The sequence below is a fragment of the Cynocephalus volans genome, chromosome 8 (assembly GCF_027409185.1).
Source record: "Cynocephalus volans isolate mCynVol1 chromosome 8, mCynVol1.pri, whole genome shotgun sequence".
Classification (NCBI taxonomy): Eukaryota; Metazoa; Chordata; class Mammalia; order Dermoptera; family Cynocephalidae; genus Cynocephalus; species Cynocephalus volans.
The window spans coordinates 152389530-152533708 of NC_084467.1; the positions used below are offsets into that span (position 1 = coordinate 152389530).

General features: G+C 36.8%; 3 protein-coding genes, 1 non-coding gene and 1 pseudogene across 6 annotated transcripts; 1 reads left to right on the forward strand and 4 right to left on the reverse strand.

The window, feature by feature from the left end:
* Positions 1 to 36844: 36844 nt before the first annotated feature.
* Positions 36845 to 77480, reverse strand: UCHL5 (ubiquitin C-terminal hydrolase L5). 3 transcript variants are annotated; one of them, XM_063104358.1, is made up of 11 exons: positions 77301 to 77480; positions 69161 to 69224; positions 67313 to 67418; positions 54804 to 54929; positions 54656 to 54717; positions 54446 to 54576; positions 52877 to 52940; positions 46548 to 46650; positions 45282 to 45392; positions 42970 to 43068; positions 36847 to 37900 (listed from the first exon to the last, which is right to left on the reverse strand). In XM_063104358.1, exons 1-11 carry the CDS (start codon positions 77374 to 77376, stop codon positions 37856 to 37858), a joined length of 987 nt encoding a protein of 328 aa, XP_062960428.1. In that variant the 5' UTR covers positions 77377 to 77480; the 3' UTR covers positions 36847 to 37855. The 3 variants fall into 3 exon arrangements, with proteins under 3 accessions (XP_062960429.1, XP_062960428.1, XP_062960427.1); XM_063104357.1 differs by having other exon boundaries at positions 36848 to 37900; positions 45282 to 45395; XM_063104359.1 differs by lacking the exons at positions 67313 to 67418; positions 69161 to 69224; positions 77301 to 77480 and adding an exon at positions 58024 to 58092 and having other exon boundaries at positions 36845 to 37900; positions 45282 to 45395.
* Positions 75576 to 75710, reverse strand: LOC134385429 (small nucleolar RNA U109). The gene has a single exon (XR_010024396.1). It is a non-coding gene; the product is annotated as a small nucleolar RNA U109 (small nucleolar RNA).
* Positions 77481 to 77744: 264 nt separating the features above from the next.
* RO60 (Ro60, Y RNA binding protein) lies at positions 77745 to 101805 on the forward strand. Its single transcript, XM_063104356.1, has 9 exons — positions 77745 to 77883; positions 86931 to 87529; positions 91051 to 91271; positions 92228 to 92374; positions 92637 to 92774; positions 97224 to 97340; positions 98265 to 98378; positions 98663 to 98809; positions 100306 to 101805. Exons 2-9 carry the CDS (start codon positions 86950 to 86952, stop codon positions 100456 to 100458), a joined length of 1617 nt encoding a protein of 538 aa, XP_062960426.1. The 5' UTR covers positions 77745 to 77883; positions 86931 to 86949; the 3' UTR covers positions 100459 to 101805.
* On the reverse strand, positions 95575 to 97017 carry LOC134383323 (lysophospholipid acyltransferase 5-like; annotated as a pseudogene).
* Positions 101806 to 112064: 10259 nt separating the features above from the next.
* On the reverse strand, positions 112065 to 118892 carry GLRX2 (glutaredoxin 2). Its single transcript, XM_063106593.1, has 4 exons — positions 118704 to 118892; positions 115899 to 115962; positions 113226 to 113402; positions 112065 to 112337 (listed from the first exon to the last, which is right to left on the reverse strand). Exons 1-4 carry the CDS (start codon positions 118802 to 118804, stop codon positions 112203 to 112205), a joined length of 477 nt encoding a protein of 158 aa, XP_062962663.1. The 5' UTR covers positions 118805 to 118892; the 3' UTR covers positions 112065 to 112202.
* Between the last annotated feature and the right edge of the window lie 25287 nt (positions 118893 to 144179).

A 144179-nucleotide genomic window follows, 5' to 3' on the forward strand; every position in this document is an offset into this window, starting at 1 on the left:
CTATGATAATATTGGGGGACCTGATCACACCTCTCAGCACTGGACAGATCATCTAGGCAACAAACCAAGAGAGTAACCATTATTCTTTCAGAAGGAGAGAAGAAATCTAGGGTTAAAGAGGGGGGAAGGAGGGGAGAGAGAGAGATTGGACAAGGGGCATAAAGAATAATGATGATTTGTAACACTATATATGCTAGTAATATTGATTTGATCAACATAGCTCAATGTTAAGCCCCAAAACACGTATAATCAATTTTGGTTCAATAAAAATTTTTTAAAAAAATTAATTTCACCTCTGACAACAAACAAACAAAAAGTCCTCGGTAAACCTGAGTCTTGGAGATGGCTTTAGCCTGGCCTTTCTCCTCAGGTTTACTGGAAAGATGGGTTAGCCCAACATCTCTCCTCAGGTCACCAGTATTCCTGAATATCCAAGCTGACTTCCATTTTCACCAATATTTGACTTTTGAGTGGTTTGCTTTTGTCTGGAGGCAGGCAGCCAGACCTGTGAATTTGGTATCAATTTGGTGGAGTTATTTGTGTGGTTGTGGGGACTGAGAGAAACAAAAAAATGAAAATGACTCCAGGGTTTTCTGTCCTGAGTCAATGCACAGATATAGTTGTTCTACTGAGTTGGCGAACACCGGGGGGAAGCAGAGGGTTGATGGGGGAGTGGGAGGGCATGTGGTTCAAGGATTCAGTTTTCAACATGTTAAATTTCACATCAGAGAGGCGCTTCAGAGCAGGCAAATGGTGATAGGAGTCTGGAGCTCAGCAGGGCAGTCTGGACAAGAGATAAACATTTGAGAGCCACAGTGTATTCACGGTATTGCAGGCCATGAGTCTTTATAAGACAAATCAGGGCAGTGGTTCTCAAACCCAGCTGCACACGAGATCTTTTTGACCAATTAGTCAGAATCACAGGAGTGTGACCTACACATTAGTATATTTTAAAACACTTCAGGTTGAGAACCAATGACTTAGAGAAATAGTATAAAAAGAAAAATGATGAAAAAATTCTATGAGAAAATTCCAAAATTAGAAAATACTATGGGCCAACAAATTTGAACAAAAAGTTGGCAATAGTAAAGCTGGAGATGCACTTATCTTTGGTTCAGGAATTCACTTTTAGGTTTATAAACCTAGGGAAATGCTTACATATGGGCAAAAAAGGATATAAACTTGCATGTTCACTGTCGTGTTATAACAAGGAAAATTTAGAAACAATCCAAATATCTGTCTATAAGGAAGTAGCTAAATAAATTGTGGTATATTAAATACCACACATTATATATTCTTTGAGTATTAATCCAATTGAATACCATAAGACAATTAAAAATGAATGAACTTTATCTATGTATATCAACACAGATTAAATACTGAGTGAAAAAATCAAGCTGCAAAAGGGATATATATGAGGATAGTTCGAAAAGCTCATGGAAAGTTCATATTATTCCATGAACTTTTTGAAGTACCTTGGAGAGTGTGTGTGTGTGTGTGTGTGTGTGTGTGTGTGTGTGTGTGTATACCTATTTTCTTTATTTGCTTGAGTCAGGTTTTTTAGTTTTTTAATTAGGTTTATTGAGATATCATTTATTTTATAAATGCTCCCTCTTTAAGAGTACAGTTTATGAGGCTGACAAATGTGTAACCATCACAATAATCAAAATATAAAAAGTTCCCTCACTCCAAAACTTTCCCTCTTGCTTCTATATACTGACTCCCTTATCCTAGCCCCAGTCCCCGGCAACCACTCATCTCATTATTTCTCTGTGTTTTTTTTTCCATGTTATATAAATGGAATCACATAACACATAGGCTTTTGTGTCTACTTATTTCGCTTAGTAATGCCCTTGAGAGCCGTCTGTATTGTCTTGGTAATTTATTTCTTGTTATAACTGAGTAGTAGTCCATTCAATGCATGCAGCATGAGTTGTTTATCCATGCATCAGTTAATGGACATTTGGGTTCTTTCCAGTTTGGGACCCTTAGGAATAAAGCTACTGGAAACATTTACATACAGGTTTTTGTGTGAACATATGTTTTCATTTCTCTTGGGTAAATATCTGTTAACTTTATGCCAAACCATCTTGCATTCTCACCAGCAATATATGAGAGTTCTAGTTGCTCCACATCTTTCCCAGCACTTGGCATGATCAGCCTTTTTACTTTTTGCCATTCTAGTAGGTGGGTAGTTGTATTCACATTGCTGTTATTATTTGTTGCCCCTAATGACTAACGATGTTGTGCATATTTTTGCATGCTTATTTGCCATCCCCATATCTTCCTTGTTTAAATGTCCAGGCTTTGTATGATTTTTAATGGGTTGTCCATCTTCTTATCATTGAGGTATAAGAGTTCAGGTACATTTTTAAACATATGAAACATACATTATTTTAAATACATACATATGTGTTTTTAAAAAGGTCTAAAACATGTACAGGTAGAATGTAGACCATCTTCAGGATAGTTTCCCTTGGAGATAGACAAAGGAGAAAGGATGAAGAAATTTTGACAATATCTGTAATAATTTGTTTTAAAAAGAATGGCAGTGCTATAACAGCAAGGTTAAAAATTCAGATCCCCAAATTGGCCAGCTCCCCCCCAACAAAAAAAAAAAAAAAAGGATTTGAAACAAATACTGCAAAACACTAGTATTTGTTAAATGTAGGAATAAGTTCACAGGTATTTGTCTTATCATTCTTTGCTTCTCCATATGTTTGAGATACTTCTTTTTTATATAATGAATTATTTCTTTTTTAAATTACTGTGTGCCAGGTCTCATACTCAGCATTGGAAATACAGAGACAGGTAGGCACAGTCCTTGTGCTCATGCAACTGTCGGCATTTCCCAGAGAGTATTCCACAGAATGCTAGTTTTAGGAATGCTAATAGGTGTGATGGGAAGAAAGAATTTTGTAGTCAAATAAGGTCAGGAAACTCTAGGATGTAGAGTCTAGGTTAAACAAAATTAAATAGCTGTTATTGTTTCAAAGCTTCTTGGAGCATAACTTGTTATGCTTTGTGAACTTCAAGAGGTAGCTTGATGTGCAGCATTTCCCATGTTTCCCAAATTTATTTCATTATGGAAACTTTTGTGTGTGTGCAGAGGATCTATCATGTTCCACGGAACTCTTTGGGAATGAGTTAGTCTAGCATCCTGACTTCTGACCTGGCAGTCACAGGGCCCAGAAAAAAATCTCTCAACTCATTATTAAAATGGATTTGTAATACCAAATGGGGATTGTCTCTGAGTTAAATATACAGTATTTGTCACATACACTTGCTACTATTTTCAAATGTATACACTGTGTTGAACCAAAAATTACCAATTTATTTCAAAGCATTCATATATTCAGGGCAACTTTGTCATTATGCACTTTCTTAATCAGTGGATATGAAAAGTATAATCAAGGGCCGGCCCTTGGCTCACTCAGGAGAGTGCGGTGCTGATAACACTAATGCTACAGGTTCAGATCCCTATATGGGGATGGCCAGTTAGCTCACTCGGAGAGCGTGGTGCTGACAACACTGAGTCAAGGGTTAAGATCCCCTTACTGGTCATCTTTAAAAAAAAAAAAAAGAAAAGAAAAGTATAATCACTATCATATTTGAGTCTATGAACTTTTTTTACTAATATTGAAAAGACAGAGAATACTGTCTAGAGTAGAAACTGGTTGCTTCAGAATCACCCAAGGTGTTGGTTCCCAGCCTCCACCCCAACCTACTGAATCAGCATCTAATATAAAGCAATTATAATAATAGCTGCCTTCTATTGAGCATTTACTATTTAATTGCTTTACATAATACACCTCATTTCAGCCCCACAACAATCCAATGAGCCAGGTGCTATCATTACGCCTGTGTTTCACCCAAGGACATTGACTTCTCTTGACTCAAGGTTAAGTAATTTGCCCATGGCTGCACAGCTTGTAATAAATCCTTATTTTCATTCATTCTTCTCTGCTTTTCTCTAATAATTGGCAGTAAAATCCCTACAGTAATACAAAACTGGATAGAGTGGGGGAAACTACTTCCTAATCTTTAAGAAGAGGAATCCAACAATTATGAGCAAAGAATATCAGCTATAAAATGGAATGAAAAACAAACAGCAATATCTTCTTTCAATCTTTGTTTCCAAGATAAACTCACCGGTGAGACTAGGAAGATGCAGAAGACACTGGGCCCATGGTCAGAAAGAAGCTATACAACTGTGTCCAGTGGGAGAGGCCACCAATCAACGGGAAACATGCTCCAACCTCACAAAACTGCAGTGGCTTGGCCGGCCCGTGGCTCACTCGGTAGAGTGCGGTGCTGATAACACCAAGGCCACGGGGTCGGATCCTATATAGGGATAGCCGGTTTGCTCACTGGCTGAGCGTGGTGCTGACAAAACTGCAGTGGCTGTGTCACTACTGGGACCCTATGTTCTAATTTATAAAGGTTCTATGAGAAGAGAATTGAGACAGAAGGAAGTGGTAAGGGAAAGGGAAGCAAGGAAATTGGTGAGCTCTCAAGCACCATCTACTCAGATTTTCTGTATTCTCCTGTCCAGATGATTTTGGGGCATTGATGGAAGTGTCTGCTATAGTACCCAGGAGGCATCCACTTTCCATTCCTTGATAAGCGTACTTCCATTCCCAAACCTGTTCTTGCTTAGCTAAACCCATTTATTCTAATCATTGAAGAAAGGAAACTCTTTTTGTTGCATAAAGATAGAAGAACTACATTAGACTTTGCTTAATGTGGTTCCATTTTTATGTCATGGCACTATTTAAGACTTACCTAAAATTTTTTAAAATTCGAACTCATGTAGTGTAAAGAAAGCCATTCCAAATGTAATTCACAGGGATAGTTAACAATTTGTGTGTGAAGACCATAGATGAAACAGAGTTGTTTAGATGGAAGTAATTGAAACAGAAGTAACTCATCCTGATCAAAGTGAATACCTGCTTTTACTCATTAGCAGACCTTGGTAAGGCACATAAGTTTTCTCAGCCCTCAGTTTTCTAATCTTAGATATTAGTTCAGTTAATCTCTAAAAAATTCTTTAATTTTTTAATTTATGGAGTAATCAAAATATTAATAGTGGTCTTTAGGAGATGGGACAATGAAAACCATATTTTATATTTTCTACATTTTAAAACTTTTTCTAATGGGCAAATATTACTTTTTATAGGGGAAGGTCTACCTTTATCTAGATCCATGGTAGTGATTCCATGGCCAGAAAAATTTCCCCCGTTTCAAAGATACACCTTGATTTCACTGATTATTTCCTAAAGTATCAAAGATTCCAAATTTGTTCACACTTTTTAAAAAGATGCAAGAAAACCAAATACTTGTGCTGGTCTTTATTTTAGTTATTAGTTTATTTTTATTTTATATTTTATTTGTAGCTTATTATTAGTTTATATTTTTTAATATTTTATTATTAGTTTATTTTTTAGTTTATTTCATTGAGGTTTATTTGATCATTAAGATCCTTTATCAAATTTTGAAGACTCTTTCTTGGAACAAAAGCCTTCAGTGGACATAGCCAGTGTGACCTGACTGGTCACTCTTAGTGCCCTAATCCTCATGCACATTATTGTGGCATTTCAGAGACTCACATATTACATACAGACAATTCATTGATCTTACACAAGTACTAAAAATGGTAGGAGTTTTGGAGTTAGATTGCCCTGGGTAAAATTCTTTTTGTCACTTTCTAGCTATGTGATGTAGTTAATCCATTTAGCAAAGTTTAGCTTCACTTCCTCATGTGTAAAATAAGAATTATAATACTGACTTCATATAGTATGTAAGGACTAAAATGAGATAAAATATATAAAATATCTATACAGTGCCTAGGATATAAGTACTCAATAAATGTAAGTTCTCCCAATACATTTCTTTTAATAAAATCTTTTAACTTACCATCAGAAAATAGCTACAAGATACACTGTTGGTGGAACTGCAAAATGGTGCAGCCTTTATGGAAAATGGTATGGTGTTTCCTCAAACAATTACAGATAGATCTACCATATAACCCAACTATCCCACTGCTGAATTTATATCCAGAGGAATGGAGATCATCATGTCAAAGGGATACCTGTACTCCCATGTTTATCACAGCTCCGTTTACAATAGCCAAGAGTTGGAACTAGCCTAAATGCCCATATTGGATGAGTGGATGAGGAAAATGTGGTATATCTACACAATAAAATACTACTCAGCTGTAAAAAAGAATGAAATACTACCATTCGCAGCAACACAGTTAGACTTAGAGAAAATTATATTAAGTGAAATAAGCCAGGCACAGAAAGAGAAATACTGCATGTTCTCACTTATATGTGGAAGCTAATAAAAATAAATAAATAAATATACAAACAAGTATAAGGGGGGAAGAAGACACAACAATCACAACAATTCCCTGAACTTGTTAAGACAAGTGAATAGATATGATGTTGATGGGGGCAGAGAAGAGGGAAAAGAAGGGGGAAAAAGAAGAAATTAGTAAAGGGACACAAAGATAAACTCTATCATATATTGATAAATTAAAATAAAAAAGAAAAAGAAAATAAAATAGCTAGAAGAGCTAGCCCAGGCTGCACCTGTGTGGTGCCAAACACAGATGAAAACTAATAAACTCATATAATCACTCAAATGTTTCCGAACATCTGTATTACACAAAAGTATTAAAGTATTCAATTCTGATGAGTTGGGAGGGGATATGTTTAGTGTTTTATTTTTGGCAGTAGGAACTAGAAGTTATTGACTCAACTGAGATCATCTAAAATCTGAAAATCCTTAAATAATAGAATAAACTCTTCTTTACACTTATCTGTATAACCTTAGGAAATTGATGTAAATTTGACTCTCTGTTTTCTTCATTCATAAGAACTATTATTCTTCTATCTCATAAGTCAATTAGAGACTTAAAAAATGTTTAAAATGATAAAAATGAGGTAATTTTGGAAAACTACTGAATTCCTCAGAGATGGGCACAATATATAAACTCACATGTTTTAAACAATGTTGATAATTACCAGGAGAACTGGCTAACACTGAGCTGCTCAGAAGCACTGCTGTTCTCTAAAAATCTGGGGTTTTTTCTATCCATCAAGAAAATGAAATAAACTTTAGGAAGACTGACTATGTAGAGGAAGGCTAAGGACTATCCTTACACAAATAGCATTGCATCTAAGAAAATATTAGGTGTATCTATTAGCACAGCAAAGTAAAATGAGTTGAGAATCTGGCCTATGCCTTTGAAAAAAATCATATATAAACTCTGATACCAAATGCCACAAGAGAGACCTGAAGTACTGTATGGGATCTGAGGAGAGCATTAACTCCTCCAATTCTGTTCATTTGTTTTTGAGGTGAAGGAAAGGATTTACAAGGAAGAAAATATCTGAAATGGGCCCTGGAAAGTAAGAAGAATTTTATAATAAAAATTGGAGGAAACTGGAGAAAGGATTCTCATCAGAAGGAAGTCAGCATAAGCAAAGCTAAGAGGAAGAATCATAAGGGGTTAGTTTGGGAACTAATAAGTCCAACCTGACTGGTACATGAGGCACAAGAGGTAGAGGGAGAAATGGCTTAAAACGTGGGCTGTAGCCAAACTAGTGACATGCTGTTGCCATATGAATAGTGTATCATTTATTTGGTAGGTTAGAGAGAATTGCTGGGGAGGAAAGAGTTATGACTTGGGAATATTAATTTACAGAAGAGAATAATGCAAATCAAAGGAAAGAGACACAGTAATAGAACTAAAAAGCAAAATATTTTTATTAGTTTGGGTAAAGCTAGAGTAGCTGAACTATTTTCACATATGATGGATTTAGGGAAACAGTAGAGCTGAGGCACGTAGAAAACCAAAAAAAGTCCATAGTCAGTGAATGTACACAGTTATAGTTTCAAAGTTGAATGACGTATAGGGGAGGAGGGAACCTGTAAGTTTTAACATGGCCTGCCAGTATTAGGGTGGTGGCCATGGGAATGCAAAGAAGGTGATAATGAATCATTACAGAGGTGAACTAACTCCAGAAGACAGCCCCAGAATGTAGGAGGAGAAGATAAAGGACGAATCAAAGATGACTAATTTTTTACCAGTAAGGGAACAGGTAAATCAGGAGGAAAGATGACAGTGTATTCTGGGCCATGACAGATTTGAGATTACAGAGAAAATATCTAGATGGAGAAGTTCAGTGGTTGTTAGACAAGAACATCAGAGTGAACCCAGACCTTGGGAGTCTGGCGAGTTAATTACCATGAGAACAGAGGAGTCTAACTAAGAAAACAGAACATCGTCAGAGGAAAAGCAATGTTATTTTCCTTAGAAGTCATAGAATATTTTTTTCTCTATCTCACGCTAACAGAATTAAAGCCTTGCTATTCTGTGCATAGGAATGAATCAAATGTAGATCACAATTCAGTGGGGATGTGCGAATTGGAGCTTGGGAAGACAGAGCATAAGTACAGAAAAACATTTCATTTATCATTTGCCCAGCGGCTCATATAGGAATCTAGATTCTTCCTAGATACAATGATGGGCAGCCTGTTACTTCCAGACTCCATGGGAAATAGGTTAACATGTTTCTGAAAATGTCTCACCTTTATGTGTGGGCAGAATGTGAGAGGGTAGCAGAGTAGTCCTAAGCACACTGTGGGAAGAACAGGTAAGCTGAAAGCCATGACTCAGAAGACAGCCAAGTCATCACTCACCTATGGGAGCAAGACGTCACCAGAAAGACACAGATAGAGACACAGGTGGACCAGAGTCACCTCTAGTTGGGGAAGAACCCAGAGAGGGAGGAGAAAATTGGGAAAATGATATGGAAGTATGTAAGTAGCCACGCTACCCGTTTCACAATTTTGTTGTGTGATTTTATGTTTAAACACTTTTGGAGAGGTTGTATTAGTGGCTGTTAATCTGATGTCCAGGTGCAGCCTCTCACAATGTCTCTTTAAATATCTAGAAGATGCAGAATAAGTGAAACACATTCTGCAAGAATAGGAGTAAGAATAATATCCAGAATATATAAGGTCTCGATAGCAAAAAAACAAATAACCCAATTAAAAAATGGGCAAAGGACCTGAACACACATTTCTCAAAAGACATTCAAATGGCCAACAGGCACATGAAAAAATGCTCAACATCGCTAGTCATCAGGGAAATGCAAATTAAAACCACAATGAGGCATCATCTCACCCCACTTAGAATGGCTGTTACCAACAAGACAGAAAAAAAACAGGAGGATGCAGAGTAAAGGAAACACTACTACATTGTGTGGAAATGTAAATTGGTATAGCCAATGTGGAAAAAAGTATAGAGGTTCCTGAAATAACTAAAAATAGACTACTTTATGACCCAGTGTCCCACTACTGGCTACATACCCAAAGGAAATGAAACCAATATATCGAAAAGACTCCCGTGTTCATCACAGCAGTATTCACAACAGCCAAGAGATGGAATCAACCCAAATGTCCATCAGTGGATGAATGGATAAAAAACTGTGCTCTATATACACAATGGAATACTACTCAGATAATAATGAAAAAGATGAGATCCAATCATTTGTAGCAACATGGGTGGAACTAGAAACTACCCTGTTAAGTAAGTGAAGTCAGTCACAAGAGGATAAATACTGCATAGTGTCACTCATACGTGAAACCTTAAAAAAAATGTTCTCACAGAAGTAGAGAGTAGAATAACGGTTATGGGGGGCTGTCACACGCGGCTACTGTTGGAACCCTGCCGATGTCGCCAATTGTCGAGCTAGGTGAGCAGGCCAGTTGTCCGGCTCTTTTACCTGCCAGTAATCCTGCACCAACTAGGCCGATTGTCGAGCTAGGGCTGGGTCTGGAGCTCCCAGACCCCTCGCACCCGTTCACAGACTGGGTCACAAACCCTTCACATGCCAGGCTGGGTCACCAGACGCCTTCACGCAGGTCTATGAGCTCGGTAACAGGCAAACAGGTCCTTGGAAGCTGCAGGTTGGAAAGGCATGGCCGCTAGTGCCGTGGCCAACCGAGGCACTAAACTCCAGCCAAGGTGGCAGTGCCGTGCAGGCGCACTAACTCCACCCACACCCAACCTGTTCACAGCACATGCTCGGCAAGATTCTGAACATCTGAAGGGCCCTGACCATTTTCCTATATTTTCCCAACAGGGGCCAGCATAAGAGGTGGGCTAATTGGTACAAAACTATGCTAGCTACCCTAAGTTAATCATTGTACAGTATATGCATGTATTGAAGTAACATACTGTACCCCACAAACATGTACAAGTAAATATTATAACATTTTGAATAAAAAAAAAAATCGATGGAAGAAATTGAGGAAATTGCCAAAGAACTATTCCCTTCGAGAAAAACGAAAAACAAAAAATAAGCCTGGTCCAAATGATTTCACCATTGAGTTCTATTAAACTTAACAAACATGCGAGGAACTGATTATTATTCTATTTAAACTGCTTCAAGTCATGAAAATATAGACAATTTCTCAAATCATTTTACAAAGAAATACAATGCTAAAACGAATACCCGATTAAAAGCACAAAGAAAAACAAGAGATGACTCTCTTTATGAGTATACATGCAATAATCCTAACAAAATATCAAAAGACCAAATCTAGCACTATATTTTTAAAAATACAATAACCAAAAAAATTTTATTCTAAGAATGTAAGAATGTTCAAACTTGGAAAACCTAGTAATACAATTCACCGTGTTAAAAGTTCAAAGCAGAAAAAAACTGAATGATTATCTTATATGTGCCAAAAGCATTTTGAGAAAAATTTTATTCCTTATTTGGAGAACAACAGTGGCTTAAATCTCCTAATAAAGTAGGAGTAGAAGGATGCATCCTTCACACAACAAAAATATTTATTTTAAAGCAACAGCCAAAATTATACTTAATGGTGAAACTCTTTAACATATGCTTCATGATGTTTCAATTATAGTGTGAAACACTAGAGTCCTTTCAAACAGTTAAAAAAAACACCTCAGAAAAAATATTAGCAATATATACTACAGACAAGTGGCTACTCTCCTTGTTAGAAGTATTAAGACAGGATGGATTGAAATCATGACAAGCTGGGAAGATCTCTCCTAAGCCTACAGGAGAGAGTTCCTCACACTGCAGAGGTAAATGCCACCTAAGCTTCGCTCTCAGCCCCTGCCACCTTCTCAGACACTTCACACCACTGGCTATCCACCCCACTTCCACATCTTCATATCACCCTCTCTACTGAATTCTTAGCATCGCCATTTAGACATGCTCCAACCTTGCTCCTTGCTCACTTATAAACAGAGAGAGAGGGAGAGAGAGAGAGGGATCGGATAAGGTGTTATTATTCCCGCCCAGCTACTTCCACTATCTCCTTCATAGCTCTTCCAAGAGTTGCTTTCATTAATTTCCATACTTTTCCCACCCATCATCACATTCATTTAAATCTCTCCTGCAATTACAAATTTCACTGCAATGGTTCTTTCTGAGTCTAACTTATATATAAAGAAATCCATTTTGTGTAAGTGGAAATTTAACATTTTTTCCCCTCAAATAAATAACCACCATTTGTTATATAATCCAGTTGCCTATTAAATGAGAGGCATCCTTTATCATCTTTTATTCCACATATACATTGGTCAGGTTCTGGATTCTTCATTCTTTTTTCTATTTTTCTTCCATTCAACAAACATTTATTGAGTTCCTACTATGTGCCTAGCATGGTTTCAGGTGCTTAGATACCTCAGTGAACAAAAAGACCCCTGTCCTCATTCAAGCTAAGATGTTAGCAAGGAAGACAGATAACAAACAATAAACATAATAGGTAAGTAAGTTACCTGATATGTTACGAAGTGATGAGTATTACGAAAAAAAAAAAAAGATAAAGAGAGCAAAGGGAAATTGGAAGTGCTGAGAGACAGGGAATTTGCAGTTTGAAGTAGGGTAAACCTAGGGCTTATTAGCAAAGACTTGAAGGAGGTGAGAGAACTAGCCAAGCAAATACCTGGGGGAAAAAGTATTCCAGGAAGCAGGTACATCAACAGCAAATGCCCCGAGTCTGGGTTACGCTGGGTGAGTTTAAGGAATAGCAGGAAGGCCACTGTGGCTAAAGCTGAATGGGAAGGTAAAGAAGAGAAAGGTAGTGATTGAGAAAGCACATTATGTGGGGTTTCATAGGCCATTTGGAGGATTTTGGCTTTATTGTGAACGAAATGGACAATCACTACAGTGTTTTAAGCTGTAGGAATATATAATTAGACTTAGTTTTTAGAATTATCACTCTTGCTACTTATCTGAAAATAACTTTGTATGCATACCAGGATAAAAGTAGGGAAACCTATTAGGAGAAAATTGAATTAATTGGGAAAGAGATGATGGTGGTGCAAATAAGCAGTGTAGGCAGCAAGAAGGTGTTCAGATCCTAAACATGTCTTGAAGGTAGAGCTACCAGGATATCCTAATGGACTGGATGTGCAGTATGAATAAGGAAAAGTCTGAAATGAGTCTATGTTTCTTGGCCAGAGCAACTGAGATGAGCTGATAGCCTGTAATTGCTATCAGCTGCAATTGGAAAGGCTGCTGGTGCAGCGGGTCTTGTGTGTACGTGTGCATCTGTGGTGGGGGTAGAGGAGAGAGACCAGGAGTTTGTTTAGGACATGTTCAGTTTGAGATGTCTATAAGATATCCAACTGGAGAAAATTAGTTGACAGTTGGATATATGTGCTGGGAGTTAGGGAAGCCAGAGATATAAATGTGGGAGTCATTGGTAAATAAGTATTTAAAGACATGAGTGTACATGAGATCACCAAAGTAGATAGTGTGACAGAAAGAGGAGTAAGGACTGAGCCTTGGGGCTTTCTTAACTTAGGAGAGTGGGAAGAGGAAAAACCCCTGCAAGGAGAGTGAGTGGATTAAAGAAAATCCTGGAAGCCATATGAAGAAAACTTACCAAGGCAGGAGGAGTGATCAGCTATGGGAAATGCTGCTGATAGGTCCAGTAAGATAAGGACAAAGATTGACCACTGAGGTTAGCATCATGAAGGTCACCAGTGATCCTGAAGAGAGCCATTTCCATGCAGTGATGGCAAATACTGGTTGGCACTAAGAGAAAAGGGAAGGAGAGAAACTGGAGGCAGCAAGTCCAGACCCCTCTTTCAATGAGGTATGCTACAGAGGGGAGCAGGTTAGTTGTTGAGGGGAGTCTAGATACTGTTTTTGTAAGCTAATTGTAATGATCCAATAAAAAGTGAAAAAAAAATGATAATGTAGTAGAAAGAGCAGAGAATCACCAGCATGCTGCCCTTGTACAAGGGTACTTCCTAGTTTGTGGAAAGATTTATATTTCCCTCGTATAGACAAGTGGGGATGTCATCTGATGAACAAATAGAAAAGCTGTCTTTAGAAAGGAAGATGGTTAGTTCATCTGTGGTAACTGGTAGGAAGGCGGAGGAAGGTGCTAATGCTTTGAGCAAGTACATACAGCAGCAGAAGACTATGAAAGTTTTCTTTTGGTTGGTTTCATTTTCTCGGTAAAGGGGAAAGCATGGTCATCAGCTGAGCGTAGGACAGATATTGGGGTTTGAGTAAAATAGAGAAAGTCTCAAATAAACATCTAGAAGAGCAAGAGACAGAATGGCTTAAGGACATATTACCTGACATGCATTAAGGGTCCACTTGAGGTTTATGATCATGAGTTTTCAAGCAAGAGGAGAAACCTGGTTGAGTGTTCTTCTCCAGCCTCCAGTTCAGCTGATCAGATGCAACAGATTCAGAATAGTAGGGAGTTTGATTTAACCAGAATGTAGTTTTGCCAGAAGAATAGTATACTCATAAAGTGAGAGAAGGGCAAAAGAATTGAGCATGTATGCAAGAGAGGGCTTGTAATATCTGACCATGGAACGTAAGCAGAGAAAGGAGAGAATAAAAATACCAAAGAGAGAGAAATAGTGAGAACATGATGCAATCAGTGGAAATGAGGGTTCCAGGAGATCAAAAGATTGTTGGGATGAGAATGCTGGGAGGAATGAGGTAGGGGAAGATTAGAGGCGGTGTTTACAGTGAGAGGCATGACATTCAGATTCCGGAGAGGACGCAGTTCCTGGCAATAACAAAGGTCTTGAGCGCGAGAATAGGGAACATCGTTGAAGGAGAAGAATTCAAAGAACTGAGTGACCAGGGAGCCGTATATTAAAATCATCAAGAATTAAGGCGAGAGTTGTGTTAGAGAAAATGACATGATTTGGGAATTAAGATTGTGAGGAAATGAGGCGTGTTTGACAAGAATGATGGTGAGCCGTATAATTTGATTACATGAGATTCTTAATCAGCAAGTTTTAAGGAGGAAAGAGGTAGAATGAAAGAAGCAGCGAGGAACAGAGAGCACAAACACCTGCCCTATCTCCAGGCCCAGTGGGAAGAAAAGGCCTCAGAGGGCCGTGGAGAAAGCGACACCTGCAGGGGAGAGTCACGTCTTCACAAGAGCAAGAAGGGGAAACAAACATTTAAAATCTACGCTGAGGACACAGATTTTACTGATAATGGGTCATAACCACACAATGGACTCTGTGGAAGAGTTGCCAGATTTGCAGAGAAACAGGGAAAGAATACAGAGAAGTTAGAGACAATTAGAGTAAGGTGGATACGGATGGGCTGGGGGTCCGTAGAGTGTGTGGTACGTATGCAGACAGAAAGAGCACAACGGGCTTAATCCTTTATTTGTCCATTTCCCGCCATATCCACATTTGCCTCCTTCCTATTACTCCACTCTTACAGCAAGTGTGATCTTATAAAATGCACATTTAATCACATCGTTCCTCTGCTTAAACCCCTTGAATGTCTTGTATCGATCTTAGTATAAAGACCAAAATCATTGGTGTAAACTCACTAAAACCTTCACTATCTGGCTACTGTTACCTTCTCCAACTCAATATATGCCTTTGCTTTGTGCACTCCAGTGATACTAGCCTTTTTAGGTTACTAAAACACTAAACTTGCCTCTCTCACATCATTTGTACTTCTTTCTGCCTAGAATACTTCCTTTCTCACACAACCCCTAGGTTTTATCTACTTATTTCCTACTTGTCTTTCAGATCTTAGCTCAAACTGTTCCTCAGATAGGTCAGGTGTCCTGTTCTATGATCTCATAGAACTCTTTACTCTCATAGATTTAAAATGGTTTCTAATTATGCATTTGTGACTACGTGATTCATGTCTCTCAACACCTTCCAGTTCACTAGACGGAAAACTCCATGAAGACATAGATCATGTCTGTTGTTTCTACCACTCTATGCCCAGAAACTTTATTAAGTGCTTGATACCTAGTAAATGTTCAATACACATTTGTTAAATGACTTGATCCAGAGGACACTGTCTCCAACACTCAACCAGATAAACATCACTAGCCTTATACCATCCATATCAATGCTCCTCCTTTTGATTGATGGAGAAGCATTACAAACAAGATTTCAGCTTTCCTTAGAAACTGACATTTCTTAATATCTAAAGAGTTATTACAAATGAATAACAAAAATATTAACACATTAAGAGAAAAATGGGTTAAGTACATGAAAGGTACTTCACTGTTAAAGAAACACGAATAGCCATTAAACACACAAAAGATTAATTCCGCTAGTAAACAAGGAACAAGGACACATGAAGAATACCACTACTATAGAGATAAAAACAACATTTAGTTTTATATTTTATTGAAATTACTATTGATTTTTTTAAATAATTAAGAATTGCCCCGTACTGGCCAGCTGCACCCCCAACCCCCAACAAAGTTAAGAATTACTAGTAACCCTTGAAAGTACTTACACTGTAGAAATGAACAGACAAGGAATTACAGCATCTAGTAATGCTGGCCTAATAGTGGACTAAATCTCCTGCTTACAGTAGCTTTTAAAAAAAATTTTTCAAAACATGAAATGAAGAACAAAATACCAATAAGGGAGTAAGTAATTACCACACCAAAAGAGAAGAGAAAAGAAGAACCCAGAGAGTCAAGGGAACATGAAAGATGCTTTTGCTTCATGAACATCTGCCAGACTCTAAAAATTTAAACTTTCATTTTTGTGGCATCCCAAGTAAACAGGAACAGAAATCAAAGCTGTGTCCCATAAATTAAGAGTACAGTTGGAGATCTTCCCCACAAAAAAACACTGGGACCCTGAAGGACTAGACACTTGGGATAAGGAAGAACAGTACTTCAACCAGCCCTTGCATAGTCCTGTACTCCAGGTTTTTATTACCTGGGCAGTCCAGGAAACCTTGGGTCTTCATGTAGATTAGGATTTTCCCAATTGCTGAGACTTCAGATACTGGTGTTAACAGTATAAATCTTCTCTTGAGGAAGTTACCTTCATCCTAGGCCCCAAAGTATTCCTCGAAATGAATAACAAATGCTGATGAGGATGCGGAGAAAGGGAAACCCTTCTGCACTGTTGGTGGGACTACAAATTAGCACAGCCATTATGGAGAACAGTACGAAGGTTCCTTAAACAACTACAGATAAAATTACCATATGACCCAGCAATCCCACTACTGGGTATATATCTGAAGGAATGGAAATCATCATGTCGAAGGGATACATGCACTCCCATGCTTAGTGTTGCTCTGTTTACAACAGCCAAGATATGAAAGCAACCTAAATGTCCATCGATGGATGACTGGATAAGGAAAATGTGATATACATACACAGTGAAATACTACTCAGCCATAATAAAGAATGAAATTCAGTCATTCACAGCAACATGGATGAGCTTGAAGAAAATTATGCTAAGTAAAACAACTCAAGTGCAGAAAGAGAAATACCACATGTTCTCACTCATAAGTGGGAGCTGAATCCGTAAATAGAGAGAAAGAAAGAAAAAGAAAGAAACAAACAACAATCACTATAATATGTTGAACTTTTAGAAGGAGAGAAAAGAACTGTGGTGACTTGAGGTGGAAAAGGGGAGGAGAGGGGGAGAGGGAGAGAAGTTAATGATAAATTGGTTAATGGACACAAAGAATGATTACATATTGTAATGATGAATAAGCTAACTACTCTGATTTGAACATCACACATTACACGCAACTATTGAAAGTCAACTTTGTACCCCACCTCCCCGCACACAAAGACAACTTGAGCAAGAAGTAACAGAAATAAAAAAGGAAAAACATCCACTAAGACTTCAGATATTGGAATTATCAGACTCCTAATGTGGTAGCATAACATTAGTATGAAAACCCAAGCAAAGCACTATGAAAAAGGCAAACTGGAGGCCAATATCACCCATTACCACACAGGCAAAACTTCTAAACAAAATATGAGCAAACAGAACGTAGTAATACAGAAAAACGCATACTATAGCAGAACCAAATTGCGTTTATCCAAGGAATGCAAGGTGGGTTTAACACTGGAATAGTGTTAATTGTTGAGCTCAGAAATACCCAGGTATCTAATGGATAAGACTTTACCTCTAGACATATGTCAATAGGTACTATCAGTCTATTATATCTGTACTTCTATAGTTGGCCATTCTTTTTTGAATAATTCCTTCATGCTCATAAAGTATTAATATATTCAATTATGTTATAGCACAGGTTGCAAAGAGGAGACTTTAGGTCAAATTTAGTCCACAGACTGTTTAGTTTGGTCTTCAGTGTTTTAAAGAAATGGAAGCCAACATTTACAAATTGGGAAACTAATAAATCTAGGTTTTTATCTTCCTTCAAAAAAACAGGACTATCTGTCAACACTGGGCCCTTACCTAGGAATAAACTGTTACGGTTGAGGAATGGCTGTGCCCTTGAGACAGGCTATGTGTTTTCCTGTTTGCCGTGGTCTCTGCTACTGTGGCCAGGTGTCTGTCACTTGCCATTAATCTGTGTGTTCTTTGTTTCTCCCCCTGATAGTAAACTTGAGAAAAATGAAACAGTTGTTGTTCTATCTCTCAGATGAGAGAAAACAGAAAATCGGACAAAGAGGTACCCACCTGTCAAGAAAAATGAGGGAGAGTACACATATTTGTGAAAAAGATGAATATCACTTTGTGTTCAGTATGCTACTACCTAGTCAGCTGCACACCTTTATATTACCTGCCTGGCCCTGTAGGCATTAAGTTTGTGACCTCTGGGTTATAGTCACATCCAAATTGCCCGGGAGCAGTCTGCCTCTTTCTAGTTACTTTTTGTATTTATGTTCTGTTATGTGTTGACCATATAATTTAACTCTCAGAATGCAGTCTCTTTTCTTTAATTTCCACGTTCCTGAGAAGCATCTTGTTATCCCACAAATTCTGATAAAACTTAAAATTGCAATTGTTACTTAATGATTAACTTGAACCTAAACTGAAATCCAGCTAATATTTCTGTTCTCTTTTCTCCTCTTGTCCCCACCCCCCCAAAATAAGCTGTTACTGAATCTGAAAAAACAAAAAAGTTGACAGAAATGATTATACTGTAACCATAAAATATGATAGTAAGTTTGTGTCTCAAGAGGAAGTTGATTTTCACAGACATTTGTTCAAACTACATAAACATTATTACTGCATGTAGGGGCAAACTAGTCCTATTTTAGACTCCTTTGTGTTGTCTTTGCTGTTTGGGTAGGTTATCTACCATGAACATTATCATCCCACAAGATTAAAACACAACTCAAGCCTGCAGAATAGTTCAGAAAATGTGATACAGAACAGGACACATCTTGTCATCCATGTGTCCTTGACACATGCCATTGAGCCTGACTTAGAATAGATGTATCATTTGATTGAATTAATTAACGAACAAACAAATGTTCAAGCATATCTCCCATCTTGCCTCTTCTATTATGATAAAGGGATTCATGTGGTACTCATGTTAGGGCTTCTATCCTGATGTTTCCTGATGCTACAATGCATAATTCAAAATTTTTTACATGGCAATTCTATCACTAGGCCTCAGAATTGCCTACATTTATTTAAAGACATATCCCGAAAGGAGTTGATTTTCCTTTTTCTTTCTTTCATTTAGAAAAAAGCTATAAACATTGTATGTGCAAATGACTAGATACCAAATAGGAGATGCTCTGTCAGAATACATATTGTTTATACTAGTTTATATGTATACCATCTTAGAAATTAGAATTTTTAAAAATTACTTCTTCAAGGTAATAACATAAATTACATTTTTAAGATTGTTAATGGGGTAAAATAAATACCCAAAGTATAGGGATAATGGCTTAGGAAATGTGACAAAACTTCTTTTTCTAAACGTCAACTGTGTGTGTGTGTGTGTGTGTGTGTGTGTTTAAAGTTTTGTAAGCCTGATTTCTTATGTTTAGATTCAACCAAGAAAGAAGTAGAAAGGCCCATACATGTGTGTATCTAATACAATGATGCTTTAATAGAGCAATATTTGTTGTAAGGTTTAGTCATATAAACAGATGTTAAAGCCACCTGTTTGCTCTGTAGGTGCTACTTCCTATTTATAACAAAAGACAAAGTACATTCAGCAGATAATAGAATATAGGCCAAGATCATACAATAGTTAATAGCATCACAGGACTAGAATATCAGGTTCCCTATGTCCAAGTCCAATAGACCACCATCCAACGTAATGCAATACGGGGATACAATTTGAGAATAAAATAGTATGTACAAAGTTCAGTGTCTTGGGAAGGAGCACACCCAGGGTCCTAGACAGTACCTGCAGGCAGCCCCCACTTCCTGGCCAGAAGGCAAGAGCATGCCTGGGGTGCTAGGAAGGGCCTCAAGGCAGCCTCTACTGCCCAGCAGAAGGCAGGAGCACATCAAAGGCACCACTTCCACATGGATTGCCCACCACAGCCACTGCTGCTGCAAGGGCAGCTCACCACCACAGTAACAGCCACAGGCACCACGCAGGCAGCTTGCTGTGCACTTAACTGCATTCACATGAGGAGAGTCACCAGCAGACACCAGAAGAAGAAGGGGAAGTATCTCTCCTCAAAGCCCACTCCAGAGAAATAGAAGGAGCAACCACTCTACCAGATGACCAGATATCAACACAGAGATACTAGAAATATGGGGGAAAAAACAAGACAATATGACACTATCAAAGGAATAGAGTAATTCTCAAGTACCAGACCCCATAGAGCAGGAAACCTTTGAAATGACTAAAAAGGAATTCTGAGCAACAATCTTAAGGAAACTCAATGAGACATGAGAAGACTCAGTTAGACAACATAATGAAACAAGAAAAAACATCCAGAATATGAAGGAGGAAATTTACAAAGAGATTAATACCTTTGAAAAGAACATAGCAAGTCTCCTGAAACTGAAGGATTCATTCAATGAAATAAAAAACACAATGGAAAGCTTAAACAGCAGGTTAGAGCAAGCAGAAGAAAGAATTTCTGATCCTGAAGATAATCTTTTTGAAATAAACTCAGGTAGACAAAAAAAGGAAAAACTAATTTTAATTAATGAAGAAAATCTAAGAGAGATAGCCAACAACCTTAAGTGCACAAACCTCTGAATCATGAGTGTTACAGAAGGGCAAGAGAAATGGAAAGACATTGAAAACCTATTCAATGAAATAATAAGGGAAAACTTTCTAGGTATAGGGAGAGACAGAGACCTTCAGATCCAGGAGGCTCAAAGATCCCCAGATGGATTCAATCCGAAAAGATCCCATCTGAGACACATTATAGTCAAATTGGCAAAGACAAAGAGAGAATCCTAAAAGCATCAAGAGGAAAGTATCAAGTCATCTATAAGGGAGCCCCATCGGACTAACAGCAGACTTCTCAAAAGAAATTCTACAGGCCAGAAGAAAATGGGATGATATATTCAAAATACTAAAAGAAAAAATCTGCCAACCAAGAATACTATACCCACCAAGGCTATCCTTCAGAAATGAGAGGAAAATAGTACATTTCCCAGACAAACAAAAACTGTGGGAGTTCAATACCACACGACCAGCACTGCAAGAAATCCTCAGGGAGTCCTGCATCAGGAATCTAAAAAATGATAATTACTACCACAAATACACAAGAAAGAACAAAATACAACGGTAGAACAAAAATACAAATGAGAAAGAGAAAGGAACTAAATTTTACCACCTCGAAAAGCCAACAAACATAAAAGACAAACCATAAAAGGGGAAGAAAGAATATTTCAAAGATATTTTAAAAACCCAGATGAAAATCACTGAAATGCCAAGAGTAAGACAATACCTTTGAATAACAACCCTAAATGTAAATGGATTAAACTCCCCACTCAAAAGTCACAGACTGACAAATTGGATTATAACACTAGACCCAACTATATGCTGTCTTCAAGAGACTCATCTCACCTTTAAAGACACACAGACTAAAAGTGAAGGGATAAAAAAAGTTATACCATGCAACTGGAAACCAAACATGAGCAGCAGTAGCTATTTTATATTAGATAAAATAGACATTAAACCAGAAACCTTAAAAAGAGACAGGGAATGCCACTGTAAAATGATAAAGGGATCTATACAGCAAGAAAACATAACAATCGGGCCGGCCTGTGGCTCACTTGGGAGAGTGTGGTGCTGATAACACCAAGGCCCCGGGTTCGGATCCCATACAGGGATGGCTGGTTTGCTCACTGGCTGAGCGTGGTGCTGATAACACCAAGTCAAGGGTTAAGATCCCCTTACTGGTCATCTTTTAAAAAAAAAAAAAGAAAGAAAAGAAAACATAACAATATATATGCACCCAATATATAAAGCAAAGACTATTAGGCCTAAAGAAAAAGATAGGCCATGATACAATAATACTAGGGGACCCGAACACCCCTCTGTCAGTACTGGACAGATCATCTAGGCAGCAAATCAACAGAGAAAAACAGAATTTAAACTACACCAATTGGACATGGCAGATATCAACAAAACATTCGTCAAACAACTACAAAATACACATTCTTCTCATCAGCACATGGAACATTCTCCAGGATAGACCACATGTTAAGTCACAAATCAAGTTTTAACAAATTTTTAAAAATTGAAATCATTTCAAGTATCTTTTTCAGACCACAATGGATTAATACTAAAAATCAAAAATAAGAAAAACTCTAGAAACTATATATATACATGGAAATTAAACAATATGCTCCTTAATGACCTATGGATCCAAGAAGAAATTAAATAAATCCAGAAATTTCTTGAAGCTAATAAAAATAAAGACACACCATACCAAAACCTGTGGGATACTGCAAAAGCAGTACTAAGAGGAAAGTTTATTACAATAAATAAACTTTGTTACAATAATAAATAACAATACATTTATTACTAATAAAATTTATTACAATAATGAATAAAGTTTATTACAATAAACAATGTAAAGTTTGTTACAAAAGAATAGAAAGATTTCAAATAAACAACTTAATGCTACACCCCAAAGAACTAGAAAAACAAGAACAATCCAATCCCAAAATTAGTACATGGAAAGAAATAATTAAGATCAGAGCAAAACTAAATGAAACAGAGACCCCAAAAATGACACATAAGATGAATGAAACAAAAAGTTGTTTTTTTTTGAGAAAATAAATAAAATAGACAAATCATTAGCTACTCTAAGTAAAAAAAAAAAAAGAGAGAGAGAGAGAGAGAAGACCCAAATAACAAAAATCAGGAATGGAAAATGAGACTTTACAACTGATACCACAGAAATACAAAAATAACTAAAGACTATTATAAATAACTATATGCCAATAAATTTGAAAACCTGGAGGAAATGGATAAATTTGGGGGCACATACAAACCACCAAGACTGAACCAAGAAGAAACAGAAAACTTGCACAGGCCAATAACAAGCAACGAGATTGAAGCAGTAATCAGAAGTCTCCCAACAAAGAAAAGCCCAGGACCAGATGAATTTTACCAAACTTTTAAAGAGGAACTAATATCAATTCTCTTCAAACTATTCCAGTAAATTGAAACAGAAGCCATTCTCCCAAACTCATTCTATGAGGTTAACATCACCTTGATACCAAAACCAGACAAAGATACAACAAAAAATGAAAACTACAGGCCAATATCTCTAATGAACATAGACACCAACCAAATGCTAGCAATCAGAATACAGCAATAGATCAAAAAAATTATATACCATGATCAAGTGGAATTCATCCCAGGGATGCAAGGATAGTTCAACATACACAAGTCAATAAATGCAATAAACCCACATCAACAAAATCAAGGACAAAAACCATTTGATTATCTTAATAGATGCAAAAAAAGCATTTGACAAAATTTAACATCCCTTCATGATAAAGACTCTCAGCAAATTAGGTATACAGGAAAGTATCTCAACACAAAAAAAGCCATATGCAACAAACCTACTACCAATATTATTCCAAATGGTTGTTCCTTAAGAACAGGAACAAGACAAGGATGCCCACTCTCACCACCATTATTTAACATAGCATTAGGAGTGCTAACCAAAGCAAGCAGGCAAAAGAAAGAAATAAAGGGCACCCAGATTGGAAAAGATGAAGTCAAAATGTCCCTGTTTGCAGATGACATCATCCTATATATAGCAAAACCTGAAGACTACCAAAAACTCTAAGAGCTGATGAATGATTTCAATTAAATTGCAGGATACCAAATCAGCACACAAAAATCAGTAGCATTTTCATACTCCGACAACTAACTAGCAGAAAAAGACATCAAGAAATCTAGCCCATTTACAATAGCCACCAAAAAGTTAAATACCTAGGAATAAATTTAACTAAAGAGGTGAAAGATCTCTACAATGAGAACTACAAATTACTGTTGAGAGAAATTAAAGAGGACATAAAAAGATGGAAAGATATTCCATGCTCTTGGACTGGACAAATTAACATTGTGAAAATATCCATACTATCCAAAGCAATCTACAGATTCAATACAATCCCCATCAAAAGACCAATGATATTCCTCACAGAAATAGAAAAAACAATCCTAATATTCATATAGAACAACAAAAGATCCCAAATAGCCAAAGCAATCCTGAGGGGAAAAAAAAACAACCAGAGGCATTACACTATCTAATTACATAGCATACTACAAAGCTATACTAACCAAAATTGCAGATACTCGGACCAACAGAACAGAATACAGAACCTAGAAATCCACCCACATACTTATAGTCAACTGATCTTTGACAAGGGCAACAGGATCATACATTAGGGAAAGGACTGCTTCTTCGATAAGTGGTGCTGGGAAAACTGGACATCCATATGTAGAAGAATGAAACTAGGCCTGTATCTCTTACCATATACCAAAATCAACTCAAAATGGATTAAAGACATATATAAGACCTAAAACCACAAAACTACTAAAAGAAAACATAGGGGAAACACTCCAGGACTTAGGACTGGGCAATGACATTATGAATAAAACCCCAAAAGCACAGGCAACACAACAACAAAATTAACAAATGAGATTTTATCAAACTAAAAAGCTTCTGCACAGCAAAAGGTACAGTTAACAGAGTAAAAAGACAACCTACAGAATGGGAGAAAATATTCACAAACTATGCATCTAACAAAGGATTAATATCGAGAGTATACAAGGAACTCAAACAACTTAACAGTAAAAAATCAAGTAACCTGATTTTAAAATTGGCAAAGGAGCTGAGCAGGCATTTCTCAAAATAAGACAAAAAATGGCCAACAGGTACATGAAAAAAGGCTCACCATCATTAAACATCAAGGAAATGCAAATCAAAACCACCTTGAGATATCATCTTACCCCAGTTAGACAGGCCATTATCAAGAAGACAGGAAATAACAAATGCTGGCGAGGATGTAGTGAAAGAGGATCCCTCCTACACTGTTGGTGGGACTGTAAATTAGTGCACCCATTATGGAAAACAGTATGAAGTCTCCTCAAGCAACTACAGATAGAACTGCCACACAATCCAGCAATCCCGCTGCTGGGTGTACAGTCAAAGGAATAGAAATGATCATGTAGAAGGGATACTTGGACTCCCATGTTTATCACAGCTCCATTTACAATAGCTAAGAGTTGGAACCTACTTAAATGTCCATCAATGGATGACCAGATAAGAATTGTGGTATATATACTCAATGGAATACTACTCTGCTATAAAAAAGAATGAAATACAGCCATCTGAAGCAACATGGATGAGCCTGGAGAAAATTATGCTAAATGAAACAACCCAGGTGCAGAAAGAGAAATACCACGTCCTCCACTCATAAGTGGGAGCTCCAAAAAAATAACCAAATTTTTAAAAAAGAAAGAAAGAAAGAAAGATACAACAATCACAATAACATGTTGTACTTTCAGAAGGAGGAAACAGAACTGAGGTGGGAAAGGGGGAGGGGGAGGGGGGGTTAGCAAGAAATTGGTGAAAGGCCACAAAAAATGATTACATTGTGTAATGATAAAGTAATTATCCTGAATAAATAAATAAATAAAAGTTTAAGGAGAACTAAAAAACAGATGTGATATATTAAAAAAATAATTTAAATAACTAATTGATTGATTAATTTTTTAAAAAGAGGTAACTGGCTTTCTTTTTCCCTGGATGCATATTCTTTAGAAAACAGCAAAAATCATCGTAAAAAGAGTACCGGTGAAGATGTGGGAAGACTGACATTTTCATATTATGCTTTTGGGTTTATGAATTTTTAATTTTTCAAAGTAATTTGATAACATCTGTTTTAAAAATAACACATCCATATTTCAAAGCAATTCCATTTTTGTACGTGTTTTCTTCAGAAATTAAAGATGCACTGTGTAATGGGAAAAAAATAAGTTCAGTGTCACAGCTGTGAAGTTGTGTTTACCAACTTCAGAAAGGCCACTTCTTAAAACGGTAGTAGAGGCTAAAATAACCAAGCTACTCATGGAAGATATAATGAGACGGCTTCCAATCAAGACGGTGGAGTAGATGGTCCCCAGCATCACTCTCTCCCACAAATCAATTTACAACTATTAAAAAGCAACGACAGCCAAGCTGGGGCTGCTGGAGATCAGGGGAAGAGGAGGAGAGACTTATGGAGTTCATGAGGTAGAAGAATCCACGATAAGAGACAGAAAGAACCACTCCAACCATTTCAAGCCCCGGCCACTTCAAGACTGGAGCTGGCGAGCACACAGAGCAGGAGCTGGCAAGAGCCACAGTTGTGCCCTTCATTTGAAGTTGGTTGGAGGCTGCAGGGGAGAAGAGGGTCTTGGTGGCCCCCAGACCAGCAAGACCACTGGCAGGGTTCCTGTGGACCCACATAGGAACAACTGAAATAAAGGAGCCACTCAGAGGCTGGTGAGTCATCATATGGGACCAGTGTACTGCCCGTCCCATGGGAAGTGTTTGGAACATGGGCCGTGGGGGAGGCAGGACCACTGGGAGAACACTCGAGCACAGCAAGGACAGCTGATCTGCCCCCCAATCAGCACAGAACCACTCAGTGTAGACTGGTCAGGAATATAGAATTGCAGGGGGTGCAGTTTGATGAAAAGACTCAGGTCCAGACCAGAGTTTCTAGACAACCCAGGTGTATCAGACCTCACAAGATCCAGAAGTACCTATAAAGTCAACCGTTAAAACCTGAGCTGCACAAAAAGACTTCTCCAGGGAATCAGCAGCAAAACAGCAATCTAGCTCAGCCACACAGCTCAAGTGCTGGTCCCCACAGGAGGTTCCCCCATTTTAGAAGTAAGCAAAGGACAACAAATTAGTTCCAAGGCAGAGTCTGAGTGGTGGGAACAGCAAATAATCCAACACAGAACTGAATGAAAAGAACAGTACGCACAGACCGGAGACAAAGTTTGATATTAACTAGTAAAGGTCTCACATCACCAAAGAACACCTGTAAAACCTAGAAGGACTGGAAGTCCCCTGGGCTACCAAGCCAGGGAGAGGGGAGTGCTGGGGTTCTCAGCCATGCACCCCGACACTCACAAAGAGCCCTGTGATGACCACCGAGTTGCCACAGGAAGCACCCCAGACTCCCAAGCTGGGATGGTTAGGGTCTGAGGGCCTCATCCACACACACCCCCAGCACCTTCAATCAGCCCAGTGATGACCACTGAGCCACCAGAAGAAATGCCCCAGGCTCCTGAGCCAAGGTGGTGGCGGGGGGGGGGGGGGGCAAGGGCTTCAGCCATACCCCCCTGACATCTGCACCCAGCCCAGCAATGACCAAGCCACTGCTGGAAGCCCCCTGGTCTCCCCTGCAGGAATGCAGGGGGTGCTACAGGCATTAACCCCACCCTTCCCCCTTCCTCTTCCTACCCTATTTCCTTCCCCTCTCCCCTCTCCCACTCCCCCCAACTGCTCCAATTGCATCATAGAATGTAATATATATATATATATTAATAAGAAATTTAAGGAAAAAAAGAAGATAAAATGAGAATACTTAAGTTGGCACACCAATTTTTTATATTGCAAATGTTAACTTGACTATTTTCTGCCTGAAATCTAAAAGAATAACTGCTTCACCCGAGATGTTTACTGTATGAGGATATTTCAAAAAGTCCACAGAAAGATTCATAATATGTGGAGTATACTAACATTCATAAAGCAAATGTATTTCACAGGGCCTAGTTTCCAAAGCCCTGTAGTTTCAGGTATAACCTAACCTTTTAAAATTACATATAGAAATGTTAACCTTGCAAAACACAGGAAACTTTTCCCAGGCTAAAGTCTCTGATATAGATAAAGAATTGTAACGCAGCAAAGTTGCTGGCTCAAGGACAGACAAGTTACGTGATTGTTATGTAAACATACTAAGGAAGTTGCTGTAGGGAAAGAAAATGTTTGCTAAGAACAAGCTTTTGTTGGTGGATTGACTTAACCTTTTGCAAGTTGTATTATGGAATGCCACTTTGTTATTTCACTGATGTTACCAGCTTCTATTGTTAAACTATACTTAACAGTAACTCCACCGATGTTCTTTTTCTGTAACTTTCTGGCCTGGAGAATAAATACTGAGACAGAACCCCAGTTCAGTGTTAATTTCCCAGAGGAAGAATGCCTCCCTCTTGAGGGTTCTGGGAAGTTAACCCCTTTGGGGTGTCTCACTGCTCAGAGGAAATGGGCTTTGAGTAATCCTTTGTGTCTCTATCACCCAGGGAAGAGAGGTGGCAAATCCGTGTGAGGACAAAAAGAGTGCAACAATATTATCTTTTAATTCTATTTTTCACAAACTTTTGAAAGTACCCTCGTATTAACAAAAAAGCCACTCCAATAACAAACCTGTGTGCTCTAAAACAAAAAATTTCTACATTGTAATAAGTGTGCAGAGCATTCCAAATTAGATTTAGACTATTTCAGGCATAAGATATTAAGGTCATATTGCTAATATTAGAATAGAAACACTGTTTCCTCATACACAGATGTTACCTAGATTACAGGGAATAGTCCCCTGATCTGGAGACAGTTTAAAAATTTAGATTAAGGAGCTTCTCCTGATGTCACCAAAAAGCCAGATTAAAATAAAATTAAAATCAAATAAATATAAACTTAAATTACAACACATTTGAAAACATTTGTTGACATGAGAAAGTAGGAAAATGTCAACTGGAAAAGTGGTAATTATGGAGTTTAAAATTTTGTCATTGTGTCTCTAGCAACATGTAGAAAGATGAATGTAGTGGGTTGAATTATGTCCCCCCAAAACTTACTGAAGCTTGAATCGTGTCCCCCAAGTTTTATGTATTAGAAATTTGGCCCCCATTGTGACTGTCAAGAGGGTGGAAAATCCTATAAAGGCAATTGATATGTGGGGCCTTGAAGAGGTGATTGGACTGTAGGACTGTGCAGTAGTGAATGGATTAAGAATGGGGGTCAGGGGCGTGGTTATGAGGGCTTTGAAAGAAGAGGAGAGTCTGTCTCTGTCTCTCTCTCTTGCTCTCTCTGCTCTTTCTCTGCTCCACGATCTTCTGCCATGTGAGAGACTCCTGCAGTACTGTAAGCAATAAATTCTGTTTGCTTCCTAAATTACCCAGTTTCAGGTATTTTGTTATAAGCAACAGAAACGGACTAATACAATGAAGTAAAATTTTGACCAAGGAGGTGCGTTGGTATCTAGTATGGCAAAACACATCACAGCTATCACAGCCTGATATCTCTAAAAAATAAGAAATTTTCCTTTGGACCAGCTCTATAGTCAGCCAAGCTCTGGTCTTAATGGTTACCAGGGAGAGAACGTATTGATAGGCTGATAGGAATGTCTTATCTTCTGGAAGTAATAATTGTAATATAAATTAAGATAGTGTCTTTCAGATGTAAATTTTTATCAGATTGGCTTAATATCCAAAGTTGGTTTCACCCTCAATGAGTGTACTTAAGTCATAAGCTGAAAGGGCAGATCGTGGGCCTTGGTAACCTCAATAGGAGTCAGAGCCTAGGAGGCCCAACCTGGATATCTTGTTAGCCTCTAAACAAAGTCATTATAGTTACCAGCCTTCCGGGAGCCACTGGATCCCAGAGCTCATGGTTACTGTTTACTCCATTGCATTCCTTAATAACTCAGCAAAGGTCATCAATGTCTCCTACAGAGTTTCGAACCAATTCAGAGATAGTCTTCTCACACGAGCACCTCCACTGTACAATTTTGTCCATAATGCAACTTTCACCTGTAAGAACCATTTTTATGGGAAGAGTGGTGGAAGTGTATAAAGGAGGTGTACAGATGAGCATCACAAGAGATTATTAAAAAGAAGAAAGGAGGAAAGGGAGGCAAGGAGAAAAGACAGGGAAGGAGAGAGAGAGAAAGGAGGAAAGAAAGGGAGGGAGGGAAGATGGGAGGAAAAGAGTACAAATATAAGTTCGAGTCTGAGTCCTAGGTCAAACCTATTTACTAGCTGTATGACTTTAGGCAAGTTACTTACTGTCTTAATGCTTTAGTGTACCTCATCTGAAAAATGGAAATAACAGTATCTATTTCATAACCTGTGAAGATTAGAGTTAATATGCAGAAGTACTTAGGACAGTTACTGGAACACTGTGAATTGTTTAGCATTTTATTCCTAATAAATTTTTCTAATTGATTGCACTTTTGCATTTTGCTAGTGAAACTGTAAAAATCTTAAAACCAATTTTTTAAACACAAAAAATAAAGCACAATGACCACTCATTATTAAGGCGATATTTATTTCCGTAATATAAAAATAACGAATGGGGTTGTGCTTGTTAACTCTTAAGTTGCATAGGAATCATCTGGGCATCTTGTTAAAATGCAGATTATGATTCTATTGGTCTAGGGTAGAACTTGAGATTCTGCATTTCTAACAAGTTCCCAGGTGATGCTGGTTGCTGCTGGTTTGCAGACCACACTTTGAGCAGCCAGGCTACAAATGGTTTGATTCAAAGAGAAAAAAATAACTAAAAGGAAGAAAATAGGTATTATTTGTAAAGTGAAGGCAATACCTCATAGGATTGATGTGAGGGTAAGATGAAATATATTCAAATTGTTAGGAGAATGGCCACCAGTGGGGATCACTCCATAATCAGTAGTAGTAGTATTGCTAGGAAGGCATGATAGGTATTACAGGGTTGAACAATAAATATATTACTCTATATATGTGTGTAAACTGCATTTGCTTATGTTTTGCTCATATCTTACCTGCATTTAGAGAGCATCTTACTGAAAAAAAAATCCTGCCAATATTTTTATTATAATAATTGGCTAATTTATTAGTATGGTTTGTTTATTTATTGTTTAGAATACAAAACTAATAAATGCTGGTAGAAAAAAATTCAATCATCTCAAAAACCCATAACTTAAGTTCCTCACTTCAACTTTCACTTCCTAAGCCCCTTGGGTAATAAATCAAGAATTTGATGTGGTACTTTATTTTTCTATGAGCAATTTTTAAATACATACGTAAGGTTTTTCTTCAGGAAATGTGTTCATACTATATCACTATATGCAACTTCTATTTTTCACAAAAATATATCACAGACATCCTTCCATGTTAATACACAGAAGTTCATTTCATTCTTTTCAGTGATTCCATAGTATTCCAACATACCATAACTTACTTATCCATTCCCTATTGCTGTTTTTAGATTGTCTCCAATTATTTGCTATTACAAATAATGCTATGATGAACTTTCTTATACACATCTTTGTATAGTCATATGAATACATCTATAATATGATTCCTAAAAGTGAAATTGTTGTATCGAAGTATATGTACTGCCTAAATTTTGAGAACTGCCAAATCACCTGTCAAAAAGACTTCTAAGGGCTGACCAATTAGTTCACTTGGTTAGAGTGTGGTGCTGCTAACACCAAGGTCAAGTGTTCAAATCTCAGCCACCAAAAAAAAAACAAAAAAAAAAACTTTTAGCACTGGTCCATGAGCCTGCCCATTTATGTCCACACTGTAAAATGGATATTTGCAATCACTAACTTCTTGATAATCTCACAGGAATAAAAAAGCATTCCTTTATTATTTTAATTTACATTTTCTTAATCATTAGTGGGATTTACTATCTTTTTGTGATGTTAGTAGCCATTTTAATTTCTTCTGTGAATTGCTTGTTCATAACACTTGCCAATTTTTCTCCTGGGTTATTTCCCCCATTGTTGGGAAAAAAATAGGAAAATGGTCAAGGCCCCCCAGATGTTCAGAACCTTGCCGAGCATGTGCTGTAAATATCCTCAGGTGTTCCTTGTTACTACTTAATGTAATTGTGTATGGGCTCCCAGGTGTCCAGGGTTATGGACTTAAGTATAAAAGACTAACAGCTCTGATCCATAGTGCTGCTCAGAACTCTCAGGGAAGCTACTAGGACAGTTGCTTCTAGATCTGAATAAAACCCACTCCTTTTTCTATACCCATGGCTCCCAGGACCTTCTTTTTTCCTATTACCTATTTCACAGACCTGTGCGTGGAGGGTTTGTGACCCAGTCTGTGCAACAGACTCGAGGGGTCTGTAAGCCCCAGCTTTATACCTACCTACCCACCCACCTTTTTTTGGTAGGAGCTCTCTGTGTATTAGACATTAATTATATATAATATACATATTTTAATTATATTACATATATTAGAATATGCTCAGTTAGAGCGTAGTGTTGTAACACCAAGGTCAAGGGTTCAGATCCCTATACCAGCCAGCTGTTCCCCCAGCAACAAAAATTTAGAATATAACTAATGTATACATACTATACATTACTATACTACATATATTTTATTGTGCATGACAATCTATTTATTGGCTTGCTGTCTTTTAAGTGTCTTTTTGGTGTTTGTTGCTGTACAGACACTTTAAATGTTTATATAGTCAAGTATTTCTCTTCTGGATTCCTTTATGTCTTTTTTTGTTTGTTCTATGTTTTATTTCTTGCTTAGGAAGCTATTCCCTATCCCCAAATAATAACATATTCTCCCATATTTTTTCTAGTAGTTTCATTGTTTTAGTTCTAGCGCTTGCATCTTTAAACATGATGTGGGGGCTGGGGTGGTTATGTTCAAATTGTTCTTAAAAATTCACCTGCATGAGACTTTTCCCACTGGTTTTATGGTTTAGTCAAGACCACCCTCCCAATACTCGAGGATGCTGAAGACCCTTATATAAAATGGTGTAGCATTTGCATATAACCTAGGTACATTCTCCAGTATATTTTAAATCATCTTTAGATTACTTATAATACCTAATGCAATGTAAATGTTATGTAAATAGTTATTACACTGTATTTTTTTATTATTTTTCATTGTTTTACTCTTGTTTTTTTCAAATATTTTCAATCCATAGTGGGTTGAACTCGCAGATATGGAGGGCTGACTATATTACCATTACTATAAGAAAGGGTCAGAGAAGCATACTATGTAAAATATCTGGATAATCTAAAAAGCACATAGACTAGTGGTCATAGCCTTTTCTACATACAATTTTTATTCAAACTATTTTCATATTCACACTCCAGATTAACTGTCATAAACCATTTAACTGTCAAACATTATTACATATTAATATTCTGAATTACTGTAAGTTGGTTCTGCCCATATGCAATCTATTTTCATAGTGCTGATTCAGTACTACAGAGAAGAAAATTCTCTTCATTTATCTCTACTTAAAAATCACCTCCTTAAAGGGGCTTTCCATGATCATGCTATCAAACCTCAACTCCCCTGTCCTTTTGCCCTGCTTTATTTTCTACAGTTCTTACTACTACTTGCAAAATTACATTATACACTGTTTATTATCTGTCTCACCATGAGGGTAGTGGCTTTATCTTGCTCATCACTATATCTCCAGCATTGGAATAATTCAGATATAGGTTGAATAAATTACTGAAGTTTTCTAGAATATAATCAAGTCAAAAACAAAAAGCACCCAGGTGTGCTAGAAATGGTGACTCTTTAACCTGTCAGTCATTGGATTTAGGCCAGTTAATGATGTATTAAGGAAAAGAACAAATAAAAAAGCATGCACATTTGACTGATCAAGGAATTCACCTTACTTAAAAAAAAAATGAAACCATATCCTAAAAATCAAACTATCCATTTTGCTCATTTTATTTCTGTGCTTTAGTCTTTACTATTAGTCTTTTAAGTACATTGGAGCGTATCTATATAGTGAAATATATACTAAGCGACCATTAAAAAAAGATGTGACACAGATATATCTACTGATATGAAAAGAAGTTTGTGGGAAAAAAACATGCAACAAATATTTAATTGTATAACCTCATTTTCATAAAAAGAAAATATTTATACATATACATATGTGACAGAATTTGGATGTATTGTCCCCGCCAAAACTCATGTGGAAATCTGATCCCCAATAGATTTTGTGGCAGTACTGGAAGCTGTTTGAGTCATGGGTGCAGATCCCTCATGAATGGATTAATGCTCTCCCCTGGGGGAAGAGGGGTAGTGAGTAAGTTCTCATTAGGTTAGTTCCTGCGAGAGCTCGTTGCTTAAAAAGACCCTGGCACCTCCCCTCCCTCTCTCTTGCTTCCTTTCTCCATGTGATCTGCTCGTACCTGCCGCCGGCTGCTGCCACTTTCCACCACAATTAGAAGCAGCCTGAGGCCCATGCCAGATGCAGCTGTCCCAGAATCATAAGCCAAATAAACCTGTGTTCTTTATAAATTACCCAGTCTCAGGTATTTCTGTTATAGCAAAACAAACGGAATAATACAATATGTGAATATAAACATACACATTCTGTAAATACTTCAAAACACTAACAGTGACTATCTCTGGGTAAAGGGATTATATTTGATTTTTATATTTTTTTCTTTTCTGTATTTTTCTCATTTCTCTGAAATAAACATGTCACTTATATAAAAATGAAAAAAAAAGTTTGTTTTAATGTGGAACAACACAGTGACGTGTGATTGGGTGGATTTGCACTCAAAACCTGCTCCAACCTCCTCCCTCTAGTATATCTTCCTATGCTGCAGAAACTGGAAAGCTAAACACTGGTTTCCCAGACACCCTTGCATTAAAGCTCACAAAAGATCTGAAAGGCAAAAGTACAAGCAGAGGCCATTGACTGTTGCTTTAGCTATTTTCAAGTGGCATGCTTAGCCACAGAGAGACTGAAAATATACAGTCCCTGGGTGTCAACAGATAGTTGTGGCAGTTTCCTCACTCCCAGAAAACTACAGCAATGTGTTCGAACATCAATAGTTCCAACGGTGGACTCCTTGACTGTTGCAGAGCTAGCAATTTTCCTGGTGGGCCAGTACTATATGTTTTGCTGGGAGTCATTTCTGGAGACTCAAACTTGAACCACTCCTCTAAATCTTCCAATGATTTTGTAAGAAACTAGGTAGTTTAAAAATCCCCAATATTAATCCCCATTCCTCTTCAAATAGCTAGAGTGGTTTGTTTTCTGCAAGTAAGTAATCACTGATACAAAAAATGAAAAATTGTACATCATCAAGTTTAAAAATAATATATACTACATAAATCTATTTCAGAGTATGGAGAGGGCATGCAAGACTAACATACAAAAACATGAGTACAAAAAGGATCACTAAATACACTAAAATGTTAATGTGGTTATTCATCCTTGTTGGTAGAACTATAGTAATTTAAATTTCATTTTTGCTTATCTGGGTATTTTTTTTTTTGGAGAATACCTTAAAACCTTTTTTTTTTTTTCCCAAACAAAAAACCCCACAGAATCCTCCTACAAGAAAAAAAATTCTGAATGTATCTTGAAATGCTATAGGCAACTAGGATTAACTAAAGGTATTAATCTGCATTTAATACCATAATACACACAGAGTATTGATCATGGTCCTAAATAGGGGAGTAAGTCCCCATGGTCATGATCCCAGAACAAATATTGTCTGTTCTAGTGGCACAGTCGAGCTGACTACTCTCTGCTAGAAAAGGGGCAGCTATCTTGAGAACTAAACATATGAGGTGAGACTAGCCAGTGCAGCACTGTTGGCAAGCTTTCTTTGTTTATAATAGCACATCCCTTAGATGTTATAATACTACTTCCCTTAGAATTGGCTATTTTAAAAGGCATAAAACAGAATGGAAGTGCCGTTGCCTACCTAATCATTAAATGAGATTTTAGCAAAAGGGCAAAAGTGAAATGAGCAAAAGAGACTTTCTTTATAAAACTCCTTTAAAAAAAACTCTAAACTTTCCATATAACTAACATTTATCTATTTCTGGATTGTCTTTTATTTTTCCATTTTTTCTACCCACTAGCTTCATAACTTAGTTTCAAACCAGCAATATACAGGACCCAGACAAAGACAAGTCATACTTCTTTATTCACGGGCAGAAATAATCACGAAGTATCACAATGCATTTGCAATCATCAAGGAAGAAGAAGATAAACCATTTTTAAGCTATGGAAATTCCTATCAAAGCTTGCATTACAACTAGATTAAGAAAAAAATCCTTATACCTATTAACATAATAGTTTCATAAAGCTATTTTTTAAATGTCATTTAATACTAGTTAGTCTTGTTAACAGTGTCTTTCAATGACGAGTTTTTAGTTTTGATGAACTCTAATTTTGGACCTTTTATGGTAATTACTTTCTGTGACCTAAGAAGCCTTTGGCTATCCACAAGTCACACAAATATTCACCTATGTTTTCTGCTAAAAAGCTTTATAGTGTTTTGCTATTACATTTAGGTTTATGATCCATCTCCAATTCATTTTTGTGAGGTAGGGAGTGGTCATAGTTCATTTTTTCCATATGAACATTCGGCTATTCTATTCTGGCTCAATTTGTTGAAAAGAGTTTCCTTCCTGTTGTATTGCTTGGCCACCTTTGTTAAATATCAAGTGATCATATAAATGTGGATTTGTTTTTAGGCTCTTTCTCCTATTCCATTGATTTATTTGTCAATCCTTATGCCAGAATCACACTATACTGATTACTGGATATCACTACGATAATACTTATATGGCTTTACAAAATGTAAGCCTCTATAATAGGGGGTATATAAATTAAGCTGAAATAAGTGAATGGGATCAAGATGAGGAAACCATTTTTTAAAATTATGTCATGGCTTTGAAAACACTCCATAATTACTACTCTATCAAGAGAAAAATATATTTATGCACAAATAACTGAAAAACCACATATTCTTCTTTACCTTCAACTGAAATTATGTATAAAAAGTACTTCATTAACTTTTCTACTTAATTTCCCATCAGGTTTCCCCCAATTAGATCTACGTAATTTAATAATACCCCAATTACTAAGCTTAAAGACAATCTTTAAAAAATCATGCGGTGAAGCTGCAAGATGGGTACATATAGTCTCCCTAATAAAGTAAATGGTGAAATTTATTTTATAATAAATAATAAAATGTTAAAAAGTCATGTATCAACTTCAGAAATGTGCTTGGTAAAGAAAAAAGTAGATTATTTCTTTCACAAAAAAAAGTTTTATAAGATTTCTTTTAAAGTTTAACTTGGAAAAGAAGATTAGGAACAAGAATAGAGTATTATTTTATAAAATAAAAACCAAAGAAACTACCAAAAGCAATTTTTAAAAAATCCATTGTGAGCAAATTATACATGACTCTTGGAAACTGGGCTGCACTAAAACTTTGTTCAAATTGGCATAGAAGGATCCCCATCACCACTGCCATCTTTTTTTTTTTTTTTTAAAGAAGATAGCCTGAATTCTCAACCTTCCAATTTTTTATGAAGATACTGCTTAACTTGAAAAAAATGTTGCCAGATTGAGAGTAACACCAAAACTCTTTAAGATTCACAATTTGTTCTTAACCTGAAATGTTGCTTTGAAGCTTCACACTCAGACCTTCTTGAAATAATTCTGCAATACATAAATGAGTAACCCCGAACACTTAAAGAAAGTTTGCTAAAATAAAATTGGAATGTTTATTACCTGTTCTACTGGCAGCAATGAAAATCAACAGAAATTGTACTTTTGTCCTTTTCAAATGATCTGCATTAAAATCACATTTTTTCAAATAATTGATATAGGAGATAAAATTCAGTTTTAAAATCCTTAAAACACTTAGGTGTCAAAGGTAGAAATACTAATCTTTTTTTTCCATTAATGAGAAGAAACAGGAGATCCAGTTTAATAAAGACCTGACATTTACAAACTAAGTACTTAACTGATCAAAAGATTAATTAGAACAATTAAAGGTAGAGAATATCATTTGTGCATTTTCAAAGGTTCATTACAGTAGTTATATATCCAGGAAAACCATCAGTTCTCAGATCCAATATCAAATAATGGGATTTGGGCAAATACTCTTAATATCACTTTTATTTAATATGCATTACATGCACATAATGCAGGTAAGGAAAAAGTTTATGAATCCATGCATTAAAGACAAGACAGACTGGTACTACTGCCAAACGTGCACCAAGCCAATTAGGATGTTGCTCAAAGTTTGTACTTAATGGTTTCCATGAAGATAAGTGCAGAAGCAGAAATGTGTAGACATCCCAAAGCTTACTCTTCATTTGGTTTCCTGAGCTTTCTTCGCATTCTGTTTTTCTTTTGCCTAAAAATTAAAGAGAGTACATTACAAAGTCTCTAAAGTCTGTTTTAAAACATATTAAAATAAGATTTGCCTAAAAGGGCATTCTCAAGCTAAAAGGTTTGAAATGCATTGTTTCCAAGATTTCTAGAGCATTACATTTTATAACTTGAGACTTGCAGCAAATCACTCCTGGGCAATTATATAGTAATTCTTTGCCTTCAGTAAGAAAGAATCATGTTTGGTTTGCAGTTCTTTCTTATCTGAATTTGAAATGTATTATTATAATTGTAATAATTTAAAAATACATAATTACTCGTTCTATAAAATCAAACTTTCATGAGTATTCCAAAATAATATATACGTATTTAAATATTTCTTCTTCAAAAATCAATGTAAAAAAATCCTATAATAGCATCTGCATATTTGAATAAATGAATTTAACATAACAGTTTGAGTTGAACATATGTCATTAAAGGACTATGTATCCATAGTGTGGACACACCTTACTTATACGACCGAAAAAACGTTTCTACGTATTATTTCATTTGATCCTCATAACACTGACATAACTTAAACACATTAATTCTATTTTATTCCTTAGCAGATGAAGAAGCCGGAGCTCACAGATGTTATCAAAGCTGACCAAAGTCATACAGCTGTACATAGCAAACTGTCAACAGAGGTCAAAGACACATGTTCTATAGCAGTGCTTCTCAATGTACACACCAATGACCTGGGGACCCTGTTAAAATGTGGACTGATTCAGTAAAATGTCTGAGGTTCTACAGTTCTAACAAATTCTCAGGTGATGCCAATTATGCTTGTCCTCAGATGATATTTTTAAAAGCAAGATTTTAGAGTACTAGAATACAATGTTCTTTCCACTATGCCACTTGAATCAGAAAGGAACCAATAAATTAGTCTTTTGCTATTATACAATGTTTTTTTAAAGTTCCTTAAGAAAAAAATAGGGTATTTGGAACAATTATTATCTTTTTTATAATGTATTAGGTAGTATACTTATTATATAACAGTATGATAAAAATTGTGTGCTATGCCTTAGACTTAATATATTAAGAGCAAATAGATTATATGTACCATGTAAAATGATGAAATTAATTGCCTGTATGAACATTTTTACTTAACAAGCATAATTTGTGATTTATATGTATACCGTATCTCATATAAAGTTTTTTGTTTTCATGTAATAAAAATATAATTTGATTTAAGGCATAATATAAAATAAAAGTATGTACTTCTTTCCTTATTAATCTCTAAGTATATTTAACAGAACGTTTAGTAGAATTAACAAGAAATAAATTTACTTTTTTATGATATGAACTTTATAACATAATTAAAAGACTAAAGACAAGTAATATAGAAAGTGTCTATACATTTATTAAATCATATAATTCAGATAAAATTAAAGGATATGCAAAGTAAATTAAAAATAATTGAGCATTTATTGTATACTCTACAGATATGATCTAATTTAATCGTCAAGAATGAGTCTCAATTTACAGATGAGAAATAGAGGCTATAAGTAAATAACTTGACTACATGCACCAGCTAATAAGTAACATATCTGAGATTTAAACTTAAAGTCTGTATTCTGTTCTGCCTTTGTTAAAAAATATAAAATACTATATTTCTAAATAGATGGAAAAACTAAACTATACACCATTAAAAATATTTTCCTTTTACACAGTGTGACAATGAGATATTGAAAATGACTGACTCAAGTCAGATAATTCTGTAATCACAGATATTAATATGCATATTATTGTGATTAACTTAACTATTCTACCTTATTTCTATTAAGGAATAGAAAAAGTAAGTTCTTAAGGTTAGTTACTTATTACCAATTGAATTATAATTTCTTAGTAAAATGAGGTCCAAATTCAATATTGTGAAGTTGCTTTGGATCACCCATAGCAACTGAATCTATGATTTTACATTATGGTAGGTTATTGATGGTTGTTAAAAACTTGGGATAAACAATGATTCAGAATTACATATAAAGGTTGAGATAAAAAATTTAAAAGAATTGTAAGCATACCTGAATAAACAGAGGTTTCACAAATGGAATCTTACTCTAGCTAATTTTATTTTATATTTTAACAAACAGATTTGTTATATGACACAAGAAGTTTTATAATTACATATATTTAGGTTATCTCCTGAGCAGTTTTTATGTAATGTATATTCAATGAACTCATCAGAGTGGAAGCCTGATATAACAACAACACTTGCAATACGTTCATTATAGCCATATGCCCAAGAGAGAGTCCAAGTCTTCACCCTTTGTTTATTATTAAATTAAGCTCAAATACTTATATGCCATCACAGGACGTAGGCAACAGCCTAACAGACTACTCAAAAATCTGACCCTGGATAGGCTTGGCATTCAGCAACTCTGCTTAGAGCAGCCACATCTTTCCTGTTTGGTTCCTTCTACCCCTTTCACACTTTATTCTCTTATCCTATTTTCCCTTAAAAAAAAAAATTCCAATTTAATTCCAATTTAATGATCTTTTTCTAAATTCTACAGGTAATATTTCTTAAACATATTAATACTATTAAGTAATCAACTATCATTAGTAAGGCCTTTACATTGTATGTAATTATAAAATTTAATCTTTATCTATTCTAACATTTTTAAACCTGCTTTATTTTTTAACATTTGCATTTATCAGCAGAAAGTGATATTTTAATATGGTATGATTGTTTTTTTCAAAATAAGATAGAAACATATTGTATTGGTACAGACTAAGCATTTAATTCCAACCACAGATTTAAAATTTTGTGGATGCAAAATTTTAAGGGGCTATGAAGCTATTTAGAAGCTACCCTGTATTTGCCCAGGATATTTAGATGACTTAGTTCTGCCACTAATCAGTATAATACACACAATACAATAAATAAGCACAGTACAATAAATAATTATTTATTCCATTCCAAAATTATATAATGAGTTGCTTAAGAGAAAAGAATATATCTTAATTATGTGTACATCCCCAGACCTTAACAGAGTACCTGGAATATAGTTTCAACTAGATAAATGATTGATGATTAAAAACATTTCAAGAATTCCAACCAAATGATGAGTCTGAATTCCTTCAGAATCGAGAGGAGTAACAGATATTTCATATATACAAGAAATATGTATCTCAATATTGCTTATGCAATATTAATTAAAGAACAGTTTAGAGGAACAGGCAAATTAGACGGTAAATAACTACCTCCCTCAAGAAACAAATGCAAACACAAGAACAGCCTTGAGTTGGTGTTCCACAAACATTAGGTATTCATATACTGCCCCCCTGTGTCCAGAATAATGTGAGTTACAGTTAAGCAAAACTGAAAAGCTTTTTTTCTGTAACTACACACTTAAAAAAAATCTGTCATTAAAATATCAAACAGGAGTGGTCCTTTTCCTAATTTGCATTAAAAATTATCTTCACAGACCAATTTTAAAGAAAAAATTATACATTTAAAATTTGTCTAAGGGTTCTTAATATTTACCTATACTTAAAATCTGATTTTACATGATTTAGCACATTATATAGTTTAATATTTTTAATAAAAAATATTTCTTAGTGTTTCATACAAAGAACACCATGTCTAGGAACTCTGTTAACCAAGCGATTTTGAGAACCACAAGACTCTTGCATTGTTAGTCTAAAACTTAAAAATCAGTTTCCCATCTTGGAATACCCTGAGATTCATGAATAAAAAAATTTATCTGGAAAAGAGAAGATTTAGCAGTTATCCACAATAATTTTTGCATTTAATGCTAAACCTTGGGTCATGTGTTTCAGGTAATAAGGTATACACAAAAAAGGTATTAACTCACATCTCATATTATTTGTAATTTATAATATGAAACTGCTGTGTTGGAATGTATCTTTGCTTTGTAAACTTTAAAATTAATAAGAAAAATATACCTACCATGTATTCTGGTCTTTTTTTAAGTTAATGGTCCAAAATTTTATTTGCCTAGTAGTGTCTTCTCAAAGCATTTTTCAAAATGTGGTACACAGACCAGTTGCATTAGAATCACTTGGGGAATTTATTAAAAGTTCCTTCCCCTGTATCAGAATATCTGGGGAGGGGCCAGGTAACATGTATTTTAAAGAGTATCCAGAGACGTTTACTTTCAGAAACACTGATTTACAGTATAAACTTAAAAACAACAACTACATTTCATTTATTCAACAAATATTTTACTAAATTCCTTATATTGAGGAAAAAAATCTTAGAAATCAGAATTTTTCACTAAGTTATGCTAGTGTTCTCTTAGTGGAAAGGATACTAGATTAGGAATAAGAAAACCTATTTGCTAGTCCAGGCTACCTTTTTCTCCATCAATGTCCATTCTAGTTCTAAATTCTATAATATCAATTCAAATCTTTGCTAAACAGTAAAAAATTATTTCAATTATTAACATTAAAAATCTAGTTTTGGGCCGAGCCCGTGGCGCACTTGGTAGAGTGCGGCGCTGGGAGCGCTGCGACGCTCCCGCCGCGGGTTCGGATCCTATATAGGACTGGCCGGTGCACTCACTGGCTGAGTGCCGGTCACGAAAAGGACAAAAAAAATAAATAAATAAATAAAATCTAGTTTTGCTTAAAGAAAGGATAGGGCTTTACATTTTATTTTAATACAGCACAACCTGAGTTCATGACACTAAGAATTCTGGATGGCTAAAGCAGTGGAGCAATTCTTTATTTATATTTTACAGTATCAGGTTGCATTACTTCCCAGAATACAAAACAATAGGCAAAAGCAAAAGAATAAAAATAAAAAAGCTTTAACAGGGCCGGCCCCGTGGCTCACTCGTGAGAGTGCGGTGCTGGGAGCGCAGCAGCGCTCCCACCGCGGGTTCGGATCCCATATAAGGATGGCCGTGGCTGAGCGTGGTGTGGCTGGTCACAAAAATGACAAAAAAAAAAAATAAATAAAATAAAATAAAATAAAAAAGCTTTAACAAAGTTTACCTCTACTCATGCCAAAAAAGAAAAAAGAAAAAGTTATGTTTTTGGAGAATCTCAAAACCTAATTTAATTATTTGCCAATAAAATACTTACCTTCTCTACTAATGGTATTAACTGCTGGTGTTCTGCTAAAGTTTTTAACAATTCCATAATGAAAGGCAAATAATTATGCTTCCTTCTGATATTTTCAATCTGAAAATAAAACAAATATCAAACCACAGTAATTACATTTCTGCTATAGCAAATAATAGAGACGTTTAAAAGTCCAATCTAAGGTTACTCATGACAATGTAACTTACAAAAGCAAACTTAAGAAGGCCTACATGACAAATTAGCACTGTGCTACTATTCTAAGGTTACTCATGACAATGTAACTTACAAAAGCAAACTTAAGAAGGCCTACATGACAAATTAGCACTGTGCTACTATTCCTATGCAAATCATCAGGCCAAATCTAGTGAGATCACCTTTATTTTATTATCAAGAACAATCTTTGAGATTATTTTTGATCAAAGAGGGTAGACCAAAGGGAAAAATTTGCGCTTTAGTGGAAAACTATGCATTGTCTAAGGAACACCCTCCCAAGTTATGTGATTCTAGCCTTTCATTGCTATTAAGCTATCATACATTGTCTAGTCAATTTTCAACTGACTGCTCTTCTTCCATAGAAAAAAAAGCTTCCATCTTTTGTAAATTCACTTTAACATTCCTTTACTTCATACAAATTTGAGCTCTTTTAACTTTTCCTTTAACCTAGTTGTGACATCTTATGGGTTCCTACAGTTAATTAATTAAGTTAAATCTTAATGTGTTCATTTTATATCCATATGAGAGTCATTTTACCTTTGTTTAAACAAAGCATTTCCAAACAGTGTAAGCAGGCAAAGACTCTGAAAACTTAGTTTGTATTTTATTTTAGGCAGATATTAAAAATTAGTTAATTATATAATAATTCTGCATAAGAATATATATATAATGAGTAGTCTGTAGTTTTTTTAAAATATCATGTGAAGTGAAAAATAACTGTTAAAGCTATCATCCCTTACTTTCCTGTCTTCATCCACCTGGCTCTTCTTTTTTCCTGCCTGAAATACTCTGGAGCCTTCCTTCCCCTACCACTTCCACCTGAAAAAATGGTACCAGTTCAAGGTTCATTTATTTTATTTAACAATCATTTGTTGGCTGTTAAATATGATGCAAAGCATTATGCTGACACTGTAGTGAGCAACAAAAAGAAAAAGTCCTTGCCTTCAACTGAACTTCAAATGAAAAACAATCCTTTTACTACTGTAACACACATGACAAGATGTCAGTTCCACATCCAAAGTCATACAAAATTCAAAGTTCCCTTGACTCTTTACTTCTCTGAAAAAAGCTTATTGGATAAACTGCAAGTGAAGGAGAATGGCATTATTAAAGATAACCTTGCTATTACATTTGACTCTGAATTACATAAATATTTGATATAATTAAATAAAATTAAATCCAAATTTTTTTTTAAAAACCCTAAAAAATTTGAAAGCAAAATCAAGAGAAAAAAATTTAAGTGAATTTAAAACACAGTAATTTAATTGCATATCCAAAATGGGATATGTCCTAAGGAATAAAACAAATTTTAAAAAAAACAACTTTCAGTTGTTATTAACACTACTGGTACTGTTATTCTGAACTAATGTATATATGCATATCTACATGTATAAACATACCTTACATATATACTATACATACATATCATAAAGCAAGTAATTACATTAATCCAGTTAGGAACCAGGATTTTCAGCTTAAGAAAAGAAATGCAAATTCTCAACTACAAGTGTAAAGCCTTTTAATCCTAAATTTGAGTACTAATATGAATTCATATATTTTCTCTTGAAAAATAAAACAAGAAACAAACAATAATGTATTTCTTAGTTCTGAAAACACATAGATACTAATAAGTGGCACTGACCACCCTGAGCTCCCAGATAGTGTTTTCTAAATACCATTTCCCACCAAGAGAACCCAGGGCTTCTTGAAAAACTTTATGATTCCAAGTCTGAAGGAGGAAATGTACAAGATGAGTCAAACATCTTGTTATACTAGAAAGCTAGATCAAAGACTAAGGGGGTTACGTCAAAAAAAAAAAACTTAACAGATAACTTGAAGTGCCTTCCAAAAGCCAAAGATGGGATAATTTGAGCATTAATGAGAATGACCATAAGTATCATATGTTCATAATGATACTTTAAACAAAATTAAAAAGAAGAAACCACTATTTATCTTTGTAGGGCACTGGAGAATCAATACATTATTCTGAAAACTGGTAAATGACGGGAAGAAAAGCAATCAAACATTCAAAATACCCTCATCTCTAAATATACTACTCTATATTAAAACATCTAAGGCATACATTTTTTTAAACATACCTTGTATCTTTTTAATTTCTGTACTTCTTCTTCAATGAGCATTTGATTTCTGGCAACTTCTGACTGAATAGCACTTAACATATTATTACCTTGATCTGTATCCATGGGTTCCTCCTTGGGGGAAGAAAAAGAAATAACATACCCTAATGATTGAGGGTTAAGTCCAGAATATTTTAAAATGATAAACATGGTATAATTATTTTCAAATTTATGCTCTTAATATTGGTAACAGAATACCAGCCTAATAACAGCAATAAAGGATAAAAGCCCTAAATACTATCTCCCATATTTCTATGTTCTATAATACAGTCATGGATCACTTAATGGCAGAGATACATTCTGAGAAACACATCATTAGACAATTCCGTCCTTGTGAGAACATCATAGAGTATACTAACACAAACCTAGGTGGTATAGCCTATTGCTCCTAGGCTACAAACTCCTACAGCATGTTACTGTACTAAATACTGTAGGCAACTGTAACATGATGGTAAGTATTTGTATATCTAAACATATCTAAACAGTAAAAATGAACAGTAAAAATATGGTATTATAATCTTACTGGACAGCTATCATATACGCAGTTCATCATTGACCAAAACATCATTATGCAGTGCATGACTGTACATATGAATTTTTACCTAAAACAACCTATACTGTAGTATACTATATTGCTGTAATCTCCTATTAAGCTATAAAATAAATTTGTTGAAATATACTCAAGAAAATGTGATCAAAGGATTGTAAAAAAGACTTTGTCTATTATTAATTCACTTCTCCAGCCATATGTACTACAGAATGATACTCAATCATAAAGACTAGTAAAGATTACATGTGAATCTAAATGTATCCAATTAACTCTTTGAGAAATACATTCTAATTTGCTTAGTTATATAATGAAATCACAGTAAATAGTTAAAACAGTTCATTGCTAACAATTATTTAGCACTTACCATTTGTCAGTCATTGTTGTAAGTGGTTTACATATATCATCTCATTTAATCCTCATGACAACCTTATCAAGTAAATACTATTATCCTCATGCTTCATAAGAAGACTTGAGGCACAAAGAAATATACTTAAAATTAATTCATACATCCACTAAGTGGCAAAGCCAGCAAATGAATCTAAGCATCCTGAATCCAGAGTGCATTCTCTTAACTTCTACTCCGGACACTTAGTAAATCTATATTTTTTAAAAAGGTAAATACTTTCCCAAGAGAATAACTAAGCTAGAACTTTGTACTTAAAAACATGGCCACAAACCTCTGCAAGTTGTCTTTGTAACTCTGCTATCTTCTGTTCATATATCATTTTTCTGTCAGACACAATGGCCATTAAATTAAATCGAATTTCGCCTTCGCTGTACCTAGAATAAAGTTATTTTAAAGTTTACAATATAATAAAAAATCACAAAACTTTTACTATTGAGATAATCCATTGTGATTACCCCATGATTCCCAGGGGTTAAAAAAAAACTTTATCAGTTGACTAACAATAAAAATTGACATTTTAAAAAAGCTTTCATATATGAAAGATAGAGTACAAATGTAACAAAAAAAAATTAGCTAAATTTCATCAACCACAAATACTTTTCAAATGTTCTAAAATAATGTTAGTGCCATTTAAAACATTTGAAATAACAAATTTTAAATAATGAATATTTTCATCAATTTCTCTACCTTTATAAGAAAAACGGTAACTTGTGTACTGAAGATCTCAGATAAAACAAACTAATACCCCACATATGTTGGGTTAATTATACTGGCACCCTGATAGTAATTAATTATACTCCTTACTATATAATTGTTTTCCAAGTTATGATGTAGTTTCTACTTCTAATTAATAAAATTTTAAAGTTTTATTTATATTTTATGTTATTACATATAATCAAATAACATATTTATATAATATTTTTTAGTATAACATTTACTTACAGCCTGTAGTAAAATTTCTAAATGCTATTTGATTTTTTCACTACTCTGATACCAATGAAACACCTCATAGCATAAGCTTGTTTATGGCAGGGACTGACATTAAAAAAATTATCTTTAACATTACATAAATATATTTAATCAAGATGAAAATATACACAAAATGTAAGCCCATTTTTGCATTAGTTCACCTCCTAGAGTTTCTCACACATAGCTCATTCACTGAAAAAAAATACGGCCCAATTTTAACTATAGTGCTTTGAAATTATGTAAAAATGTTTTATATATATATATTTTTTTAAATTTTATTTTGTCGATATACATTGTGGCTGATTTATGTAAAAATGTTTTAAAAACTCTCCTTGTGGGATTTTCATGTCCCTATTCCTCCCACTAAGTAAAACTAAAAACCCTGAACATAATTTTAAAAAGAGAGAGAGAAAATTCTGAAAGGTTGAGAGAAGGTGGACAAGCTGGAGAACTCAGGGCCCAAGAATGACATGGTGATGAATTCCCTGAGTTCCCTGGGTTCTGCCTCATATATCCCAGGCTTGGACCTGAAGAAATCTGTAACCCAGAAATGCCAACAGGCACAGACATAAAAGCCCCAACAAAAGTCTGCTCTCTCTCTAGCCAAACGTGAAAGGGGCAGCCTCACAAGACAGACAACTTTTAGATAATAATAACTTTACTATAGCCAAACACAACTGAAAAATCTGTGACCCTGATCCCTACCAGCAAAAGTGGAGCAGGGTGCCTAGACTTCCAACCTCACCAGGCTGTAACAAAGCACCTAGAGCTTGGTGTCCAGACAGGCTGAGAAGGGAGCTGGGACTTTCATTCCCGCCAGGTGTTAATGACAACATCCATTTGAGGCATCAAAGAAGACCAAGTGGGAAGCCAAAGCTGTCACTACCGTCCAGTCACAAAGAAGCCTCTCCCACGTCAGTATCAGGGGAGGTCATGTGAAGAGCAATATCGAGGTACTCCTACCCCTCTCAGCCAGAGTGGTATCAATGGACAACCTGTTGAGGGCCAGAACTTCCACCTGTTCCCAGCAATAACAAGAAACCCCTTTCCACCTCAGGTGTCAATAAAGGCAGAGTAAAGAACTTGGAATTCTGCTCCCACTTGGCAGTAATGAGGCAGTGTCCCCAATTTACCTGACAGAGGAGTGCCATGAAAACAAGCTAACACAGAAGCTTTAAATAGATCCAGAGTCTTATAATATCCAGAATGCTATGAAAATCTCAACTTGAATGAAAAAAGACACTTCTTAGATAGTGAGACGGCAGATATTAGAATTATCTGACAAAGATTTTAGGAGAGTCATTGTAAAAATTATTCAATGAGCAATTACAAACATACTGGCAACAAATTAAAAATTAAAATTGTCAGCAAAGAAATAGAAGATATAAAGAAGAAACAAAAAAACAATGGATGGGCTCAACAGCAGAATGAAGGGGGCAGAGGAAAGAATCAGTGAACTCGAAGACAGAACAATAGAAATTACCCAATCTGAACAGAGAGAACAAGAAAATAGACTAAAAAAAAAAAAAAATAGACAAAGTGTCAGGAACCTGTGGATCTAAAACAAAGGACCTAACATTCAAGTCCTTGGAGCCCAGGAAGGGGAGGAGGAAGAGGGTGAGGCTGAAAACTGGTATGGTTTAAATGTTTGTCCCCTCCAACACTCATGTTGAAAGTTAATTCCCAATGCAGCAGTACTGAAAGGCTGAGACTTTCGGAGATGACTGGATCATGATGACTCTACACTCACGAACAGATTAATCCATTCATGGATTAATGGGTTAATGGATTAATGGATTGTCATGAGAATGGTACTAGTAGTGGCTTTATAAGACGAGAAAGAAATCTGAATGAGCAGGAGAACAAGCTCTCAACATGTTATACCCTGTGCTACCTCAGAACTCTGCAGAGTCCTACCAGGAAGAAGGCCCTCACCAGATGCAACACCTCAACCTTGGACTTCCAAGCCTCCAAAACTGTAAGAAATAAATATTGTTTCTTTATAAATTATCCAGTTTCAGTTATTCTGTTACAAGCAAGAGAAAACTGACTAAGACAAGAATATAATGGCTGAAAACTTCCAGAATTTGTTGAGATACAAACCTATAGATTTAAAAAGCTGAGCAAACTCTAAACAGGACAAACCTAAAAAAACATGCACCAAGACACATCATAGTCAAACATCTGAAAACCGACGATGAATAAAAGACCTTGAGAGCAGCATGAGAAAAACACCACCATAACCATAGGGGAAACAATTCAAATGACATTGTATTTATCATCAGAAACCATGGAGGACAGAAGGAAGTGGCCTAAAATTTTTCAAGTGCTCAAGACAAGACAGTCAACCCAGAATTCTATATCCAGTGAAAATATTCCTCAGGAATGAAAGGGAAATCAATATATTTTCAGATGAAGGAAAACTAGGAATCTATTGCTACCAGACCTCTCTAAAAGAATGGCTAATGAAAGTTTTCTAAACAGAAATGAAATGACAAAAGGAGTACTGAAACATTAGGAAGAATAATGAAAAGAATAAAAATATTGGTAAACACAATATATTTTCTTCCTCTAAAAGGTCTCTAAATTATGTTTCATGATTGAAGCAAAAATTATAATACTATCTGATATGGTCCTAACATGTACATAAAGAAATTATTTAAGATAACTATAATACAACAGGGGACAGTAAAAGTATGTAAAGGAAGGTAAGATTTCTACATTTCATTCAAACTGGTAAAATGTGGACACCAGTAGTCTGTAATAAGTTAAGAGAAACTACTAAAAATGCCCTATGAAAAAATACACTCAGAAACACTACAGATAAATAAAAACAGAGTTCTAAAAAGTGTTCAAGTAACTCACAGGAAGGCAAGAAAAAGAAAATAGAAAAACAAAAAACAGAGAAAACAAAGAGAAAAAATTAAATGGCAGAACCAAATCATAACATACAATTTTATTAAATGTACATTTAATTTTATATGTAATTTTTAAAGTCCATTACATTTAGTGTAAATGGTCTAAATAAACAAAATAAAAGAAAGAGATTGGCAGAATGGGTTCAAAAATATGGCTCAATATATGCTGCCTACAAGAAACTGATTTCAAATATATGTAAGTTAAAAAGAAAAGGGTGGAAAAACTATATCATGAATACATTCATCCAAAAAAGTAGGAGAGGCTACATTATTATCAGTTAAACTTCACAGCAAAGAAAATCACTAGAGTCAGAGAGAGACATTACATAATGATAAAAAGATCAATCCACCAAAAAGTAATCACAAATATGCATGCACCAAACAACAGAGCTGGAAAATATATAAAGCAAAAACTAATAAAACTGAAAGGAGAAAAATTCAAAACTGTCCCTTTTTGCAAATGACATGACTGCCTATGTAGAAAATGTCATGGGATGTGGGTGAGTTCAGCAAGTTCAAAGAATGCAAGATAAAGAAATGGGGAAAAAAGTTAATTATAATCAATTGTATTTCTACACACTGGTAATGATCAAATGGAAATACAATACCATTCATAATACCACTCAAAAGAATATGAAGTGTTAAACCTGACAGAACATTTAGAAAAAATAAATTAAAAATAAAGAATATGAAGTGTTTGGGTATAAATCGGACAAAACGTGTACAGGACTTGTATGCTGAAAACTACAAAATGCTGATGAAAGAATCAGAGAATATATAAGTAAATGCAGAGACATACCATGTTCATGAATTGGAAGACTCACATAGGAAAGATACCAATTCTCCTCAAATTGATATAAATGTTTGACACATTTCCTATCAAAATCCCAGCAAGAAATTTTTTAGATATGGAGACTCTACTAAAATTTATTTGAGAAGGCAGAGGAACTATAACAGCTAAAATAATTTTAAAGAAAAGAATAAAGTAGGAGGTATGAGACTACCTGATTTCAAGACTTATGGCTACAGTAATCAAGAGTGTGTAGTAGAAGCAAAGGGACAAACATATAGATCAATGAACAGAATAGTTAGGCTAGAAATAAACCCACACAAATATACCCAATTGTTTTTTTTTACAAAGGTGTAGGAGCAATTCAGAGGAGGAAGGATAGCCTTTTCAACAACTGGTGCTAGAGTAACTGAATATGCATAAGCAAAAAAATGAACATTGACCTAAATGTCACACCATACATGAAAATTTACTCAAAATAAATCACAGACCTAAATATAAAACATTAAATTATGAACCCTTCAGAAAAAAAAACAGGAGAAAATCTCTGGGATCTAGGACCAGGCAAAGAATTCTTAGACTTGACAACAAAACATAATTCATAGTAAGAAATACTGATAAGTTGGACTTCACTGGGATATTGCTCTGTGAGAGACTATGTTGAGAGGATGAGGGGACGGGCTACAGAATGGGAAGAGAATATTTGCAGGCAATGACGTGTCTGATGAAGGACTAGTATCTAGAGTACATAAAGAACTTCAGGGTTCAACAGTCAAAAAACCAAACAATTAATTAGAAATAGGCGAAGGCATGACAAGATTTTCAACATCATTAGTCACCAGAGAAATGCAGACTAAAACCACAATGAAATATCACTACATACCCATCAGAATGGTTAAAATAAAAAATTGTGACAACACCAAATGCTAGCAAGGACACAGAGAAACGAATATTCATACATTGCTGGTAGGAATGTAAAATGGTTCAGCCACTCTGGAAAAGAGTTTGGTGGTTTCTTAAAAAACCAAATATGCATTTACCACACAATCCAGTAATAACACTCCTGGGCATTTATCCCAGAGAAATAAAAACTTCCATTCATCACAAAAAAAAATCTATGTATAAGGTGTATTGCAGCTTTATTCATAATAGCCAAAAATGGAAATAATCCAGATGTCCTTCAATGAGTGAATAGGCAAAAAACTGGTATAACCATACCACAGAATACTACCAATCAATAAGAAAGAGTGAACTATTGATACACTTGACAACCTGAGTGAATCTCCACAGAATTATGCTGAGTGAAAAAGATTAAGGCAAAAAAGTTACATATTATATGATTCTATTTATATAACATTCCTTAAATGACAAAAATTATAGAACTAGGTATTAAGGAATGTGGGGAAGGGAAGGAGAGGTGGCAGGGGAGGGAAGTGGTTGTGGCTATATAATGGCAACATGAGGGATCCTTGTGGTGATTGAATTTTGCCATATATTGACTATATCAATGCCAATATCCTGGCTGTCATATTGTACTATAGTTCTGCAAGATTTACCGTTGCAAGGTAAAGAGTATACGTGATCTCTTTGCATTATTTCTAACAACCAAATATGAATATATAATTTTCTCAAAATTAAAAGTTTAATACAAAAAATCCTCAAAAAATAAAACTGCAAAATATCGTACAAATATCAAACAGTGCAAAACATCTAACTTAACAGAGATCTGCAAGTTTAACTTCTCCAAAGACAAGATTTCATATTACTATGTAAAATTTAGAAATTTTCTGACATAAATTTCCTGAATGCAGTAATCTAATCAAAAGTAGATGTTTAATATACATTGCTAAAATAACAATGAAAGATTTTTTTTAATGTTTAAAAACTGGAACGTTATGCCAATGAGATTAGCTGAGCATTTACTTTTGTATCCTTTTTTCTATGACTGGCCTCACTGCGCTGATCCAATCATCTTGATTGCATGCACCTAGAAAGAAATTTAAAAAGTTAAATAAAAATAAGAAAAATTTAAAAATAAAATAAACAAATAAAAATAAGAAAAAAAAACATTATTTCAAAACATTTCAAAAGTTTGGTCTAAAATATTTCTTTTTACAAATATTTTAGCAAATTCAGGACAGAAAAATCTTTTTAGCATAACTAATAATAATCCTTATTTTCTTGGCAATGGTTAGAGGAAAGAGTGTTATAATTTGCATTGCCATATTATTGTGTCACTTAGTAGGTGCTAAACAAATGTTTAAGAAAATAATAAACTAGGAAGTTATTTAAACTCACAATCTTAGGAGATAAAGATAACCACCTTCATTTACAGATGATGGAACTGAAGGCTGAGATAAACCAGCCCACAAATGAGTGGCAAAATAAAAATTCAATCCTTATTTGTCTGACTCCCCATAAATTATAGCATAGCTAGCAGTTGCATAGCAAAACTGTTCTGTTTTATCTTTTACTTCCTTTATATTGAATGGTTCTAATGAATAAAGAATAGCTGACCAGATAAACAGATAGTAGCCAACAGAGAAAATGCAGAGATGATTAACTACCATATTAGGAAAAACCAGTTTCTACAGAATTGAAAGAACATTCTACTAATTTTCTATGACAGACATATTTTTAAATATAAAGGTAGCATATAAATCTTCATTAGATAAACTTGGTTCAATACACAAGGCACAGTCAAAAAATATAAACAAAATGAACCTACATTTTGATTTTTTTAAATCTGAAAGTATAAAGTTTTAAGAACAGCATACAACACTAGAGTCAACTAAAACAAGTTTTGTTGGACTTCAAACCTAATTTTAAAAAGAAAAAGAAAATGTAATGATATCGAAATTAGGATTTAGAATTCTTTTGTGGGTCTATTTCTTCAGTAATATTTCAGAACTACAGATTATACCCTCAACCTCGATAATCACTTATCATTTTTGCTAAAGGTCAGAGACAAGGTGGGATCAGGACAAATCTATCTTTTGGCACAAAGGATAGTACATTAATGCACTATCTAAACAGAAACTTTGAAGAAAAATATTTTGTAGACTGCTAAACAATGAATTAAAGTTATTCTGAATGATCCAATTTGAAATGAAAATATTTTAACACAAGATGATAAGAAATGCTTGCTTCCCTTATCAATAGGTTAAAAATGACAAGAATAACTTTTTAAGTTAACTAAGAGTAATTTCTAAAAGTTAACTGGAAAACAAAATATAAATTATGTAACTTATGGGTTTAAAAAAAATTTTCACTTAGAAAAAAATATCAAAGGCCTCAACTAAACTTTAGTAATCAACATGTCCTTCCTATGATATTTAATATCATAAAGTACTGAAGAGCTTTAGGCCTTCATGATATTATACTATCACCTACTCACTTTCACCTTTAAAATTTTAGCAGCACTGTGGGGATGAATATCCAGGCTCTTTTCCCTTGTCAAAAGTGAAGTATCGAGAACAGGAACCACATTACCTAAATCAATTGGTCCTTCTCTTAACCCATCTAATTCATATAGTCTTCCATTAACAGGAACATAACTGACAAAGTGAAAAGCATCTTCTTCTTTTGCTGATGTCTTTGCATCAAATTCAAACATTTGCTGTCTACAGTAAAGAAAAAAATAGTGAGAGACAAAGAAACAAACAAAGAAACAGTACTTATTTAACATAAAGTCTCTTTTACCTGGCGAAACTGTTGTGTACTTGTCGAATCACATCTGAATTGCTCAGTGCCAAACCTTTCATCTAAAATAATTTTAACAAGAAGTCTATTAAAACAAGAATTATAACAAATAGGACATTTTTAGTAAAAATTAAAAGATTGTACTCACAGCTGCATCAAAACTTTGTGAAAATTCTTTAAACTCTGATAATGTCTCTCCTAAATGGACATCTTGATGGGTACAGTTCAATAACACACTTACTATGGCTTGAGTGGCACAAGCATTATTAATTACCTACAAAATATAAAAGTTAAGGGATTATCAATTTGTATTTAAAAAAAAGTTTTTAATTGGTGACAATGACCCCCAAAATATGAATTAACAAATTTTTCAAATTTTATTTCATATAGTCTTAGCATAAACTTAATAAACACGCTTAATTTCTATTCTTACCTATTTTCAGAGATTTGCTTCAATTCTGGAATTGAAGATTCGAAGAAAACAAATAAATTGAATGAACTCATAACATTAGTGAAATCCAATCCAGTTAGGGCAACAAGACCAATTTTTCTGTTCTAAAATAGAGCTATTTAAACCAACAGAACTTGTCCTTCCATCCTGTTCACTTCATCCTAAACTCATTTCTACCGATCCAAATTCAACCCATATTTCAGTACCCAGCACAGCTTTAACTCACCTATGTCTTTTAGAGAAATTCTGCAACAAATCGTATTAGTTTCTGCCCTCATTTGAATTCCCACAAAGGGCATTTATTGTCCGCATATTTTTTTGCTCATTCACATACAGTGTTTACAGAACTGTCATCTAGCTGTTACCTGTTAACAAAATATGTGGACCTTACACTCTAGCCAGAGAAGAAAACATTCAGATAACATTTACCATGTGCCAGGTACTTTTCTAGATACTTCACACGCATTAATTCTTTTAATCCTCTAAACAACCTATGAAGAGAAGTAATATTATTATCCTCATTTTACATTTGTCGAAGCTGAGGCACAAAGACGTTACATAACTTGCCCAAGGGCACACAGCTAAAGCAAGAGGCAGGTAGTCTGGCTCTAGAATTTGTGCGCTAGCCATCATGCTAGGCTGGTTCTGTGCATATATGTGGTCTCTTTGAAAAGATTATAAAAAACTTATGGAGAAGGGTTTCTTCCATACTCTCTATAGCACCTAGTGTTGAGATCACAGAGTTGGGAAAGAACCACAGATGATCAGTGTGAACACCAGCAAGACTAACTGCTGAGTTAAATGCTTAAAAAAAAAAAAAAATACAGCTTAATCTTACTACTTTATTTGATTGCTATATCGTAATTAAACACCATTTTCTAATTAACCTAATAATACTACTTGGCTTATAATTTTACACGGTAGTAAATTATCTACTTTTATTCCTGATTTCAGAAAATATTTTTCAATTATTTTCCCTTTTCAATTCTTATAATCCTCTACTTTTTGTGTTGCCAGAGGCTTTCAAGGTCTTATAAATTCTTAAGTTCTTAAATTTTTGACCGAAGTATGTTTGAGAAATTCCTTGAGAAGACTGCATTCTCCATCAGTGAACACTCTCTTATTCCCAATTCTCAACAAATTCAATGATAACAACACCACACTTTTCTAATTCTTCTCTTAAAGCATTTAGTACTCAAAACCGTCTTATAATTGATGAATTAGGTAAAGTAGCAGGAGATCTAGAATACAATTAACATTACGGCTGATTTCTATTAATATATATTTTGATCTAAATCACAGTACTTTTGTAGATTTGAGTGAAATATTTTAATGATTAAAAGACACTTCATAATAAAGATGACTGACTAAAACTTTATAATGTTTAGTGCTTCTTTATTTTGGGCTAAAATTAGCTGGGGATAGGGGTGGTAGAAGTAAAGTTAGGAGAATTTAAAATTTATACTTACTCACACCTTCTTTCGAAATCATGACACATTAAAGATATAATATGTACACAATGCAGGGCTAGATGGTGAGGCAACAGCAGAAAATACTATCAAACATTTCTATGATCTAAAACTTCACATCTATAATCCATCATGTTAGGAATTTTTTAAAAAAGAATTAGAAAAACATTCCTGTAGTTAAGGATACTTCTTTCTTGATGTCAATGATAATTTACACTGTCCATGATATATTATAACTCATTGTCTGTATGTGTGTGTTTGAGTGAAAAATAGTAATTACAATATGCATGTGTATAGAAATGTTTTAAAATGAGTTTTGTGCCAAGTGGTTATGCTATACACAGTACAGAATTACCAAAAACAAAAACCAAAAAACTTAAAAAGTGTAAAAGTGTACAGCCATTCATTCATTAAAATAAGATTTACTGAGCAACTACTATGTGCCAGACATTATGATAAATGCTGGACATACAGCAAACAAGAGATGTTGTCTTTGTCCTCAAGAAACTTGCATAAAAATCACCTTACATCTACTTGAGAGAACTTTAACTCATGTTACAAAAAATCTATTACAGTATAAATTATTTACGTAGTCTCCAATTTTTTAAATCTTTAGCTTATCCTGAGTGTTCTATATACATATTTTTAAATAAAGTAGTAGAGTTCAACAGTAGAAACAAGGCTAGAGAAGGGGTGTCCCAAGTGGGGCTGGCCCACAACCTTAAGAATTTGGTTTGAATTCCTTTGCCAGGGTGTCTACTCTTTAGTTCATCAAGGATCTTCCACTCCCTGTTTCTTACATACAACACAATTCACACATTCACACTGCCAACATGATAATGCAGGCATTTGACTTCATAATCCCTGGACTACAGCATAATTTCTCTCAATAGCTTATACAAAAGAACATGGTAGATGCCCAGAGGAATAATATTAAATCAAGTACTGCATATATAAATTGTAGTCAATCTTCACTGACATAGCTGTAACAATGTAAATTAATAAAATTGCTTTTATTAATAGTCAAGGAAAAAAAGGTTGAGAATATAACTGTGGCTTCCTAAAGGGAAAGTAATACTAAAAAAAAGTACAAGATAAATGCCCTGCTCATGAAGAATTTGGAAAGAAATACATACATGGAAAAGATGAACAACAGAAAACCAAAACAGTAAAAGAAGAAATTATTTTGTTTGTTTGGCAGCTGGTTAGTATGGAGTTCTGGGAAGAAATTATTTTAGACTGGAGTATCAGAGGTTTCTCTATGAATGTGAAATTTTAATAGGGTTTTGAAAGCTTGGTAGGACCTAGAGAACAGAGAAGGAAATTAATTCTAAGAGGTTAGAAGCATTCAGACAAAGGAACAAACTAAGATGATATGTTCAAGAGACAAAGGAGCATACTGGTTTGTATTAGTACGGTTGTAGTCATAGCATGGAGTCATCTGTTACCTTGTAAATCACTGGTCTTGAGGCATTAGGAGTTTACCCTTAGAGTAAGATATTTTTAACAGGGAAATAATATAATAAAAATAGCACTTCTGAAATATCCAGTTTTAAGTCAACTTATAGCAAGAAGTGAAGATACCTAAAAATAGAAATAAGATCAGTTGGGTTGCTATCCTAATGCACGTATGACATAATAAAGGGTGGTAGATTAATAAAGTAAATAAAACCACTACCATACAAATATGCACGTAAGAAATCTAGGAGTCAGGAATATAACTAAAAGTAAAATAAGATTAAAAATAAGGGAATACTAACAACAACCATATGAAACAATTTTGAAAACTTAAGCTGAAACGGAGAAATTCTGAAAAATATATCTTACCAGAACCACTCAAGAAGAAATAAATAGCCTGAACATTAAACCGAAACAGTAGTTAAATATATTCTCACAAAGGAAATACCAGGCCCAGATAGTTTCACAGGCCAATTATACCAAAGTCTAAAGAAATAGATCTTAATTTTACATAAACTCTTAAAGATAATAAAGAAAAGGAAATTCCAACTCATTTCATGAAGCCAACATAATCCTAATACTAAAACTAGTCAAAGCCATTACAAGAAAGGAAAATTAATACACATTTCATTCCTAACTATAGATGCAAAAACGCTAAAAAAAATACTGCTGTATTTAATCTAACAGGGCAGAAAAGGAGAATACATCATGACCAACTGGACTTGTGCCAGGTATGGAAGGATAATTTAATATTAGAAAAATTCATAAGCATAATTCACTGCATTAACCTATTAAAAAGGGGGAAAATAAACATAATAATCTCAATAGAGGCAGAAAAAGCATTTGAAAAAAATTAATATCCTTTTATAATAAACACACTTACTGATTAATAACAGAATGTCCTTACTTGAAAAAGAACATTAGAAAAAAAAAAAAAAGGCCAGAGTAAATATCATACTAAATGGGAAAATGTTAGAAGCACTCCCTTTAAAGTCACAAATTGTTTTACTGGACGTCTGAGCCAGGCAATAAGACTAAAAAAATAAATTAGAGCCAAAAGGATTAGAAAGGAAGAAATAAAACTGTCATGATTTGTAGATGTTATGGTCATTTAAACAGAAACATCCCCCCCAAAAAAACCCAGCAAATTATTAGAGATAACAGAATGGTTTAACAGGATGGCTAAATATAATATTAATACATAAGAGCTAATTACATTTCTTTATACCAGCCGCAAATACCTATAAAATGTGGTTAAAGGAAGACAATTTACAATTACAATAGAGGTATCAAGGAACCAGAAAGAAATCTAACAAAAGATGTTTAAGACATCTACAGAGAAAATTATGCAACGTATTAAAGATATTAAAAAATTTAAATAGAACTACATAGTATGTTTTTACTCAGTATCATGAAAATATAAATTCTCCCCCAATTGGTATATACATTCAATTCTATTCCAGTCAAAATTCCAACAGAATTTTTTATATGACCTGATGATTCTGTAATTTACATGAAGAGCATAGGACCAAAAATAACAAGGATATTTCTGAAATAGAGCAAGGAGGGGAGACATGACCTATTATATATCAGAACTCATAAAGAAGTGAAAGGAATTAAGACAGTGTGATCATGGCAAAGAGACAAATTTATCAGTGAAACAGAGTAAAGTCCAGAAAACACACACACACACACACACCCGGAATTTTGGTGAACAACAGAGGTAGCATGTCAGATAATTAGGGAAGACAACAAATATTCAACAAATGAGGCCAGAAAAAAATGATAATCCATATTGAAACAGATAAAATTGAACCCCTAGTTCATACCATATACCAAAACCCAACTACTGGTGATTAAGAATCAAAAGTAAAAATTTAAATACATAGGTAAATATTTTTTACAACTTCAAACAGATAATGGATTCTTAACAAGATTCAAAAAGCATTTATTCTGGGGCCGGCCTGTGGCTCACTCGGGAGAGTGTGGTGCTGATAACACCAAGGCCATGGGTTCGGATCCCATATAGGGATGGCCGGTTAGCTCACTGACTGAGCGTGGTGCTGACAACACCAAGCCAAGGGTTAAGATCCCCTTACCGGTCATCTTTTTAAAAAAAAAAAAAGCATTTATTCTAAAACACAAAATTCAATTCATTAAAAGACACCTAAAAGAAAATGTAACAATAAGGTGTCAACTTGGAGAGGCAGTGTCAAGATTACATAAGCAACTCTTACAAATCAAAATGAAAAGCACAATTAGCCACATTGAAAAATAACAAACAAGAGAGCTGACTTCAATTTAAACAGTGATAAGGAAGATGTACACCAGTAACATTTTAGAAACAATTGGCTGGCAAAAATTAAAAAGGCTTGACAATGCCATATATTGGAATATGTGGCTTTATAACAACTCTTATACATAAGAGTTGGAATGTAAATTGGAGCAACTACTTCAGAAAACATTACGATATTTCCTTCTAAAGTTGCATATTTACATATTAGATGAAGTAGTCATTCTACTTCTAGGTATATCCCAGGAGAAACTTGCATAAGTAAAATAGGAGACATGTGCAAAAATGTTTATAACAGCACAATCCACAGCAACACGAATGGAAAACCCAAAAGACAATCTGTGGAAAAGTAAACACAGTATGTTCATGTAATTGGTATTACACAACATGCAAAATAAATGAACAATCATGACAAACAACTTACAGATGAATTTTAACTATAATATTTAGTGAAAAAAGTAAGTCTCCAAAAATCACATAGAGCATATTTTTTACCAAGTTAAAATGTTATATACTCACACACACACTATTTTTAGGATTACAAAAAACACATAAAAAGGAAAGCAAGAAAACGATAAACAGAATTCAACATGAGGGTTATGTTGGATGGAGGGAGATAAATTAGGGTTACACAGGACAATGGGTAGGGTAGAAGGAAATAACACAGATAAAGTTTATTTGGATGGTGAGATCTTAGGCATTACTATGTCTCTTAAAATAATCAACTAAATAATCAAATAGATAAAAGGTGGCCAAGAGCAGACCAATCATAAGTGTCATCAATCAAGGCTTGTCATACCATATCCATTCTGCATACCTTAAGAGCAATTTTTTAAAAAGGAAAAAAGAAAAACATAAGTGTTATCATTGATGCCTTCTTCCTCCACTCCCACATCTAATTCACGGCACATTAAAGGTGCTAACTACTTTACCTCCTAAGTATTATTCAAATCTGTTCACATCTATCTCTACTTCCAATCTTTTGTTTACTCTAACTCGGACTTGTACAAAAGCCTCCTGACATCTGCCCTTATCTACTTTTATATCCTATGCTACTTCTCAAATGCAGTCCCCACACTCTAACCAAACTGATCCCTTCTAAGTGAAAACCTGATCATGTCACCCTTCTTAAAACACTTCAGTAACTTTCTATTACTCAGGATACAGACAAAAGTCTCATTCACAGTCTAAAATATGCTGCATGATCTGACCTTTGTCTGCATCTACAGGCTGATAGTTGTTTTCCGATACCTCTTTTCCTTCTTACATAAGATTAGAGTACCCAAATTTTGTCTGAGCCCATGGCCAGCTGGACTGAAAACAACTTTCCTGGTTTCTTTTGCTGCTACTCAAGTTACTGAGTTTTGGCCAAAGAGAAGCAAGTACATGACATGAGCAAATTCTAGAAAATGTCCATAAAGGGAATGGAGTGTGCTGTCCCCTTCCTGCTATCTGGAACATGGAATTGAGATTAAATGGCTGAAGTGCCAGAAATTATCTTGGACCCTGAAGTAACTTTTCGAATAGAAGACATACACAAAGGAACAAAACAAAAGAGCCTTACAACCTTGACAGTTCCTGAATATGAAAGGGAAAAAAAACTACTCCTTGTAAACCATCATTTCTCTATACCTAATTGTACCTAATACTGACTAATATACTGTTCAGCTTCATATCTCATGACATCTCTCCTTTGCTCTCCACATTTCAGCTATACTGGCCTTCTTCTAATACCTTTTACTAGTCTTACTCCCTTTTGCTATAAAGCTGTTATTAAACTGGAATAATCCTCAACCTCTCTCCCCTAGTTAATACCTGATTAACCTTTAGGTTCCAGATGAACTGTCAATTACTCACAGAAGCTTTTGCAGACCTCCTTGACAAAGTCCCGTTTTTACATGAGTAGTAAAGAACTGAACCTTGCCCAAAAAGAGGTCTAGCCTTTGCCCTTAACTCCTGGGAGGTGATTCTAAGCCCCTGAAAAGTCATGCCTGAGAAGAGTGTCTTTGTTTACCTGGGGCTTCGGGCCACACTGACAGTCTAACATTATGACATAGGGTGGAGGTTTTGGTTCAACATTATCAGCTCAATCTCCTATGCAGCTGGAGACTGAAGTCAACAACATGGGTGGCCAACCAGGTCTATGTGACTGAGGCCCAATAAAAGCTTTGGACCCCAAGAATATGTTGAGTTTCCCTGGATGGCAACACTCTGCTCTGAATGTTATCACACAGCACGGACAGGAAAGTTAGCACCATCTGTGACACCAATGAGAGAAGATAACTGGAAGCTCTACATACGGAATGTTCTTAGACTCTGCCCCCATATGTCTCTTCCTTTGGCTGATCTTAATCTGTATCCTTTCACTATAATAAACCATACCCATACGTATAACAGCTTTTGGTGAGGTCTGTGAGTCTTTCTAGAGAGTTACAGAAACTGAGGGTGGTTTTGTGGACCCCCAAACTCACAACTGCTGTCAGAAGTGAGGGTGGTCTTAGGGACCTCAAACTCTAGAATTGGTGTTCAAAATGAGAATAGCCTTGTAAACTATTCCAATTTCATAATATAGTTCTCATTTCACTTCACACAGCACTTATTACCACTGTAATTTTGCATTTAGCTAATTAATACCAATTTCCTCCACTAAATTCTAAGCACCCTTAAGGGCAGGGATCATGACAGTTTTTCATCTTCCAAGCACCTAAAGCAGTAGTACCTGGCACACTGTAAGTACTCAATCATTCTTTCCTAAAAGACTGAACAGACAAAGTCAGACAAATCCAGTATCATTGCAGCATGATCTTAAGTGAGTAAATTACACTTTAGCTTTCTCACAAGTGAAATGGTAATAAGACGACAATATTTTTCAGAATAACATTACCAAAATGTCATTCCAGGATCCTCATATACAACTTGAAATTACTAGGATATCATTTCTTTTCCTACTATTTTATTAATCAATGACTCATACACACATACACTTCCAATTATAGCATATAATCAGTATAAGATAGCCAGTGTTAATTCCCTAAGTTGATGAGATTCGATGTATAAATACGAAAACCATACATATAGTTTATCTGTATAAACTTATCACGAATAAATAAAATTTTAATTAAATGTTCTTAATTTCTGAAAATACACCTTAAGAACCCAGATACTCTGGATTGGAAATCACTACTACAAGCCCCTGAAGCCTAAAACCAAGGATTATATATTTATGTAATAGAAGGGTACGTCAAAAGTTCATGGAAAAATAGAACTGAGAGATAACACAAATCCTTCCATGAACTTTGTGAAGAACCTTATACATACTATAAGGCTCCTAGCACAGGCTTGCAGGAGGCATATGCTAAAAAGACTAACAGATATTACTGGGGAATTATTGATCTGTCAGTTTAATAAGAACTGTTAGCATAATACAATACAAAAAAATAATATTACTGAGAAATCACTAATCCAACATCTTAATAAAGACAGCTGTAATAATATAATACAAATAAAACATTAAATTACAGTAGGATACAAATATAAAACAGAACTAGAAAAACATCAAGGGTCTCCAAAAATTATAAATTCATACTCTAGAAGCACTCCTTTTTCTTTCCAGAGTACTTTCCTATACCTTAAAAATAGCTAGGCTGCTACAAATCATACTTAATTAGTACTTCAATGTTACTGAATTCCAGTGTTTTTTAACTGCAGTATTCTCAGAGATAAACAGTTGTCTGCATTTATTGGATACCTATGATGTGCCAGGGACTGTATATAAAAACAAAATCCCTGACTCCCAGGTTTACGTTTAGTGTGAAAGAAATATAATTAAACATACACACACAGGAAAAAAAATTTATAAGAGTATAAATTGTTTTCAGTGGTTATCTCTGGAGCAAGGATTATAAGGCATTTTTATTCTACATCATACATTCTATAATGCTTAAATTTTGTATAATGGGCATATATTCTTAAGTACATTGAAAATATATCACAAACTGTTTTAAAAGAAAAAATATCACCTGAACAACTTTTAAAACTATCAGTCCACTATTTTTTTCTATACCATCCAGATCTTAAAAATCACAAACTGTGGTTTTAAAATTATAATATTGTAACTACAATAATATATTACACAAAAATTACAATATATAAATAGATTATTTGTGTTAGAAAAATAATTAGAAACTCAAAATGTTGAACATTAAGAGATTAGTTAAATAAACTATAAGACATTTATACCAAAAATACTTTAAAAAGAGGTAGTGTTGTAACAAGGTTAAGAGTATAGGCTTCAGAGCCACAGTGCCTGGTTTTGCACCCCAGCTCTGCCATTGACTAGCTGTGTAATTTGGGCAAGATTTTTAACCTCTCTGGAACTCAGGTTCCACATCTGTAAAATGAGGAGGAAACTTTAAAACCCACAGTTGCCATGGGAATCAGTTACTACAAACAAATTAATAATTCTAAAAAATATATAAAAGTACTTAATAAGCTTTCAATAAATGTTAATTAATATTTTTTATGTCTACTCAAATGGAACAAAGTCAAATATTTATCATTAGGTAAAAAAGATATAAAATATTTTGAATAATCCAATTTTAATAAAAAATTATAAGAATACATTAGCATATGAACAGAAAATGTGGGAGGTAGTATGGCATGTAGAAACACACAGCTGGGTTTTAGACCTGGGTTTAAGTTCCGGATCTACCACATATTATCTGTGTGACCTCAGGCAAATAACTTAATTTCTCCAGGCCTTAATTTCTTCATCTGTGAAATGAGGATAACAACCTCATGGGCTTGTTACAAGGATTAAATAAACAATGTATTTAAAGCACAGTATCTGGCACACAACAAGAATGGTAAATGTTGGCTACCATTGGTATTATTATCACTATGGTTGCTATTAATAAGAAGAGACATGTCTGTTAACCATTATATACCTAGAACTTAAAACAATGCCTAGCATAAAGTAGGTGCTCAATAACTACCTGTTGATTAAATGAATGAGTCAAACTGTTAAAAGTGGTTAATATTACAAGGGCATTCACTTTCATCACTATATATTTCTGTAATGTAAGTTCTAGTATCAGAAAAAAAAAGTTTTTAACTACAATAAAACCATATTTTTCTTATAGTAAAGCAAGAAAGTTCTAATTTCTCTAAAAACATTCAATTCAAAAAAGTCAGTAGAAAATGGAAGAAGCAGTGAAATAAGAGAAAAAAGGACAACAATTTACTGAGAATAACAAAGGCTTGATGTAAAGGTTAGTAATAAGAATAAGCAGTTTTATTTTCCCACCTTTCTAAAAGTTAACTAAATTATTCTAACCAATTTTGGGGGTCTCAGAAATAAGAGCACTTTTCAAACAAATGCAATCATACTTAGCTTAGGTTTTAAACATTAATCAAACTAATCAATCTGGTTACCTAACTTTAATCATTCTGTTTTTCAGCTTTTCCAAACAACAGGCCATATATATGGAGGCCTAACAATGTGAGTTAAACTCCATTCTTCTATACACTATATACACTAGAAAAATAGTTCTCAAAGTGTGGTCCATGGATCTCTAGGATTCCTAAGACCCTATTCAAGGACTTCGTGAGCTCAAAATTGTTTCCGTCATAATTCTAAAACAGTTTTTGCCTTTCCCCTGCTTTCCCATTAGCACTGATGGCACAAAAGCAACAGTATGTAAAACTGCTGGTATTTTAGCATGACTCTAGGCAGTGACATTAAACTGTTTCACTGATACACATAGTTTAAAAAAAAGAAAAAGCCAGTTTTACTGAAGAATGTCTCTAATAAAGCAGTAAAAGTTATTTTTATTAAATTTCAATCTTGGTGTATATAAGTCTTTAACATTCTGTGGAATGAAACAGGAAGTACAAATGAAGAACTTCTGCTACATACTAAGATATGCTAGTTATCTTGAGGAAAGGCACTTGTGTGATTGAGTTGTGAACTAAATTGACAGCTTTTTTCTTGGAACATCATTATTACTTGAAAAAAAAAATGACAGACAAGGGTATTTGGCCAATATTTTCTTGAAAATGAGTGAAATGAGTCTCTGGCTACAAGGAAAACAACTGATGGTATTTGTTGCCATTCATAAAATTTGAACATTTAAGTGAAAATAAGAATTTTGTAAAATTTAGATCTGCCACTGTGTGCTTAAAAGTTTCGTGATACTTAACTTTTTTGATGATATAGATGTTTTTATTAACAAATGAACCTTGTTGCTATTGTCAAATCATATCAAATGTATCAACACTTGGAAGATGTGCATAAACTGGTAAGTTTTCCAAATGGCCAATAAACAATGTTACAAAATTATGCAGGATTAAAGGAACCACTTGAAGGGCAAAATAATCCAAAAGATTTTAACATAGCAAAGTACAAATTTCACATTGCATTAACCTTTAAGAAAGCAACACTTTTTGCAGTTTTGATATAGTATCAAAGAATATAACAATTACCTGAAAAAGATAATACTCCTTCCATACATGTGAGACTGGATTTTCTTCAAATATTTCAACCAAAAGCAAAACAAAACAAAAACACTGCAAAACACAGACTTAATGAAGAAGCAGAGGAGAATCCAGCCATGTGCTATATGAAGCCAGATATTTAGAGTTGTGAAAATGTGAAACAATGCATGCTTCTCACTAATTCTTTCATTTTGGTAAGTATGGTTATTTTCCATTAAAATATGTTATTTATGTTAACCTATGTTATGAGTTTACTGTTATTTTTAAATGGATACTTTTAAAAAATGTTTTAGTTCTAATGTCTAATACGGTAAATATTGATAGGTGATCCCATAAATAAAAGCTCTTTGGGGATCTTGATAATTTTTAAGAGTGTAAAGGGGTCCTGAAAGAAAAAAGTTTAAGGACAGCTACACTAGAGGCACATAGGTAGACTAAAGTCATAAACAAGGGTTGTTCTTGAGCTTTTTCAGAGACCCCAAGGACCATACCTGCTTGGCAAAAAATATCGTGTCAAGTCTGGAGTCCTGAACCACAGAGCCTGCTGGTTCTTCTCCTGGCTGCCACTTGAAAAGAAAAATTAACCCATGAACTGGCCTACAAAATAAAATACAAATTAGTAATGCCAAACCCTGCTTTTTTAATAATACATTGTTAATATATTACATTTTATACATTTTAGTCAGCTATTTAACAAATACAATGCAAATGAAGTAAATTAATGAGAATTTTTTTAGAAATTGCTATTGCCATTCATATGCACTAGAATGTTGCCTTAGATGAGGCTAGTAAAACTTAAAATTACATCAGTCAAAACAGAATTATAATGAAAGGTCTATTCTCATGTATGGACTATTCATTTCTACCTTGTATCATCTCACCTAAAAACAGAAAGTAAGGCTAGCCATTTAGCTCATTTGGTTAGAGCTCAGAGTCAACAAAAACATCAAGGTCAAGGGTTTGTATCCTTGTACTGACTAAACGAAAAAAAAAAAAAAACAACCAAAAAAGAGAAAATAACAACATTGCAAAACTAGAAGCTGTTAACCCTAGACTGAATTCCAAGATATATGAATAAAGTTCATGTAGGATGTATACAGATAAATGGCTGATATCATAAATATTATTAAATATAAGAAGTCACCTTCATATAATTATTGGATTCATGAAAAATCCTCAAACTACAGGATGAATGGATGCTGTTACCTCATACGTAATGAATTCATTCACTTTCCTAAAAAAATCGTTTGTTGCATATGGAATGTTTAATCACTAGTTTAGGATTCCCTCTAGTCTATCTTTCACAACTGCTTTCCACTCAACAAAAATCTTTCCTATCTTTTTTTTTTTTTTTGGGGGGGCGGCTGACCAGTACAGGGACCGATCTTTCCTATCTTTTTAAAGACAGTTCAAATGGTGCATCTTTAATTAACCTTCCCTAATCTCAGCCAGAACGGATCTCTTATTTCATCTAAAGTGATAGTTCTTTTTGTGGAGAAAGAAGGTGGGAAGAATCAAATTCTCCTTCTTACTATTAAAAACAGTAGCCACATCCTTAAGATCCCATTTTCCCATTTAAAAGCCTATTCTTTGTCTATATTCCAAGGCTATAAGAATTCTCCCACCAATGAAAACTCCTTTAGCCCTCCATTTGCAGATACAAGGTCAATGCTTGAAGACATGGAGATAAGGCGTAGGGAGTCTCAGAGAGGTGACTCTGGTCAGAAAGATGGGGGAAGGCAAAGGTTCTGCCTGCCATCTATGTTTGAAACTTAAACTGTAACATTCCAGAAGCTACGTGAAAATTTGTAGACAAGTTCTGAATTATAATTACTATACATTATCTATTAAATATGCTTTTGTAGACTGACCTATTATTCATGCTTTTTATGTTAAAATATGTTCCATGTTCTAACAGTATTGATCTATAAGTGAATTTTGTGAAAAATCAACCAACTGGTACTTTGTGGATATGGAAATACAGAGACTTTGATTTGAATCCCTTGCAAGTTGCATGAGCCTCAGGTTCTCAGTTATAAAATGTAAATAATAATATAAGATGTAATAATATATAAATATATAAATATATATAAATAAATATATATATAAATATATATATAAATATATATAAATAAATATATATATAAATAAATATATAAAAATAATATAAAATGTAAATAATAATAATACATATACAGGACTGGAAGAGATTTACAGGAGATAAAATATTCAACCTATGGTAATCCAAGTAAAATAGATAAACAGATCTGGGTATCCTTTAAAAGTTTGTTAAAGTATAGACATACTACTATTTTTAACACAACTACAATTATACTTACTTTAATTTTTCAAAATTTTCAGGCTCTAAACTCCATATTTCTTCTACTTGGGCTCCTCGGCAACCTGAAATAAGAAATTCTTTTCTTCAGAAAACAAAATAATTCATTTTTTCCTTCGTCATTAAATAAAATATTAACTAAAAGGAATGCACAATTGGGGGCAATAAGACATAACAAATTGAAATGGTAAAACTAATAAATCTCATAGCCAAAATCCTCTTACTCCCTTTAATTTCCCAATTATTTACAATGGGAGCATATTACTTTGATAATTTTAAAAACTTTCAAGAATTTATTTTCATTGAATCAGCACACTATGACTGTTTCTCTGTTTCTCTCAATCTCTTACTTCTCTTCATCCACTCTTTTCACACAACTGTTAAGTTTCCCTAGCTCTGTTCTTAGCTCTCTTTTTTTCTTATTGTACACTTTTTATTTTTCTGGAAAAGTAAATAACTAACACATAGCATGACTTTCAAATCACATCTTTAATTCTGATCCTTCTGCTAAATTCCACTTGTATATTTTCAATTACCTCAGAGTCACCTCCCCTTCTCTCTTCCCCAAACATGCTCTTCTTCTAGGACAATGGTCTCAACTAGGGCAACTTTGACCCCCATGGAACATATGTCAATGCCTACAGACATTGTTTTTATTGTCATTATTGTCACTGCGGTGAGGATGGTTTGCTACTAGTATCTAGTGGGTAGAGGCCAGGGATGCTGATAAACATCCTACATTGTAAAGGATAACCCCTGACAACAAAGAATTCTCTGGCCCAAAAAGAGATACAATTAATATACTGCCTGGCACACTCTATGAGTCCACTAAATGTTAGCTAGCATTATTATCACAATACAAAAAGCAACCATATTTACCAGTGTCTTCTATGTAACGTACTTTAAATGCATTTTCTCTAATCCCTGTGTAGTGGATTGAATATTGTCCTCCCAAATCTCCCTGAAACTGGAATTGTGTCCACCAAGTTTTATGTATTAGAAACTTAGCCCCTACTGTGACTGTTAAGAGGGTGGGAAATCCTATTATGGTAATTAAAAGGTGGGGCCTTGAAGAGGTAATTGGATTGTAGGACCATGTAGTAGTGAAAGGATTAAAAATGGTAGCCAGGGGAGTGGTTCTGAGGGATTTAAAAGAAGAGGAAAGTCTGTCATTCTCTCTCTCTCTCTCTGCTCTCTCTACTTCCACCATCTTGCAATATGAGACCACTGGGTCACTGTCGCCACCACCAGATGGACTCTGCACTTCCCAGCCACAGAAACTATAAGCAATAAATGTCGTTTTTCTTTATAAAATACCCAGTTCCATGTATTTTGTTATAAGCAACAAAAACTGACTAATACACCCTGCAAGGCAAGAATTTACTGGAAGAGGCTTTGAGATATTAAGTGGCTTGCCTAAATTCACTACAGCTAGTATGTGCCAGAAAACTAATTAAAACCAACATCTTTTTCCAAAGTCTGAGCACTTTCTAATATTTCAGATTATTTTCAAGTGAGAGCTAGAGAAGGCTTTAGACTACCCACAAAAACCAATCGTTAAAAAAAAAAAAAAAGTTGGGTCAACCAACAATGTGACCTTGGGCATTCATACCATTCTTAGCCTCAGTTTGCACTGATATATAAATATCTGTTTAAGTGCTCACTCTGGTATTAAAGATACATGTGCATGGAGAATTTCTACAAAGTAGCAGAAGAACTGGAAAAAACCTGATGTCTAGCAATAGACTGAGACTGACAGACATTCACATATATCAAGTTGGAAAAAAAACCTCATAAATGTGAACCTATGTTTGTATGAGTGTCAAGAACGGCACGGAAGAACATTAATTCAATTGCTAACACTGGTTACTGCTACTGGAAATCAACTGTAAAAAAAAAAGGCCAAACATTAAAACATTCTATATGTCATACCACATATAAAAAAGAAAAAAATTCACTGAATAAAAGTACCCCAACATCTTCTAAAAGGTAGAATTTCAAATAATGACACTGTTTAAATAATATCGTGTTACGCACGTACATATCTCTTTATGAAAAGAAATCACAGTATTCAAATGTTAGCATCTATCTCCTTATATACATTCAATATCTAATACAGCATGGTATAATGGAAAGAAAAATAAGCAATGACTCAAGAGACCTGGGTTCTAATTCTAGCACTGCCTTAAAGTTCTTAACCTTCAGTAAGAACACAATTTCTTTCAGCTTCATTTTCCTCATGCATCTACAAAACAAGGGTATTACCTGCTTCATTCAATCCACAAAATTCTTGTGAGGTATACAAGGTTATCAAAACCTAAACACAAAGAATCACTAATCAGACTCTCCTAACATACTAAATAAAAAGTGGGGGGGGGGGGAGATTTTAAAAAGTTAATGAAATACTGGTATTTACCAAATACCTTTTGTGTGCCAAGCATGACACCAGGCCCTGGCAAGGACAGAAACCAATTAACTATTGTCACAATACTTAAAAACCTTACAATCTAGTAGGAGACAAGCACATACCACTCAAGGATAGTGCAACATGCATAAATTACACATCAAGGGTTCATGTTATAGAAGTTCAGAGGGAGGAGAGATCATTACTATCTGTGCTGATGAGAAAAACTTTCATGGATAATTGAACTGGATCTTACATGGCATGATCATATGATTTGTCATCCAAACCAGAACACTGTTCCAAAAGGAAAGGGGATTAATGTGTTAATCAATAAATCAACATTTCGTAATTTCATTTGTGTTATGATAATGGTGGGTCTATAAAATAGCTCTTCAGAAACTAATGTCAAAAATAATTTTGTTAAAAATATACCTGGAGCCTTCCTCCCCAAGAAAAATACTCTGGTGGGATTCTCCCAAACTGTTGCCAGTGCCTTAAATTTAATCTATTGCTAGGTATGTAACTTCCAACAGATGGTTTTGACAACAATTTGATTGCCATTCTTCTAACCTTATTGACATGCTTATCAGAAGCAGCAGGATGACCCCAGCTTATGCATTGCCCACAAAGCACCCCCAGATGTCTTCTCCAATGCCATTCTCAGAATTCCATGGTACAAATAAATGCCTTTTGGCTGGTCATATGACTAAATAGGATAAACTGGATTGACAGCCCTCAAAGCAGTCTCTCCAAAAAACAAGGACTAGACCCAATTATCTGAACTGCACTGGGAGCCCTAAATTGGAGGCACTATTAACTTGTACCCCTTAACTGAGTAGGTCCATTTGGGGGGCCCAACAACTATAAGCAACACTTGCTTCCAGAGGCACTACAAACACTCCCAACACTATACTTCTACTTCTTGTATGAAAGCCAACCATTAACATGCCTCTCTCCTTAAAACAATGCACCTTAAGAGTAGTCATAATAGACCTTCATGTTAAGGAAATACCACCCTGGACCCAAAAGTCATTCAGATGTGCCTCAACTCATGGGTCAGAGTTGTTATAGATAACGGAATTACTCTAGACTTTCTCCTTGCAATGTGAAGTTTACAAAAATCACTAACACACCCTGCTGTACCTGGGTTAAAGCCTTGAGCCAAGAAGAAAGGTCAATACAAAAACTTAAGGAGAAAGCCACCTGGCTTTCTAATGTAAACACTATGAGATAAATTTAAAAGATTTGGTACCAACCCTGTCAGGTCAGATTAATCAGAGTGGCTAAGAATATGGCACATTTTATACAGAACGGAAGGGTGGATATTGTTGGGAGACAATTCTCAATGGGTTTATCCTGTTTCTGTATGTTTTTTGAGAGGAATTACCAGCTTTGCTCTGGACTATCTTTTCAAGGATGTTCATATAGTAAACAGATTTGGAAGATAACAGAATCTTTCTCTGGGGTAGAGGGAAGATTTATTTGCTGTCCAAGGTAATAAAGATAATATCTCCCTAGAGGCAAAGGCTGAGTGGATTTGCTATCAGCCCCTTTATAAAATCAGGAGTTCCCAGGCCAGCCCGTGGCTCACTCGGTAGAGTGCGGTGCTGATAACACCAAGGCCACGGGTTCGGATCCTATATAGGGATGGCCGGTTTGCTCACTGGCTGAGCATGGTGCTGACAACACCAAGCCAAGGGTTGAGATCCCCTTACCAGTCATCTTTTAAAAATAAAAAAATAAAAAAATAATAATAATAAAATCAGGAGTTCCCTAAGCTCAGAGTTCCTCAACTGTACCATAGACTGACGGTGTGTGCAGGATCTGCCTGGGTCCACCTCTATCCCCATGGGCTTGGAGGAGAAGGAACCAATGCAAACATGAATGCCCTGCTGCCAACTGTGCAATGAGTAATACAAACCTTTATCACTGAACCAGAAATTGTCTGCTAGCATCTAAGAAACTGGCAAGCCATGTTATAACATCAACGTCAAGAGTTCGGATCCCTGTATCAGCCAGCAGCCAAAAAGAAAGAAACTGGCAAGCCAACTTGTTAGCTGGCAAGCAGAGTACAATCTAACACTTCATAATTCTTTACAGATGTTGGATTTTGTCAAATGTCTTCTGCACCTATTTACATAATCATGTAATTTTTCTTTCTTAAATTATTTATATGGTACATTACGTTAATTTTCGAATGTTAAGCTAATCCTGAACTCTTGGGATAAACCTCAGTCACACTGTATTGTCTTTTTAATGTACAAGGGTACTTCAGAATGTTTGTAGAAAAATAAAATTAAAATATGAATTTTCCATGAACTTTTTGAAGACCCCTTGTATTACTGGATTCAGTTAAAATTTTGTAACATTATGTTGATGATGACACAGGTCTGTAGTTTTCTTGTAATGTCTTTGTCTGGTTAGTATGAGGGTAGTGCTGGCCCTCACAGAATGAGTTGGGAAGTATTCCTCTCCACATGTTTGGAAGAGTTTGTGTAGAACTGGTATTATTTATTCCTCAAATATATGATAGGACTTACCAGCAAAGCCATCTTGACTAGTTTGTTTGTGAAAAGATTTTAAACTATGATTGCAATTTCTTTAATAAATTTTAGGCTACACTGGTTATCTATTTCTTCTCAAGTGAGCTTTGGTAATTTGCGTCCTTAAAGAAATCTATACATTTCATCTAAGTTGCCAAATTTACCAGTCTAAAGTTATTCATAATATTCCATTATTATCCTTTTAATATCTGTAGAATCTGTAGTGGTGTCACTTTCTCATTCCAATATTGCTAATTTATGTCTCCTCTCTTTTTTTCTGATTAGTCTGGCTAAAGGTTTATCAAACTGATCTTCTCAAAGAAACAGCTTTTGGTTTCACTAACTTTCTTCCTTGCTTTTCTCTTCTGTTTCACTAATTTCAACTCTGATCTTTACTGTTTCCTTTCATCTGCTTACTTTAGGTTTAATGTGCGCTTCATTTTCTTGTTTAAAATAAAAGTTGGGGTCACCGGTTCATTGTAGGAAAAGTAAATCCAGTCCCTATTACTCCACCTTGACTAGAAGAAGTTTACAGCTTCTATTTCTATTAGTAGACTTAAACAGATCATTTTGGTGCATGTATGTATTATGTAGGCACCATACCAATTAAAAGTATAATTCTGATCCATCAGTTTCCTAATTTAATAAAAACTTTATTTTACTATGATATTATAGTCCACCAAAATTTGTATTCATATATTCACTGAATCCATAATTTCCCCTCCAACGATGGAACTTTAAAATAAACTTACAATAGCATCTACAATACAAATATCTCACTTTTGAACAAATCAGCTTCCAAAAGCTTTTTTAAATCCATGAATTTTGATTAAAAAAAATTGAAATGATGGAAATAACTGGAATAAACAGATTTTCTCTTTGAAGCATCTGCTGATGATATAAAACCACCATCATTTAACGTTTTGCAAAGTTCTGCTAACGAAGGCAATACGTTAACAGCTATTGTTTTATTTTTCATATGGCAGATGCAGAAAGTACATTTATATATCACCTTCTGATGCATGACTTTAATATTTAAATCATTTTCAATTCCAAGTTTTCAGCACATATGAAATAGAAGCAATAGCTATTAATGCACTGAATTAATTTTAAAATAAACTTACCTAGTACAATATTTCTGAAAGTTAACTTTAGCATGTTGTAATAGTTAAGGTTTTGAAGGTAACACTAATAGCTAAAACTGCAGACATCTCAAACTCAGTGTATGTCCAAAACGGAACCCATTTTCTCGACCATCAAGCCTGCTCTTCTCTCTTATGAGTAATTTTATGAGGGTGCGTCAACAAATTCACGAAAAAATAGAATTAAAAGATAATACAAATCTTTCCATGAACTTTCTAAAGACCCCACGTACTTCATCAGCCATCCAAACTAAAAACCATGAAGTCATTTTTGCCTCTTTTCCCTGCATCCAATCAGTCAGCAGTCCTGTTGATTGTTTTTTTCTTTTATATAAGAGAAATATACTCCCATTTAACCTCTACTGTGAAGTTGGCAGCCCTGAGAACTCCTTTGTTAATGTAGCATGTTACATATGTACTCCTGCTCCCAAGGGAATGAGGAGCAGATATTTCCACATGCAACTGTTGATTTAAACACAGCAAAATTGGGCTGGCCAGTTAGCTCAGTTGGTTAGAGCACAGCCTTATAACCCCAAGGTCATGCGTTTGGTTCCCCATACCGGCCAGCCGCCACCCTCCCAATAAATAAGTAAATAAATACAGCAAAATTACTGAATCTACCTCCTTTTCTCTAACACACTACTTTATGTCAACCCAATCACCTCAGACTCCAACTATCTTAAGAGATTTCTAGCTTTTGTCACTTCATTCCAACCCATCCTGCACACTACAGGCATAGTAAACATTAATTATAAAAATAATGTCATTTCAGCATTCAAATATCTTTGACAGTTAAGCCCCCAATGACTACGGGGCAATCCAAACTATACAACATGGCATACAAGCTGGCCTCATTTTATCTTTTCAGCTTCAGATCCGGCTACTGCTCCAGCCCATTACATTATGTTTTAGTCACTTTGCTAGCTGTTCCCGAGGCATGAACTTTATCATCACTTGTTTAAGCTTTTCCTCCTCCTGTGCTCTTCTGCGACCTGTGTTCCTGTAACGTTTTGTACACACGCTAGAGTAGCAATTAACACACCGTGTTACGGTTTGACTGTCAGTTCTTCAGAACAGCAGTCGTGTTTTATTAACATTTGAAAATTCCCAATCCTTACCAGTGTGTCTGAGATATTGTAGGTGAACAAGACATGCTTTATAAATTATATTCCAAAAATTCATTTATGTACAACAGACAATATCTACATCAACGTTTAACTGTTATCCCGAGTACAAGTTTTAACACAATAGCTATAATGAATAATACTTGAGGAAATGTAACAAATAAACTTACTGCCCCAAACGGAAGCTGGAAACAAGAGGAATAGGGAGTTACAAAAAGTCAAAAGTGTTGATTATTTAGGATGGAAGGCAATAAATATAGGCAAGACAAATGATGATGAAAGCATGTGGCCTCTAGTCTAGCTCAAGAAAAACTCACTTCACCGGAAGCCAGAAATGAGCAGAGAGCAGAAGAACCAATGAAGTGGCCTGTCAGCACCACGCAGTCAGAGTGTGTGGACGTCCCAAAGAGCTACTCACACATTCAAGATGTTCTGCTTTGAGTAACTAGAATCTCAAGTTTGTGGGTGGCTTGGGCCGCAGACACCCCACCCTGGAGAAGGCCCACCCTAAACTGGCTTCCCCTGCAGGACTGACGGCCCGAGCGATGCACCTGACCACAGCGACCCGGAATAGGGAGAGCTCAGCAGGGAAGGGACGGCGGAAAGGAAGAACATATGTGCGCATAGGGTTCGGGGAGGGAAGGCCTTCAAGTCAAAGTGCTTGAGTTCCGAGTCTTGAGGAGACCCCGATGCACAAGACAGACACGATCCTTGCCCTCCTGGCGTGGCTCTAAAAATTACAGTGGAAACGCGACTACCCGGGGCTGAGGAGGGGGCGGAAGCCCTACATCTCCCCCACTCCGACTCCAGGTTCCTGAAGTCACCTCTCCTCAGACGCGGGGCGGAGGTGGCCGCGGGGAACCACTCCGTGCCCAGCTTGGGCCTCCTCCCGTGACCCCCGGCCCAGGACGGTCCCCTTGGTTCTCACCGAATCCTTTAATGAGCTCGGTGAAGACCCCGGGGTCACTTTCCATGAGGCACCACTCCCCGGCATTGACCGTCATGGCCCTGGCCACACACCGCCCCGCTCCACCTCACGCTCTAGGCAGCCCCCTGCACCAGCTGCCGCCGGCCACAGAGCTCGGCAAACCCGCCGCTGAACTCGTCAACCCCACGTCACCCCGCCTACTTCCCGACAGCCTCCGGGCGCCGTAACCTGAAGCGACGGAGCGCGGGAGGACGCTCTAGCCACCCAGGAGACAGAGAAACTCTTCCTAGGCCTTGCAGGACCCGTAGCGGGTTGTTCGGAAGGGGCCGGGACCTGAGGAGAAAGGGCGGGGATTCAGAGCGCCGAAGGAGGTAACATCCGGGATCCTCGCCACTCTACAGCGGGGGCGGGGCCAAGGGGAGGGGCGGGACTCGTTCCCGGGAATCGATCTCGGAAGGCCCGGCGCCGGTGGAGCTGGAGTCGTAGCCGCCAGTCAGGCCGCCGCCGCCTCTTGTCGTTTCCCAGCGCTTCGCAGGGCTCCTCCCGGCGGCGCTGAGTCCGGAGGGTCGGCCGCCCGGCACAGGTGAGGAAATTGCGGGAGGCCTCCGGGGGGCCCTTTGTGCGGTCTGGGCGGCCCTCCGTGTCTCTCACCCTGCATCCAGCGGCTGAGGCCGAGGCAAACACTTCGCCAAACCATCGTTCTCCCCCGTCCCGCTTCCGCGCTCTCCCTTCGCTGCGTGGCAGAACCAGCATCGCTGTAGGGACATCCTCGCTCGGCCGGGCCGGGCCACTCCCGAGGGTGGGCCCTTCCCCGAACGCGGGACCGCTCCTGCTCCTCCTCGCTTAGCTTCCCACAGGCCGGCGTCCAGAGGGCCTACTTCACTCCTCCTCTTTCTCCTCCTCCCGCGAGAGGCGTCGCCTGGGAACCCGGGCTTTGGAAGACGGATCTTTGTGGGGAGACAAGGCGAATTTATCCTAGAGGGAATAATGAGGGAGAGGAGAAAGAGCTGTCCATAGTCCGTGAGGATAATAGATTGGTGGAAGGCGATGTAATACCTCAAGGGAAAAAGAGACTTTAAAAAATGTAGTGTATTAATCTAAAAACATTTGGGATGGTCCTGAGACTGTATGATGTTAAACCGAAAGTGGCTAGTTTCACTAAATCGCCCTTATTCAGCAGGCTCTCTTATAGGATACCGTAGTGTTAAAATCAAAATCTTTAAGAGTAAACATACTTATGCATCACTCCTTAACCTGTTCAGGGTTCGGATCCCTGTACCGACCAGCCAACAACAGCAACAAAAAAAGCTACCTGTCCAAGAAGGGCCTTTGGCTTCCAGAAAAAAATGCTCTAGTGGATAAAACTCTGACTGCTTGCTTCTCAGACAGGTGACCGGTACCCTGGAGTTAGCGAGCACTGTGCCCTATTATGTGAAGCCACAAAAAAAACATGGTAAATTTTACTGAGGGAAACAACAGAACAGCTTTTGTATTAAAACCAGCATGAGTGTATTATGGAATATTAGTAGAAGCCAAAATTTGTATGAAGTTGATTTAAAAGAAATTTTTTTTTGAAGCTGTCTTGAAGTTTCTGTCTAGAGACTCTGCCCTCAGATTGGGGGGTTTCTGTTCAGTATCAGCCCTTGAGATACTTAATTGGAAAATTTGAGATGCACAGGGTATACTAGCCTTATTTCCTTATGAACCATACCTAGAATGCTTGGCACCAGAACCCAAAGTGGTTTGCGGTATTTTAAAATCTGTAATCTTGCTGTGAACTTGAAAATATTTTCTATGCTAAATAAATATATCAAAACCAAAATTTATTTGATACCCAACTTGATGTGGTACCTGTTGTAGAAAGACCAAACTGAAAATTTAGACTTTGATACAAGCTAGAAGTAATCAAAAGGGGGGGTTAAAATTCCTTTAATTATGTTAACATTTAATTCCAAGAGATCACATAAAAAAGCAAGATTTCTGGTTCTTTGAGAAAAAAGACAATATCTGGCAACACTAGGTCCATACCACATGGCAACCACTTGGCTGCTCCCTTCAGACTAGCATGCTGTTATGTTTCCCACAGTTCCCCACCACTTTTTATTGTATCACACTTGACTTGATCCACCCATTTCCTGATACAGGTATTTGAATTTGTGGCCCCAGTTTTTGTAGTATTGTTTCTTTTCAATTGTCTTGCACTCTCGTAGATATAAGTCACCTTTGTTTTGGGGGGTTTTTTTGGCAACTGCCCATTACAGGGATGGAACCCTGGGCCTTGGTGTTATCAGCACCACGCTTTAAAAAACTGAGCTAACTGGCCAGCCCTGACTTCATTTTAAAAGAAATAACTACAAAATTTGATTTCTTGGAAAAAAAAGGTAGCATTTTCAAGTAACAAATTACCAAAAGATTTTGAAAAGATACTCAGATGTCTAAATTTACAAAAAATAGTACTAGTGAAATATGTGTTGTAGTTCTAATCAGTGTGAAGCAGAAAAAAGTGCTATGACAATGTGTTGTACTAGTGTTTACCGATTTTCATTCTAAATTAAATCAAAAAAGAAATGGGCAATGTATAAAATATTCACAACCAATTTAAAATGTGACCCTGCTTTTAATAGTATTGTGATCTGTTTAACTTCTCCAAATTCTAATTTATAGAGATTTAATACAACTTTAGCTGTATTAATTTCTTAGAAGTGGTGTACTTTAAGAGCAGGCCAACCCAAAGAATTAAGTATATATTTTTTTGTTAATCTGGATTTACAACACTTGATTGTTCAGGAATGGATTAACTGATGAGCAGGCTCTGACCTCACTCACTGTCCAACTGCCTTCCAAACCACTGATAATAATAGAGCTTAAGCTTTGAGCAGGGTGATAATAGCAGTTGGGGAAAGAAGAAATTAGGTTGCTGTATATGTCTGTGTATCTCAAATTGTTTTCTAAAGTAGAATATAAAAAAAGTGGGGTTAATAAAGGCTTATTTATTTAACCAACTTTCCAAATATAGTTCACCTAGCCAATTTTTTATTTATGTAATTCACATCACTTCTCGGGCTTTGGCTAAGATCATGTGTAGGATATAATTCACGTATAATGAAATTTACTATTTAAAGTATCCAGTGTAATGCTTTTTAGTATATTCACAGAGTTTTGCAACCATCTAATTTCAGAACATTTTTGTCACCCAAAAATAAATCCCTTACTCATTAGCAGTCACTCCTCAGTCACCCCTCTTCCCATCCTCTGGCAACCACTAATATACTTTTTATTTCTTTGAGTTCACCAATTCTGGAAATTTCATATAAATGGAATCATATAATATGTGGCCTTTTGTGACTGGCTTCTTTTGCTTGATATAATGTTCTCAAGATTTGTTCATGTTGTAGCACTTATCAGTATTTCATCCCTTTTTATTGCCAAATAATAGTTCATTGTATGGATATCTCACATTTTTTAATCCATTCATCAGTTGATGTATATTTGGGTTGTTCCCGCTTTTTGATTATTTTGAGTAATGCTTTTAAGAACACTTATGTACAAGTTTGGGACACCTGTTTTCATTTCTCTTGGGTATATAGTGGAATTCCTGGGTCATGTGGTAACTATATTTAACCTTTTGAGGAGTTGCCAGACTGTTTTCCAAAGTGGCTGCGTCATTTACAGTCCCACCAGCAGTGTATGAGGGTCCCGATTTCTCTAAATCCTCAAAAACACTTTTAATATTATTTTCCTTTTGATTGTAGCCATTTTAGTGGATGGGAATGTAGTATCTCATTGTGGTTCTGATTTGCATTTCCCTGATGACTAATAATGTTCGCATTATTTTATGTGTTTATTGGCCATTTGATATCTTATTTGGAGAAATGCCTATTCAGATTCTTTGCCCATTTGTTTATCTTCCTTGCAGAAATGCCTGGTCAAATCCTTTGCCTATTTTTTAGTTGAGTTATTTATCATTTTATTATTGAGTTATAAGTGTTCTTTATATATTCTAGATACAAGTTCCTTATCATATATGTGATTTGCAAATATTTCTCTATTCCATGGGTTGTCTTTTCACTTTCTTGGTGGTGTCCTTTGAAAAGTTTTAAATTTTGATTTCAAATTTTTTATTTTGTCACTGTGCTTTTGGTGTCTGTGTCCTAACACCAGTTCTCTGACACCAGCTAGGTGTCCTACAATTCGATTCAGTTCTGGTACTAATTACCCAGAGTCAGCATCAAATCCCACAAGATAAAGGGCAAAGTCTCCAGTAAGACTGCCCTTAATTCACACACTAGCTGCAAGTGGAGTCTCCAGGCTACACATACTTATCTCCTGCCAACTACAAATTCAGGGCTTCCCACAGCCCTCTCAAGGTTGGTTATTCACTGGAATGACTCACAAAAATCACTAAAAGTGCTGTACTTAAGATTACAGTTTTGTTATAAAGGCAACTAGGAACAGCCAAATGGAAGAGTCTCATAGGGCAAATCAGGGAGAAGGGAAAGGATAAAGAGCTTCCATGCCTTCCTTGTAGAATCTGGGCACAGCACCTTTCCAGCACATCAATTTGGTCACAGGCCTGGAAGCTCCTCTGAGCACTTATGTACAGAGTTTTTATATGCGGTGTTATCATATAGGTATGATTGATTAAATCATTGGCCATGTGATTAAACTCAATCTCAGGAGCTCTGCCTCCTTCCCAAGAGGTTGGTCTGGCCCAAAGCTAGCCCAAACCCCCATCCCAAAGCTATCTAGGAGCCTTCAGTGAGTCTACTTATTAGCATGACAGACACACTTCTGTTGCTCAGGAGATTCCAAGCGCTTTTGAAACTCTACCAGGAACTATGTACAAAGACAAGGTATTTTTATTAAAACAGTGTAATATCACCTAGCCAATTTGAAGTTAATTTGTGTATCAGCACTCAGTGATAAAGAAAGTAGCTTGGGACATGCTGCCATTCTGTTTTTCATCTTTCACTTTAAAAAGTTGATCCTGGTAAATTTACACAAGCAAGTAGAGAGGTGCCCTAGCTATTAATAATGTGATCTGTTCCACTGTTTTATATTGTACCCTGGAAAGTATGGTTATAGAGCATATGCTCTATCCACCACAGAAACTGCTACAGAAATATTAAAAGGGTGTGTCCTTGTCATTAATATCATAATATGCAAAGGGAAGATTTTATTGATATCGCTATGAATAAGTAACTAACTTCATTTCTTATGATAGTGATTACAAGAATTATATTTAGGGATTACGTCTCTTAGGTATCTTTTCTAGATTTAAAAGTTCATTTTGCTGCATGCTCCACGAAAGATACTTGTGTTAGTCCATTTTTTGTTGCTTATAACAAAATACTTGGAACTGGGTGATTTATCAAGAAAAATGAAATTTATTGCTTACAGTTTCTGAGGCTGGGTAGTCCAAAGTCCATCTGGTGGTGGCGACCATGACCTAGGGGTCTCCATCGCGTGATGGTGGGAGCAGAGAGAGCAAGACAGACTCTCCTCTTCTTTTAAAGCCCTCAGAACCACGCCCCTGACCACCATTTTTAATCCATTCACTACAGCATGGTCCTACAATCCAATCACCTCTTCAAGGCCCCACCTTTCAATTACCATAATAGGATTTCCCACACTCTTAACAGTCACAGTGGGGGCTAAGTTTCTAATACATAAAACTTGGGGGACGCAATTCAAGCTTCAGGGAGTTTTGGGGGGACAAAATTCAATCCACTACAGTACTTGAATACCTCATATTGAATATATTAGAAAAACTCACAGAGAAATATTGTTCTCAAATGACATTTTTCATCAGAACTCATTACTTTCTCTTTGTAACTTTTATTTTTTATTTTTCTTGATTGCATTTCCATTACTTGCATATAGTACATTTATTATTTTATTCTGATTACAGAATTTATCTTAAAGACTTGTATTAAGATTTTTATTACACATGTTGAGACTTTTATTTTCAAAATAAATGTGTTACAGGAAAGAAAAAAACACTCATGCATAATTCTTAGGCAGACGGTTCAGAAAATCAACTTTAATGCTATTTAGTTATCCTTAAGTCTGTACGACTAATTACTTAAAAGTGGTGTTCTAGCTGCAGTAGAGAGATACAAAAATAATAAGACCTTGTTCCCTGCTCTCAAGGGAAACAACGATGTAGCTAGATGTGCTTACAATGAATAATACAAGAAAAAGAATTTGAGTGGAGAGGGGATTTTGAGGTTTGGATTGGGACCTTTAAATCCCAGTGCTTGGGCCTTGATGCAGGAAAGCAGGTGCCGTAGAATAATCTCACATTAATGTCATTTCAGTGTTATTCATTTAACAAATGTAACTAATAGGCCGGAATAGACAGGTTGAAGTACTACCAGAGAGTATTTTTGTGAAAGTAAAGGGAGAGGCTAACTATGTCAAATGCAATGTGAAGATCAAAATGAGATAAAATTTTCTATTGGAATTGGCAATGAAGGTGTTAGTCGTTGAGAAGTTTGTTAATCTTCTCAGGGTTTTTTGGATTGAAAGGTAGAGGTAAGAGCCAAATGAAAAAGAGGATAAGAATAAAAAGAGGCATCACTTCACCAGGAGTTTCAGCCTATGCTGCACTCAGTAACTATAAATCTGTCCCTAATGACTAAACACAAGGGTACTTCAGAAGTTCGTGGAAATATTTGTATTATCCCTTAATTGTATTTTTCCATGAACTTTTTGAAGTTTCCTCATATGGTCATAATTGTATTTTTCCATGAACTTTTTGAAGTATCCTCATATGGTCATTACTTCTCTGATACCACCTTAGGCCTAGGCCTGCACTAACATAAGCAAATGTATACTAGAGTTTTATTTGGAATATCAACACTAATATTTCCAACACAATTCAGATCACTGCCCCTTTAGCATTCTGTCACATTCAGAATGTGAAGCTCTCCATTCTCCAGTGTACTTATCTCCACACCATGTGTTCCCCTTTCTGAGACCCAGTCTTTCTTTGCTCCTTTCTCTACCAAACTTCCCCACATACCTTTTGGAACTCTAGATCTCCTGTCAAGTGGGAACTTCCTCAATTTCCTTATCTCTTGGTTTCCTTCAAATCTGTCTTCACACATACCCTTCACCCTTCAAGGTGGTATCTCTTTTGCTCTCAATAGGCTAATCTCAACCTGGATGCCCCTAAGCCAATTCTGTCTCACTTCTTTCAGGAATCTCACTCCCTCAGTTATCCTCTTTCTCTACTGTGTCTTCAGCTCTCCAAATTGCATCTTTGAACCTCAACCTCAATGTCTTGCCATTGAAAAAGGTTTTTCCTTTAGGTCCTACTCTCTCTCTTAACCTCCTTTCCTAGTTTATAACTATGCTTTTATAAAAGAGTAGTCTACTTGTGAAGTTTCTTCCTCACTGCGTACCCTTCTGATCTCACTGTAATCAAGCTACTTTTTGCACCATTCTACTACAGTTGCTTTTCCTAGTCACTGCTGTTTGCTAAACCCAGTGGTTACTTTCTTGCCTTTACTTTGTTTATATAAAATCTCTGACCGTTTAACATTACCAGCCATTCACTACTTGAAATTCTCCTTCTTTTTGTCCAGGATACCAGTCTGTCCTGATTTTTTAACTGTGTGCATGTCCTTTTCTGTCTCCTCTTAAAGGCCCATCTCTCCTTAGCTCTTAATTGTTAAAATTCACCAGGAGTCCATCCTCAGCCTTCCTCACAACATATAAACATGCTCATGTATGTATCATCTTCAAAACAAAACTTTTTTTTACCATGTGTTCCTCTTTAAACTACTATGATCTATCAACATGTCTCTATGGTTATGCAGGTACATTTAGTTCTTCTCTAGAATATAAAGACATAGGGCAGGATTTCAGGAACCTCATCCTGGAATGCCTTCCCCAAACTTATCAGTTGTTCAGTTTGCCTTCTCTGCACAAGTCTTTCTGGATTGAGACAGCATTATTTCATCTTCCCCTGCTCACTCATAGTACTTTTTCTACAGCACTTAATTACAGTTTGCTTTGTAATTCTGCCTCCCCAAATGAATGTTATTTCCTGAGAGCAGGAAAAGAAGACTATTTCTGGTCTTTTTAATGGAACAGAAATCTCCTTCATGTCTTACACATAGTATGTATTCAGTAAATGCTAGTGGGGGGTTTGTTATTTTGTTTTATTTTGTTTTGTTTACTATGGGCAGAAGCCCCGTGCACTATAATGGTATAGGATGGATTGAGGGACCTGGATAAACAGCTATATTATAGTAAGAATAGTGGTAGACTGATGAAGTAGTGACAATTGTGATTGCTCTATTAGGAAAATAAAAAGGGATGATATTGCGAGACAGCTGGTTCTGCTAGCTTTAGAGATACAGGAGAAAGGAAGGCAAAGGTAGTTACAGGTGACCTAACTATAAGCAAGCACAGGGAATAGGATGTTAATCAGGATGCTCTCAACTACAAATAACAAAACTTAAAAATGATTTAGACAATAAGGATACATTTATGGCACAATAGGAAATTTCTAAATTGAGCAGTTCCATGTAGCTGATATCAATGACCAAGGTTTCTAATTTTTTCTTTTTAGCTATCCTTTTATTTTTTATTTTTTTGTTTTTTGGTTTTTTTAGTTTTTTTGGCTATCCTTTTATACTGACAATTGGCATGTCCTCTTAAACTGGCTCCCTTCACATTCTCAAAATGGCTGCCACCACTCCAGGCATCACTTGCAAATGAAAATGTCTCAAGGCACAAAACAAACATTCCTTTTTTAAAGAACCTGAGCTCCCTTTTAAGAATGAAGAAAATCTCAAAAGTATTCCCGGCAGACTTACCATGTCACACTGACCCAATGCCACCAGTCGTGGCAAGGGGGACAGGCAGAAGCGGGGCTGGGAACCAGTCTGTTTTAACTAACACTCTCTAGCACTCTAGCACTTCAAGTAATTTTGATGCACACCGAGTTTGAGAACGACTGGCTTAGAGCAATCAAGATTCATCCCTTGGGGCTAGTGAAAGGCCTAACCTCCTCTGAAGGACATGATGGCCAGGAAGAAGAAAAGAGAAGGGGAAGGAATGGATGTTGGATAGGCAACCAAAAATATCTGTACATCCCTCAGGGAGTAAAATCTTTCTTTATGTCAGCTACTATTGCTGCCCTCCTTCCCCCTTTTTATTTCTTTCTATCTGGGCCTCAAGGCTCCATGCTGACCTACTTGCTTAATCTCAGAAACAATACACTGTACCTCAGAAATATGACTCTTCAGTTGTTACTTCCAATTATCATTCCACTGTAGCTATAATCTAGTTTAATTTTTTGCCTGAAAGATTTTGTGTTTCCATAGATTCTAAAGATATGAATACAAAACAAAAATACTTAAAAACTTAAGATATTACCAGTAGTCATTTGGTGGTCAGATGTGTTTTTTTCCTTGTATTTTCTATCTTTTCTAATTTTTCTTTAGGACATTTATATTGATTTTGTACTAAGAGAAAAACTTACTGAGCTTAAAAGATATTTTTAAATTAAAAGATGTCAGAATAGGTTTCAGTAAGCATAGATTAATATTGTTTTCCTTTTTATAATTTTATGATGTCCATTTAGTTGTGATAACATTTTTTTTTTTTTGATAGGTTTCCTAAAAGAAAAAAAATGGAGGCATCTGTAAACCAAATGCAACCACTGAATGAGAAGCAGATAGCTAATTCTGAAGATGGATATGTATGGCAAGTCACTGACATGAATCGACTACACCGGTTCTTATGTTTTGGTTCTGAAGGTGGAACTTATTATATCAGAGAACAGAAGTTGGGTCTTGAAAATGCTGAAGCTTTAATTAGATTGATTGAAGATGGCAGAGGATGTGAAGTGATACAGGAAATAAAGTCTTTTAGTCAAGAAGGCAGAACCACAAAGCAAGAGCCTATGCTCTTTGCACTTGCCATTTGTTCCCAGTGTTCCGACATAAGCACAAAACAAGCCGCATTTAAAGCTGTTTCTGAAGTTTGTCGCATTCCTACACATCTCTTTACTTTTATCCAGTTTAAGAAAGATCTGAAGGAAAGCATGAAATGTGGCATGTGGGGTCGTGCCCTCCGGAAAGCTATCGCAGATTGGTACAATGAAAAAGGTGGCATGGCCCTTGCTCTGGCAGTTACAAAATATAAACAAAGAAATGGCTGGTCTCACAAAGATCTATTAAGATTGTCACATCTTAAACCTTCCAGTGAAGGTAAGTATAAGATCTTCATGGAGGGAAGGGGGATATCAAATAAATAGTTTTTGTTTGACAATCACATAATGTTTTCTAGCAATAGCCTTGCATTCTCAAAACATACATTGATTGACTAAATTAAGTTTGTTTAATGCCAACCTGGAATTAAATGCCTATCACGGGCAACCCAGACATTAATAATCAAAAGTCAAATTACAGATTTACAGATTAATATTCTAAATCTTAAAATGTCACATGCTGATTAGAATGCTTACCCAAGTGATTATAGCAGCGTGGACAGGGTGAAAGTTATAGTAAGCAAAACAGCCCTTTGCCAGTAGATGGCAGGTAGCCAGTCTGTAGTGCTCTTGCCCATTATCATTTTTTCGCTCCCTGTCTTCATAGGACATATGTTCCATGTAATCTAAAGGCTACCTGAAATAGTCCTGAACTTAATTAAGGATGTTAATTGTCTCCAGGCAGTGAGCCAGGGAACATGCTAACTAGGGGCAATTTTTCTATATCTTTGGGAAGAGACTTTTGAGAAGTTAGTTGGATCTACAGTAATTACTACTTCTGCTTAGGAGAGAAATAAGAACAACTCTTGGGCAGGAATAATTTAAAGTGTGAATTTCCAGAAAAATCACAATATCCAAAATGTGGAATTTTTTTTGCACCAGATGTGTATTTGAACAAGCTCAAATTTCAGTTTTGCCTGTCACTTTGTCCTTAAGCCAGGTAACTTAATCTTTCTGAGTTTTTGTACCTTCATCTGTTAAAAATGGGGAATTGGAATAACCTTAGAATTATTGTGACCAAATGTAGTAATGTATATTAAAATACTTAATTAGCACACATAGTTCCTAATATGTAGAAGTACACTGTTGGTTCCCTCCCACTCCTTTCCAGATATATTGAATAATGATATCTTTATACACAGACTCTGTTCAGTAATTCTTAATTTATTATTTTTTATTATAAATATACTATTTCAAATGAAATTTAAGCAGTAAATTACAGCAAATATTTATGTATTAGAGATTACATGTTTTATAAGTTGAATATATTATTCCAAATTTTTCCTAAACATATACTACTATGTTTTACTAAAATTTTTTTATGTACCTTTTTGCTTCAGTTAAAAGTATGATATTGCTATTTTTTCAGGTCAGTAGAAATAGTTGTATATTTACCATTGTATGAATATACTATAATTAATTTAACTGATCTCTTATTGATGACAGTGAAGTAATTTACAGTTTTTTACAAAGATACTGAAGTGGGGGAAGAAAAGCTTGCATAGAGTAAATATTTTTATGCTGGTTAAATCCACAAACAGTATATGAAAGTAGCCAGTTTCCCCACATTTGAACACTGACCATTGCCAGTGTTTTTAAATCTCTGCGTATAAGATAGATAAAAATTTCTGTCTTGTTCTTTGAATTTGTGTTTTTGGACAGATGCTTAACTTTTCATGTGCTTACTGATACTTGTATTCTTTTGTAGATTATATTATTGTATCATTGCCCTTTTATCCATTTTGTTACTATTCTTTTTTAATATTGATTATGGTCATTCATTCAACAAATATTTATTGAACACCTACTATGTATGGACACTGTTCTGAGAACTTGGGATACACATTACAGGAATTAATAATTTATTATCATACACATTACATGCATTTTTCCCCTATTTTGTTCTTTGTCTTTAAATTTGGGGAGGCTGGAGGTGGTTCTGGCACTTTGAAATTTGGGATTTTAATGTAATCAAACTTATCTATGTCTTCATGGGTTTTTGTTTTGTGTTAATTTTAGAAAGGCCTTTTGCAACCTAAACTAGTAAAAATATTTACCTGTGGTTTACCTATGGTTTTTGTTTTGGGGGGTTTCTTTTTTTTAACTTATTCATGGTTAGGAAACATTATTTTTACTTTTAAACCTTTGATTCAGTATAAGAAGTACACAGGCATCCAACTTTCTTGAGACACTACATGGTGATGTGGAGCAAGTAACGGACTAATCAGCTATTGCTAGTTCTAGTTGGACAGATTAGTTTTCGAACTTGTGAAAATAATTATTCAGCACTTTGTTTTGTTAGGCTGTAAAATGAGGAAGTAATAGATGTTCCCTAAACTTAATTCCATACATAGGATTCTTTAATTGTAAGTTTTGAGGGCAGAACTCGTACTTGAAACCTTGTTAATAATAGGAGTATCATGTTGGGCATAGAGGATCTGTAGGCTTCTCAGTGAAAAGAATTTTAACTCCAAGTAAGCTACAGAATAAGTAATATAATACCTTCACTGAAATGTGTATAACAAGCAAAACAAGTCAAAATGTGATTCAATTAATAATATATTTTTTGTGTACCTACTTTGCGGCCAGCACAATTATAGAACTGGGTAGGGTAAGATTGCTTTAAGGAATTTTTATTTTCATTGGAAAAACAAAATAGGAAACATTCTCACATGAAACATTTAATCATTTAAAATGATTTTGTACCACATGTGGAAGATTGCAAGAGTTGCAATATTTTAGAAGTTCCTGCATGTTAGTTAGAGTTCAAAAATAGCACGTAGGCTCAATATAGTGTGTTTCTTTTGGCCTATACATTATGTGAGGGGGGGGGGAATGACTTCTTTGTCAATATCTTAAAAAATCAAAAGACTTCCCATAAAGATCCATATTTTGGCTTCTCCTGAAAGTACATTTTTTTTGGCAGCACTAAGCCAAGAGTTGGCCAATACGTTTATCAGACATACTCTCTTCATTTTACCACACTCTTAACAACTTTATTATAACACCATGGCCTGTTTCATTTCTTTATCTGCTTTTCTCTCTTGGACATTTGAATTTGATAATTTAATTCCCACCTTTACAAAAGACCTAGAAAGATCACCATTTAAAAAAAAAAAAAAAAAAAAGATCACCATTTATTGGCAGAATGTAGGCTAGAACCCAGATTTTCTCACACCCAATCCAAAGCTCTTTCTACTATTAGAAGAAATTGTAGAAAGAATAAACAAATTACAGTATTTTTTTTTAATTTGGCCTGTAATACTTTCTCAGCTATTAAACAATAAAATGGACCTATCTACTTATCTCTTCCACTTACCTCTGCTATTAAGAAATTTATATTTATTCAACAACAAACAAGGACAAGTGAATATAGTATTGAGATAGATCTGTACTCTTTGAGTTGTTTGAGATTGTGGACCTGAGATAGACATTGTCTACCAGTTTCTAATGCTGGTGTTTCAAAAAAAAAGCCTATGTAATACAGTTACTTAGGATACAGGAGGTTTTTTATTTTGCTGTTTTTTAAGTCTCATATTTAAAAAGTAATAATGGAATAAGCAAAATTAATTCACTCCATTTTCTTAAATGTGTTTGTTATGTCATGCTTAACAAAACCCAGTTTAAGGGAGTTAATTCCTGTGTATCTAGTTATGTCTATCATATAATGCATTCTCAGGAAATGTTCTGTTTTTTACTTGATAATCCTGCATGCCTTTTCAATTCTTTATCTTGTTAAAGGACTTGCTATTGTGACCAAATATATCACAAAGGGCTGGAAAGAAGTATGTGAATTGTATAAGGAAAAAGCACTTTCTGTGGAGGCTGAAAAATTATTAAAGTATCTGGAGGCTGTAGAGAAAGTGAAGCGCACAAAAGATGAACTGGAAGTCATTCATCTAATAGAAGAACATAGATTAGTTAGGGAACATCTTCTAACGAATCATTTAAAATCTAAAGAGGTGAGTAAATTATAATACAGTCGGCCCTGTGTATGGGTTCTGCATCCGTGGGTTTCACATCAATGGACTCAATGAACTGGAGATCAGAAATATTTGGGGGAAAAAAACTGCATTTGTACTGAACATGTACAGACTTTTTTTCTTGTCATTCCATAAACAACACAGTGTAACAACTATTTACATAGCATTTACGTTGTATTAGGTATTATAAGTAATCCAGAGATGACTTAGAGTTTATGGGAGGATGTGCATAGGTTATATGCAAATTCTGTGCCATTTTATATCAGGTACTTGAATATCCATGGATTTTGGTAAGCTCAGGAGGTCCTGGAGCCAATCCTCTACAGATATCGAGGGATAGACTATATGTTACAGCATGTGATTAAACATGACTAGTTTATGATATGTATAAAAAGGATAAACTTTGAGTAACTTCATGTTTATTAATTATTTTAAAAAGAGAAATTAACCAAAATATATCTTGAAATTAATGTTTATTTAAAATATCTTAACATGATGCTCAGATGTAGTTGGTATTTGGTAAGTGTTAATTCCCCTCCGAAAATATACTATTAAGAAAAAAGTCTTCTATGCATTTTCTTCATAAAATATACGTCACTTCCTTATTCTAATAAAGACTGAGGGGGCTGGCTGGTTAGCTCAGTTGGTTAGAGTGTGGTGTTGCAACATCAAAGTCAAGGGTTCAGTTCCCTGTACCTACCGGCCAGCCGCCAAAAAAAAATAAAATGTAATTTAAAAAAAATAAAATGTAATTTTTAAAAAAAATTAGCATATTTGATAAGCCTTTGACCAATTAAGACAAATTTTCATTCTGAAAGTACTCTGAACCCCAAAAGAAAGCCTTAGAGAATATATTATGACTCTTATTGATATATAGGTATGTTATACTGATTTATTTCCCCTTCGTTTTATTTCTACCTATGTTATTGCAATAGGTATGGAAGGCTTTATTACAAGAAATGCCTCTTACCGCATTACTAAGGAATCTAGGAAAGATGACTGCTAATTCAGTGCTTGAACCAGGAAATTCAGAAGTATCTTTAGTGTGTGAAAAACTGTGTAATGAAAAACTGTTAAAAAAGGTAAGCATTATCAGTGCCTGTAGTTAACTACTACTAACTGAAAAAGTTGGCTCCTAAATTTTGGAAATACCACCAGTGCCTTCTTTAAGTGTTCTGAGACTTTTATCATTTCAAATTGCATTTTAACTCTTACACTGGAGGTTAATACATTCTTATTTTTTTATTTTCTTTATGAAATATATTCACTACAATAGCAAAATCTAAGCAAGACACATAATTACTTAAAATTTACATTTACTTTTTGTCTTTTTCTTGTTTTTAGGCTCGTATACATCCATTTCATGTTTTAATTGCATTAGAAACTTACAAGTCAGGTCATGGACTCAGAGGAAAATTGAAATGGCGCCCTGATGAAGAAATTTTGAAAGCGTTGGATGTCTCTTTTTATAAAACATTTAAGGTAATGGTTTGATTTTTGTTTTAAAACAAATAATTTGGGGCTTAAAATCTTTTGTAAAAACACATTTTAAAAGTAGTATTTATAGTTTAACCATTTTTTAATATTTGTTTTTCCTTAGTTCATGTGAAGGTGGGTATATAATTAACATTGTACATTTATGAGTAAAGTATTTCCCCTTACTTTTGGGCAGCAATTAATTATCCTAAGATCATTTTGATAATTTTTAAATTACTAAATTTAAAAATGTGCATTCCTTTAGAGTCCTTTAACTTGGTCATGTGTTTTATGTCTCCATTAATTGGTACATGGATCTCATCAGTCTTGACAGGAAGTGAATTTTTAGGAAAGGAAATCCCATATGAAAGATTTAAGTTAAAATTTTTGGTTTTAAAAATTTCTTGCTATACAACAGAATACTAGCAACCAAATTTAGCAGCAAATTAAAAGAATTATACACCATGACCAAGTGATATTTATCACTGTCATGCAAGGATGGCTCAACATATGAAAACCAATCAATGTAATACATCACATTAGTAGAATGAAGATGGTAAAATCACATGATTATCTCAGTTGATGCAAAAAAAGCATTTGACAGAATTCAACACCCTTTTTTGATTAATAAAACACTCAGTAAACCAGAAATAGATATGAACTTCCTCAACGTGATAAAGGCCATAGATTAAAAAAAAAAATACATGGCTAATAGCATCATATTCAGTAGTGAAAGACTGAAAACTTTTCCCCTAAGATCAGGAACAAGATAAGGAGTGCCACTTTTCCACTTTGATTCCATATAGTACTGTAAGTTCTAGCAATTAGGCAAGAAAAAGAAATAATAAAAGACATCCAGGTTGGAAAGGAAGGAGCTAAATAAATTATCTCTGCCCTCAGGTGCCATGATCTTACATGTAGGCAACCCTAAAGAATCCATTAACAAAAACTAGTGGAGTTAACAAATTCAGCATAGTTCAAGGAGGATATAAACTCAGCACATAAAAATCAGTTTTTTTTTTTTTTAGTAAAACATTTTAATGTCAAAAACAAAAAATCAGTTGTATTTCTATACAGTAGCAATGAACAATCCAAAGGAAATTAAGAAAATACTTCCATTTACAATGGCATCAAAAGGTTAAAATTTACAGGGGCCGGCCTGTGGCTTACTCAGGAGAGTGTGGTGCTGATAACAACAAGGCCACGGGTTAAGATCCCCTTACTGGTCATCTTTAAAAAAAAAAAAAAAAGTTAAAATGTACAATTACCATACCATCCAGCAGTTACACTTTTTTATGATTAATTAGTGTCATCAATCATATCTATTTCTGGTTTACTGAGTATTTTATTAATCATGAAAGGGTGAAACAACTGAAGTGTCCATCAAAAGATGAATGGGTAAAATGTGGCATATACATATGATGGGATATTGTTCAGCCTTACAAAGGAATGAGATTTCATACATGCTTCAACATAGATAAACCTTGAAAACATTATACTAAGTGAAATAAGCCAGGCGTAGAGGACAAGTATTATGAGTCCATTATATTGGGTATCTGGAATAGGCAAATTTATAGAGACAGAAAGTGGAGTAGAAGTTGCCAGGAACTAGAGCAAGGTGGAAACAAGGAGTTACTACTTAATTGGCACAAAGTTTCTATTTAAGATTATGAGAAAGCTCTGGAAATAGAGGTGATGGTTATACAACATTGTGAGTATACTTAATGCTACCGAATTGTACACTTAGAAATGGATAAAAAGGTAAATTTTATGTTTTTTAAATTTTATCACAATAAAAAAAAATTCTTGCTAGAAATTCCCACACTTCAGTGAAGAAAGATATTTAAAAATAGGGTGGTAAGTTCTTTAAATAACATTGTTAAATAGATATCCAGCAACGTGGATGGATTGGAGGTCATTCTGTTAAGTGAAGTAAGCCAACACATGACCTCACTCATATGTGGAATCTAAAGGGGGAAAAAAAAGTTGATATTATAAAGGCAGAGAATAGAACAGTGGTTACCGAAGCCTGGGTAGGGAAAACAGGGAGAGCTGGCCAACAGATACAAAATTGCAATTAGAGAAGAGGTATAAGTTCTGATATTCTGTTGCACAGTAGAGAGAGTATGGTTAAAAGAAGTTTTGTATTTCATAACAGCTAGAAGAGAGGCTTTTGAATGTTTTCTCCACAAACAAGTGATAAATGCATGAGGTGATTGATACATTAACTACCTAGACCCAGTTATTATACAACATATATATGTATCAAAATATATGTACAATTACAATGTGTAAGTTGAAATAAAAAAGATACTAAAAAAATTACTAAATAAGTCGTCTTATTTCCTTTGTTTTACCTGAAGTAAAAGCTAAGCATGTTTCTTTTTTTTAACTGAACAAACAGAAGTGATTGTATCTGGTATAGTTCCAAGGTAGAAAAAGTAGAGCTGGTAGGACCTTTGTACCCCTCCGTGGAGGGAGCATGGTAGCTGCACATATATAATTATAATAAATTCTCAGAAGAAAAACACAACAGATTCCTGGCTGAAGAGGGAGAGATGGAGAGATAAGGCAGCATGCATGGAGGAGTACAGAGGGGAGATATGGGCCCCTCTGTTCCTCCCACAAGAGTTTCCCCTTTGGACCCAAAAGAAGACTTGGCTGGCAGCAGAGGCACAGCTGGGAGTGCCATGTCTTCCAACTCTCTGGCTTTTCTGTTTTCTGTACTCTGGGGTAAGTGAGTGCTGTGAAAAGAGAGACAAGCAGTTTCTGCACCAGTCCTACTCTAAGCCATCAGGGAAATAGATTATTCTGTTTTCTTTAACTTCTCTTTCCTTGGCACCATTGCTTTGTGAACATAAGGCAATGTGAATAGTAGGCTCAAGAAGAAGACATGGCCAAGAAGACAGATGGATTTGTATACCTTAAGCCATTTGTCCCACATGAAGAGGCAGAAGGCAGTCATCAAGTAAGCCGTGAAGAGCCAGCGGATGGTCTGTTGCACTGAGTAGTAGAAGAATTGTAAAAGAGCAGTGGAGGCCAGTTTGCTCAGGGCTGGGCTCTCTTGAATTAGTCTGGCAGCCCGTCTTCTCACAGTAACATTGAGGAATTCCATGTGGAAGCAGACAAGGTATCCTGAGTGTAGGCCATGCCAGAGGGCCAAGAATAGCAACAAGAGTCCCTGGAGTAGTTCTTTTTTTTTTTTGTCCTTTTCATGACCGGTAAGGGGATCTCAACCCTTGGCTTGGTATCGCCTGCACCGCGCTCAGCCAGTGAGCACACCGGCCATCCCTATGTAGGATCTGAACCTGCGCAGCGGGAGTGCCGCTGCGCTCCCAGCGCTGCACTCTCCCGAGTGCGCCATGCGGTCGGCCCCCTGGAGTAGTTCTTTATTTCCAAGGAACTTGGGCCATTTGAAGAAGTAACCTAGGCTTTGGTGTTAATGTAGAAAGAGGTGATGGTGCCAGTGAAGTGGGGGGTTGTTTCAAAGAGACATACCTGCATGTTGACACAGGAATTCCATTTTGCCTTTCCCTCTTCAAAGTCATTGAAGCCCAGCCCTGTCAAGATGCACATTCTTTCTGTGATCAGCCAACAGGTGACGTAGTTGTACAGCACAAACTTGTCCCAGCCAGCATATACATGCAGTAGAACCAGAAAGGGCGGTTTTCATAGTCTTGGGTGAGGGTAGTCTTCTGTGATGTGGGGACTGAGCAGAGTGTATTCCACCAGATAGACAAAGCCCAGATTGAGGTGCTTGAGAGCAGGTATGGTGTTGTTTGGTATCTTCCCTGGTGTGTCAGTCAGCTGTCCCTGCACCAGCTTCATGTAGTGGTTCATTGAAAACTGGGGCCCTACTAAGAAGGCCCCATAGAAGTAGGAAAAACCAGCAACTTCCAGCAGGAAAGGGACACCCCTTATGGCATATTCTGTTGCTGAGAGGACGAGGAGTTCTTTTTTTTTTTTTTTTTTTTAAAGATGACCGGTAAGGGGATCTTAACCCTTGACTTGGTGTTGTCAGCACCACGCTCAGCCAGTGAGCGAACCGGCCATCCGTATATGGGATCCGAACCCGGGGCCTTGGTGTTATTAGCACCGCACTCTCCCGAGTGAGCCACGGGCCGGCCCAGGACGAGGAGTTCTGATCTTTCCCTCTGTCAAAGTAGTCAATAGCCAAACCAATCAACTTCAAAGTTAGAACACAGTGTGGCATTGTCCATTTGATGTCATAGTTACCAGTGGCTGTGTAACATCTGAGCTAAGCATTTTCCAGTAGTCGTCAATTAATTGGCTTGTCAAAACTCAGAAGGCCTTTTATCTTAGAGAGTCTTTTGAATGAAAGTAAGTAAATATGATTTGTTAAAAATTTAATCTTATAATTTCCACAGTTATTTCTATAAACTTATAATTTCTACAGTTGCTTTTAATGATTGTTTTATTTTGTTTTCTTTTTAGACAGTTGAGCCAACTGGAAAGCGTTTCTTGCTGGCTGTTGATGTCAGCACTTCCATGAACCAAAGAGTTTTGGGTAGTGTGCTCAACGCTAGTACAGTTGCTGCAGCAATGTGCATGGTAAGAACACCTAAGACAATTTAGGATTTTTGCCACTCTGTATGTTTATGGGGCAAAATTATAAAGTTAGATATGATCAAGAATTATGTTTTCCCTTATTTTTGTCATTTCAGCTTATTCGGCACATTTTTTATCATTTTATATGTAAACAATTTTGTAAAACAAAGTTTTTTTGTTGTTCTTGTTTGGTTTGTTTGGTGACTGGCCACTGCGAGGATCCAAACCCTTGACCTTGGTGTTACAACACTGTGTTCTAACCAATTACACTAACCAGCCAGCCCCTAAAATCGTGGGGGGTTTTTTTGGTTTGTTTTGTTTTTTCCCACGGCTGGTCAGTACAGGGATCCAAACTCTTGACCTTGGTTTTACAAGGCTGCACTCTAACCAAGAGAGCCAACCAGCCAGCCCAAAGCAGGGTTTTAAGTGTGTTGAAAAAGCATATCTAAAGAATGGTGAGAATAGAAATTTTAATTTTTACAGAATTAAATATTAGTTGTATTTTTGAGGAAGTAGATCATGCTTCGAAAAATTATTTAATGGTATAAAAGTTAAAAGATGACAGAACTGATAATAATAGGAGATTTTAGTTCTAGCCTGCTTCTGTCACTAAATAGTAAGCAGGTGAATCACAGGCAAGATTCTTAGCTGCTTTTCTGTGGCTTTATTTCTTTTTTAATAAAATGAGAAGAATATATGCTCTATTTGCTTCAGAGGATTGTTGTGGAAACCAGTTTCTTTGTAAGAGTTTGTGAAAGTACTTCAAAATCTGTACTACCATTACTGTATAGTTTTAAAACACGGTAATAAGTTTAGAAAGAGAATAAGCATCATAGTGTTTCTTTTGAAGATGAACTTGTATAAACTTCAAAATACTGTATTTTTTCCCCCAAATCTGCTGAAAATTACAACCATTGGATTTTTCAGGTTGTCACACGAACAGAAAAGGATTCTTATGTAGTTGCTTTTTCAGATGAAATGGTACCATGTCCAATTACTACCGACATGACTTTACAACAGGTTTTAATGGTTATGAGTCAGGTAAGAAACTATTTTATTAACTTTACTAAACAAGTATTGTATAATAAGTTTATGGTAATGTCATGAATTTATTAATTTGTGAGAACAAATTGTTTTGTCTTGATTTTCTCATGAGAAACACAAAATAAAAACAGTATACAGGCTTTGAGAAGGCCTGTATATTGGTACTAAACAAATGATAATGTAAAAAGTAGTATTTTAAGTATTTAATTATTTAAGAGATTTCATCATGGACACTAGGGCATCCTTATTTTGTTCTTATTCATGTTTTTGTTCTGAGTTAGATCCCAGCAGGGGGAACTGATTGCTCTCTTCCAATGATCTGGGCTCAGAAGACAAACACAGCTGCTGATGTCTTCATTGTATTCACTGATAATGAGACTTTTGCTGGAAGTGTCCATCCTGCTGTTGCTCTGAAGGAGTATCGAAAGGTAAAACAAATTCTCATATTGTTTCTCACCCAAATAGTACTCAATTCTCATTCTCTATGTTTTTCAAAAAATGTTACTAAAAGTAGTTCTATATCTTTGTATAGAAAAACAATGTCACTTATGTACTCAGGAGTACTTGAAATAGGAAAAAGTATTGGCTACACATATATTTGTTTATTGTAACCACTTCCAGGGTTAAACCAATGTTAAACATTACTAAGAATGTCCTTTACAAACAGTATTTTTGGTAGTAATGAAAATATTTATTTTACTTAGCTATACATTTTTGTAATGATTCAATGTGCTCTTTAAATAAGTATCAATTGTGAGTTTTGTTAAAGGACTGTGTAAAACTAAAGCAAAGATACAATATGTGTTCTCAGTTTTATGGACATATTTATGTTCTCATCAGTGCCCTCCAAGTGAGCTTTCTGAAATGATAGAAATGTTCTGTATCTGCATTCTCCAGTAGGGTAGTGACTAGTCACATGGGACTGTTGAGCACTTGAAATGCAACCAGTGCAGCTAGTAGTAGAAATAGAACTTGTTGATGAAGAGCAGTGGTTCTCGCAGTGTGGTTTCCCTAAGGCCAATAGACTTAGCATCACCTAGGCCAGTAATAGCCTTAGCATCACCTAGGCCCCATTGGACATCTGCTGAATCAAACTCTGGGGGTGGGACTATGTTTTAACAAGTCCTCCAAGGGTTCTGACGCTTAAGTTTGAGAATCACAGGTGAGGGAACAGAATTTGGAATAAAGACAGCCTGCCTGGCTTTGAAATCCTGAATGTTTCTCTTTTACTAACTGGGACCTAAGCAAATTATTTAACTGATATACATCATAGTAGGTAATAGTACTTAATGTTTTACGGTTGATATAACAATTACATTAGCTATATTATTTAAAGAGTTCATTGCAGTGTCTGACACAGTGTACATTCAATCACTGCTTTTTATTTTAACCTTAAATATGGCTATTAGAATAAGTTTTTACATGGGACATGTGTGTGTTGTACATATCAAAGTTGTAGGCCAAAAGTTGATAATCTCAGACAAATATGTTTTTATATGAAGGTACTTCAAAAAGTTTGTAGAAAAATAGAATTAAAAGATAATTTGAATCTTTCCATAAACCTTTTTAAGACCCCTCCTATTTAATATACCCCACACACATTGTCTCAGTGTTTGATATGGTGATAAAAATATCTGGCACCCTGAATATCCTGACAGGTTTCAGAAGTACAAAGTCCTGAGGCTGCTCAAAATGTACTGTGCCTCTGCAGCCTGTGGAAAAGTAAAAATATAGAACAAAAGAGTTAGAAATTTCAGGCAGGTTCTTAACACAATTTTATTTTCCATTCTTCTAAAGATCACATAGTCTGGCCTTAAAAGATTGACCAAAAACAACTGACTTTGTAATAAAAAGCTGTGGTAGCGAGATTTTAAAGTGTTTTATTTTGGAGGTTTTTAATATGTATTTTGATTTTTTCCTACAGCTAATGGATATTCCAGCTAAATTGATTGTTTGTGGAATGACATCAAATGGTTTTACCATTGCAGACCCAGATGACAGAGGCATGTTGGATATGTGTGGCTTTGATACTGGAGCTCTGGATGTAATTCGAAATTTCACATTAGATGTGATTTAACCATAAGCACCAGCATGATCTAAGAAGGCCATTGCCATCAGTGAACTCACTAAAAAATATGCAGCTGTTTCCCAGCTAATCTCAATCCAGTGAACGATGATGGTATATAGTATGTGTATAATGAAAAGTTACTTTACGGAAAAAGAAAAAGATAGGAAGAAAAAACAAGATGAGCCCAAAGTTATATCTACAAAACTAGCTCTTGGGAAACAGCTTCAGGATACTGTAGCGTCCTCTATCTAATAGAGAACTTCTTTTTAATAGATATTGTAAAATAGTTGAACAGTTTTGCTTTGGTAAATAGTACATTTGTACTTAAAGAGGTGAGAGCCAAAAGTGTAAGTAGTTCTACATCATGTCACTTGTTTGAGAAGTGCTTAATGTTTTCTTAAATGTTTTCATTGGGAAAGGACAGCTTTGATAATGTCCAAATACTCTGAAATGCACTAGACCATGTAACTGTGATGGAATATGAAACTCATCTGTAAACTTTTATACCAAGGGAGTAAATAACTAGAACATTTGATTAAATTATAAATGAGTTTTACAAATTCAGAGTGTTTTAAGGTCACATAAATAACAGCTTTCTTATTCAAGAAAAAAGATACGTTATTTCTCATGTTTTATTTGCCGTTGTAGAATCTGTTACCATTAACCAGAAATATAATGGAAACCCCTCAGAAGAGACTTTAAAGTTTGTGTTGGCAGAGGAATTCTATTTTGTTTACTTTTTTGGTTTTGTTCTGTTTTATTACTATGAGGGGTGTGACTTGACAATGATTTCCTTTGAATTATAACAACATGGCCATGTGTAGTCATGCTTTCTTTTTTTCCTACTCTTAAATGAAAATAACATAAAATGTTTCAAGCATTTAACTCCCCCATTCATAATCTTGAAAGTATGATAATTAAAATCTCAACTATAACCAGATTAACTTTTTCCTTAATTTTAAAATAAAAATTGTTTTAATTACTTTTAACTGTTTTTTTTAGTCAATTGTAAGTGGGTTTTAGGTATTTTCTAATTGTAAGTATGTCAGTGGTCTATCTCTTTGTCCATATTCATTTTGTGGCAAAACTTTTTTGATAGTATAAAGAAATAATAAAGCAAGCTAGGTTCTTCAGGTTTGAAAAGCAATTTTTGAGTAGCATATTACCAACTAACCAGTTTGTAGAAAAAAATTTTTTTAATTTGTGTATATTAAACGTCCTTTTCATTACATTAAAGTGCATTATTTTCCAGAGCAAGCATACCTCCTTTGTTGTGAGATTTTAACATTAAAGGAACCTGTTGAGATGCCAGTATCTTTGCTCATAATTTCATTATGCTAAGATAGCTTACACGTAAAACAATTTGTATGCATTGTTCTTTAAATATTAATTGAATATTTACTGGGATTTTATAAAGCCCTTCACTCTGTTATGTGAAAAGTCACTCTAAAGTTGTTACAGCCTTTTATGTTCTTGGGGGTTAGGGAGAACTCAGTAGTGTGAGGACTTGTGTACATATTTTCTTTTGTTTCATAGGAAATTTGGACTCTGGGAATGATAAGAAAATGTTCCTTTCAAACTTATTTGACATTTTCATCCTGGTTTTGATATGTACCCATCCTTTAAGGCAACTGGTAGCAGTTTTTAAATGTTGTGATTTATACCTGAGATATTTCGGTAGCAAAACTAGTAGCACCTCCCAAACCCCCAAAATATGCATTGCTTCTGACGCTTTCTGTTCTTAACCCTCTGTCAAGAATTGAATTTCACATTAGCTACTTTTGATACATTAAGATATTATGTTCGGATTAAATTTTAAAGGACCTAGTAGTATTATGCAACAGCTCTTGAATTCTTTAAGTAAACCCGAGGTCTTCTGAAATTAAAAAATTATAACACGATCTAACTTTTTATTCCTAATAGAAATGTTAAATAGAATATAATATAAAAGTTTACTTCCTTCAGTTATGTACTATTTCAGTTGTGCTTCTAGACAAATATAACTAGGAACTAATACTAAATCCATCAGGGAAATAAGATTAGAGGTAACCTTTTTGATGTATTTAGGTAGGTGTAATTAAATGTATTAGGGTAAGATTTAAGAAACAGCAATTGGTTAGAGCAGAGTGTTATAACACCAAGGTCAAGGGTTCAGATCCCTGTACCAGCTGCCAAAAGAAAAAAGAAAGGAAAACTAAAAGAAACTACCACAGAAGGTAAATTTACTTTCAAATCATGGAACTTTAGAGCTGGAAGAAACCTGAGGAACATAAAGGTAACTTTTTAATTTTGGTTAGAGAGCTGAGGTCCAAGACAGAATGTGATTCTGAAGCACTGTGACCTAGAAATATTAGCTTCTTCATTCCCATTTCAGTATTCATTTCCCCACAACATGGGGACTCATTAACTCAAGTAGGGGACAACAGGATTATCAAGATAATTCAGTACTTACTTTAGGATTATTCAAGATTTTTATCTTATTTAGATATTAGGAAATAATGTATATACTCATACATGATTGCTTTAGGAGTAGAAAAAGAGATTGTGAACATGTATAATTTTGTAATTCATATTAATCCTCAAGCACAATTAATATTTTAATAACCTATGTTGCTATTCAACATAGTTCTATAGAAAAAAATAAAAACTTTACCTCATTATTAATAAAATATACTCAAGTGATAAACAAGTTTTATTTTCTGAATTACTTTTAGGATTACTGTTACATTAATATTTGAGGAAATACTACTTTTAAAAACAATCCTAAGAAAAATGTATAAACTTTATTTCCTAGATAATATGTAAATATTTCCAGGTAATAGTTGTAATTAGTAAAACAAAAACTAATCTTATAATCCCACCTTTTCTTATTAGTTGAAGTTTCTTGGAAATTTCATTTATTAAATCTATTATTTAGTTTAGTAACTATTTTATGAGAATGTTAATGAGGCTAATGAAAGAATTTAGTGTTAGGGCTGGCCAGTTAGCTCAGTTTAGAGCAAGGCCTTGGAACACGAAGGTTAAGCATTCAGTTTGCTGTACTGGCCAGCCACCTCCAAAAAAGAACACAATAGAGAATTTAGTGTTACCCCTTTGAAACCTCTTTTGCTTTATCTTACTTACTAGATGACTGGTAGATGCCAATTTAAGCTATGTCATTCAGTTTTGCTATCTTTAGAAGGTAGCATATCTGATGTTTGGATCATAGGAGATTCAATGATTTAATGTTTGTATAAAAATTGAAACTGGGTAGAACTTTTTTTTTTAATTAAAAACATTATTGTTAATAGGATATGTGTTTTTAAAGATACAGTGTTTTAGAAAAATAGCTCAGTAGGCCTAATGATTTTTTTTTTTTTTTTTTTTTTTGTCGTTTTTTCGTGACCGGCACTCAGCCAGTGAATGCACCGGTCAGTCCTATATAGGATCCGAACCCGCGGCGGGAGCGTCGCCGCGCTGCCAGCGCAGCACTCTACCAAGTGCGCCACGGGCTCGGCCCAGGCCTAATGATTTTTTAAAACATTCCTGTTCAGAGTGGAAAAATGTAGAAGAAAAATATTCACAGTTAAGGTATTGACTAAGTCACTATTCTCAGATAAAGAGAAAGAAGAAATATATTCCAAGTCTAAGATCCTCTTGGATAAACCTAGAAAAACAAAATCATACTCTAAATGAGGAGATGCTGTTAACAAACATTTGCTTAAACTTTTAAAATAACGAGTAAATCTACAGGTGATAGATCTTTCCAACTATTCTGGAAAGATTTAAGGCAGAGTTTCTGAATAAATTTGAAGGTCTGACAATTAAATGAGAGACATCTTTAAAAGTACAGTAAAGCTACATCTAAACAATAATTAAAAGCTAAATCTCTTGGGCTTATTTTAATTTGACCTAAAGATAATTATAGCCACAAATAAAAATTTCTTGATAAGTGACGCCCTTATAGTAAGTAATCAAAAATGAAAAGTTTTAGTCTTGTATAACACAGGTTTGGGGTGACGTAAGTCAATATCCCCTCTAGAGAAATGTCATATAGCCAAAATGTAAACATGCATGTGGAAGAAATAGAAAAAATAATAGGTTAAAAAGTGATAGGTTCAGCTATGAAATTACAAGTTGCATTTACTATACAAATTTTATTCAAGGACCGGCCTGTGGCTCACTTGGGAGAGTGTGGTGCTGATGACACCAAGGCCATGGGTTTGGATCCCTATATAGGAATGGCCATTTGCTCAATTGGGAGAGCATGGTGCTGACACCACCAAGTCGGGTTAAGATACCCTTATTGGTCATCTTTAAAAAAAAAAAAAAATTATTTAGTGTTTCACTGATATCTGCTCCCCAATGTCCTATTTATTGGAAGATTACTTTTATTTTTTTTTTCCTCTCTTTTCTGAAAGATTGCTTTTATATCTCTTTTTTTTCTTTTGAAATTCCTTTCTTCTGATATTTCTGTCCTGTTCCTAATTCTGCTCTATGTGGGTGATAAAATGAATGACAGCAGAGTCACCCATGCTTAGGTTTGGAATGGATCTTTTGCAGATTGCTTTTTGTTTCATATGGATTTAATATATTTTTTTCAAATTAATAATGGGCAAGTCTCTTGGAACAATAAATCTCTCCCCAAATCAAATTATCTCGTATACTTTTTGTATTAGGTATTTGCAGAAATTTTCTGGCCTTTAAGATCAATCATTCAGCTTCTGTTTGCAATTATAGACGTACCTAGCTGTATGTATTGAAAGAAGTGCTGTATTGAAAAGAGAAGTGTACTACTATATAAGCATTCTTAGAAAAATAATTAACTGAATGCTCTTTAAGAAAATAGCAGTCTCAAAGCTCATATTTCTGCAGTTATAAAGACCACTGTCAAAATCTTTTGTTTACTAAATATTTCACTGAGCATATATATATACATGGCTTGTAACATAAAAAAGTTTTGTAAATAACTTCACATTCAATATTTTTTAATTGGTAAATGTTTTATTTACTTTTTTGAAAAATTATGAAGTTAGTTATAAAGCAAATCCTAAGGTAATATTTTTCATATAGAAAACTAAAAATGTAGTAGAGCGTATTGTTTGAATAAAATTATAATTGGCACATTTTCCTAAACCCTGAAAATACCAAATTACATTGGAAAGTAGTGGAAGCAACAAACTAGAGGAGGATATGTTGCAAAATTCTATTACTGAAATTAAAGTGATTATTTTCAATGAAAGTGAATTTGTAAATACAACAGAAATATACGAAAGCTAATTGTTTCTGATCTTAAAGAGATTTTTCCCTTTGCTTTTATCTTATGTAACCCTGCCATGTATCATATTAATTTTATGAACACAAGTAATATTTAATTTTTAATTTTAAAATGTTTAAATTTCTGCACTTTTAGAAGTTATCAGACTCAGTGCTTGAACAAAGTAATAAATTGGCTACATTTCAGCTGGTTTCACTTTAATGAACACTTGGATTATTTTTTTTTTTTTTTTTTTTTTTTTTTTTTTTTAAAAGATGACCGGTAAGGGGATCTTAACCCTTGACTTGGTGTTGTCAGCACCACGCTCACCCAGTGAGCAAACCGGCCATCCCTATATGGGATCCGAACCCGCGGCCTCGGCGCTCCCAGCGCCACACTCTCCCGAGTGAGCCACGGGCTCAGCCCTGAACACTTGGATTATTAAGGGTAGTGAATGAGGTTAAACCCTTGCTATTTCATATATTTATCATTTCTACAAATTATTGATGGAATATTATATCAATACAAACATTGTATGGAAACTTATGCTTAAATTACTTTTCAGGCCTTATTTGCAATGTAAATTGTTTAGAATCTATATATGGCCAAATTAAATTTTAAATATTATACAATTAATGGATAGTAACCAAGAAAAAAATGTTTTTGTTATGCAATTATTCGAAATATGGACTATATATTTTTGGTATGGTGTGAGTAGGCATAACTTTTGTAATGTATTTGTGTTTTATTTTCTTCCTTTTATTGCCAGCTTCTGATAATGAAGAAATTCTCCAAAAGAATGAGATATATGAAATCATCTTTTAAAAAAATTGAGAGGGGGTAGTGTTATAATCTAGTTCTAAACTGTCCATTTGCTTTTTATAAAGGCTTTGATTTCCATAATTGACCATTTTATGAATATTTAAACTACACAGAATGTCTGCATAGAATAAATTTAAGTATGCAAGAGCCTTAAAGTAAAAAATGAACCTTTTGACTGCCTTAAAATATGACTAGCTCTCCCGTACAGGCATAGTAGTTGTTTTCCTTGAGGTCTGTTTATTAAGTAATGCCTTAATAGTGTTCTCATGTTTCTGAAGTACAGAACTGAAAGGGTCTTTTGGAGCTTTTAATTTTACATAATGAATGGAAATTTAATTATTAAGTTTTAAAACCTGATTGTACATTAGTAATTTAAACATCCATTAACAGGATAATCTGGGTACACTGATGTGTTATACATACATGACTGTTAACATCAGTAATACTTTGTGGTAGTTTAAGGTTTTTCATTTTTTTGTATAACAGAATTATCCAAGAAGCTGGACTTTATAACATGACCTCCAAGGGCCAAGATGCATATTTAACACTATGAATGAAAAATATAGTTGTAGAGTTCCAAGAATGATTAATTTTTTAAGGGAATTTTTCAAGAGACAAGGCAAATATGTTTCAAGCCTACAAGCAAATTCATTCAAAGAAAATAATATAGTAGTAACACATCAAAACTGTTGCAATAAAAAGTATCCAGGCCAGTGATTTGTTTAATTACATTCACATTTTCACATTCACTTTGCCTTTCAAAGCAGGAATATTTTATAAAACTGAAAGAAACTTTAAATTGTCAAGCTGGTGCTTAAGGGTTTATAAAGTTTGATTATAACAAGTTTATTTCATTTCCAAGGAAAGGACCCTGAAGGGGGCGGCAGGGGGTTTCCTAGGTCTACTGATGCTTTGTCAAGTCTTCCAAGTTTTCACTGTAAATAAATAATACACCTAAACAATGTAATTTTGTTGTTTTTTGATAGGAAATGGATGAGTACACTAATGTATTAAATTTATTTCATGATAAAACAGTTTTCACCAATACTGTGAAATCCAGATTTTGTCTCCTTTCCAGCCTTTCAAAATACCCTACTAAATAAGTCATTTTAGACATGGAATGCAGGTGGGCCCTATATGTGAACTGTTTCTGGTCAATTATTGTGGAAATTGATAGGTGTACCAAATAAACTCTATGCACATCAAATAACTGTCTTTTTATTTCTTTCAGGAAATAAGAATTTTAAGGCTTATAAAATCTTAGGCCCTTAGTAATTAATGTTACAGTATTTAAACAAGATAATATTAAGTATGATAATTAACATTGGCCTTTTAATGCATCTAATTTTATGTATTACTTAAATATTACATAATTATGTGACGGGATTCTTTTCCAGTGGTGTTCAATTAAGTAATCAAAACAATTGGATTTAATCAAAATGCAAATTCTTCAAGAGTTTCAAAACAGGATTTATCAATTAGGAGAGTCCTGCTTTCCTAGGATTCTTTTGTGGAAAAAAATCTACTCAAAGTTCCCTTTGGGAAAAATTATTATGCTAACACAAAAAAATCAACTGCACAAATAAAAATATTTTGTGTCAGTGCTAATTTGCAGAAATTTCCCAATTCCCATAAAACTTTTCCGAAATGTTCTAAGATCTGAGCTGTGTAGGTAACACAGACAGGTGAGGAAAAGTTACATCAGAATACATCCACCCAGACTTCAAACATTTGGTTGACTTTACAGTTCTCTATTTAAAGACAGAGTTGGGCTGGCTGGTTAGCAGTTGGTTAGAGTGCGGTGTGGTCAAGGGCTCGGGTCCTCGTACCCACCAGCTGCCAAAAACATAAAAATAAAATAGTCAACAGTTGAAAGGAGAAAGAAGGTTGCAAACTACACATCTCTTCATACAAGGGAACACTCAAAAGCTTTTGTTTATTTTGTTTTGGTTGCTGGCCAGACGCTTGACCTCGGGTTTACAAGGCTACTTACTCTCTAGCCAACTGAGCTATCCTGCCAGCACACATTTCCTCATAAAACTAGATTTAATAAATTTTAACAACATTAAATGTTATCAAGAAAATCTGACTTTGAAAAGTATTGCTCAGGGCTAGCCAGTCAGCTCAGCTGGTTACAGCATGGTGCTGATAACACTAAGGTCCAGGGTTTGATCCCTGTACTGGCCAGCAGCCAAAAAAAAAAAAAAAAAAATAGACATTATAGTATTAGTAAACAGTAAAATCCAGGTACAAAAGACTTCTTTTTCTCAACAGCTTTTCAGCTTCCAAATTTCAGATGCTTTGGCAATTAAAGTATAAATTGATTAGTGATAAGATAAAAAGGCCCATTTTTTTAATACTAATGAGCTCCAGTAAACAATTTATTATCTTTCAGATACTAACATTAAAAATGAGATCGAGGACTGGCAGAAAAAAGATCACAACTTTTTCTTAAATTGGTAACCATTATCTTTCTAGCCTTTGGTTCTGGAAAAAAAGCAGAGCTGCTAAAACAACCTAGTTTTGCTTTGGGTTTATATGACACTTTTTTCCAGCTGTAAGGTATGGGAAAGGAGAGTAGAAATCAACATCCAAGACAATATTAAAGCCCAGCAGCCCAAGATTTTAGGGGTAAAGCTCCCTGCTAGGTAGGTGAGGAACACAGAAAACCCTGATGAGTCCACATAGTAGCCATTGCATATTGTCTACACTAAATACTATTCTGAGTGATTTACATGTATTATCTCCATTCCTCAAAATAAGTACTAAGGGAAGATGGTATTATCCACATTTCATGAGGAACTTGAAGTTCTGAATGGTTAAAGTCACCTACCTACTGGTTACACCTGTAGTGATTTGAACACTAGTCTTTCTTGCTCTAACAGCTATACTCAGTGCAAGTTATGATTTTTTTTTTTTTTTTACTGAAGATTTAGTTGTGTTATGTTGTGGTCCTTTATCGAAATCCCTCTCCCTAAACCTCCAGCTTTGTAACTTGCCTTTTGCATAAACAATTAAAACTAAAGCTCTTGGTCTTCCAGAATTGGTATGACAGGGCAGTTGCTAGCTTCATTGTTTGCTTACATTATCGTATTCTGCTCTGTTTTATTTTCCCCTTGAAGAGGCCCCATATGTTTTTTTAAACCAGCTTAGCCATGCATTAAAAAAAATTTTTTTAAAATACTGTGTCTAGCACCTTAAATGTTTGAGTGGCAACTTTGTTACTGTTTTGGGGTTTTTTGAAAGATATTTGATTTGCCATATGGCTAAAAAGAGGTCACATTTTTAAATTAATTTCTTTCATCCCTTAGCATTGATCAATTAGGGAGTCCTGCTTTCCAAAGTGCTCCCTTTTTGATGCAAAAGTAACTATTATTATTAAGTATAAAGTTCAGAATATTGAAGCAGACGCTGGGTTTATTTCTTCTTTTTTAAATAAAGGCACAAATGATAATTAGATATCATATTACCTTTACTAAGTTTTTGAGCCTTTTGATGATAAGGCTCCTCTCCTTGAACTATTTCAAGATCTGAACTAATCAAGAACCAACCACCGCTCACCCCTCACCCTCCTGTCCTACCAGTCTAGAAGAGTTGGTAAAAGATGTTTCTTCATAGTTGAGCACTATCAACACCACTTGGTGAGTGTTTCTATCCCTGAAAGTAACCTGCCTCTATCTTGACAGCTAATATGATTTGCAATGATGATATACAATTACAAGTTTACCTTTCTCATGGGTAACAGACTTCCTCTACTCTCTAACAAAGATTTTACAACATAATAAGCATGTAAAATTTCTCATGACAATGCAAAATAAAGGACTAAGGATATTCCATTCTCTGTTCCATTCCAGTGTCATAACTTACATAAATTATCACATGGGAATGAAATAGTCTAAATTCTTACTTTATCAAGGTATCCTAATGGCAGTTTTTAAGTCCGTGTAGGAAGCATCATTATAGCAAATGGCTAAGAAAACCACCAGTTGTCTTCCTTAGAACTGTCCCAGGCTCTCTGGTCCACTTGACCAGAAAGCAGAAGCACTCACCCTCTTGAAATCAATTTTCCTCCCAGCTCTAAGGAAGAGTAGTGTTTTCTCAGCATCTGCTAAATGCACCATGTAACTCTGGGAACAACTAGAAAAATGCTTTTTATAGTAGACACTTAAAAATCTTTATTATTATTATTATTATTTTTTTTTTTAAAGATGACCAGTAAGGGGATCTTAACCCTTGACTTGGTGTTGTCAGCACCACGCTCACCCAGTGAGCTAACCGGCCATCCCTATATAGGATCCAAACTCGTAGCCTTGGTGTTATCAGCACCGCACTCTCCTGAGTGAGCCATGGGCCGGCCCTTAAAAATCTTTATAAGAAGGTGGAAATATGACTTGATTAATAAAGTATTGAAAATAGTTCCAATTACTCTAAAATAAGACTTCCTATAGGATAAATCTTCTTTGCTAAGTTTATCTGAAATGCAATCAGTCTAAATAATATTCCCAGTCACAGAACTGTGCATATCAACATCACAAATGACTTTAGGGACATTCAGTCTAACCTCCCACCCAATACCTGGTTCCCTTATGGAACATTTCCAACAGCCATCTGGAAAGTAGAACTCTCCACTTCACAATATAACTCAAGTACATTTCTGAGTGTTTCAAAAGTTCATCTCACACAATGTTGAAATCTTTTAATTTCCGCCCACAGGTACAGTTCTATTCCCTGGAACTACTAAATCATTAAATGAGTAATTTAGGTTCTCTAAGATAAATTTCATTCCATCCTACAAATTTAACATACTTCTATTACTCTAAAAGTACAAGGAATGAAGGCTTGTCACAGTATGGTACAAGATATCCCTACCTAGTTCACATTTGTATCAGTGAGAGCCTTAAATTTTAAGAAGTCACACATCAGTCCATATCAATGAAAACTATAGGAAGATGAGGAGTTAACTCCTAAATCTACAGAGAATATAATCTAACTATAGGGAATAAAGAATTCCAAATGCTTATCTTCCAGCTTTCAATTGTAAAATCAAACATAAGTTCCTAATAAAACACATTCTTTCCTTGTCTTTTGATACAACTTATAGTGGATTGAATTGTGTTCACCCCAAAGTTCAATGTGTTGGAGGCTAGATCCCCACAGTGACTGTTAAGAGGGTGGGAAATCCTATTACGATAATTGAAAAGTGGGGCCTCGAAGAGGTGACTAAGTTGATGGTTTAATGGTGTTGTGGTTCTGAGAGCTTTAAAAGGAGAATATATGAGGAGCTATCTCTCTCTCTGCTCCACCGTTTTCTGCCATGTGAGACCCCTGCATTGCTGAAAAGCCACCACCAAACAAGGTCCTCAGCAGATGTTTCCTGGACTTTGGACTTCCCAGCCTTCAAAACTGTAAGCAATAAATTTCTTTCACTTACAAATTACCCAGTTCCAAGTATTTTTTTTGTAAGCAACAGAAAAGGACTAATACACAACTCCCCCTCTTCAGTTTTAAGTACCATCCCTTTTGTTCAAGAACTGGCAAATCGGACGATGAGGTTTCCACAACAATTTATTATTCATTATTTTTATATCTTTTCATGAAGGTAATTCATATATTTAAAACATGCTCAAACATTTAAAAGGCATCAGGCATTATCACTTTAACTGACATTTTACTAGCAAAGTTATGAGTACCTACATCACTGAAATTCCTTTCTCTTACTTTTTTTTAAATAACACTGATGAACTAGTGGAAGCAATTTCCCTTCTTTGTGAAGCCTATGCGTATCAGTTGCACCTCCAACAAAAGTTCCATTCACAAATATTCTTGGAACCTGTTTGATAAACAAAAGATAGATTAGGCCTTACCCTAGTGTCGAAAATATAAGATCATTTAACATAATAATAACAGACGCTCACACTCGGGGTCCTTTTATGAGGTAGGCACCACACTAAGCTCTTTCACAAATTATCTCTTTAAATCTTTACAACCTTTGAGGTAGGTACTATTTTTAGCCCTATTTTGGAGGGAATATAGGAAATTTGGAGGCACAGAAACTTGTCCAAGATCACAGTGAAAATAAATGACGGAGCTGGGATTCAAATCCAGGGCAATTTGATTCTAAAACTCTTCCTCCTAATGACTATGGTATATAAAAGATAAAACAGTATCTAATTAGTAATAATGTTTTAAGTGGTTCTTACATCTGTTTAATAAAGAAGAGTGCACTATGAACGTCTCGTATGTACATATAAATAAGAAAGTAGCAACATTGTATTTTTCTGATTATGCATATTATGGAAAAATCTACAAACTTCAAGAGTCTAAAAACATGGAGTATGAAAGCCCTCCTATTAGCACAGTAATTAAGAATGACCCTGGTCTGTACTGTCCAAGTAGTGGGAGCAAGTATACTTTTATCTTGCAAACATCTCCAAGAGGACCTTAAAGATCTCTAGACAAGCGCTCATGACACCACCACTATCTCACCCATCCCAATCAAAACATACACACGCACACAGACATGCACACATGGTAAAAATAAAAATAAAATGAATTAACTCTGCTGTTTCCTATTCTAAAATCTGGTTTCCCAATCTGCTGTTTCCTTATCAATCTATGATCCTCAGAGAATGTCTGGCTCACTTTTCTTAACAGAAGGTTCTAGGTGATCCAGGTCACCACCTCTTATGTGGAACAACACCATACAGGATACACTCACGGTTCTTTCCCCAGTCATTTTGTAAAGAGCGTCTTGAAACTGGCTTCCATATTCAAGCATGTCCAATTCCACCACTTTGTAGTGAACATTCATGTCATGAAAAAGCTTTTTTGCCATTGTACAATAAGAACAGGATGTTTTTGAGAAAATCACCACACAATTGTCAGAAATTGTTTCCTGAAATAAAACAAAATCATTTTAATTCCAAATATTGCCTTTTGGAAAGACATCATGATATAGTGGAAAGGGTATAGATTTTGAAGTCTCACAACTCAGGGCTCAAACTAAGTCTCTATCAACTATTCTTTCATCTGTAGATTGAGGATACTATTCATTTCAAAGGAATGTTATTGGGGGAAAAAATATTACAAATAGAAAGTGGTTGGCATGGAGTAATAACAATAATAATAAATAATGATAATCATAGCCAATTCATGCACAACAAACATTTCTGTGTGCCAAGCACTATTCTCAACATTTCAACTTTACTAGGTCATTTAAGCCTCACTACAATCCTGAGGTAGATCCTATTATTATCCTCACTTTGCAGATGTGGAAAGTGAGGCACAGAGGAAGATAACTTGCTCACGCTTCTCACTAACAAATAGGAGAGCTGGACTCCGAACCCAGGTAAATCTGGATCTACAGTCCTGGCACTTAATCTGTTTTACCACTACTCAAATATTCAGCAGGTGTTCAGAAGGAGTTAACTCCTTACATTCTATAATCTTCGATGGCAAGGAATGATGTGTGATTTCTCAAAACTGATACAAGTATAAACGACAGCTTAAAAATGTAGGGCTTTCACACTGCCCAGCCACCAAAAAATAAATAAATAAATAAAAAGTAGGGCTTTCACTGATCCACGTATGAACAGAACCTCCTTTCCTTCCTATATACCTTCATACTACAAAAGATGTCATTACCATATTGATAAGATATTCTGATATTGCTGTTGGTCCTAAAAAATCTACTTCCAGAAATGTTGATTCAATGAGTTTGAGGCAGAGGTTGGAAACTATATTTTCCCCCCCACGGTAAGAGCATCAGTTGGAGGAAACTATTTTTTAGTAACCTTCCAAGATGATTCTTAGGATATCAGCCTGGTTTGGAAACTACTCTCCAGGCATTTACCACAATGACCACGAGACTTTGCTATGCATCTTCACTCTGTGAAGTTTGTTTTGTTTTGTTTCTTAATATATGGGGACCTGGGATGGCCAGTTATCTCGCTTGGTTGTGCTGGTAATACCAAGATTAAGGGTTTGGAACATCGGATCCCTGTACCTGCCAACAACCAAAAAAAAGCACAGCTAAATGCATGGGGTCCTTCAAGAGATTCTTTTTTTTCTTTTTTTTTTTGGCAGCTGGCCAGAAGGGGGAACCAAACCCTTGACCTTAGTGTTACAAGGGTGTCCTCTAACCAACTGAGTTAATCAGTCAGCCTTTCAAGAGACTTTGAGTGGACAGATCCAGCACCCAGGTATCGGGCTAGGTTGTTCTTCTGTGATGGATCATAAGCAGCACCTCCAAGACGAAGGCCAAGAATCAGAAATGACAGTACCCAGGAGAAGTGCTTCAGAAGTTATATCCGCCCTTGGGTGTCAGCAGGGTCCTGGATTATAGCCTAGCTCTCTGTAAGTTGGTCTATTTTTATGCTTTCTCGTCTGCTTACTCATAATATTTAGTATAAATGTCTGTCTCAGGGAAGACCAGCAATACCAGAGATGTATTAATGAATCCATTGTACAGATGACAAAACTTAAGTTCTCAATGCTGGCACTTGGCCCAACCTGGTCACAATACCATGCTGCCTTAGTCTACTGGTACACTGAGGCCACTGTTTAGAGAGGATTATCCTGGGTGCTGACATGAAGTAGAAACACTGACGTAACTGAAATTCAAAACAAGCATCAGGGTTTCTTGAACTCTCTTCCAACCTTTTCTCAAGGTCATCCTTGCTAAATGTTTCACAACACTATATTTTTATTTTAAAAGAGGCAATCTCTCACAACAGGTTCTATATCATTACTGTTATATTCAACAGCTGTGAGTTTGGCGAAATCAAAGGCAGAAATTTTTTGTTTCTGGTGGTTGTGAGTGGTGAAAAAGAAAAAGAATAAAAAAATGGGTATGATTTGTAGGCTGCAAGGGAATAAACACATACATATAAGAGAAATTTTCAGAAGAATGAACTAAGCTTTGCAGTCAAAGAGAGAGAAACACAAAAGAACACAGCAGTGTTCAGTATCCCTGAAAGGATTGTTTATGGAGCAACTACTGCATGCAAGGGTCTGTGTTGGGGAAGAAAGCTGTCAAACAGCTGCCCCGGCCAAAATCAAATAGTATCCCTGGATAAGGGCAGTCTGACTGGTATCAACAGTGGTCCGGAGGTGGGTATGATGAAAAGGAACAGCCATCTTCATAGATCCAACTTACAGGGAGTGAAGACGCCATGGAAAATGAATCTCATAAATTCTGATTACCAAAATGATCTAGGCTTTTGTGTCACATGGGTTATCCTGATAGCAGATTTTAAAATAAATATTAATTTAGTAATTCGTTTGCAGAACTATGTCAAGTCTGGATATGGAGCAAGCATATTAAATATGTAAGACATGGTTCTTTTTTCTCAGAAGGAAGTTTTTTTCCTACATCCTCCACATCACTCACTTGAATCTGGTTCACGGGAGCAGTTGCTGACTTCCCCGAAGAGGACGATGTGCTGTTCCCCATTCTACAAGGAATTAAAAAGAGCAGGACGGTTTATTAACTTAACAGGCATTGCACAGTTCACCACATGAGTTCCACTCGAGGAAAATCTTCTATACAAATATATCCAAACTTACAAAATAAAAGATTTACTAGTTATCAGTACAAAATGTCAGTTTACAAAGTATTTGTTCACTAAAACCAAAAAGGCCTGTGTGCTTATCTAATTAGCCTCCCAACTCTACTGTGTTTAAAGCCTGACACACTTTTATTATGACCACCAAAACTGCAAATATTCTGTCCTATTCACTGGCCATATGATCTGACCATTGGCTAAAACATATAATTCCATTTTCTTACTAAAACATGCCAAAACTCCAGAAACAACCTGTGAAGCAGTGAACTTACACCGATTAAAAAACCGTAAGGAAACGAAGAAAAACACAACTGTCCATACCCCCAAAGTTTGCAATTTGTAAAGTGGGAATAATCACTCCCACCTCTCAAAGGGTTTTGAGAGGATTAAATTAACTGATACACAGAAAGGAGAACAGTGCCTTAAACATAGTAAATGGTCAATACTATCTGACATTACTACTATTATTTCCCGATTACAGGGACCCTCATTGTCTCTCTGCTTGTCCCTGGAACCTATCGTTCCCCATCCATTCATTTTTCTTGGTCCGCCAGGCTTTACTACATCGTTGGCACAGTATCAACCAACATGATGCAAACTAACTACAGTGTGAAATTACAAATCTTACAAGAGGGTTGAGATAACAGATGCTTCAAAAATATCTAAGAAATAAGAGAGTAGAATAGAGATTTGAAGCTTCGAATATTTTTAAAAAATTCTTATTATGTTGCAAAACTCAAAATTTTTTTTTTTTTTTTTTTTTAAAGATGACCAGTAAGGGGATCTTAACCCTTGGCTTGGTGTCGTCCACACCACTCTCAGCCAGTGAGCTAACCGGCCATCCCTATACAGGATCCGAACCCGTGGCCTCGGAGCTCCCAGCGCTGCACTCTCCCGAGTGAGCCACGGGGTTGGCCCCAAAACTCAAATTTTGATAAAAACACGCCTCCCTCCAAATCAACACTTCATTCATTCATTGTAAGTATATTTAAAATTTAAATGTTAAATATAAAAGTAAGGTACTTTTTATAATGTTGACTTTCATTTTTTCCAGTTCCCAATCAATACTTTTTCTTTAACTGTATAGCATGAAATTGTAGTCCTATTTTAACTGAATCTACTTTAAATGGCTTTCTCCAGTATAAGTTATCCTTGGATGACGAGCATCTCTGCTATATACAGTGATACCTGCACGCTTAGAATAAGGAAGCTATAACAAATATCACCTTCAGTTATAACGAAGAAGAGTCAGACAGAAACTTCTGCAACTAAACATTATAACTATCCAATGTTTACAGTCTATTACCTTGCTTCCAAATACATTACCGAGGAAACCTTTAAATTAAAAAAAGAAAAAGAAAAGAAAGAAAAAAGGCCTGCGTGCTGATCTAAAGAGGAGGTTAGGAGCAGCGGTCTAGAGAGACTGTAGCCAGGTTGGGAGCAGAGCGTGGCTTTAAGACAAAAGCTGGCTGAGTTCCTGACGCCTAAACCAGAAAATAAATGACTGAGTGCACTGCCCTGGACCTAAGAAGGAGCTTCGGTGGAATCAGTCAGCAATCTATTTGGCTTATCAAACGAGTCCTTTACATCTCAAGTCCGGCATTTAACTGTCATCCCCAAACCTGCAACATTTACTATTGAAGCAGGAGCTTCAGTAGGACGCTCATAAGAAAATGCGTTCTTGGGTAGGAAGAGAGGTAGAAAGTGCATTCTGAAATAGTACCCCCTTGCCTGCAAAATACAAGAGAGTTTCTGGAAGGCACCCCTCCCCTTCAATTTCTAGTTGAGCTTGGTAATAGTTGTCACCTATTAAGAAAAGAGACACCCATGGAAAAAGCAAGTGCAACACACACATTTCACTTCAATGCTGATGAAGCACCAACGACATTTACGGAGCACGTACCGTGGCTAAGTAGGCAAAGTGCCATATGCCCCGGGGATACAAGTCAGAAAGGCACTAAGGGGCCTCAAGGACCTGTCAGTTAAACAGTCAACACCGTGTGACTGGCGCCTTCAGGAGGGCGTTTCTAGCTCAATCTAGGAAGTCAATCCCAGATCAAGGAGAGAGGGAGAAGCTCGCAGGCCAGGGATGGGTGCGCAGTGGCAGGCCCGCCAGGGCGACGTCAGGGCACCAGCTAGAGCCACGGGTCTGCCTTCCACGGCGGGCCAGCCGCGGGGTATTCGAAGTAGAGAAGCGCAAGGAAAGCACTGTCCCGGGTCTGGCCCGAGGCGACAACAACATGAATAAGTCCCACTCCTGATCCTCAGAACCTTGGCCCTCTAGCAGGAACCGTCAACTGCCCGCCTGCACGAGGGTTGCAGGTTTAACAAATACAAATGCAGGACGTCCGATTCAATTAGAATTTCAGACAGACGCGAATAACTCGGGTTAGGTGTGTCCAGGGCAATGCCTGGGACGTACCCGGGCGACAGATCTTTCCTTGTTCACGTGAGATTCCAATTCACTAGGGCGTCTTGTATTTTACCCAGCAACCCACAGCGGCGGATCCCAGCAGGACGACGCAAGCATTTCCAGCCCGGATCACAGGGTCCTTAAGTCAACCGAGCTGCTTAGGGCAGCCCCTGCTCTCCGTCAGGCCCAGACCCCCTCCAGGCCTCCCGCCCCGTACCCGGAGGCCGTAGCTTCCGCCGCCCCGAGGAGCCGGCCTGCCGCGCCGCTCCCGCTCCGGACAAGCCGCGTCCCCGCCACAGCCGCGCAGCGCCGGTGCATGGTCGGATCTCGGGGCCTCCGCGAGCGCCGGAGCCGGAACCGGGAGCCGCGAGCCGGAGCCGGAGCGCCCGCCTCCTCTGGCCGACCACGCCCCCAGCCCGCCGGCCCGCCCCGCCTCGCCCCGCCCCGCCGGGCTGCCCGCGCCGCCGCCGGTCCCGTGGGCGCAGCCGCGCGCGTCCTCCCCCAGCGGCTCGCGGCGCGGGAGGCCCGGGAGCGCCAGCCGGCGGGTCCCTCGCACGTGTGAGCGCCCGGCGGAGCGTGGGGACGGCGGCCCTGCGGAGCCCGCTTCCCTCGCGCTTAGGGAAGCTCAGAAATGCTCGCAGGCGCGTGGCAGCCGCGCGGGGAGGCTGCGAGCGACGCTCCAGCGAGACACGGGGAGAAAGCGATGGCCGTGGGCGGACAAGGCGCCGGCGGGGTTGGCCCGCCCGCCAGGCTTCTGCGCCAATCAGAGCCTGCACACGTCATCTGAAAATCGGGCCACTGACCAAAAACCCGTGTAGGTCACGGGAATAGTAGATTTTACACGGGGAGTTAGGAGGAAAAAAAACCCATTAATCCAATGTTGGGCTTTATTCCAAAGAAAAGAAAGGTCGTGTTTTAAAAATGAAAATAAAATTAGAAAACAAAAGGAAATAGCCCAGAGATGTTCCGCAGCGGCGTGGAGAATGAGGGAGCGCTGCCGGCGGCGGACGGTCGTCGGCGCGCTCCTGCTGGCAGTCACCGCCCTTTGCGCATCGTCGCCTACGGGCCAGCCTTTATTGTTATTTACTGAGGACGCTGGAGTCCATCTGTCCAAGGTCAACTGGTATTTCTAAAATTCTACCCAACTATCAAAACAATCCAGACCTTTTTGATTCTTAATGTTCAACTAATTTTAAAATTCATGTTACCCAGATACAAAATTAGAACTTCGGTTTCTTACAAGTTCTTTTCCTACTTACAAATCGAATATGTTTCATCACTGCAGAAAAAGATGATAGTTGCAAAAACAAGTACATCCAAAGGATGTGATGTCATTCTTCATAAATTCAAATTTAATTTTAAAAATTAAGGTGTGTTATCTATAGTGTTGTAGGTTTTTCTTTTTTGTTTTGGGAAATTTTTTTTCTTTTTTTGGTTTTTAGCTGTTTTTTTATTTTTCTTTTTTTTTTGAAAGATAGCTATGTAGGAAATGTACTGTGTTATTTTTGTTTTGAAGTAGGATTTTACCTTATTGACTTAAGTTGTTTTACAAAATAAAGGCCATTATGAGGTGAAGCAGACATGTTAAAATTTAATCTTAATGCAGTATAGGTGGACTATGTTAAGCACAAAATTCACTGCACAAATTTTTAAAAAAGGATTTCAGAATGCAAGTATTTCAGACAAAAGTGTTGTTCCTGAATTAAGCATCATACCTTGGTAAATATATTGATAATTTTCAGCTTCTTTGTGCTTCATGTAGTAGCTACAGAAGTGATGACTTTTGGTCAAAGCCGTGATGACTACAATAGCACATTAAGAAGTATGCTGGCACAGAGTAGGAGGGTAGTTGCCAGGGGCTGGGGGAAGGGGTGAAATGGGAGCTGTTGGTCAGAGGGGACAGAGTTGCACTTTTGCAAGATAAGTAAGTTCTGCAGATTTAATGTACAGCCATGTGACTGCAGTTAACAATACTGTATTGTATATGTAGGGAAAACTTCCAAGAGAAAACTTCCCTTTCACCCCCTGAAGGTTAACTGAAAATCAGTTGACAAAACGCAGAATAATAAGAGAAAAGGCCTAACAAATTTTATTTTAGTGTGCTTCAGGCGACTATGCACTGGGGAATCAAAAGAGAGTGATTTCCCAATAACTCAGTGGGGGTACAGAAGCTTATATACCCTTCTTTATAGGGGAGAGTGCAGACAGGGAGTGTAGGAGTAAGTGATTTTCAAAGCAAATAAATTAGCCCAAAGAACAACGACCCGACCCGGGACCAGGTTTCTCTGAGCTCTGGGGGAGGTTGTGTCACAGATAAAGGGAGGGAAGCAAGTCAAGCAAAGGCTGCATTGTCATGCAGATGAAAATATTTCAAGTAATATGTGGGCTGGGCTGCCCCCAGAAAGAATAGATGGTGGAAAAGAGAGGGGCGCCTCAGAGGAAGGCTGGCTATTCATTTCACCAATACAGGTATGTAAATCTCCTCTACAAAAAGCAGCGTTTTAGCTAATTTTGTTTTTCTCGCCCCACTGAATAGCCATCCTGAATATGTCAAAGAAGTATGTTTTAGGCTGAAATATTTTGCTTTCCTTTATATTTTCCTTTATAAACTTGAAATTTGCTACGAGGGTACATCTTAAGAGTTCTCACCAAAAAATAAAAAGAAAGAAAATAACTATGAGAGAAGATGGATGTGTTCATTAGCTTGATTGTGGTGATTGTTATACAATGTATACATGTAGGGCTGGATCACAGACCCCTCTGCCCCGTCCTGTGCAGGTTGTGAGTCAGGTAGTTGAGAAAAGATTCTGGCAGCCAATAACAGGATAGACATGCTGTATTCCGACATGAGCTCTGCTAGCCAGCAGTTTAGAGCCACTGCCTTTTATACCAAAAGTACACAACAGTGGCAATGAGCCAAAGGCTATCTGGGTGTGCATGCAGTTACACCACTCTTACATAACTTGTTTACAATGGATGTCCTGAATCATACCCAGCCGGATATGAGGCGAGAGGGCCTGACTATACTGACTCCATTTTCCTCACACCTCACCCCTTCAGGACCATACAATCTACACGTCTGAGATCTTCCGCAATGTTCCCTTAGGGAAGATGGGTGACGCTTTCATCCATACGCCTGAGCAGCAATATAGGCTGCAGCAACATGCTACCAAAATACAGATGCTCCCTCCCAGTACAGCCAATGCCCATCTCCAGGAAGACGACATATTGGCCCACCATTCCTTGAGGGGATTTGCAGTCATTTTTGGACAGCATGAATTTCACTGGTTAATTGCTGCAAAGCCTGAGTAACATTATGATGATAGTCAGGGATATACACACAACATTCTGTTCAGGCCAGGTCCAGTTAGCAGCCATCATTGGGATGATCTCCCATGAGAATCCTGCAGCCACACTGGTAGGGAACTCAGTGCATATGTATGTGCCCAGTGGACTATGTTGTTGGCAGCCACAAGACTATGGGCAAAAAACCAAAAATGTTATTGGCACCAACAGAGGGAGTTCTTGTCCCTCTGGCAGAATACATGCCAGCTTACCATCAGGGAAAGGATGGTTGCAGGAACAGGTGCTGCAGCTCTACGCAGCAGAGCCTCCCTGTGGGGTTTCTCATTTAAGATCTTGGCTGTCAGCCATAACCGCTGTGTCCACCCCTTCAGGGATGGGGGTTGGGTGGATAGCCTTGGTCCCCTTTTCAGAAGACCATTGTACCGCTCAATCATTCCCACTGCCTGGGGATAGTACGGCACATGTAACTTCCACTGAATGGACAACTGAGAAGCCCACTTCTGTACTTCATGTCCAGTAAAGTGGGTTCCATTATTACTCTCTAAGACCAAGGGTCAACCGTACATGTCTGTAAGGCTATTCAATGCCTTAATGGTGCTTACCTGGTCTGGGGCCTTACAGGGCCATAGAAATAGAAGACCTGTAGCTGTATCAACAGCTGTAAAGATATACCTGAAATTCTCTGACCTGGGCAGTGGTACCACAAATCCACTTGCCACTGAGTCAGGGGCACCCTTCCACCGGTTATCTGCCCATCAGAATGTGGCAACTGCTGGGGATGTGGATTCTCTTGAGTGCACACCAGACAAACGCTACAGGCGTATCTTCCCGTTTTATGGGCAGGTTCCACTTTTGAGCCACTGACCACACGGTCTTGCAGCCAGCATGCTGCATCCATTGATATAACCACTGGGCATATCAGTGGCTGGGGCTCTCTCCAGCCATCTTACCTTAGCCAATGCATCAGCTTTGTCATTGCCCAGACTGGCAAAAGGGAAACGTCCTGTGACATGGAAAAGAGTTACTTCCTTTTCATGTTCTAATTCCCATAACTCTTGCCACATGGCTTGTCCCCACAGAGGTCAGTGGCCTACCATCCACTGTTGATATTTCCAAGTAGATATCCAAAGAGTAAGACCTCTATATATGGCCCACTCACATTGTTCCAAATGGCTTAGCAGCATTGGAGCCACCTTGGTTAAATGCAAGAGAATCAGAGGTTAGTAAGACTTCTATATAATGAAACATTGTAACCATGCTGGGCCTAGTCCACTTGGCTAGGTCCCCAGCCACTAAACTATGACAGATGGCTGGGCTATGCAAGTAGCCTTGGGGCAAGACTTGAAAAGTCCATTGCCTTCCCAGGTGAAGGCAAATTGATCTTGGCTATTGGCTGAGATGGAATAGAGAAAAGAGCCCTTGCAAGGTCCAGTACATAATGATAAGCTCTTAGCTGAGTCATCAGCTGATCCATCAAGTCATGAACCGAAGGCACAGCCACATGCAAAGGAGGCACTATTTTGTTCAGTTCTCGATAACCCACAGTCATCCTCCAGGTTCCATCAGGTTTTTTCACTGGCCACATTGGGGTGTTAAACGGGCCATGTGCAGGAAGGATAATGCCAACCTTTTTAAACTCCAATATAGTGGCACCTATCTCCGAGTGTCCTCCCAGCAGGCGATAACTGCTTCACACTGACTATACATCTTGGCGTGGGTAACACCTGTGGGTCATGTTTAGCATGTCACCGTAACACAGACTTTACTGTCCATATCTGCAGGTGGATTTCTCCAACCATTGTTTGCAGGTGTAACCTGTAAAGTACATCTATACCCAAGTTGTATTCAGCTACTGGGGACACATACACAGTACATACACAAGGGGGCAATTGCCCTATGCCCAGAGGCTAAGACATAGCTTTGACTTTAATAGAATGTCCTTTATAGCCACCAACATTCACTATGGCTCCTGGAAACTTTTCTGGGTTGCCACGTATCAGGCTGGCTACGTTCTGCGCTGGTATCCACCAACACTAAAACTCACCATACATTTGTCTCTAACCAATGTATTGCCAGTTCAACATGAGGCCTCTATTCCTCATCTACCGCCAAAAGGCAAGCACCTTGGCCTGCTCCCTAGCCTAAAGAAAAGAGTACATCTACCTCCACAGAGGTAGCCACGAAGTCTATCAGATTCACTGGGCATACTTTATCATTTGTCTCTTTGGAAGTTTGGTGTAATGCTGTTCAGGGTGCAACTGTTGCCACAAGGTAAGCAGACCACATTTGGCTGCTGGTCGATTTTTTCTCTATCAGCTCCTGCCATAAGGAAGTCAAACCACACCTGCATATGACTGGTCTTGCTCAGTCCCTTTGGGGTAAAATCCTGAGCATTTCTTGGGTATCTAGCCTTCACCACCTTTTGGACTCTCTTTGCTTGTTTCCTCCCCTCTGCTTTGCCCAGACTGGCCATGATGATCATCACTTCATGTATAGGATGACCAACGTATGGGGCCAGTATGGCCATCAGTGACCCAAAAGACGTTTATGGAGCATTTTGCAGCACTATGTCTCTCATGCTTCCTGTAAAACATTCATCATCCAGGCCACAGGTGTTCACATTAAACATGGACTGTTGTATCCCCAGCTCCTGAATTATTTGAACCAACTCTGCATACGTTTGCCACCTACTCAAAGTTTTGGGCAGTTCTCTAGCATTTGTCTACGTGGTCCGGACAGCTGCATTCACCCATTCCATTAAAGAGTGGTTTTCCTGTCCCAGTGTACATCTGCGGCTATTCTGTAGCCACTGCTACAGGGACAGGTGTGTGGTGATGGAGGCTAACTTTTCCATTTCATTACCAGAGCACATCCCACTCTCCACCCCTAAGTCCCACAACTGCAGGAGCCAAGCAGCGAGGGGTTCACCCTGTTTCTGCTGAAACTGTTTCCCCAAGTCAACCAACTCAGCTTGAGTGTAGGGGACATAAGTAGTAAATTGGGTCACTTGTGAGTTGCCTACCAGTTGTCTTCCGAGCCCCATGGGCTGTTCATGCTTCAGTTTCTGATGCACAACAGGTCATGCCAGAGGATGCACAGTCTCCCCCAACTCACCCTTAGGTTTGTCATTGTCCCTCATGTCGAAAGCAGGAGTGACCTGTTGCTGTACTTCATCCTCCAGAACAAGTACCCGTGCTTCCAACAGGTCTGCTTTCTGCTGCTAATCTCAAAGCCACGCCGCTTCATGGAGTACCTGGTCCATGTTGACTCGTAGTACAGCAAGCAACAGCCAGACCACAGTCAACAGGAACGCAGCCACTGGGTACCACATACTCGAGGGTAGCCACATGTCCTCCCCCTCCCAAGGGACTAATGGCTCCCTTACCTGCTCGGAATCCTGATGGCAACTATGCCAACTGTCATGCTGAATCACAGACCCTTCTGCCCTGTCCTGTGCAGGTCATGAGTCAGGTAGTTGACAAAGGATTCTCACAGCTGGTAACAGGATAGACATGGTTTATTCTGACATGAGCTCTGCCGGCCAGTGGTTCAGAGCCATTGCCTTTTATACTGAAAGTACACAACAGTGGCAATGAGCAAGGAATATATGTGTGCACATGTGCAGTTATACTACTCCCATAGAGCTTGTTTACAACAGATGTGCTGAATCATTCCCAGCTGGATGTGAGGTGAGAGGGCCTGACTATACTGACTCCATTTTCCCCACAATACATATCTCAAAACATCAAGTTGTACACCTTAACATACAAATGTTTTATTTGTCAATCATACCTCAATCAAACTCAAGAGGGAAAGGAAAAAAAGAACTATGCTGGCTATTCAATTACATTTTAGGGTGAATATAATGGGGGATGTCTGGCATCGGATGATCAAGAATATATTGGTAAACACAACCTTATAAATCCTATAATTATTTTTCATGACTCAGCATAATATGAAGAGAATTCACAGATCTTTAGAATTTCTTTCAAAATTGTTTTCTATTACTTAAATTGTCAATTAAAGCTCACACATTTTGTTTGACACCAGAAGCAGGTTTATCCCCTGCCTAGGGTTGAAAGCCACTAAGATCAGTAAATTATGAAATTTAATTGAAAGGAACCTTTGAGAGGTCTTCTGTAGCATGTCCAACCTGTGAGCCTTAATCATCTGAGAGGCTCCACTAAATTTTCCTCCAAAGAAACTTTTTAAAAAGAGGAGCATAATTGTTATCTCTCAAGGGTCAACTATTATATTAGTTTCCTAGGGCTGCTGTAACGAATTACCACAAACTAAAAACAACAGAAATTTATTCTTTCACAGTTCTGGAGGCCAGGGGTTAAAATCTGGCAAGGCCTTGTTCCTTCAAGAGCTTAATGTAGGGGAGAATTCATTTTCTTCCTCTTGTTGACCTAAAAAGAAACTGAGACCAATATGCAAGGATCTATTGAGACAATATGTCCATTCCAACTGGGGAGACATACAGATCAGTGTTTCACGGGAGCTCCAAATCTGAGAGGGCACTCACGTAGCGTTTGCCTGTTCCAAAGAACTCACCCAGTTCAATAGGTGGAGACATGAGTTTATTAGATTTACAGGAGTTGCTGACGGTGGCCGGCCAGCTGGGTATATTCACCATCACAGGGTACATACAACAGTTACATAGTGAACAGAACAAAGTAGGGGTGCAAATCATTCGCATGCTTATGTGTAGACCCTCACCCATCTCACATAACTCAGAGCACAAGGAAGACCAGGATGAGCAGATAAATTAATCTACTCGCTACTCTCCTGGTGCCTGGGTGCTTTAACACCAGTGTGCTACTTTGCTTAGGGTCCCTGCTTCCTCCAGTCTGTTTATCTTTAAGGGGACAGGATGTGCCTTTCCTTGGCCAGGGGTAGTTTCCCAGGGGGGAAGGGGAACTCTGGTATGCACGGGGAGGGGAATAGATCTATGTCCAGCATTTACTCTACAATCAGGTAGCCCTGAAAATGTATTCCAAAGAGGGCCAGCAGAGCTAACCTAATTACTTCATCAGGTTTTCTATTGGTTGTACATGACATATAGATTTGGGACTGTTACTAGGTTACATCCTACCTGCAGAGTTATAGGGAAAGGGTAATAAGAAGTATCCTAGTTATTTTATGGCTTTCTGGCACCATTTGTGGCAGCTTCTAAGTAAAATGCTCTCATGATAATGTGTTCCAGGACAGGTGGACATGACTACTGACTTATCCCAGATCGCCCAAGGCCCTGTAATTTAGCTGACATTGTCACAGCGGATTCTCGGGGTTATCACTCTTCCATCCTCGGGTGGCTCGGGTGCTCCTTGGCTTCCTTGACCGTGACCACGTCTCTTCAGTCTCTGCTCTATCTTCACGTCACCTTCTCTGCGTGTCTCTGATAAGAATCCTTGTGAGTAAATTTTGGGCCAAGCTAAACAATCCAGGATGATCTCATCTTAAAATGCTTAACTAAATTACATCTGCAAAGACTAAGTTTTCCAAATATGGTAATATCCACAGGTTCCAGGAATTTGACTGGGATATTGGGGGGGGGGGCATTTTTTGACCTAACACAGCTACATAAACCAAACAGCCTAGAAGAAGCCTGATATTTTAGTGAGAACTTGTTTATTTGTTAAAATTCTGTGAATTTTTTAAAAAAATCTTTATCTGGAGGCAATTTTATTCGTTTTTATGTCTTTTGGCAGCTGGCTGGTATGGGGATCAGAACCTGTGACCTTGGTATTATAGGGCTGCTACTTAACAAACTGTGCTAACCAGCCATACTAAAATTCTGTGAATTTTGCATTACATTCATATTCTGTCTTTGTTTTACTGTACTTCATTCTTCATGTACCATGTCAGTCACTGTTCTATGCACAGGACACAGGCAAGATTCCTGCCCAGTAGTGATAACATTTTATCTTTTCTCCAATTTTTTGAACATTGTATTAAATTCATGGTTCACAAAGATGTGTCACATTTTTACTGTGGCATCACTGTTAAAAACCCCAGTTTGAAAATGTAAAAACAAATTTATGTCTGCCCCCGCTATTGTCTTAGACCAAACAATGTCTCCCCCTTGTGTTTTTTACCCAAACATGTTGGACTTGTAGTTAAAATCAAATTAGTTTAAAACCATTACTGAAATTAATTGCAAGCTTTTCTCCATTATAGTTACTCATTCTACAAATAACAAAAAATATAACACATTTTTATTTCACGGGAAAACTTGAGAGGGACTGTTTTTCCAAACAACCAATTCTCCAGTTCTCTGACATCTACTGGATATTCTACAATTCCACTCAGTTATGACACTAACTACAAGGAGTTGACACAGACACCACACGTTAAGGGCTCAGTCCCATAAGACTGCCTCCACTTCAGACACCAAACACAAATGGCATCTCCTGGATATCTGCACTTCTGCCTGGCCAACAAATTCAAGCATTTCCATGACTTCCCCTCAGGCTCAGTAATTTGCTAGAATGACTCACAGAACTCATGAAAGCACTGTACTTATAATAAAAGTTTTATTATAAAGGATACAACTCAGGAACAGCTAAAGGGAAGAGATTCATGAAGCAGGGTATTGGGGGAGTGGGAGTTGGCAAGCTGGGTAGAAAGCTTGTAAGCTCTCTCTTTCTCTCTAGGCACACCACCCTCCCAGCAAAATGATGAATTCACCAACCCTTAAGCTCCTCAAAACCTTATCACTCAAATGTTTTCATCCAAGTTTTATTACATAGACATGATTGATTAAATTACTGGCTATTGGTCATTAAACTCAATCTCCAGCTCCCTGCCCTCTCCAGGTGTGGAGTTGGGAGGCTGAAAGGTCCAACCCAATAAGCACTGCCAGCCATCCCCCTAAAAGCTATTTAAGGACATACCAGGAGTCACCTTATTAGCATAAACTCAGGTACAGACAAGAGGCTCATGTGAATAACAAAGAACACTTCTATCATTCAGGGAATTTCAAGAGTTTCAGGGGCTCTTTGCCAAGAACCAAGCCCATGACAAAGACCAAATACATATTTTTTATTATACCACAAGGATCTATCTGGTCTTTTATAGAAATTCAAAGATAAAAAGCATAATGAATGGAGATTTCAGATATTATTCCAATTTCTCATACTCAAGAAGGTGTATAGTTCAGCTTCCTAACTCAAGAATGAAATGATTAAGTAAGGGGCCGACCCCATGGTGCACTCAGGAGAGTGCGGCACTGGGAGCGCAGCAGCGCTCCTGCCGCGGGTTCGGATCCTATATAGGGATGGCCGGTGCGCTCACTTGCTGAGTGTGGTGCGGATGACACCAAGCCAAGGGTTACAATCCCCTTACTGGTCACAAAAAAAAAAAAAAAAAAAGAAATGATTAAGTAAGTACTTCTCTTAGGTAGATTAGACTATCTGCCACCATAGTAAGAAAGAAAAGGACTTCTTAAGAATTTATTCAGAAATTTTAAATGCCAAATTGAAAGATACTCAAATGCTTTGAGTCCTGAGAATAAAGGAAAGAAAATCAGAGAGTGGGTATTTTATATCTACATGGAAGAATTGGGAGCAGGACATTCCTTAATCAAGTATGCCCTGATATATTTACAAAGGAGATAAAAGATATGCCATAGATTAGGGCAACTGCTGTTAAAAAATGTGATAACTTTACCACTTCATTTCTCTGAAGAATTATTATCTAGCATACTATCAATGATAGATTTATCTAAAAGGCTTTTATTTTTCTCCAAGCATCACTTTCTTCCTTATATATTATTTTTATATCTATAAGGTGTATTTTCTTTCCTCTTTTTTTTTTTTTTTTGGCAGCTGGCCGATATGAATATAAGATGTATTTTCTTAAGCATTCTTTTCTAAGTCAATAAACTTGTAATGACAAGACCAGAAAATATGTTTTCTTTGAAGTATTAGCAAATTATTTTTTTAAAGAGCTCGGGTGGTCTATAAGCCTTGCATGAGACAAATTAATAACCCAGAGTGCCATCTGGTGTTGAGCAAACAACAAGTTGTTACAGATTTCCTAACCTTTGCATTTTGGTGTTTTGTCTTTATGTTTCTACAGAGGTCAATGTTGCTTTGCCCTGTTCCATATTCTTTTGTCAAAAGGAGGCTAAACTTCTATTTTTATTCTTACTTTCTGTTGCTGTGAATTCAAAGGGAAAGAATCAGTGGGAAAGCTATGTTTTCCACTTCACTGGTAAATATAATCATAGCTGAGACTAAAATTTACTTAATAGTAGAGAAAGTTTTAACTACTGATACGGAAGAGTAAAACATGTGTATTAGTCCATCTCGGCTGCTTATAACAAAATACCTGGAACTGAGTAATTTATAAAGAAATAATATTTATTGTTCACAGTTTCAGAGGTTGGGAAGTCCAAAGTCAGGGAACACATCTGGTGAGGGTCTACTTTGGTAGTGAGTACAGTGCTGCACAGTATCACATGACAAATATGGCAGAATCAGAGAGAGCTAACCTCCTCACTGGCTCTTTTTAAAGCCCTCAGAAGACATCCATGACCACCCAACAATGGATTAACCCATTCATAAGGACACAGTCCTCACAATCTAATCATCTCTTTAAGGCCCCACCTTTCAATTACCATAATAGAATTTCCCATTGTCAACAGTTACAGTGGGGATTAAGCTTCAATGAATTTGGGGGCACATTCAATCCACAGTAACATGCATCTTGAAAAATTTAAGAGGCACATTCACTAGTATTGTTAAAAGAGAAATTATTTGATGTATTATCTTGAAAGAAACTGAGGTTAAACATATAAAGCATAGGATTTATTGAGCCAACATGACTATTTCAACTAGGGAAATACCTAGGTCAGGTTGCCCTGAGAAATGTGCTCCAAAGCGAACCAGCAGAGCATAACATTTCATAATCACAAGAAAGGGGGAGACTCGAAACAGAGAGAAAAGAGGACAACCCCCTTATCATTACATCAGCTTTCCTATTAGCTAGTACACTTAAATAGATTTTGGATTGTTAATAGGGTACATCCTACATGCAGGAATCTAGGTGCTGTGGACTGATTGAATTGGTCCCCCAAAGTTCATATATTAGAAGCTTAATTCCCACTACAACTGTTGAGGGTAGGAAATCGTATTATAGTATTGATAGGTGGGGCCTTGAAGAGGTGATTAGATTGTAGGACCATGTCATAGTGAACAGATTAATAATGATGGTCAGGGGCATGGTTCAGAGGGCTTTAAAAGGAGAGCACATGAAGAGTCTCTCTTTCTCTGCTCTGCCATCTTCTGCTACGTGAGACCCCTGCATTACTCCCAAGAAAGACCCTCACCAGACGTGTTCCCTGGACTTTGGGCTTCCCAGTCTCTGTAACTGTAAGCAATAAATTTCGATTTCTTTATAAATCACCCAGTTCCAGGTATTTTGTTATAAGCAACAGAAATGGACTAATACAGAAAGTTGGTAGCAGAGAACAGATACTTGCAAATGTGGAAGTGGCTTTGGAACTGGGTAATGGACAAAGGCTGGAAGAATTTGAAGGAGAAAGCTAGAAAAACCCTAGCTACTGGTGGGAATGTAGAAGACAAGAAAATCAGGGAAAGTTTGGAACTTCTTAGAAACTGGTTAAATAGTGGTAAGCAGAATGCTAATACAAATATGGACAGTAAAGGCCATACTGACAATATCTCACATGTAAATGAGAAGGGACTTATTGAAAACTGGGGCAAAGATCACCCTTGCTATGAACTGTCAAGGAACTTGGCTGCATTCTGTTCATGCCCAATAGTTTTATGGAATGTGGAACTTCAAGGTACTAACCCAGATTATTTGGCAGAACAAATTTCTAAGCAGCAAAGCATTAAGGAAGCCACATGGCTACTTGCAATAGCCTACACTGAGATATGGCAGAAGAGGCATGACATAAAGCCAGAATGTGTAATTAAAAGGGAAGCAGGGTGTAAAGATTGGGAAAATTTGCAGCCCAGCCATGTGGTAGAGAAGCAGAGAGCATTTCAGGAGAAAAATGCAATCATTCTAAGAAGATTAGTATAAAAGAAATGGATTATCAAGAGAAGGGGGAAAAGACCCAGAAAGTATTGCAGAAGCCTCTGGAGCCAACCATTCCATTACAGGTCCAGGGCCTAGTGAGACAGAATGGTCTCAGGGAAGAGGACTGAGGCACCCTCCATAGGCTTGCTGCCCAGGGCCACCTCGGATTCTGTTTCCCACACCAGCATCCTGGCTACTTTGGCTGCTCCAGCTGCGGCTAAATTGGCCCCAGGTGTGGCTGGATCTGCAGCTTTAGAAAATATAAGCCAGAAGCCTTGGTGGCACCCTTATGTTGTTAAGTTTGCAGGCTCACAGAATGCCAGAGTAATGGAGGCTTGGGAGCCTCCACCCCAATTTCAAAGAATGTATGGAAAAGTCTGGGGGCCCAGGAGAAGATCAGTTGCAGGGGCAAGTCACTTGCATACAGCCTTCACTAGAGCAATATAGAGAGGAAATGTGGGGTTGGAATTGCAGGGCAAAACCCCCACCGAGGCCATGCCTAGTGGTACCCTGGGACCAGGACCACCATGGAGATGCCAGAATTGCGGAGCTACCCACATGCAATGCCAGTCTCTGAAAGTTGAAGCGTAGTCTCAGCCCAGGAAAGTCATAGAAGCAGAGCTGACGGAGGACTTGGGGACCCAACCCCTGCACCAGCATGTAGAAGGCACTGAACATGGAGTCAAGGTACATGATTCACCAGCTTTAAGATTTGATGCCTGCCCTGCTGGGTTTTGGACTTGTTTGGGACCTGTTACCACTTCCTTTTGGCCTATGTCTCCCTTTTTGAATAAGAATACATACCCTGTATTTGTCCCACCATTGTATTTTGGAAGTAGATAACATGTTTTGATTTCATAAATGGCACTTTGAACTTTGGACTTTTGAGTTGAAACAAGTTAAGACTTTGGGTATGGAATGAATGTATTAACCTGTGAGAAGGACATGAACTTTGGGGGTCAGAGATATAATGCTGTGGATTGACTGAATTGTGTCCCCCAAAGTTCATATATTGGAAGCTTAATTCCCACTGTTACTGTTGAGGATGGGAAATCCTATTATAATATTGAAAGGTGGGGCCTTGAAGAGGTGATTATAATGCAGGACCATGTCATAGCGAATGGAATAATAATGGTGGTCGGGGCATGGCTTGGAGGGCTTTAAAAGGAGAGCACACGAAGAGTCTCTTGCTGTCTCTCTGCTTTACCATCTTCTGCCATGTGAGACCCTAGTGTTACTGCCAAGGAAGACCCTCACCAGATGTGTTCCCTGGACTTTGGACTTCCTAGCCTCTAAAACTGTAAGCAATAAGTTTTGTTTTCTTTATAAATCACCCGTTCTAGGTATTTAGTTGTAAGCAACAGAAACAGACTAATACTCTAAGGTAAGGGTTACAAGAAGCATTCTATGTTATTTCATTCCTTTTTCTGGTGACTGTATGTCTGGAAATGACCTTATAATGACCTTGTGGATGTGACTGCTGGCTTATCCCAGATTTCCCAAGGCACTAAAATTTAGCTGATGTGATAGGTCAAAGCAGATTTTTTTTAGTTATCAAATGATACTTATTAAAGCACGGTAAGCAGGATTTTATCACTACTGTCGTGACGGGTACAGGGACTGCTGCGATGGGGTCTCGCAGTGGGGGAGAGAGATTGGTCTCAATGCCGAATACAGCGTGGGCAAGTGGGAACTTATTGCCAGGATCAGGATAGCAGTCAGTGATGGAAAGTTACCAAAAGGAAACATCTGGGGAAGGAGGATTCTGCTAAACTGACCTAACAGAATTCTTGCTGGAGACAAGCCAGGGTGCTCACATATCACCTAGGGTATGGTGGAGGTTGAGGAACCTAATTAGATATCAAGGATAATCATATATGGAGGGTGTGGAGTTCTGGATAAACTGAGTTAGCAAGTTTTTTTTGTTTTTTTTTTTTTTAACTGGATTTTACACAGAAGTGCACAGACGGGCCTAGCAGAAAGTTCAGAAGCCTGACTAAAGTTTAGCCAAGCAAAGAAACTGTCAGTATGAATAATTTATGTTCATAATTTAGTAACATTGTTTGGTTAAGACTAAAGAATTAGAAATTTCAGTGTCATTTCAAAAAAAGCATATTGGGGGAGGGAGTATTAGGCCATTTCTGTTGCTTATAACAAAATACATGGAACTGGGTAATTTATAAAGAAAATGAAATTTATTGCCTAACAATTTCTGAGGCCGAGAGGTCCAAAGTTCAGGGAACACAGCTGGTGAAGGCCTTGGAGGTGGCCACAGTGATGGCAGGGTATCACTTTGCAAAATGGCAGAGCAGAGAGAGAGCAGAGAGAGCGAGAGACAGACTCTCCTCTTCTTTTAAAGACCTCAGAACCATGCCCCTGACCACCATTTTTAATAGATTCATTACGGCATGGTCCTACAACCCAATTACCTCTTCAAAGCTCTACCTTTTTATTACCATAATAGGATTTCCCACCCTCTTAACTGTCACAGTGAGGGCTAAGTTTCTAATACATAAAACTTTGGGGACACAATTCAAGCTTCAGGGAGTTTGGGGGGGATATAATCCAATCCACTACAGATGGCCAGTTAGTTCAGTTGGTTAATGCATGGCCTTGTAATACCAAGGCCAAGGGTTTGGTTCCCTGTATGTGCCAGTCACCAAAAAGAAGTATGGTGGCATTCTTATTCCACTGAGTCTCTAATTCTTTATGAGGTGATGATGGATACTAAGGTGTGAGAGAACAATGCAATAAGAGTGCATCCGATCAAATTCTCTCAAACTAGTGCAGTTCCTCTTTAATCTTAGAAGTCTTTCTAATCAATTTATACAAAACAGCAACACCTGTTGGGGCTCAGTGACTGATACACCGAAGTATGGCTGAGTACTTTGAACTAAAGCAGCAGCCTCAGAACCAAGGTCTATTTGACCATCACTCCCTAACCCCACCCTATCTCTTGCCCCTCTACCTCTCCAGAAGAACAGGGGAGGAGCTTTTTCTGAAGTTCATTTATATGACTGAGGAAATGTAATTGTCTTGAGCCCCCTCCCTACAATTTCATCAGAGAAGATTAACTGGCAGGGAAGATCAGAGTTGACACCATGGACAGAGCTCCTACAAACTTTGTTCCAGGCTGTTGTTTGTTCTTAGGGCCCCTGCATCTCTCCTAAAATTCATTTACTCTTTCTTTAAAAGTGCCTACAACTCCCACTTCCCTGTCATCTATGTTGAAGAGTATATAAGCTTCTAAATACAATTGGGCTATTGGGACTCACTTTCCTGTGATGCCTTCATGTACGTAATAAATATAATTGCCTTTTTCTTCTGTTAATTTATCTATTGTCAGTTCATTTTGATAGACTCAAATTAATCAAAAGTTCAGAGGGCAAAGAGAAAGTTACTTTTGCCCCAACACTCCTTTCTCTTGTCTTAGTGTTCTTCAGGGCATTTATTATCATCTGATTTTGTACATAGTAAAATACATAAAATATACATACGCATTTATTGTCTCTCCCCCCACAAGAATGAAAGCACCAAAGGGCAGGAAATTAATTTTTTTTCCTGCAGAATCCCACAAAAATTTACTTAAGAAACAGTATATTTTAAAGTGTTATTTTAAATAGCATTTACATTTTAAAATTTAAATATATATTTTAAAACTATTATTGCAGAAATATAGCAAACAAAAAGTTGTGTACTTTAAAATTAAATAAGTGACATAAAAGGAAGTATAAATAAATTCACATTGGAAATTTAATAACATTTGTTAGAACAGAAAGCTAATTTTCAGAGAAAAAAAAAACTATGATGATCTTATTCTTCACTACGAATTAGTTAACTTAAAATTTAATTTCTACAATACAAATATGGAATAGAAGAGAGAAGTGCAATAGGAAGATACCTAATCAGACTCTTTTGAATCCATTCTATTTCATTTTTATCTCATCAAACAGCTAATCAAAGAGGCCTTCTCTGATAATATTATATAAAATAAGTAACATACCCCTCACTCCCTACCTCTTCTTGCTTTATTTTTCTCCAGAATATTTATCTCCTCTTGACATTGTTTGTACGGATGTTTGTATTTATATTTATTGTCTGCTGTGGAATGATTGAATTGTTTCCCCCAAAGGTCATATACTGGAAGCTTCATTCCCACTGTAACTATTAAGGACAGGAAATCCTATTTTGGTAATTGAAAGGTGGGGGCTTTGAAGAGGTGATTAGATTCTAGGACCATGCAGTAGTGAATGGATTAATAATGGTGGTCAGGGGCGTGGTTCTGAGGGCTTTAAAAGGAGAACACATGAGAATCTCTCTGCTCTGCCATTTTTCTTCCACGTGAGACCCCTGCATTGCCACAAATCCACCACCAAAGAAGACCCTCCCCATATATGTTCCCTGGACTTTAAACTTCCCAGTCTTTGTAACTGTAAGCAATAAATTTTATTTTCTTACAAATCACCCAATTCAAGGTATTTTGTTATAAGCAAGAGAAATGGACTAATACAGAAAATTGGTACCAGAGAACGGGGTGTTGCTTATAATAAATACTTGAAAATGTGGAAGTGGCATTGGAACTGGGTGTTGAGAAGAGGCTGGAAGAATTTGGAGGAGCAGATAGAAAAAGCCTAGCTGCTGGTGGGAATGTAGAAGACAAGAAAAGCAGGGAAAGTTTGGAACTTCTAGGAAACTGATTAAATGGTGGTGAGCAAAATGCTAATAGAAATATGGACAGTAAAAGCCATACTGACAAGATCTCAGATGTAAATGAGAAGGGACTTACTGAAAACTGGGGTAAAGATCACCCTTGCTATGAACCGGTAAGGAATTTGACTGCATTCTGTTCATGCCCAGAAGTATTATGGAATGTGGAACTTCAAGGTACTGACCCAGATTATTTGGTGGGAGAAATTTTTAAGCAGCAAAGCATTAAGGAAGCTGCTACTTGCAATAGCCTACACTGAGTAATGGCAGAAAAGGCATGACATAAAAGCCAGAATTGTAATTAAAAGGGAAGCAGGGTGTAAAGATTTGGAATATTTGCAGACTGACCATATGGTAGAGAAGCAAGCAGAGAGCATTTTCAGGAAAAAAATGCAATCATTCTAAGAAGATTAGTACAAAAGAAAGGAATTATGAAGAGAAGGGGAAAATGGCCCTGAAGGCACTTGGGCTAATCCTTCCATTATAGGCCCAGAGGCCTAGAGAGACAGGATGATCTTGTGAAACAGGCCTGAGGCGCCCCCCATAGGCTTGCTGCCCAAGGCCACCTCGGATTCTGTTTCCAACACCAGTATCCTGGCTGCTTTGGCTGCTCCAGCTGTGGCTAAATTGGCTCCCGGTGTGACTTGTCCAGCAGCTCTGGAAAATACAAGCTGGAAGTCTTGGCGGCATCCAGATGGTGTTAAGTTTGCAGAATGCCAGAGCTGTGAAGGCTTGGGAGCCTCCACTCCAATTTCAAAGGATGCACGGAAAAGCCGGGAGACCCAGGAGGCGATCTGTTGCAGGGGAGGAGTCATCACAGTCTTTGCTAGAGTGATGCAGAGAGGATTGGAGCTGCAGATGAAAAACCCCACCAAGGCCATGCCTAGTGGAGCTGGATGGCCATGGAGACCCCAGAGTCATGAAGATGCCAGTGTGCAACACCAGTCTGTGAGAGCTGAAACATGGTCTCAGACCAGGAAAGCCACAGAAGCAGAGCTTCCTGAGGACTTGGGGATCTAACCCCTCACAACTGTGCAGAGGACTTAGAACATGGAGTCAAGTCATATGATTTGCCAGCTTTGAAATTTAATTCCTGACCTGGTGGGTTTCGAACTTGTTCAGGGCCATTACAGCTTTCTTGTGGCCTATTTCTCACTTTTTGAATAAGAATATGTACCCTATGTTTGTCTCACCATTGTATCTTGGAAGTAGATAACATGTTTTGATTTCACAGATGGCACTTTGAACTTTGGACTTTTGAGTTGAAACAAGTTAAGACTTTGGGTATGGAATGAATGTATTAACCTGTGAGAAGGACATGAACTTTGGGGGTCAGAGACATAATGCTGTGGATTGACTGAATTGTGTCCCCCAAAGTTCATATGTTGGAAGCTTAATTCCCACTGCGACTTTGAGGGTGGGAAATCCTATTATAGTATTGAAAGGTAGGGCCTTGAAGATGTGATTAGACTGTAGGACCATGTCATAGTGAATGGAAAAATAATGGTGGTCAGAGGAGTGGTTCTGAGAGGTTTAAAAGGAGAGCACATGAGAGTCTCTCTCTGTCTGTTCTGCCATTTTTTTTCCATGTGAGATCCCTGCATTACTGTAAAGAAGACCTTCACCAGATGTGTTCCCTGGCCTTTGGACTTCCTAGCATACATAACTGTAAGCAATGAATTTTATCTTCTTATAAATTACCCAGTTCAGGTATTTCTGTTATAAGCAACAGAAACAGATGGATACACTGTCTTTCCCAATGATTTTAAGCTTCATAAAGGAAGGGGTATCAATTATTTGGTTCACTATGATTCCCACATCCTAGAACTAGGCATGCACTGTTGTAGACATTCAATAAATCCTTGATAAATGCATGAATTATTTCATTACATTTTAGTATAGACCGTAATATTTTAATTTAGCACTTGTCAGAACAAATTGACAGTTGTCTTTTGAAAAGCAAACAAAAATAATTAAAATAAAAACAATTTTTTTAAAAAAGAATACAATTATTTAATTCAAAAAACAAAGAGCCTGTACTCAAAAAGTGATTTCTCAACTGAAAATAAATGAAGATTATCCAAATGAGATCAAGCAGAGGTGATTTATTCAGAGCTCGTTATATAGCAAGGGAGTGAGGGGGCCACCATCACTTGGGGCTTGACAGTGACTCAAAGGCAGGCAGAGGAGTGGGAAAGCTTTATCACGACATAAAGGAAAGGATTCCGGTGTGCCCTGAAGCTGGAAGCAGGCTCACTGAAAGGGGAGCAGCCTATGTAGCTGGTTTAGGTAGCATAGTTGGGAAGCTGGCAGTCATTAATCAAGTCCTGACTGTTCTGGGCTGTTGAGCGCAGCTGTTATGGGTCACAGTTCTATGGTAATGTATTAGCTGGGCATTATCTGTTTGTATAGTCAGTCACTCACTATTAAATGATGGGATTCCTCAAAGAGTTAAACTCTTGCTCCGGCATTTGGCAAGTTTTACGTGCCCACCATGTGCCAAGCATGGTAGTAAGTACAGAAATGACACTAGCATTCACGAAAATCTAGAAAAAAAAAATAGAGGGAAATCTAGATTGAATTTGAGGATTTGGGAAGGCATAACAGAAGGAACTTTTCTTTTTTTTTTTTTCAGTAACCGAACCTGCGGCCTTGGTGTTATCAGCACCACACTCTCCCAAGTGAGCCATGGGCCGGCCCAACAGAAGTAACTTCTAACCTGGGGTTTTAACAAGAAAGAATAAGAGTTAGCCAGACAAGGTGGGGGCAAGGAAAGGAGGAAAGAGGAAGAGAGCTCCAGGTTGGGAGGAAGACAAAAGTGTTGTTTTCCATATACAACACATTTGATTTAACCTGATTTGAAATTTAGCCATGTTCTTTATTTAATGTGTTGGTTGAAAAAAGCAAGCATGACTAATCTTTGCTTCTGTATTTAAAAGTTTGTGTTGAAAGAGCAAACAAACCAACAAATCCAGTTCTGTCATGTGCCTTACTTTTGTTCTCCTTCTCTTTTCTTGGTTTGACAAAGGTTATTTGTTGGAAATTCTTTAAAGTTCTGATTGAATTGGCCTTGCTGCTTCTTCGCATTGGAAATCCAACACCTCGTTCTTGTGCTGCACCAGTAACAAACCACATAGAGATCAGATCTTCATCTCCCAACACCAACAGATCCCTGATATTTCTTGGAGCACTTTCGAACAGTTATCAAACAGAGGTATAATTCGTGCTAGGAGATGCAATGTTGAGTCACAGCTCAACTCAGTTCTGTCCCCATACAAGCCAGTTGCCAAACAAAACAAAACAAAACCAGAAACAAAAACACAAAAAACTCAGTTCTGAAAAAAAAAAAAAAAAAAAATCTGTGATGGTTAGTTTTACGTGCCAACTTGACTGTGCCATCGGTGCCCAGGTATTTGGATACTAGATATTTCTGTAAGGGTGTTTTTGGATGAGATTAACGTGTTAATTGGTAGACTGAGTAAAGAAGAGTGTCCACCATGTTACTGGGATTCATCCAATCAGTTGGTGGCCTGAATAGAACAAAAGAGTGACCTCCCCTGTGTAAGAGAGAATTCTCCTTCCAGGTGGCTTTGGAAATGAAGATCAGCTCTTCCTGCCTGACGGCCTTCAAACTAGATAATCAGGTCTCCCAGGTCTACAGCAGCGTGCTGGCCTTAGGACTCGAACTGGGACACTGGTTTGGCAGATTTTGTGCTTGCCAGCCTTCCTAATTATGGGAGCCAATTCCTTTTAATACACACACACACACACACACACACATACATATACACAAACATACGTGTATATATAATCTGTTTCTCTGGAGAACCCTTGATCAATACAGTACTCTACTTTTATTTTTATTTATTTATTTTTTTTTTACTCTACTTTTATTTTAATAAAGATAAGAACATTATTTATTTTTCCCTTTTCTAAAGCTATTTGTTCAAAATTACTTGTGCCCTGAGGGTTCCCAAGAAATAAAAGTTTTGATTCAATGAGTCTCTCATTTCTTTTCTCTATAAAATTCCCCCAACATTCCAAATCACTAATTGCAGAAGTCAATGAATAGAATCAGAATCCATTCTGCAGGGGACCTTTACAGTACTCAAATCCTTTTGTTCTAAAAGAGAACAGTGTGGCTTGGTGAAGTTGTTTGATCTACTAAAGATAACATACTATTCAGAGACAGAACAGAGATTAAAATATTCCTTTTCGCATTTTGATCACTTTCAATCACATTTTAAAAACTCTTTTCTTTTTCTTTGAATTGAATCTTTTATCCTTTCTGGGAATCCTCACAGGAGAATGCAGGTGAAATCATGAAGGAAAAAATTTTCTGAAGAGAGGGCAGAATCAGTAATATCAAAAGAGGAAAAAACTCATGTATATTGATGTGTCAAATACTGCATTTGAATAATTCACAGATAAAAATTCATTTAGCAAACAACTTGGGAACTACATATCTTTTCATTTAACTTCCTTAGCAACCCTAGGAAGCAGGTACATACTTACCCCCATTTTACATGTAAAGAATCCAAAGCACCAAAAGGTTAAGTAACTTGCTAAGGTTATATAGTTGATAAACTGGGTTATTATTCAAGTGGTCTGATCCTAGAGGCCAAGCTCTTAATAACCACTCTATATTGCTCTCATATTGAAATATTTATGACTAATTAATGATGAAAAACTTGACTGAGGCTATGCTTAAGAGTCATAGGATTGAGATTTGACCACAAGTCTAATTTCAGTGTCACCAATGTTCCTGTCTAAGGGCCAAACACAGAACAAAGACTTGCCAAGCTATTTGCTGTAAAGTGTAAGCCTAATAGGGTATCCAAGATGTGCATAGTCAGGATCACGGTAGTGAGAGAAGTCAGTCCAGCCCTCCACAGACAAGTTTTTTCTACAAAGAGAAAAGCGGCCTCTGTTATCCAGGATCTGGATTGGCACTAACATCTGGACCATGGACTTTTCCTGTTAAATATAAATAAATTCACAGAGAACCAACAATCACATAAAACCACTCCATGGCTATAATGGATTCAAACAAAACAAGACCACTCAGGTATCAAATCTGAACTCAGATTCCAAAATGACCACTATGAGTGACTGCTGCTTCTTTGCCAATTACAGCTTTAGCCTCACTTCATTCTACCCTTTTTTTTAGGTAAAGAAAAATACAGCCTGGTGGGGCAAATCTGATCCATGACTGTTTTTGTATAACCTTTGAGTAAGAATGGTTTTAACCTTTTTAAATGATTAAACAAGCAAACAGGACAGACATCTGGTCAAGATGGTGGACCAGAAGTCTGGTAGACAGTTCTTAGTCAGGACAGCCTTCTGGTAGATGGTTTCCAATGTCACTTTCTCCCACATATCAACCAATTAACAACTATAAAAAAGCAATGACAGCCAAGCTAGGGCTGCTAGAGCTCAGGGGAAGAGGACAGACCTACAGAGTGAATGAAGGCGGGAGAAGCCACGATGAGAGAAAGAAAGGACTGCTCCGACCATTTCAAATCCTGGCCACTTCCAGACTGGAGCTGCTGAGCGCATGGAGCAGGACCTGGCAAAAGCCACAGCTGTGCCCTTCCTATGAAGTTGCTTGAAGGCAGCAGGGGAGAAGAGGGCCTTGGTGACCCCCAGGCCAGCAAGAATACTAATAGGGTTCCCACAGACCCACAGAGGAACAAGGAGCCACAACAACTGAAAAAGAAGGAGCCACTCAGAGGCCAGTGAGTCATTGCAAGGGACCAGATCATGGCCCGCCCCATGGGGAGTGTTTGGAGCACAGGCATTGAGGGAGACGGGCTCACCAGGGGAACACTGGGGCACAGCGAGGACAGCTGATCTGCTCCCCAATCAGTGCAGGACCACTCAGAGGAGACTGGTCAGGAATATAGAATTGGATGGGGTGCAGTTTGATGAAAAGACTCAGGCCCAGACCAGAGTTTCTACACAACCCTGGTGCACCGATCTCAAGAGCTGGAAGTGCCTATAAAGTCAACCATTAAAACCTGAGCTGCACAAAAAGCTTTCCCTAGGGAATCAGCAGCAAAGCGCAATTTAGCTCAACCACAGAGCTCAAGTACAGGTCCTGATAAGTTCCTCCATTTTAGAAGTAAGCAAAGGACAACGAATTAGTTCCAGCGCAGAGTTTAAGTTTAAGCAAATAACCCAACACAGAACTGAAAGAAAAGACAAAAGTACCCAAAACCAGAGACAAAGTTTCATATTAACTAGTAAAGGTCTCATTTTCACCAAAGAACACCTATAACACCTAGAAGGACTGGAAGTCCCCTGGGCTACCAAGCTAGAGAGGTGCCTCAGCCATGTCCCCTGACACCCACAACAAGTCCCAAAGGTGGGGGCCGGGGCCTCAGCCACACACCCCCAACACGCGCAACCACCCCAGCGATGACCACTGAGCTGCTACAGGAAGCACCCTGGGCTCTCCCGAGCTGGGGTGGTGTGGGTCCTTGGGCCTTAGTCACGCTCATCCCAACATGCATAACCAGCCCAGCAATGACCACCGAGCCACAGCAGGAAGTGCCCTGGGCTCTCCTGAACCCAGGCAGTGGGGGGCCTTGGGCCTTGGCCACGCCCCCCCTGACACCCACAACCAGCCCAGTGGTGAGCTCTGAGCTGCAGCAAGAAGGGCCCTGAGTTCCCTAGCTGGGGAAGTGGGAGGCTAGGGCTTTTGCCACACCCCTAGGGTGGTGGGGGGTGAGGGCTTTTGCTACATCCCTCTGATATTGGCACCTAGCCCAACAATGACCAAGCCACCACTGGAATCCCCCCTGGTCTCCCTGTGGGAATGAGAGGGGGGCCACAGGCCTCAATCCCGCCCCTCCTCCTGCCTCCTTCTTTCATCTCATTTCCTTCCCTTTCCCCTCTTCCCCTTCCTCCCATCTGCTCCGCAATGTCATAGAATGTAAAAAAATAATAACATTAATAAAAAAATAAAAATAAAATAAAATAAAATAAATAAAAATAAAAAATAAACAAGCAAACAAACACAGACTATGTAAATTAGATCACAGGTAGCCCACAAAGTCAAAAGTATTTTCTCTCTGGCACTTTAGAGAAAAAGTTTACTGATCTCTGTTCTAGAGAAAATTAAGATATCCAATCATAAAATTACCCCTGCTTCCTGACAAGAACCAATGCAGAGCACAGCTTCACATCCTTGAATGCTATTCAAATGACATAACACAAATCCAAAACTTATAAGTCAGTCTAACACCTTCTTATAGAAATACTGCATGTAAACATAATTGTGGTGTCTCTTAGAGCAAACAGTCAATAAACCCAACTTTGTTTGACTAATAAATCTATAAATTCAATGCAATCCCAGTCAAAATCACAGTGTTATTTTATGGGTATTGACAAACCAATTTTAGGTTTATATGGAGAGGCAAAAGACCCAGAATAGCCAACACAATATTGAAGTAGAAGAACAAAGTTAGAAGACTGACACTACCTAATTTTAAGACTTCCTATTGAGCTCCAGTAATCAAGGTAGTGTCGTACTGGCAAAAGAACAGACAAATAAATCAACGGAACAGAATAGAGAGCAGAAATAGACTCACATAGATATAGTCAACTAATCTTTTACAAA

Excerpts from the sequence above, each read along its gene's own strand:
- GLRX2 (XM_063106593.1), bottom strand. The coding sequence starts at position 118,804 with ATGCACCGGCGCTGCGCGGCTGTGGCGGGGACGCGGCTTGTCCGGAGC. Across the intron at positions 115,963-118,703 it reads GCGGAAGCTACGGCCTCCGG|AATGGGGAACAGCACATCGT; the intron begins GTACGGGGCGGG and ends AATTCCTTGTAG. Across the intron at positions 112,338-113,225 it reads AAATGACTGGGGAAAGAACC|GTTCCAAGAATATTTGTGAA; the intron begins GTGAGTGTATCC and ends TTTATCAAACAG.
- UCHL5 (XM_063104357.1), bottom strand. The coding sequence starts at position 77,376 with ATGACGGTCAATGCCGGGGAGTGGTGCCTCATGGAAAGTGACCCCGGG. Across the intron at positions 67,419-69,160 it reads GAAAATTTTGAAAAATTAAA|GCCAGTTCATGGGTTAATTT; the intron begins GTAAGTATAATT and ends TTTATTTTGTAG. Across the intron at positions 45,396-46,547 it reads TACAAAGACAACTTGCAGAG|GAGGAACCCATGGATACAGA; the intron begins GTTTGTGGCCAT and ends TCTTCCCCCAAG.
- RO60 (XM_063104356.1), top strand. The coding sequence starts at position 86,950 with ATGGAGGCATCTGTAAACCAAATGCAACCACTGAATGAGAAGCAGATA. Across the intron at positions 98,379-98,662 it reads TTTTAATGGTTATGAGTCAG|ATCCCAGCAGGGGGAACTGA; the intron begins GTAAGAAACTAT and ends GTTCTGAGTTAG. Across the intron at positions 98,810-100,305 it reads CTCTGAAGGAGTATCGAAAG|CTAATGGATATTCCAGCTAA; the intron begins GTAAAACAAATT and ends TTTTTCCTACAG.